The 144,179-nt window shown below is 36.3% G+C and overlaps 2 protein-coding genes across 8 annotated transcripts; one reads left to right on the top strand and one right to left on the bottom strand.

The window, feature by feature from the left end:
* The first annotated feature begins 53,970 nt into the window (after positions 1-53,970).
* Positions 53,971-96,371, top strand: ANGPT2 (angiopoietin 2). Of its 2 annotated transcripts, XM_027690272.1 has the most exons (9): positions 53,971-54,387; positions 76,228-76,383; positions 78,418-78,539; positions 80,157-80,389; positions 82,647-82,774; positions 89,434-89,535; positions 90,076-90,242; positions 93,356-93,486; positions 94,799-96,371. In XM_027690272.1, the coding sequence occupies exons 1-9, from the start codon at positions 54,103-54,105 to the stop codon at positions 94,957-94,959; spliced, it is 1,485 nt and encodes a 494-aa protein (XP_027546073.1). In that variant the 5' UTR covers positions 53,971-54,102; the 3' UTR covers positions 94,960-96,371. The 2 variants fall into 2 exon arrangements, with proteins under 2 accessions (XP_027546073.1, XP_027546074.1); XM_027690273.1 differs by lacking the exon at positions 76,228-76,383.
* MCPH1 (microcephalin 1) lies at positions 93,582-143,479 on the bottom strand. 6 transcript variants are annotated; one of them, XR_003535360.1, is made up of 11 exons: positions 143,412-143,479; positions 141,178-141,269; positions 138,761-138,879; positions 134,599-134,683; positions 132,703-132,823; positions 132,266-132,406; positions 128,028-129,023; positions 119,831-119,943; positions 116,872-117,087; positions 111,440-111,509; positions 98,399-98,761 (listed from the first exon to the last, which is right to left on the bottom strand). XR_003535360.1 is itself a non-coding variant. In XM_027690268.1 (9 exons), coding segments are annotated over exons 1-9 (1,644 nt in total). In that variant the 5' UTR covers positions 143,431-143,479; the 3' UTR covers positions 98,399-98,760. The 6 variants fall into 6 exon arrangements, 4 of the variants coding, with proteins under 4 accessions (XP_027546069.1, XP_027546070.1, XP_027546072.1 ...); XR_003535359.1 differs by lacking the exons at positions 116,872-117,087; positions 119,831-119,943 and adding an exon at positions 93,582-94,226 and having other exon boundaries at positions 98,684-98,761; XM_027690268.1 differs by lacking the exons at positions 116,872-117,087; positions 119,831-119,943.
* Positions 143,480-144,179: the final 700 nt, after the last annotated feature.

The raw sequence follows: 144,179 nt of genomic DNA, 5'->3' as shown, positions 1-144,179 counted from the left end.
AATTTCCCAATTACTTGGGGCAAAAACAGGAGAAAGAAGTCATGACTCATTTTCAGAATTAGAAAATCCTTGGATTATACAGACAGACAGTAGGATTAAGATTTTCTTTCTGAAGTATAACTACCAATTATCCAAATTTATCCTAGGACATTTGCTAGTGGGCTATAGTAGCCAATTACAGTATCAACAAAAATACACACATGACATTTCCTGTTTTATAAAATTTTTTGTTGTAAAAAAATAAGGGGCAGTATTACATTAATAGATATTTGAAGCCATGCATTTATTTCCATATAAATTCACTTTATTTTAGTCAAGCAATCATTTAAATAACTTGTGTATCCTTTTAAAGTAAAAATCAAAATATTCTGCCCAAAACTGAGGAATACCAGTACTCTCATTACTCTCCCATTTGAAAGTGAATAATATTATACATCATTTTACAGACAGAACTTTTAGGAGAATATGTTGCCTGACATTCACAAATGTAAAACATTTAAATGAAGAAAAGAATGAATGGAATTCCTTTCACACAATTATAGCACCATAATTAAAGACAGAATATATATTAATCATTTCCTTTAGAACCAAAAAGGAACTTTGAAATCCCACAGGTCGTTAAGTTGGAAACTCATTAAAAACAAGACATTTCCCATGCAGCAGCACAAGTGTACTCCTTAGTTTCACAGAATCCAGTCCTGTAAAACTAAAGTTAGATTCATAAGAAAAAAAATGGCTATGAAAGTGCTGAATATAGTTAAATTTCCATCCTTCTAATGTAATAAGCATATAGGTGTATGGACATATAATTTCCATAATGTTTCTTCAGTCAGTACCAGAACAGAAGATAGATAACATTCATCTAACTTTGCTTTGAAAATATAAAGAAACAAATATTAGCAGATCACATAATATCACATTTCCAGCTGAAGGGATCCATTTCCAGTTTTACCTTGTGATTTTTTACTTTCTGTCACTGCCAGGAATATTGTAATCATATTCTAGCCTGAGCAATTTACCAGAGTTCTGAAACCTTACCCAGAAACTCTTTTCTCATGGGAATTTGTTTAGGGAATCTCCAAAGTCCTAATTATTTCAATGCAGAGAGTCTCTGTGGTTACACTACCTACACGCAAATTACAAAGGCTGTTAATGTATCGTTGGCCAAATCCCAGGTGCAGTCAGGAAGACATTTCTACTTGTTCATATGATTGCAGGAATTTATGTCAGTGATGGCCTTTTCTCGGATGTGTTTGGCATTGGTTGGAGACAAAAATGGTGAATTGAACTACGTGTTCACTGAGTTATTCCGGGGCTTTTTCCTTGCAGGCAATTCTACAGAGGCAATAATTTTAAGTAGGATTTAATTAGAAGTACCCTGACATGTTTTGATTGTATTCACACTGGGTGAGGAATGTCCCTTTTCCCTCGTTGGGCTGAAGCTCTGAGTGTCTGGCTTAACAGGGAAAGGGCTGTGGGAAGTGATGACATTTGCTGTAGTTCGGTTATTATTAGTGCTCCCCTGCCAGTGACACTGTGAGTTGGATGGTAATGATATGGCAGGCAGAAACCTGCCATATCAGCCCACTGAAAAACTGAGGACAGAGCAACCCTTCTGTGGGGTTTGTGGTGTTGGGGAGATCATCGTGTCAGTTGCCTGCTTACCTCAGGGTTTACCTCGCCTGCCTGCCTCATCTACCCAGTCTAGCAGGTTTAAAGGACTTAGGGCAGCACACAATCCCTCCTCCACAGTCTTGCAGGAGACTTTCTCACTGCCAGGCTGATGTGGGAGGACAAATGCGCTCTGAAGCAATACAAACCTGCAAGAAATTGTATTGATTTTCCTCAAGCAGTTTTCAATGGCAGGCTTGCCATTTAGGAAAATGGATGCTCAGTCATCTCATTAATTGTACTGTGTAGAAACTCTCAGTCCTTCACAGTCTAGCTCTGAGCATTCTGATCATACTTTTCTTATGGGGCAATTTCACAGTATACCTGGGAGTGGGCTGGCTTCCTGCAGCCCTGTGCTCACACACTGCTTCCCTGAGCTGGGATTTAGATATCATGTAACCACAAGTTGATCAAGCTGATGATTCCACAGAAAACTAAGCCATCAACATAAGATTGAGTCCCCTGCAGAGGAGGCAGTGGGACCACCCTTTTTGGTGACAGTCAGCAATCACAGCAACTTAGTGTGATCTCACCCCTCTGGCTAATCGTTTCCCTTGAAGAGGCAAGAGGTTTAGATTTCTTCCCACTGGCTGCAGATTTTCCAAGAAGGCTGAGGTCCATGTTCCCATTTTACTGAAGTCATCAGCAAAAGTCCCATTGGTGCCAACAGAAGAGAATTTGAGTTCTCAGACAGCATTTCTTATAAAAAAGATGAGTAGGGAAGAAGTGACTAACCTTCCTCCTTCAGAGTGTGAAAGAGAGGAGAGTGAGATGTGACAGAAACAACTACAGTTTTAAAAATAGCCTATGAAATTGCTGGGATTTCACCTTGACTGTATTATATGATGAGATTTTTGACAGTGGCCCTGCTGAAATTCATGGAGATTCTCCTTGTATTGAGGGAAATTTGTATTCTGTCAGTTTGCTATTGCCCAGATACATTTTCCTTGCTCCATTTTGCCAACTTTACTTTCCTTTTTGCATTCAGACAAAGATTTCTTTCTCTCTAAACATCGCTTTTACTGCCTTAGGAACATTGCCAAGCTTGTGCCCTTTTTAATTCTTTGCAGCTAGGCTGAAGCTTTTAATTCACAATATTCAAATAACGTTTCAGCTAAATCATTTAACTCTTTCCTCTCTCAGCTTACTACCACATTCAGCTGCATAATAAATCTTACCTAGAATACTGTTTAGGCTTGAACCTTGAGCCGAGCCCTCTCAGCATATTACTTCTGCTTGGGAAACATGCGTTTGGCTCTTCGGTTCTGTAAGAACTTGCTCCATGCCAAATGAGAGCAGCATTTTGAGTTGAATCCATTAGAATGAATTGCATTATACCCTACAGAGATAGAAAAATGCAGGAGAAAAACGCTGCTCAGAAGGGAGATGAATGAAATTACCGGTTCAGAGGCTGTGGCTTGTACTATGACTATTTAAATGAATGCTTACTAGTAAAGGAGCTCCACTTGAAAAACAAGGTTGGAAAGAAAAGAAACTGGGCCAAGGAGCATGAGTGCTTACTGAGTACTCAGTGACAATAAGACAGAAGCTGTAAAATTTTATTTTTTTTTACTTCACAGAAATTTCTGGGATTATCCTACATAAGTGCAAGTGCAATGTACCGCTTGGTGCATTCTCACTGGTCTTTCCAAGGAGGAAGGAGTGTTGTGTATCAAAGCTGTGGTTAATTCTGTAGCTTTGTTTGGAGATTATGTTTTCCATTATGTCAACAGCATTTTTTATCTGGACCAACTGAAATTGAGTCAATGTAAAAAGGAGGTATTTTTGAAGTGAGCCATACTTTGTTCAGTGTTCAAGCATTTAAGTGGGTGCAGAGTTTGCATACCATGTAACAAATCTGTGAACAGGCTGCGATAGTAGTACTTGTGGAAGTGCTGGCTTTTTTTAAGGAGTCAGCATCTTGGTATTGCATACATCACAGACAATTTACATTCATTTTGTATACAAATTTGCAACTGCATAGATACAAATTTAAAGCTATTTTGATTTAAAGCATCAAAAGAAAGCACATATGAATTTCTGCAGGCATCTTAGCTTGGTTTTTTGTACGCTAAACCATTTCGCTGTGCTCTCAGTATTAGGCATCACACACTTTACACCTTATATTATGGAGGTTCTCTGAGGTGCCAGAGTCCTGTGGGGTTAGGACTTTATCTTCTCATGCTCCTTGTTTACAGAAAGTCATTGCCATCTAATATTAGGAACTCAACATCCTTGCCAGTTCCTGGGCCCAATTTAAAAATGTTTGTTTTGAAACTGGTCTTTCATTACCGCTCATCTGTGTTTCTGTAGACATGCAGCCATGCATAAAATGGTCTCATCGAACTGCTCTGTACTTTTAAAAGATATAATGGCATAATGGATTTTTTTTTCACATAAACATTTTTCTGGGCCACGTAGAATAAATGGTCTGGGTCTCTCAACCAAGCTGTTCTACTGCTCTATGCTTCCTAAATTTTTGTGTGAAGCTGTTCCCTGTAGCTGCATCTTGCAAATGTCTGTTCATTAGGAGGTACATGATCTGCTGTCCCTGAGCAAATAATTTATCATCTTCTGTAGTGATAAATTCCAGTCTTTTCTGATCAACAACTTCAAACATCTTCACATAAGGGTTAAAATAGATATCAAAGGTTTTAGATCTTTTAAAGTGAAAGCAGTGTGGTGACTTAAGGCGACATATAAAAGGCAAGACGGAGGAAATGAAGGACAGAATGGCAGGACATGATTTGCCATTAGGTCAGGCTTTTTTTTCTTTCTTCTTTTCGTCAGATTTCTAGTTCCGAACTCGCTTCAGAACGACTTCACTCTTCGCCAAAGTGGGAATTCCTGTTGGCTGTCGCCGTCTCGTCGTGCGGTGCCTTGCGGGACGCGGTGCCAGCGGCCCTGAGGGCGGGCGGGCAGTCGGCCGGCAGGGGGCGGCCCCTTCCCGGCCGGGCCATTCCCGGCACCATTCCCGCACCTTTCCTTCCAGCCCAGGCCCTCGGTGGTTCGGCGCGGACCGGCGGCTCCGAGTCGGGGACGCTCAAGTCTATGCCTAAATGTGAGCCGAAGGGACGTGTCCTGCTTTGGTGTTTAAAATAGCGACCGCTGAGCACACACGTCCTGCACGTAACTGCGGCCAAACCCCGCCGTGGGCTGTGTGGTTCGGGAACAGCGCCTGCCTGCGGGAACAAGCCCCAACATCCCGATGGGCTGAGCGGGCAGGAACCTACCGCAGTCGGCTGGCAAGACCTGCCCGGGGGCATCACGGACGTGAACTCCTGGTGAAGGATGCCTGACCCTTTGCTGACGCGAAATTAGCCCTGCTGTAGCTCCGTCTTGCTCAACTCTCCTAATATACATATTTTCTGAGCTGTGATCTAGCCTTATTCCCAGGGGTTCTCCAAGAAAGGAAGTGGAGAATGTTCTTTTCAAAAGCATGAAGTGGGAAAATGTTTAGAACTATTTATAGCTGCACTTAGGCTGTGGAAATCCCAGACATTATAAACTATTTATAGTTATTCTCTGGGTTAAAAGGGTGAAGTCAGAAATCTTATTGAAAAAGTTGCATACGCTTCTTATCCGTCAGTTTGATTAAATGAGACTTCTGAACACAGGATGGGACCAACTGAAATTGATGAAAACTAGGAGGAATCAAAGATGAGGTAAAGACTAATTCGGTGAAACACACACACCATGTTGTGGAAACTGGCAGGGGCTCCTGCGTGGGGCCTGTGGTGGCTGCAGCTGCCCCTGAGCACCTGCCGACTTTGCCCAGTGCCAAAGAGTGGTCGAGATGTGCACACTTGCTCTTTAGCTGTTGCTGGCTGTAGTGTCTTCCTCTGCCACAGGCTTCTCTGTCCTGGTTGTTAAAGGAATAACATGCCAACTACTACTGTGTTCGAGCTACTGTCTCTACTTGCTTTGGTGTATCAAATTTCTTTATGCTTTAAATGCTTGGAAGTGTGCATGAACTCTTTCTTCAGTGAGCTCCCTCAGGCATCAGAGGGCACCAGGTATCACTAGGTGCATTATTTGTATGTTCATGGCTGTACTCCCTCTGAAGCTCCAGCAACTAGAATTGCCTGTATGTGGATGGTGACGGGCTGGAACTGCAGGGATGGTTCCTTGGCCTTGTTAGGGCCCCCTGTTGTCACAGCACCTTGGTGATTGTATTTCAGAAATAAATAATCTCTAAAGCTTTTCATGCTTTTGTGAGAATTGTTTGGAACAAGCCTGAATTTGCCATAAGTGATTGAAGAACTCAGTAGGAATATCTCTTTACCACTCTACTGACAGTTGAACACAACCACCAGATGCTGGTTTAGATGACATCTAAACAAACATGTTCTGTACAAACTGAAAAAAATGCTGAAATGCAGCTCATTAGTACAGAAATATCATATAAACAATACTCTTAGTGTAACCAAACATTTAAGGGGAAGCTTTTTCTACCATAACCAGCATAATATCAAAGATGAAATTACAGTGCTGCATTTCCCATTGCTGTGCTTCACTGAAGTTTGCATGCAAAATCAACTCTGTCTCTTTAAAAATCCCCAAATCCAAATGCCATAAAGCATTACTACTATTATTTAAAAACCCTCTCCTATCATCCAACACTTTTTATGCTGCCTGACGTGTATCTTTCAATTAGTATCACTGATAAATGGATTATTTCAAGTACTGAAAGAAGAATCTTTTAGTATCTTCAGATAAACTCACTTTTTGTTCTTTGATAATGGATTTAAATGTCTCATTTCAAATGAGAGTTGTCTTTTATTTTTTCTCCAGGCCATTTTTCTCCTTGGTCCTTCCTAATCCGGAATTTGTGCAAGTGTCCTTAAACTTTGTATGGCTTGCATTTTGCCATGCTTTTAGGGTCATCAAGGAGATGCTATGTTGTGATGCCACTAATAAAGGTAGGCAGTAACTTCTTACTTAAAATGGATTTTTGCTTGCTAGTGATTTTACTGGTCCTCCCAGCCTTTTGGACAAGCATGTTTTCATTGGGTGTCTAGATTGTCCTACCTTGTGCTTGCAGTCTCTGTGAATAGAAGCATGGGGTGGATATGTGCATAACTACCTGCCTGTTCTGTTATTTTACCATACTTTCCCCAACTTGGCTATATTTCTGTAGTGATACAGAGTGGACAAAGAGGTTTCTTGGGGTAAAAACACCCTTTTGAAATAAGGTATCCTTTTTTCTCTCCACCTTCTCCTTCAGGTATAACAGGTTTCACAGATGACACTGGAATCACATGCTGATATATGTGCAGAATGACTCCTCGAGGTCAGACTTCAGCCTTGGGCTGGTCAATCACCAACCATATGAAGTTCAACAAGGAAAAGTGCCAGATCCTGCACCTGGGATGGGGCAATCCCATATATACATACAGACTGGGGAATGAGATGCTGGAAAGCAGTGCTGTGGAAAGGAACCTGGGGGTCCTGATTGACAGCAAGTTGAACATGAGTCAGCAGTGCCCTGGCAGCCAGGAGGGCCAGCCGTGTCCTGGGGAGTATCAGGCAAAGCATAACCAGTTGGTCAAGGGAGAGGACTGTCCTGCTCTGCTCTGCTCTGGGGCAGCCTCACCTTGAATATTGTGTGCAGTTTTGGGCACCGCAATGTAAGAAAGATATAAAGCTATTAGAGACTGTCCAAAGGAGGGCAACGAAGATGGTGAAGGGCCTTGAGGGGAAGCCATATGAGGAGCACTGAGGGTACTTGTTCTATTCAGCCTGGAGAAGAGAAGACTGAGGGGAGACCTCATTGCAGTCTACAACTTCCTTGTGAGGGGAAGAGGAGGGGCAGGCACTGATGTCTTCTTTGTGGTGACCAGTGACTGGCCTGAAGTTGTGTCAGGAGAGGTTTAGGTTGGATTTAGGAAAAGGTTCTTCACCCAGAGGGTGTTCAGACACTGGAAGAGGCTCCCCAGGGAAGTGGTCACAGCACCAAGCCTGACAGAGTTCAAGAAGCATTTGGATGATACTCTTAAGCACATGGTGTGACTCTCGGGGATGGTCTGTGCAGGACCAGGAGTTGGACTCAATGATCCTTGTGGGTCCCATCCAATTCGGCATATTCTGTGATTCTGTGATTGATGCACTTGTGCTTTTACCACCCTTCATAGTATGAAGGGCTGATGACCAAAGTTGAGATAAAGTTGGTTTAACAAAGTCAAAGTCCAATTTAGAAGTGACTTGAGTTTAGAATCTAATTATCACAACTGGCATTTTGATAACTTCATAAATAATTTTATTAACACTGCCATGATTCTCTTAATGATTCAGCAACATCCCACAGCAAAAAAAAACCCCAGACTTAAAAGGTTGCAGATAAACCTCTGTTTTATTAGGCAGACCTACCAGATGGCTTCTTTTATTGGCAATAATGCAGGTATTTACAATGTTATTAGGAGCCACACGTACATTACTCAAGAATTCTCTATGACAATGCTGGGTGTTTCTAAAGGGTATTTTCAAACTTATTTCTCCTATTGCAATGTGTCTCCTTTTTTCCAAACCTCAAATTTGTCAAAACTTGAGCTCATTTATTTCCCCAAAAAAATAGAAAAATGTTTTGCAGCAATATATTCAAAAAAACTCAGGATGTAAAATAAATAACATCATTTGTCCATAAACCAGACTACCTGACTGTTCTGCATGAGCAGTGGACAGAGAGAGCTTGTGCTGTTTCAGTTCAAAGTTAGTTCTTTCACCATAGGCAATGGCCAAGGATGAAGTGAAGCACCTCTGACCCTCTTTGGTGAAGCAGAAATAAAGTATGGAGGTGAGTCACCTCACTAGTTTCACTTGGAATTTTCTAACTTGTGAAATGTAGCTATGAGTTTTCAGGTATTCAGTTACCTGAATCACGGACAATAATAATGGGATGGAAATCGCGTGTGAAGAGGCAGGTGCTAGTATTTCTCTTGTGCAGGTCATGCAAAAAAGCACAACTATGCAAGTTAAAAAGAAACATTGCTTGTAGGCACCCATATTGATATTCTGCAGAAAGAGTTTATTAAGTCTGTAAATATAGCTGTATTCAGTGGCTCATTGTGCAGATTATCTCAATATCAAACCCACTGTGAAGCAGTGTTTTACGTCACTGATGACCAGTAATAGCACTGCAGAAGCAGAGGTGTTGAGTTTAAATGTCAGCTGTGACCTGAAGCTCTCAGCATTTTCCCACACTCGATTTGCACCATCCAGTTTTCCTGAGAGACCCCTGTATTTGTACTTTCCTTGTATAACTTGGGATTGGACATTTGTACACAATTTTTTTCTCTGTGTTGGAAGCTGGAAGTCTGCATTTGGAAGGTAGCTTAAGAATATTTAGTCTCACTAGGGAGTAAAGTAGTAATCATCTGAGTGAATTGCTAGTTTTACAAGGTCCAGCAACTAAGATAGAATTGGAAAAAAAATAAGGCCACTGATGTGAGTAAATTGTATTAGTTACAACAAAACAGAGCACTTGTTCCTGATTTGAAAAAAAGCAAAGATTTTCTTACCTTAGTAACTGAAGCTAATTCTGCCAAAAATACAAAAGCAAAAAGTTATTGTTATTGAGATCAAGCATAGCTTCAGTTATTTATTCATAAGTTCATTGTAACACTATTCTTTGATTAATTGGAAAGAATTCTGGTATTATTTTATATATAAGGAATAGTATTAATCAATAGCTACCATTAGCTACTAAGACAATGGCTCCAGGGTAAAAAAAAAAAAAAGAAAAAAGCATTGTTATTTCAAATACTGAATAATTCTTAGCCACTACAGGAATGTATAAATAACTAAGAAGCAGACAGGAAAATTTTCCGAAGCTGATTCATTAGGAGTGAGATACCATGGTCTGTAGCACTGAATATGAGCACTCAGGTAGAAGGAATACACTTCCCATGAACACCAACAAATGCAAAAAGCACTCAGTAGTGATTTCTCAGCCAGATGCTTATTGCTCGTATTGCAGGACTGCCCTGTGCACAACCTACCACGGCCTGTGTGCTGTGGGTTGGCTTACACTGCAGGTTAGTTTGGGTAGCTCCTCTGAAAAGACGCATCTCAAATTAGCCATCGAGGAACGGCATTGCAGAAGGTGCTATGGCATGTCACTGACAAGGCAGGCTGCTGTTTGCATCTCAGCATGGTGAGAGCAATATGCCATTTTGAGCTTTCCCTGGGATAGCAGCACAGATCTCTTTCTGAATACAGACACAGCGATGGTTGGCAACTGTATTGGGAGTTCTTATAAGTGAGCAAGCTTTCCTACTCACTGCATGCCACAAAGAACAGTTCATGCCAGCTGTGTCAGGAGAGTTAGAGTAGGCAGAGCTGACCACTTTCTAGTAATTTCCTGCGGTTATGTACCCATTTCATAGTCTCTGGTCCATGAAGAGAAACAGGTTTGTGTTGTTGATAGTGGAAGGCATGGTCTTTCAGCAGTGTGGGAAAAACATAAAAACAGGGAAAATACGTCTTATTTGGTACAGTAGTGGTGGGACCACAAAGTTGGATTGCTAAGATTATTTGAATGCAGACTTACCTGCAGGCTTGGAAAGATGATGGTTAATTAGTATGGGTATTCTTAAGATTCAGCCCACACTATTTCAGGCTGACAGTCACAAATGAAGCCAAGCAGACTTACACTCATTAACTTCCTTGAACTGTCACAGACACATTTTATCTGCTGCCCTGACCATATATCTAATGGGTCATCATCAGGATCTTTTTTCTCTGCTGTATTGCAAACCATTTTAGAAGGTCATCATACCCATCACTTCCAGCTAGTTTTGCAAGGTTCATGGTATCTTGTATAACTGCTGCCTAGCAGCAAAAACGCCAGGAAGTACCTGGAATTGGTCCCATCAAGATCAAGGGAGCTACCGTGCCATACAGCAGAATGGTCCAGCCTCCAACAATTCCTAGATCAATTGTTTTTAAATCCACATAAACTTTTAATGTTCACAGTTGAAGTTCCATAGCTCAATGTGAGAAGCAACATGGCTCTCTCAGCCATCTCTTTTGCAGGCAGGAGAATCCCAATTTGTTCAATCACTTCTCATACAGAGACCACTTTGTAGATTTGACTTTTCTGCCCCTCCCTAAACCTCCTCAGCACATACCATGTTGGTTTAGATACAGGGAGAACAGAACTGCATACCTGTATGTTGGAAATGTAAAGGGAGATGCTGCTAGTCTGGCAGGAAGTAAAGAACCTTTCTTGAATTCAATGGGTGGTCAACTTTTGGATTACTTACTCCTTTAGTGCTCTAATTTAGGCATTAGAAGAAACTTTCAGAGATACAAACCTATCCTCATTAATGATATAATCTCCTGAAAAACTTCAGTTGGATATTCAGGCAACCTTTATTAGGAGTCTTCATGCTTCTGCTGTCTCCGTGCTTACCTATGCTTTTGACTTAAATACTCTAAATTGCATGTCAGTGTATGACTAATCCTCATAAAGGTATCCAGAGAAGTGAAGACTTGGGTACAAAGCCCTTGTTAGCCTGGGCAGATTCAGGCTCATATCTCCCATGAGATTTCTATAGCTTCATAGTTTGTGTGTGGCTCACCACTGCTGTTCTATGTATGCAAAAGTTTTCAAATGGGAAGCCAGAAGAGGAGATTCTGTAACATAGTAGCTATGATACTGTGCAGGAAAGTACTGTTTAGAGAATATGGGTTTCTGTCTCTCATACAACACTCTAAATATAATAGACATGAAATATCACTACTAAGATCAGAGGGGGAAAAAAAGGCAAGAAAGTACAGAAGGAGGAAAGGCTGGATAAAATCAGGGCAAAGTGAATCTCCACTTGGGTCATTCTATAACTTCAAATTCTTTTCTTTGCATCTTCATGGCCTCTAATAGCTTCTATATGGGTCATCAAAATATGTTCAACATCCCTGGACTTATGAAGGACATTCTTCTCTTCTTCAAGTAGGATACTGAATGTAGCTGGGAATAAAATAACAGTGTTGATTCCCAGACTAGAGAACTCTGCTTTTAGCGTCAATTTTTTATTCAAGCCTGTGTTGCCTGGGCAATGTCAGGGAAAATATAAATTCTCTTCTGTAGGAGGAAATGCTCTGCCTCCAAACTTCTAAAGTGCTTATCTTTGTGTACAGCTGAAATATGATGAAGCATGTGTCCAAAAAAGTGTATTCCCAAGTCAGCATTTCAAGTGGGTGTGAATTTCAAGTTATTCAGAAATATTCAGTCATCAGTGTAGGGGGAGGAGAGCACCAGATTTCTTAAAGTGCACATTAAAAGTGGCAGAGAGACCAATCAGGCTTTTCACAGAGGTCAAGTATCTGTAAGCTTGTAGCAGGTTCCCAAGTGTCTTGATTTTCATATGAGTCAAGACATTAGACTATTATCAGAGCAGGTCCATATTGTTCATTTCTTGAGCTAAAACCTTTACCCTCCCCACATCTGTTAAGATAAAAATCCTGGATTTGCTCAACTTAACATTTAAAGAATGTAATGCAGAATTGTAGATGTTGGTGTAGTTTTATCCACGTGTGCTCCACAGAACATTTAAAGTCATGGCATCTTCCGTACTTCATGCATTCATCTTGGATTTAGGCTTATCTCTAAATCCTGGGGGCTACTTACTTAGTGAAACTTCCCCTGAACAAACTTCTGATTTGTGAGTGAATGAGCTGGAATGCTTCACTCCAGAGCAGAAAATCTGGAAAGTGCTCTTCCTTTACCTTTCCCCATATTTGTAGCCAAGACAGCAACTAAAAATGATCTAAAGATAAACAGCCCCACTGAGTTGAAAAAAAAGACTGAAAAGCAATTTAAGGCTCAAGCACATCATGTGTCTTGCATACAGTTCGAGTCTACACAGTCATTCTGGAACAACATGTTACAGTATTTCATCATCATCATGGCTAGGCTTCGCGAACAAAGATTTGGGAAGGGCTCTACCCACGTTTGTTGCAAGCGTGTTGGTGGCTAAAAAGGCCAATACAAGATAGGCATGTCCGGTTGCAAAAGGCACAGCAGAAAGACTCCTTAGGTGGTATATTCTGCAAGGCTCGATTCTTTCTGCGTTGTCTTTTCTCCTGGAGAGTGATCCTGCGTGCTTTCTCAAAAGCATCAGCAGCGTTATAGATGGTGTGTCTCCAGGCTTCCCGACTGGAGGCCAGAGTAGACCAGTTATGGTGATCAATATGCCCGAGGCTGAGATGTTGTTTCAGGCAGTCCTTGTATCTTTTCTTCGGGGCTCCTCTCTTGCGGCAGCCAGTGGCAAGTTCACCGTAAAGCAGGATCTTGGGGAGGCGGTGGTCCTTCATCCTAGAGACGTGCCCTGCCCAACGCAGCTGTGTTCTCAGCAACATGGCCTCAATACTTGTGACTGCTGCTTGTTCAAGAACAGATGTATTGGTCACATAATCTGACCAGTGGATGTTTAGGATTGTACGGAGGCAGCGTTGATGGAAGCGTTCTAAGAGTCGCAGGTGGTGGCGGTAGATGACCCATGGTTCAGATCCATATAAGAGAATAGACAGCACTATGGCTCTGTAAACACTGATCTTTGTACTTTTCTTCAGGTGTTTATTTTGCCAGACTCTTTTATGAAGCTTTCCGAAAGCACTATATGCCTTTGCTAATCTGTTGTCTATCTCCCTGTCAATCTTACCATCCGAGGAGATGAGGCTCCCTAGGTAATTAAACTGCTGGACTGATTTGAGTTCTGATTGGCCAATGGTATTGTGGGGATGATGGGGGACTTCCTGAGGTGCTGGTTGATGAAGAACTTCTGTCTTCTTTAAGCTGACTTCCAGCCCAAAGAGCTCAGCAGCGTCTGCAAAACAGGATGTTAAACGCTGCAGAGCTGCTTCTGTGAGGGCGACAAGGGCGGCATCATCAGCATAAAGCAGCTCCCGGACAAGATGGTTTAAGGTCTTGGTGTGGGCCTTCAGTCACCTTAGGTTGAATAGGTTTCCATCAGTACAATATCGAATGTAGATACCGTCCTGAGTATTTACTGTTTGTTGAAAATAGGCACAGGGTTATGCCAAGTACATAACCCATGTCTTGCCTTAATATGACGGGAACCTCTTCTGTTGTGAATCTTCCTCCAACTTTACAGCAAGGTAGAATCTGATGGTCCCAGGCCCTTGCCCTCTCACAAATATGACAGTGTGCTGGAGAGCTTCCTCTGGGAACATGAGGCAGATGAAACAGAGGGCTGGATTAGATGGAACAGAGTAATATCATCTAAATACAACAGGAAATAAATAGTTCTTAGCCCATCAGAAGCTCAGAGTATAGCTTTCTACCTGCCTATCCCTAACCAGGTAGTTGCAGTGTACTGCAAGTAGTAAAGAAGTGGAGACCTTTAAAGTAGGACATGGAGAGAATGAAGAACTGCACTACAGACTTCTACAGTAACTTTTAAAATGGAAGTCTGAAAAGCAAAGCATGAAAATGGTTATTAACCACCCCATCCCTTTCTTTCCTCACTAGATTTAGTGCTTAAGGCTGGTATTCTTTAATGAAACAAAAGTGAAAAGCAAAACATAGGTACGTGCCAGATCTGACAGAGAAAGTGGGACTACAGTGAAGAGAGCTCAGAAGAGAAAGGAAGGTTTTGTTTGATGAGCTGGAAGAATGAAACAAATTGTGACTAAATCAGGGAAGATGGAAAAGAACAGCAGAGGGAAGGATCCATCTTGGAAGTGTCTGTTAAAACAGGTTATGTTTTATGAACTTGATTGACACAATACTAAGGAATCTGTAGGCACTATCAAGAAATAGTTATTTGCAAAGAATGTGAAGGAGGAAAAGACGATACCCAGTCACTGTATAATATAAAAGATGTGCTGCTTCTTGGTTTGGGTGAAAAGATTTACTTCTGTTCCTCTGCAGATAGTACTTCACTGCCTAGTAGCAAGGTCTCAGTTGTTCTAATCAAGGAATTTTTTTGGTAAAAGTAATTCATTCTTACTTACACCATGCTCTAGGCTGCCTTCTTTTGATTTTTGTGTGTAAACATCTTGCATTTTAATTTAGAGATCATCTCCCTAATGGTTCTCAATCATAAAACTATATCCTCCTGCAATTTCTACTGTATATTTATTTAATTATTTAATTTTTTGAAAAAGCACAGTCTTAAGAGAGACTTATGTACTGCAGAAAGTAACTACTTGCAGCAGACTTTCCACATTTCAGCTTCAGCTGCCTTGACTGTCACATGCACATGTTACAGCAGTAATATTGTGAAACCACCTCCCTCTGCACACTTCTCTCATAAAAGATCCAAATGTATAGCTCCATAAAATCTGTCATGAAGAAGGAAAAAGCAAACCCCAAGCAATCCCTAAACTTGCCTGGACTGGTAGTAACAATCCTTTTCACCACCTCACATGTAGCTTCACCTTTTTTTTTTTTTTTTACATCTCTAAGAACAATGTGAAAGACGTTGTGGGCATTGATAAATCCACTTGGAAAATAAACACCTCAGGGCAGTTCTGTCTCTAGTGATAGTTCAGGTGCCTTCCAGACAACAGAAGCTACTAGGCAAACAACACAAGCTGGCACGGAAGAGGTCGCATGAAGGTTCAGCTAGTGTGACCTCGAGATTCCCAAGGTGAGGAGGGTGTGGACGTGTTGGCAGGCTGGGAGAGCTGTGCTTCCAGCACTATGCCACAAATTACCCTCTGAAGGATGCTGACTTGGGCAGATCAAGGAAAAATGAAGTCAGTCCTACATTACACCTGGCTGTTACTTGTCAACACCTCAGCCCCGTGCAGGAGTTTAAGCCACTCCTGGGTGCTTAGAGGGTTGTTCCACATCTGTATCAACAGAAGAAAAACTCTGCTTTGTGAGGACCCAGCAAAATCTCTCAGCAGACACCTGTCCTGATAACAACACCAGCTGTTATTTTTTTACTACTGGCACTTTTAAACCTCCCTGTTATCAGCTGCTGCATATTGCTGTAGTAAAGGTGATGCTCTTCCAGAGCCTGCTGTTTGGTCATGTCATGCAAAGAGCTAATTCTGAAAAAAGCAATATAAGGAGATCAGAAATAAAACTCTGATCAGTGCAATAGGACTACAGCTATTTGGTTTTATGTTATTAGATCTGCCATTAAAGGAGACTGCTGGCACAGACATAGACTTTTTAATGCTTTTCAGTTTTCAGTGTGAGCAAATATTTAATTTTTTTCCCAGGGTCGTGTGTTGTTTTTGAGGAAAAAAAGTCAACTTTCTAGATATAGTTCCTGGGATACCTCAGTTTTGTGCTCTAGAAGGGTCAGAAACACAGCTCCGCAGAGCCACAGTTCCTGCTCAGAAATACTAATTAAAAGCACCTATGCTTTACAGTCCCTAAGCGGATTATAGGTTTCATCAAAAAAATGCATGTGTGTGCTAGCAACTTCCTAGTACTGAATGTGCTGATAACACTTCACCACATAATGCAGTTAAGCCTAAATTACATTCTATACAGAACAATTAAGATAACACAAGTTTATTTTATTGGAACTATAAACAGAAGATCAAGTCATGCAATAGTTTTATTAGCTATTTTTATTTAAAAAGTAACAGTCTCCAAAAAGTTGAGTATAGTTGAGTGAGGAAAAAACCCAGAAACATAAAACCAGTTCAACAAATCTGTAGTTTAATAAGTCAGTGCCAGATGGTTCAGGTACTAGGATCACTGTGAATACATAGAGACCTTTTACTCAATTGATATACACACCACAAACACAATTACAATCTAAAACTGACTACAAAAGCAGAGAAAGGGGGGAAAAGATATGAGCCAGCCACCATATGAGTTTCTGTCAGTCTTGCTTTCAAACTCATCCTTAGGTAATCCCACATCATTAGTCACTGAAACTAAGAAATTATTTTAGATCCCAGTTTATTTTTAGGGATATGCTGTCTGAAGAGGACACCAGTTTTACTGCCATTCTGACACAGCTTAAGCAACACATTCTTCAAGGCCATGCCTGTGTTTTTCCTTAGTATTTCCATATTTGCCAATGCAAGTCCCCACAAAATTATGCAAAGTGTGGTAAAAGCTCTTCTTATCTCTGGAAAGGGAAGGATGGGAGGGATATTGGTGGTCTGCACTCAAGTGATACCACCTATACCACCGATGAAAGTAAAATGAGTTCAAATAGGACTTGTGCTGGCACTTATACTACATTTACAAATTAACTCAGCTAATGTGAATCTCAGGAAGGAACAATATTTACTTTGACTTTTCATGTATTTTAGTTTAAACTAAATGTATTTTAGTGTACATTAAATGTATTTGAGTTTAAACAGATTTCTAACCAAATTAAGATTACAAAGATCTTTAATTGTGCTAATGGGGTTTTGGTAGTGACATCCTTTAACAGGGGCGCAGAAGCTCTCTGAGAAGGAGAGACAGTGGCTAAGCTGAGCCATTTTCACAAATGAATGGCAAAAATATTCATGCAGGATGAAAAAGGTAACCTCTGCTCCACAAAAAAAAAAAAATTGAGAGAAATAAAGGAAATTAAAAAACATAAAGTAGATTCCTTATAAGGAGAGCCTATACTAGTTTGTAGAAGAGAGAATGCATGGCTGTGCTGTGACAGAATGTTCACAAACCACTGTACATTGCAAAGATCTTAGCACTGACCAACTCAAAACTACTCACGAACTGATGCTTCTTGCTGCTTGGTGTTCTGCCTTTTCTTCTCAGTGTTACTGTCCTTAGGACTTAGTATCAAGTACAAGTGTTTTTTTGGTTGGTGTATTTCTTCTGACAATTTTTTTACTGCCTGTACAACATGTCAGTCTTTGGATTTATTTCCAACCTCTCCTGTATTCGTTATGTACTATTACAAAGCAAGAGTCATCAGGATGGACAGCACTCCTGTTGCCAACCATGAGACCAAAATTAGGAATTTACTTTCCTTCTGGCTGTATCTGCCTGTCTACTACAAATTTTGCAAGAAGAGCTGATAGGGATTTCTATCAAACCATATAATTTAAGATGAAATTATCTAAATTGACCAATTGTTTTATCTGAAACATTTTAGTTTAGGGAAAAAGGATATTAGACTTTTCATTGTCAAATTTGTTACATGTGTGAGTAATAACGACCAACAAGTTGATCCAAGAATTTACAATTTAAATAGCTGAGATTAATTTTAAGAAGATTGATGAGAAAGCTGATTTGGAATGCTATATTATATAAATTAATAGTGACAGGTTTTTATGGGTAGTACACTTAGGAAATGACTACAAAATAAAACTTGGAGGTCATTATATTCAAAGTTAAGCAGTATAATTCAAATAAATTATTCTGTTATTTACTGGGAATCAGATGTTCACATGCCATAACCTATTTAAGTATTTGTATTTCAGTCTATAGTACTTGGCAACTAGTTTCTTCATAAAGGGGGTCATAAGGTCAAGGGTGAAGAGTGATAATATAACATGTTACCAGTGATCTGTGGTGAATAGGTAAATAGTTTTGATGATAAATAGTGCAATTTGTAGACAGACCTGATTATCAGTGTTTGTATCAAACATACCAGTTTTTCTATCAGACATACTTTTCCTAGATAAGACGTTGTTAAAAATGTGCATGTCAGAACATCATCATGGCTAGGCTTCGCGAACAAAGATTTGGGAAGGGCTCTACCCACGTTTGTTGCAAGCGCGTTGGTGGCTAAAAAGGCCAATACGAGATAGACACGTCCGGTTGCAAAAGGCACAGCAGAAAGACTCCTTAGGTGGTATATTCTGCAAGGCTCGATTCTTTCTGCGTTGTCTTTTCTCCTCAAGGGTGATCCCATGTGCTTTCTCAAAAGCATTAGCAGCATTATAGATGGTGTGAGTTAGAACACTAAGCAAGGAAAAGACCTCAAGAAATTGTATTTTCTAGTTTATGTACTAAATCCAGCTATATAGCATTTGAAAATGAAATCTTAAACCTTTTGAGTCACAGGTGCTCAGTATTTCTGAAAATAAATCAGTTTAATTTTCCATAAAATAATCATAAGTTGGAGCTTTTCCATTATGAAGTAAGTTTAACATTTTACAGAGCAACTATACAAATGCAATTAATACCTGAAACAGCCTGCCACCCAGATACTGCTGAACTAGTTTTGAAGAAAAAAAATTGTATAATCTTTGTTTATGGAACTTCTATATTCAAATCTCTTTAAAACCCCAAGAAGTTAGAACAATGCAATAGAATGGCAATGTTTATAAACCATTGTACTTTGACTTTTCCATAACGTTAACTTGAAATAATTAATTTTTTGTACAGAGTTTCCATTTCCTTACACTGAGAGAACTCTGAGGGAAGCACTTAGTTTTTAAAGTGTGAATTATGACCTGCCATTAAGTTACTTGATAACACATTATTCTCTATGATGATACATAATTTTTATGGAACTTGGAAATATTTAAAGGAGTTCGTACCTTTATAGATATACAGGTGTTATGCAACATACTTTACATATAAACACTACTTTGTACCTGCTAGAAACAAATCCACAGATTGAAGAGGAATTTAACATTTAAGACATTTGCATACATTTTTCAAGCATACTTAAAGGATTTCATAAATTCAGCAGATTTTAGCATTTAAATGATATGCTGTCTCAATGCATTTGACTCAGAGTCAGTAACTGTGGTTTCAGCCTAGGTGTAAGGTAGACACAGTTTGAGATTCAGTTAAAGGCATTGAAATAAAATAATACCTTAATCACACATCTGAGCATAATCACTGAGTTTCAATTAGTTTTGAAAACTCAGTTTAGAGTGCAAGTTTACACTCACAGGTGTGAGTTGAGCACCATGGGCAGCCTTGTTCTTTTATCAAAGAAATGTATTTAGCAATGGTCATGAAGATGTGGCAACATGGGCCTTCAGCTGATCACAGGGGCACTTGGACTAGAGGAACCTATAGGATTTGTGGATCTGCCCTGGTAACACAGCTCCTGCTGACTACACCAGATGGAGCTCAAGCATGCTCACTCACACTGAGTGCACATCTTCTAATTACACTGTAACATGATCAACTTCACTTAAAGATTAAATAATATCTTTCCATTTCCTCTGAGTGAATGATTCATTCATTTTAAGTCCAAAAGTCTTCAACAAATAAATAAAAGCAAGTTGACTTTTATTAGGGAAATACTTTATTTCAAAAACTAAAGATTTCACAAGATGAACTCTTGTACAAGTATTAAAAATGTAGAAACAATTCTGAATTTATGAATATGTTACTTGCATTTTTATAGAAATTTTGTTCATAGCTTATTTTTTTGTTGAATCCAAACTAGGCGTGTTTCCTTACAACCATATGGAAGCTCTTGAGTTAGCTCACAGCTGAAAAATGTGGTTTTACTTGGGACATATTGTATACTGAGTGATTGAATCTAAAATAAATTTTAAAAAAAAGCAGGATTATTTAAGATAAAATGAAAAGAAACAGAGGATAAAGCAACCATGTACTTCAGAGCAATTCCTGTTATGAAACAGTTTGGTGGGGCTGAGAACCCAGAGAGAGAAAATAAATGCAAACAGTCAAATGATAATAGTGCAAGCACTTACCATTTATTAAGTTTTAAAAAGGTGCTCCATTATTGACCTATACAGTCTTTATTCTGGTCAACCTTAAGTGAATTACTTGGCAGCTGGTATTAACAGCAGAAAGCAGATAGCCACAAACCAACTGGATTGCAACAGTGAAGTGTCAAAGATTAGAAAAAACTTGAGATCTGATTTGATTAAGACAGCAATTTATAGGTGACATTGTTCATACTATTATGTACATAGATGCTGAGGAAGGGGCAGAGCTTCAAAGGCCTGTATCATTCCTTTAAAGCATCATACAGAAATGCTTGTTTTTTCTGAGCTTTGATGATTCATCATTTAAAACCCATTAGCTGGATCTTGTATAACCATGCCTTGTGAGCGGGATATAGCAATTAAAAAAGGCACCGTCAGACTGCAAAAGTGAACTGAGAAATTTGTAAAGACCACAAAGAATTCAGAGTAATTTTCCTTTAGCAGATGGACATGCAATTCCTTCAGTCGACAGATAAGCTGAAGGTGGCCTGTCCAGCTGCAGGCAGCTCATGAGATCTTGGACCTGGGGTGAGGCAGAACTTCATGAAACCAGTAGAAGAGAGGGGCATACCACATGAATCACATGGCACTTTTGACCATTACATTTGTCCACCTGGAATTTATGACTAGAGTACTACTACAGAAAACTTTTGTCTTTAATTTACTCATATTTTTAGTCCTGCAGAAACCTCTGGTTTCCTCATCTGATCACTTTCTTTTGCCACACTTGCTCTTAAAGTCTTTAAAGCCAGAGAAGGGCACAATAAACAGCGCCACCTTCTTATGGCTCTCTCGCCAATCTTCACAATTTTATCTTATACCTTAAGTAAGCATGAAATAAAATTTACATTTATATGAGTGTTTTTTCCCTTATAGCTCACTTTTCCTTTCTTCTTTAGTGGTAATTTCTTTCAGGTTTTAAGTTATTTAATCTTATTTTTTCTTATATGAAGAAGGTCCCTTTTTGAAAAACACCCTTGAAAAAAAGAGAGACTGTCAGACTGTGTCATGAATGAGTCGGAAAAGCAATAGACTAACAACTCTCAGAAACTTAACAGCAGATTTTGAAAAGAAACTTTTTGCAAGTGAAATACAGACTGCAGAAAATTGTCTTTCAGATGTGCAATACAGAATTCAGGACAGATTATCACAGGGTGCCAGTTACCATATTTCAGTAGTGCTATGCCAATTTATACCACTTACAAACCTTTCTTACTACACCTAAAATTGAAATACATGCCATTTTAGAAAGTACTCTTAGCTGTAAAAGAAAGTCCCGACCATTGAGAGAACTTTCCTGAAACTGCTGTAGCAGTTGGTTCTATTTTCTTCCCTCTATAACCTCACTTTAGTGACCTATTTATGATAAATGTTTGAATACATATTCTGCAATATTTTACGTAAGTTGAAATTTTGTGTCTTACCTAATACACATGTTTATGATAAATATATTATTTCCTGGTACTTCCTTGGTTTTTTTCTTATACAGATTTTTGCCTGATGTCAGGCTTTATGTATTTTCCCTCCTGACAGCTGTATAAGTTCAATGAGCTTTTTGCAGGGTGGTTGACTGGTAGGAGATATAAACATGGTGGTTTGAAAAAGATTCTGCTAGTATTTTCCTGTTGATAGGTGATGCTGAAGTCTGCAGATCTGTATTTGAGGAAACAAGAAAATTTATTAACCAATGTGTTACATTTTCACTCAAAGTAAAACTAATCCTTGGTTTCTCCAATTCAGAAAAAAAAGAAATATAATATATGAGTAGGAACTTTACTTTTTCAAGTGTATCAGAAATTCTTGCATAAAATATACAAAGAATTTGCTCTACTGGATTGATACAATTCCCAAACCAGAGTTTGAGAATATTTCATTATAGGTCAGACAGTTTAAGTATAAAACTTCTTAAAGCACTTGACAGTATTATTTTTCACCATAGTCTTACATTCTTATGTTTATAGCACTGGCCATCACACAGAAATATTAAAGGATATTATAAATTATGCAATAGTCTTGCAGCACAAATACAAACTGTGATAGCCTTTATAATACATAGTGCTCATCGGTTCATACTGGGGAGCTTTACAAATGGATCTAATTCAAATCTTAGACTACTTTAGGGCCTCTTTACCCCTCCTGTGCTCCACAGACACCCACTGTTTTTTCTCTCAGATGTATAAAGTGACAGAAATGTACCAGCACTCAGAACAAAACATTTAATGTAGACCCTTTTGTCTCCAAAACATGAAAAAAGTTCTCTATGATTGCTGTGCAGCTTGTAACATTTGATCATTATAATAAAAGCCTGCTTGATCTATATAAGGCAAATTTTCTTCTCTGTATATACCAGGCAGGACAGTGCTTCAGCAGTTAAAGCCACCTCCTTTAGCCATAATGTGCATAAAGGCAGTGCATACAGCAAATGTACACACCATGGTATGCAATATATCTGGTTTATATGAGACATCTGAATGTGAAACTGTAGTCAGTGAGAGAATGTAACTGGAACAGTGGAAGAAATTACCTGTTGGGTGGATTCCTTACTCCAATCCTGACACAAACATGCTGTAAAACCATAGGCTCTTTAGAAGTCAATGTGATAACATATATGCTGGGCAGCCAAAGTGAGTCTTCACCTAGTTTACAGGGGTTTGTAAAGCCAAACAGTTCCACGGCATGTTCACAGATAAAAGTCAAAGTGAATTGCCTTAGCACTTCTGATCAATTAGCTAGAGCTAGAGCAAGTACCTGCAAAGTGTGAAGTGGCTCTGTGTCACTGGCCTCTACTATTCTGGGACATGTCAATCCTAATCTGAATTTTGAGATCTCCATCAATAAATAATTAAACTTTCTCTGATCATTAATTCCTTGATTGCTCTCCTGAGAATAAAATTAGGTTGATTCTTTGTGTTCTGAGTTCAGTAAGTTATAAAGACAGTGACTGCTATGGTTGAAGCAGGCCAAAGAGGCTCAGTTGCAATCCAAGAAACACCCTATATTTTTTATTTCCTATTCCTCTATGAACTTAAGTTTACGAATGTCATGGCAACTAATCCTGTCTCGTGGAAGTCAAAGAGCTGCTAAATAATTTTGTTGACCACAGTATCAATGGAGAGCTATACTGCAGATTTTGGAGGATCCAAACTCATTGCATATATCCAATGGCCCTTCCTTTAAATTGGCACGCAATGCCTTAAACACATGCAGAAGATCTGGTTTTGGACTCAGTGGAGTACTCAGGTACTGCCTACCTCCATCTGAGCAGAATGCTCTTCTATGAATCCCTGTCTGCTGGGCATATTGATGTCACGAAGACCAGAAAATTATTAATTATACTGTTTTAATATATAGTATCAGATTTAGAATTCACTTCCTGATGGATCTTGTGAGGCTTAGAGGCCATGATCACTCTCTTAAAAGGGGACTAGGTCAGGAACATAAAACACTCTGCAATCTCCAATGTACAGAGCAGTGTGATTTTGGTAATACTAGGACTGCAATCATTAAATTTTATCAATTTAAAAACTGTGCAATTCTGACACTATTAAAGTGCTTGTGATAAGCAAGGTCAACTAACTAAAGAGTGCACTAATATGAAAAATAACAAGCTCTCTGTAGCTGTTTATTGGCACAAATCAGATGGAACTGATAGAAAAAAGAAAATTACCAAGAAACTATAATACTAGTTTGTCTAAAAAAAATCAGATTTAACTAAGAATGACAGAAGTCACACTGATTTTGTCAACCTGGAACTCTAAGATTTTAAAGATGAAAATTATTAAGATTGAGAAGCTTTTAACTTAAGAATGCAATTGGACTTGTGTTAGATAGAAGACACCAAATATAAATTGTTGCGACCTGCTATTTCACATATTTTAGGGAATATGATTTAAAAGGGCTAATTGTATTCCCACTTCCTCAAACATTTTTCCTGAAAAGATTTATTTGCTGCCGCTGTAATGAAAACTCATTTATATGATACATCTTCCTATAGAAACAATTGTTGGATGAAATTAATATTAAAGCAAATGTTTACATAGCTAATCATCAAATCAGGAAATCCAAATTTTAAGGACCCAAGAGAGCTCACCTCAGCTGATATCCACAAATTTTATTTTATATTCTTTATTTTACACATTTAGAACATACTACGAGCACCCAGGGAAGTGAAATGCTGACATGCTTTAGAGAAGGTTTTCTTAAACTGCCTTTACAATTTCATCTGGGTGCATTATCAGTGTATTTGAGAGGAGGACAGGGTAAGAACACAGTACATCTTTGTGGTATCATCAAAAGAAAGCTTCAACATGCAATATCGTATTTATGTTTCCTTTGTTTGGATCACCACCACCACCACTTTCCCAGCCGGCTGTGCTTGGATTTGCTCAAGCACATTGGGTCCACTCACAGGCCACAGAGAGAGGGGAAAAATCCCAGCCTTTATGTTCAGAGCTCAGAGAGCAGTCTGGAAGGTTAACTTTGCTTTCTGGTCCACTAACCTGAAAGAAACACCTCTGGCCAGTTGCTGAAAGAGCAGCCAGCTGACCACACAGGGTTTGGCGGTGGGATGAGAGGGCACAACTAAGCTCTTCCCCCTGAATTGACTCAGCTGCCTTTGCAACATCAAAGCCTTTGCGGCACTCCAGGAGTGCTCGCAGCCCTTTGAAACCACACACATTTCGCTTACACTTTTACAAATAAATAAATAATTCCTTAGCAGAGACCAAGCCTGGGAAAATATCAGACCCCAAAAGGGACTATTTCCACAAATTGTGTATCTATAAGTCAGTAGTTATGGTTACAGTTTTGTCAGTCCCTATTATAACAGACAGCACCAATTTTCCTTTCCAATCATATTCTTTAGCAGATGGACAGAAAAACAAAATGTTACAAAAACACCTATTTAATCTTTTTGGTAAGATTCTAAGCATTAACCTCATTCTTTCACTAGCTAGGTGAATGGCAGGAAGACACCTTTTACATGCATGCATTTCTCATAAATGTACCATTAATTTAGTTGTTTGTTTGAACGTATGTTTCAAAAAGGAAAAAAAAATCACTGTTGACAGAAGTAAAACTTAAGGAGAACGTATGATAAATAAATAAAGCCTTTCTTCCCTGTAAAGAAAAAAACCCACAGAAAACATTTCACCAACTGTTGTTCCTCCTGTGACTGATTTTCAGTCCCCACAAGCCAAATGCGCACATACCATAAAAAACCCCAAACTCTGCAGTTTTGTCTAGAGTTTTATGAAAATATCTTGTACTGGGTGAGTTGCAAGAACAAACACAAAACTCCATAAAAGTCCAAGGGTGTGATCTTTTCATGAGACTCAGGAGATAGCTATCAAGTGCCACAAAGGTATTATCTCTGAATAAATACTTGAATTCATGCAATATGTAAGAAAATAATTATCTTGGATGTAACTGGAAATTTTTAAGCATTGAAACTGCTAATTTCCTATATACAGCACACAATTTTCAGAGTCCAACTTCCAGAAAATAGCACTTGAAGAAATTTCCAGTCTAAATTGGTATTAGAATAATAATACTTCACAAAACCTACATGATTATGACTTATTATAATTAATAGAAATTGCATTTGTAGGCTAGAATTGATAATGTGAAGTATTACCTTCAAAAATATATACAATGTAGCCATCTTTAATGATTATACGTCTGAAAATTTGTGCATGCATTACACAATGTATGCATTATTAATCTTTATTATTAATTTCAATTATTCACCAGAGATAAATAAATCTATAAAAATAAACTTTTGATTTATTTTATCATTACTATTTGACCACTTAGTATAGCATTTACCGAACTTATGGAAAGCTGTAATTATGCCTTGGTTACTGTTACTTGCAAAAATAATAAATATATTCTAAAAACCCAAACAGCAGAAGATAAAATTGCAGACACAAGTTTGAAGGGAGAAGATTGTATATTTCTTGGTTTATATCTATCCAAAGACCAAGTATTATTTCATTTGAAATTGATGAGAAATCGCTCATTTTCACTAAAAAGAAAATGATCTGACTGTTGAAGTCTTATGGATTAGTTCATCACTCTGCAACTAAATGACAGAAACCCATAAAATTGATAAACACCAAAACTCACAAGCTTTATAGTTTCACAATGTTCAAATTTATAAAAAAAAGACATATAAAATAGCATATCCATTTAATATAGTTGAGTAGTGTTGCTGGCGAAATATTAAACTCTGAGATTTTAATATTCATATGATTTCAGTATGGTTCATTATACTGGCCAAGTAATATTTATATTTTCAGTTACTGTAATTCTTTATGAAGTCCTTGTGAAGAATGAAATCAAAATTACAACTCCATTAGGAAACATTACAGTTGCATGGTGATATGCATTTTCAGACAGTCCATCATTTAGTAAAAATTTAAAAGAAAAACACATATGCGGAATCCCATATACATGTAAAGATCAAGGGCTCACACACATCCACACAAGTGGAGCACCAGCCTGCTTCAGATAAAGAGGAGAGTATTGCAGTGTGCAGATTTCTGAAAGTACAGTTGTCCTGCAGCGAGGAATTTGCAGAATCTGCAGGACCCTACAGGGATCAAGGAGGTTTGTGTTAACAATGCAGTACTGCTGCAGGACAAAGAAGAAATGCTCTCTTTTTCATCTTTATAAATATCAGGTTTAATAGGATAGAAGCAACTAAGCAAATAGCAACTCTATTTTTTGTAGGAACAATCTGTGCCATACATTTTCTACTTAAATAAAAAGCTCATCATTTTAGTTTGCTTTCTCTTATTTTAGCAGTTTGCTGATTTTTTAACATGTTGAGAATACTAAAATTGAAAGAGTATTCACTAAAAACTTTAAAAATTACATTGAAATGCTGCATTAGATAAATAAATTGGTGCTCTCTGATATAAAAGGAGCATGCTAAGAGCTGGAAACAACTTTCTTCAGCAAGTTTCACAAAGAAGTAGATCCTCAGCTTTGAGGAATCTTAGATAAGTTCATGGAACATCACACAGATGCAGGACCCCAACTGGTTCAGGACATACTACCATATTACATCTCAACAGCACCCAGAACCTTATTCCACTCTTTGGTATGACATGCATTTGTTATTGCTAGCAATGTTTTCCATTCTCAGAGCAAAACTCAGCTTGCAACATTCATTAATTAATTGCAAATATTGCATCCTTATTTGTGACTATTTATTGAAACAATGGTTTCTCATTGGTTATCAATATCCTTTGGCTAAAACAGAAGCTCTCTTTCTATCAAGTCAGAGAAGCATAAGCCTTCAGACAGAAGTGAGAACATACTTTTTGGACACTTGATAAGGCTACATCAGCACCCCAGCACGTGCACACACCTGTAGATTATGTACAGGCAAACTGGGTGTAGGTTTCTGTGGTAGAAGACAACTGGTGCCCTGAGCCAGGAGCCAGAAGTGAAGGCAGATAGAGTGGAAAAAAAGAAACCTTCGAAGTCTGGTCTTGAAAAACAAAAAGGAAAGTAAAAGAAGGAGAAATGGCATGCAGTCAAGATTGTATTATCTGGAAAGTTCTTCAAAACTTCAGTTTCTTCCTCTCCTCTGATAGTCCTTCATGTAAGTGTTTCCTGGCCAAGGCGAGGGCCAAGGGAAGAACACTTGAATCCAGACAATTTAGCTGATATTATTTCTTTCTACTGCGTTTTGGCAGACAACTTTGCTTCTCTCCAATCCCACAGACTGATAAGAAAAGTTAATTTCACCAATTTATTCTCTGAAAGACCAAGTCCAGTGGGAACACTGTATAAAAATGTTTGGCAAATAAATCTACTGTTTGGCTGATATTCAAAACTATACTGAAAGATGTTTGAACATTTTTTTCCGGCGTAGCAAATTTTTGCAGGAAAAAAGATAACAAATTCACTTCTTTTTGGTTTAATTTCCTTGTTTTCCAGAGGTAGAACTATTTTTAAATACTATGTAATAACAACATAATCAACTATAGATTAGTAAAAAACAAACCAGGGTAAAACAATAAATCTTTTCCCAACATATATATAATCTAAAACCACTCTGATAATATTGTAAGAGGTGGTCACTTTACTATAACTATTTGTTTAGAACTTCAAAAGTGTACTGAAAGAAATATATTTGCATTTGGTTTCAACACAAACTAATTATTTTTGAAATTAAAAAAAAATCCTTTCATTAAAAATTAGCTGAAAAAAGGAGTATTTTTCAGGATTAGAAATTAAAACCTTTCTTCAGAAATACCTCAGAACTTGTCCATCCTTGGTTTTATTTCAAGAGAGCTTAAGTAACTACCAGAGAGTGATGAGAATGCAAATTACAATCAGAAACTTATGTCAAAATTCTGCATATTACCAATTACAATTGGGAGGTGTTTTCCTTGCCTGAATATCAATAAAGCAGCACTGTGCCATGCATCACATAAGTGGAGTATGAGTGTGGCACATACGACTCTGAGTCCTGCAGCACTGGCATACCATGAGGGTTACATACAGTACATGTGACAAGCCCCCAAGAATCCCAGTCAAATTCAAAGGCAGAAATCTTCCACCTCCATACACAGTTTAGTCCAATGCTTATCTTCTCTCAGTTAGAAAGCTTTCTTTAATAATATAACCGAAATCATCTCTGCTGCATTTTCAGCCCGTTATTTCTTGTCCTAGTGCCAAAGGACATGGAGAACAATTTCTTCTTTTCTTATTTGCAACAACCTTTTAAATATTTGAAGACAGCTATCATGTCTCCACTCAGTCTTCTCTAGACTAAACAAACACAGTTCTTTCAGCCTTTGCTCCTGGGTCATATTTTGTAGACCTCTGATCATTTTGTTATTCTCCCCTGGATTCTTGCCAATGGATCCACATCTTTCCTGAAGTGCAGTGCCCAAAGCTAGACATGGTATTCCAGCTCAAGCCCCACCACTGCTCTCTGTACGCTGCAAACAATTCATGTCTCTTATGCTTAGCATGCCTGTTAACACATCCTGGTATGCCTGCTTCCTTATCTGAGTATGACAGAGGTTATATATATTAGTTTGGATCCTCTACTGAGTTGCTCTTTGAGCAGAAATATTGCATTGTGAATCTACAAGTGATTATTTCTCCCCCTTTGCACTTGTCCTTACTGAACTCCATCAAACTTATCTCTGATCATTCCTTCTATCTCTCAGGCTTTTTTTAATTCCAATCTGTTATAATTTGGCCCTGGTGGCAGCTAGGCACCACACAGCCATTTGCTTCCCCACTCTGTGCGATGGGGGGGTGTGGAAATTCAGAAGGGTGAGAATGAGAAAACTCGTGAGGTGAGATGAAGACAGTTAAGTAGTTAAAGAACTTGCAGTGTCAATCTCCAGTTCTACTACTTTAGGTCATGATTAATCAAATTTTCCAGTCTGGTAGCTTAGCAAAATCCTAGACAAAAAATGCAGAATATGGATGGGATAGTTGTACCTTCTATGCCAGTGGTTCCTACTCGTGCTGGTGTGGTGGCCTCATTACAGGAATGGCAAAGAGCTCACATGAGCATATATGAATTGTCTGTGCAGCAGATCTAAGTAAGCCACATAGAACCTACCATTTTATATCTAGCATTATTGATAGGACTCTCCAACTAATTCAGTTTTTAAATGCATGCAAGGTCATATGTCTCAAACCCACAAAGGAAGTGAAGTAAGAACAGAAAGTTTTTTCCTGTAATTAATCTGACAATTGAACAAAAGCAGTTGAGACAACATGCAAACCAAGACAATCTCATCCTCCAAATAATTTGCTTTAGACAACCAGCCATAACTTTAAAAGGTATGTAATATATACATGGACATGTTTTTCCTCACAGCTGACAAAGATCTATTCTTGCTGGATATATCCTCACAAGACCTTTGGCAAAATGCTACTTACATTCTTACTGGTCTAGTTTAGTGCAATTTTGAAACTAATTTCTTGGTCATTCCCATTGAGTGTACTTTTGGTTCCCACTGTGGAGCAGCCATCGGGGCACAGACTGTACTGTTTGGATGAAATACACTAGAAGATGTGATCAGTTCAGGGGAGCAGGCTGGAATGAGCCCAGAGCCCCATGTATGTGTTGGGTGCATGGTGCTCTTGGCACCAGCTCATGCTCTGCAGATCCCTTTCCATTTGCCTGTGTTACTGACTTATAGACAGGGGCACAAGTGAGCATAGAGTCACTTCTGGCAGAGGTAGTGGGCTAGTGATGTAGGTATGGGATGCTTCTTTCAAATGGAATTATTACCTGCACTCAAATGACCTCAACTAAATGTAGCCAATTTTATAAGTTGCCTGTATTGGTATCTCATAGTTCATTCTCATATGGCAACAGGAAGGAGGAAGATTACTTGCATCTTGGCATTTATTCTCTCATCTTGCAACCATTTACCTATATTTTACATAAAGTATCCTTGAGGCTTATTGAACTCTCCCAAACCACATAAGGCAAATTGTCTATTGTTTTGTTTTTTGTTTTTTTTTTTTAGGTAGACTAATACCTATTGCATGAGACCAGTATGTAATCTAGGAATAGGTTATTAATTTCAGCAGAGTAGCTTAAGGAATGAAGTATTAATGAAGTAAATAACAATGTTTAATCATATGGGAGTAAACACATCTGCATTTTCACAGACTGAAAGAATACATTTCTAGATAACTATATTTCAGTGATGAAAGACCACACTGAAACAGAAATTCCATGAGCTAATAACACACTGCAGTTCATGGAAAACAACTTGATACTCCCTATGGTTAAATACTACAAATAATGAAGACATGAGACGTGGAAGCCTAGTATTTGCATTTAAAAAAAATTATAAGCTCATTTCAACTACCTTAGACTTTTCAAATATTGAATCATTTTGGACTGTCCAGCTTTCTTTTTTAATCAACACAGGATATTGTTCAGTGAGTTTCAAGAATGACATTTGTTTTGCTGGCTTAGGGAAGTGGGGAATCCTTCCATTCGCCTTTAACAGTAAATGATAAATCCAATGCTGTCAACAGATTTGCTATACCTGGCAATGTGCAGATGAATAATGCTTTGATAAATAAAAGAGTTTTCTATTCCAGTAATAACAAAGTGAGTGATCTTGTTGAAAGGAAAAGCCTGGCAAATGTGAAGGGTTACACAGATGCTCCCAAAAGGCTCGTTTCCCAAACAGTTGTATTAACCCACAATAAAAGTAATCTTAACATTAAAAATAATTCCTAGTTTTATCTTTAAAATATGAAAATGTGAGTCCTCTTGCTCTGCCTCAACAGATTGAAATGTTTTAAGTGAAGGCAGAATATATTATTCTCTCTACTCTTGTTTTAGCTGAATGCCCCTGCAACACTCAGCAGTAACTCAGTGTGTGCCAAACATGAATATTTTTAAGTGTCATTTGAGTTTTAAAGGCTACAGTAAGTGATGGGAACATAATTGTCTTGGGAATCCACAAATAACTTTAAGAAAGCTCATAAGTCTGGCTTTCATGGTTTGGTTTTCAACAGCTTTATGAAATATGTCAAAGCTTGAACACAGTGAGTTAGTTTTCCTTCAAATTTTTTAGGCTTGACTTTTCTCAATTTTTTTTTTGATATGCTGCAATGAGACAAATAAAAAGGACTTCACTTTAAAAAAATCAGGCATCAGCATATTAGGTTTTTTTAAAGTTGCTTTCTTATTCTAATTTTTTTTTTATCAACAGAGGAAAAACTAAGTAGGGCAGCCTAAAGTATTCCCTCATCAACAAAAACATAAAATGTTTCTATTCAGCACCCAATATATTACAACATAACAGACCACATATTAATGAAAAAGTCATGTATAATTAAAAACTGTTTTTTCTTCAATTCTTTAAAAAAGATGCATGGTAATGATGAAGCACAGCAGAAACCTGGAGAGCTGCATTCAGAAGTTCCATGCAAACCTCTCTACTTACAGGGAAACACATGCACTATACTTATAATTAGCAGGAAACACTAGGTTTTTAAAATATGAACTACAGCTTCAGTTGAGATTCAACATTCAACAGAGAGAAGTCTTTAAAATTGTCTGAGAATTACAAAAATAAATCCACTCAAAGATTACCTGGCATCACAAAACTGGATGTCACTGCTGTGGAATGCTGCCAAATGCAAGACTAGACCTGGTTGGGGTTGCTTTCAGAAACTCCAGAAAGAACTGCTGACATGATCAACTCTGCTCTACAACTTCCCTGAGTAGTACTGCTTGGCAGGAATACTTCTTTATGCATCATAACATCTCTTCTTCACTTAATCTGTATCACAAACTGGAAGAAAAGATCCCATAGGAAGCATGGAAAGCAAAGTCATTTAATCCTTCAGCACTAGGAGTAGCAAGTGGAATTGCCAGCACATACACAACAAAAAACCCCCCAGGTGTTTAAATATTTGACGAGGTGCTTTTTGTCAATTATCTTTTAAAATTATCAGTACGCAAGAAAAGTTTGTTGGAGAACACCACTTTCTTCATTTTGGTATCTCAGTTGTTGCTGTGAGTAAGAAGAAATTTGGAACATGTCTTATTTAGAATATAATTGTATTCCTGATTACGATTTCAAATGCATTTGGGATTTCAACATGTAATACCTTTCCTACCTTTTTATCACTTATTTCTAGTTTAGCTTTTTTTAGTGACAGAGATGAAGGAACAATATTAATTTGACTTATATTTGCACGTGATCTTGCAGAAACTATTTTAATGAAGATAAAATAAAAGTATGACTCTACAGGTGAAGCTATTGAAGTGTAAATCTGAAGTGGCAATGCAAAATCAATTCACAAAAAATTCCAGTTCTGTTTACTGAAAATGTAATGGTGATCTACTAAAAAACTTCTTTAAAAAAAGAGAAATTTTCTTGTAAATTTCTTATGGAATTTGGTTTTGTTTTAAATTTGAGCCTGCCAGCTATGATACAGTTAAATATAGAGAAATAGGCAGACTTATTATGGTAGTGGACTTTCAGTGACTTCTTATGCTAGCTGGGCAAAGTTTGTAGGGTCAAGCTGCTGACCCTGTCCTCCTTTCTTAGTTCCTTTCTTATATTCCTATCATTCTTCATCTAAGAATGGTGCAGGACAGAGAGGCTACTACTTTCTAGTCTGTCTGGATTTTTCCTGAAGTGCTTTAACTTTAGTGAAAGCAAAAAGCCTTTTCAAGAGGTTATCCTTGCATAAGCAAGCAGTTGCAATTTGAAAACCAAAGGATACTAAGCCAGTACTGTACATAAAATATGAGCAACTGGGATTTGAGCTTAAATGCAAGATAAATACTCTGAAGCACAGAAACAGTCACGATCTACAAGCAAGATTACTAGTTATTTTCTAGTCAAACATCTAGATAGCTTAGATAAAATACAAATGCTCAGTAACTCCTCTCCTGCAAACTAGTTTTCTAGTAAAAGTATGTAAATAAATATTTACCATATCTGTCTCTGTCCAGAATTCCCACTAAAATCAGTGGGAATAAGGTGGGTGTATCAGGAATACATCTTTAGTCCTATAACAATGTAAACTACCATGATGCAACAGAAGGTACTGTTGCTTGCACACATACCATACTAAAGTATATACACAGAGAATGAGGAAAAAAAATCTAATACAGCTATCCCTGCGTAAGGGCAAAAGTTTAAAAATGTCCTGCACACTCAGTGCACTCATGTCTGTTTTTATTTTAAAATTCTATTAACTTTAAAATTGAGGCACTAACATGATAATTTTAATGCTATCCATGAAATTTTTTCTCACAATTGCATTATTGGTTAAAGTGCTAATGCTATGGACTGGTACTGGGAGAGCTATAAAGCCATCATTGCTCAGACTGTTGATGGAGCAAAGAACTTACCGCACAACACTGGAATACTCCAGGGGTTAAACAGAGGAACAGTAATGATGGGATTTGGAGGGAATTCAATAAAGTCCTCCTCATTCAAAGATGGCCAGTGTCATACAGACTTTGAAGGAAGGGAAAAGCTAAGTTGTGCAAGAGAAGATATTCACATAAACTCCAAAGTGTTTTTTAAAGATTTCACAGTTAAACAAAACTACATGGTATCATCACACTCTGTTCTGCTACATAACAGACCTCTTATTACAAACAAATATCACAATTAAACATTAAATAATCCCATACTAAAACCAGTAGTTTTATCAATTACAACCTTATCACAACTGATTACTTTTCCAGTTTGCAGTACAGCTGAAATCAGGTATGAGATGACTAGAAGAAGGAAAAATAAGAGTAAGGAAAAAGTAAGTTTTACATTATTTCATAAATGAAATTAACACATCAGGTTTCTTCTGCTCATTAAAAGCTGAATATATTCACTCAAACACACTCCGGTAGTGCCAGCATGATATAGTCACAAAGCATGCACATCAGGGTGACAGCTAAAAAGCAACAGAGAGCTTTGCACATAATCTAAAACTAAATCTGTTTGTAATTTCCTTCCCTTTGTTAATTGAAGATTAAAACTAAATCAAGGGGAAACCTTCTATGAGGCTACTTCCAACAACAGATGACTCAACTAGCACCTGAGAATTTGTTGTGCTTGTGTGTACTGAGGTTCTGAACTTCCTGTTTCAATAAAATACCAAACAAGTTGTGTTTCCTTTACAAATAAGCTATTACATCAAACCCCGTTCCTATAATTTCAGTTTTTGTCCACATTCCAACATTTTCTTTGGCAAATGTAGAAACATTCTAATTAAAGAGAAGAGAAAAACAAGCATCATTCATCATGGTAAAAATGAATGCTCAAGAGAACATCCTTACTGGTTACTTTGTTCATTCAGTTTAATTTGGCTTTTTAAGTGCACTTAATTATGGAATGCAGTTCTCTGAGATGAAACATGGATAACAGCATTTCCACTAATAGTGTCTCATGAAAGCTATTGAAGGTAATAATCAATTACTCTAATGCCACACAAATGTAATACAACCTTGTGAAGTGATTTAAAAGTATTTTTAGAACACCAGAATACTTGTAATACACTATTCTCTGACATATAATTGCATTTTTTTAAGATGGAAATATTCCTGTGTTTTCCTCAACATGATTTACAAGATAAGAGCAATAAGAATCCTTTACAATGTCCTCTTTCCTTAGTTTTCAGTTTTTGTTAATGTTTAGATTCCGGATGAAAGACTTCTGTCTACTTCATTTGCAATGAGAAAGACAAATTCTCATGAAAAATTAAACACCAGACCTGCAAACACAACATAATATAATTGTCTGGTTAGGTACAATACAGCCTATATTTGACAACATATGTGGTTTCTTTCCTAAATTTATTTAATCATACAAATGGAAGTGCTGATTTACCAAGGCAGAAGTTCAAATTTAAAATAACATTATAATAGGAGTTGTAATTAGTCAGACAAATGTAATTTTGAATAACTAAAGTAACTGTTGCTAACAGGTGTTCATGTGCACATTGTATCTTTGTGGAAAGCACTGATTCTTTTTCTTTTAAACTAAAGGTAAGTTCTCCAGTATATGCAGTGAAAATCCTAGCTGGCTGCTTGGGTTTTTTTCTAGACAATTCTGAAATGCCATAGAAAAAACACGCACTGTAAAAGGTTGAAGCCAATAGAGGATGCTGAAAACTTCTGATAAAAGAACCACTACTACTTCTGTAACACCCTCCAAAGACAGCATGAAAATAGAAATAGTCCAGTTAATCCTGGAAAAATCCTAAATTTGAGAAATGGTCTCACCAAAAAAGGAGAATGACTTGGGGGTGTTGGTTAAGAATAAGCCAGTGGCTCCAGAGCACTGGTGTCATTCTCTAGGGGAAAGCACACAATAGATTGGATGGCAGTGTGTGCCTGCAGCCCAGAAAACCAAGAAAGCCAACCATAACCTGGGGTGCATCAAAAGTAATGTGGCCAGCAGGTTGAGGGAAGTGACTCTGCCCCTCTACCCTGCTCTCATAAGACCCCACCTGGAGTGCTGCATCTAACTCTGGGTCCCCCAGCATAAGAAGGACATGGACCTTTTGGAGCAATTCCAGAGGAGGCCACAAAGATGATCACAGGGCTGGAGCACCTCTCCAGTGAAGACAGGCTGAGAGAGCTCATGTTGTTCAGCCTGGGAGAAGGCTCCTTGGGGACCTTAGAGCACCTTCCAGTACCTACAGGGGGCTTAAAAGAAAGTTGGGGAGAGACTTTTTACAAGGGCTGTAGTGGTAGGACAAGAGGGAATGGCATTAAGCTGAACAAGGGTAGGTTTAAATTAGATATTAGGAAGAAATTCTTTACTGTGAGGGTGATGAGACACTGAAACAGGTTGCTCAGAGAAGTTGTGGATGCTCCATCCCTCAAGGCCAGGTTGGATGGGGCTCTGACAACCTGGTCTAGTGGAAGGAGGTGTCCCTGTCCATGCTGGAGGGGATTGAAGCTCGATGACCCTTAAGGTCTCTTCCAACCCAAACCATTCTATGATTTATGATTCTATAAATATCAGGAAAAAAACACAATAACCAAAGAAGAAACATTGTTGAACTTCATGTCAGATGAACCATTGTGTGTCCTTCAGCATCTCCTACATGAGTAACCAGCTCAATCTACACCACACAGAGAATATAATGGGATCACACTATGCTACCACTTCAAGAAGAACATTTTTTGTTTTATTAGCATGAGTTGAGACACATCAAAAACCCAATGGGATGCAACAAGCAGAGCTTTCAATTAATTATGCCATTCCTATTCCATAGTTTTTCTTCTAAGCCACAATCAAGTCAACTATATAGTTTCACATAGCAAAGTTTTGTGCAAAACATCGTAGTTGTCTACCTCCTTTGTGTTAGACTAAAACCAGAATTTCATTAATAATATTCAAGAAATCTGTAGAGTTTGGCATTGCTTTGTGTTGAAACTTTGGATGCTTCAGACACTTAAAATGTATCTTGATTCAGGAAGGAATCTATGAGGCTAGGCAAAACTTTTGTTACATCAGTAAAATTTCAGGACAAGTTTTTCAGTTTTAATATGCTAGCAACGACCCCTTTAAGCTAATTCTGCCATGTTTATTTGCTTTCATTTTAGGGAGTTAAAATTTAGTACTACACAAAATTTTTACACTTTCTCCCTGGATTGCCCCAAACCAGCAAGTTTAAAAGTTGGATATTAATTAACAGTTACTGTTAAAACAGCCAACAAAAATCCACCCCATTCAGACTACCCATAAAATTCCCATCCCTTAGGCATATTCCCATTAAACTTCTCTCTCTACAATAGATTTAAAAGTAGGCATGCCATGCAGCAAAGACTACTGAGGGTCAGCAGAATCAGGCTGCCTCAAATAAGCTCCACAGGTAAAATTCTGTCATGTCAACCACCGCCAGAGTTTTCTGCTTGAAATGAAGTTGATAAAGCCCCAGGACACAAATAAATCTGGTAGGATGCTATATGGGTAAAGTGTGACCTTTCAGTCAGACTGGGAAAAAAAAGGATGGAAATATTCTTCTGTAGCTTAAAAGGTCCCTGGTGCAGACAATGTCTTTTGTTTTGAATTTGTACAACGCATTTAGATGCAAAGTCTGTTTTTATGTTCAGTGGAAAATAATGAATAAATACTACCTTTGTAATAGTAATATATTGACTAGCAAAGTGAGGCTCTTTTATGATTGCAGCCTCTGGGGCCAACTTTGGGCAAATATTAAATAATACTTTTTAAAAATTATGAATTTAGATGATCTTTTAAATACTTCTGATAAATGACTTCAATACACAAGATATAAATCACTGTAAGAAAAACATGACAGTGGAACTTCTTTTCTTTGAAAAAGCCCCCAAGGTCTACAATCTCATCAACACATAATAATAGAATCTCATCAACACATAATAAATCACAAAACAGTAATAACAAGTACAGAAGTATGCCTATGTATAAAAATGTATACCCACAAGAAAAATAAATCAAAAACAATGCAAAATAAATCAGCTGAAGTTGGAATTTGGTTTGGCAAATATCTTATGAATACATTTCAAAATTGAATTTTTTTTGGAGCAAAGGTATGGGAGTTGGAAATCAAAGGAGCCCATTATATCAGTGAAACTAAGATTAGCAGGACAAAATTTGGCACAGGTTCATGGAGTATTTTCTTCATATTATCTGTGAATTCCTTCAGCCTCGATTTTGGAGGACAGAATGCTGCAGTTAAGACTGTGCCTTAGACAAACTAAAGTGTCTGAGAAGGGGAGCTGTATCAGCTAAAATATACATTCTAATGCTCTCAGGAGATGTAACTGAGAATTCCATTCATAAAAATACCTTATCAGGTCTGTAGGCCATGATCCTACACTGTAGAGACCTTGTCATGGACTTCAGTGTCATATGCTCTTCCAAGAACATGAATAGAGTTGCAATACAACCTTTTGCCTATAAATAAATGAAAAAACAGCAAGGAATTTATTAAAAATAAGGGAACTTTAATTAAATTACTAAGATTCACTTTTGCTGGAACCATTGCATGACACTGTGTTTTGAGGGAGTCAGATTTATAAGTAATTTTATTGCCTGGATGTCGTTTACTACAATTATAATAAACAAAAGCCAACAAGAGCATCTCAACAGCTGTCTCCACTAAAACTGCTAGACTAGAAATTTTGCCTTCCCAACATAAAGATAGCTATAAAAAGTCTCCACAAAGTTCCACCATATTTTGGTTTCTTCAGATATTCCATCTAGAACTACTGTTAAATAAATGATAATATAAAGATAAGAGCACATAATTCAACAAATTTTTCCTCTTATAAAACAACATTTCTTGATAAACACATTTTACTGCACTACATAGAAGTAGTTCTTTACAATTTCACCTTTGAAATAAATGGAATGTATTTTGGACTGACAGCATTTTAACCATTACAGATAAACACCGCATAGAAGCCTGATTTACTGTTATGCAATAAAATATATAGGAGCAATATCCTTCTACCATAACAAGTGTGAGATTCAAGTAAGACAAAGCATGATTGCTGAAGCTTTAGCTATATAGCCCCCATGGGGCTTGAATGGCTTAACCAACAAAAAAGTCACTCATATGCAGAAGCCAGGAGGTTTTTTAGCACATATTGGTCTCATGAATCACTCACTCTTCCATTTCATTCATATAAGAAAGATGGAACACTAATTTTTCTGCATTACCATCTATACATGCAATAAGTTTCACTCATGAAATACTGAACATGTACAGAGAAAACTTTTTTACTGAAGGATAAAAGTATTTAGATGGCAGTGACTAAAACAACCATGATTTTTCTAGGCATTAGGATAATATATATTACTTATCCCAAGAAAAGAAATATTAAAGCTAAAAGCTGATTATTAGCATTAAGTACTTTTGCAAAGTGTACGTGACCATCTGCCAGCAAGCTTGTAATGAATCATACAGGCAAACACAATCACAATGTAACACCACTAGAAGAGAAAAAAATCCACAAAGGCACATAAACTCAACCATTTTTTTTTCTACCGTGGAAAAAAGACCAAAGTAAAACTCTGACTGTGTTTTTTAATGATAGTAAGTTTTCCCAAATGCTGGTTTTCTAGAAGTGCAAGGTTGCAGTTAAGATGATAATGTAAAAGTAGAATGTGTTACAATTGCAGCAAACCAGAATTCTACCAAAACTACATCAACAGAACAATAGAAACCTCTGTTTCTCTTAGCAATGAATATTGGCTGCAAAGATGACTGGGCCTGACTCTGTTCTTCTTATTACCTATACATTAAGTTCAGCTTCCTTACTGCAGGCTTGCTTGCTCTTCTGGTACCTTGTTATCACAGTATTTCCCATATAAGTATATGAAAACACATCCTAGTGTTTCTTTTCATTTAAGGATCATGTCCTCTCAAGAAACTTGGAACAAAACCCAAAAGTAAACAAACAAAAACTGCAGTTTAGGTTTATGAAATGTATTCTATGTTTATATTGCACAGAAAATCCTCGGCTGGAATCAGCCATCCTGTCAACACTTAGCACCTTCTTTTAGCAAAAAAATTTACATTCACTCATATTGCTTTTCCTTCCATATTATCCAAACCAATCAAATGCAGGGAGAAAACTGGTGTCATACATCAAAATTACAAGCAAAGTAACCAGCAAAAAGTTTGTGACCAAAATGTATGAAGGCCACAGGATCCTATTAGTGAGATATATGAGGTCATCGTGGTGTAAGCAAGACTACAGAGTGGTAAAAAGGAATTACAGACAATGATTTTTATCCCAGAGAATTAGCTATGTAGCTAAAACAGAATTCCTTTTATCTGCTAGTGTGGTGCTAAATGTGATTTGTAAGTCATTGCAGGACATGACCCTGTGCTCAAGTGCATAGATCAAATACATCAGACAGAGAAACCACATAGGTAGGTGAGGGTCCTTCCCAGAATGGGTTCCTGAGCAATAATCAGATGCACCCATAAAGTCCAACAGGTTTTGGAAACTCATCTTGGCTATTTTGTCTGCATAGGCTATGTATGTCTGAATGTACTACATCTTAAAAAACAACTTTTGGATAAAATTGGCCTTTTGACTCAGAATGTCTTTGTAAACTAACATTTAAAGGACACAGTCCACAAAAAAATGACACTATGTCTTCCTCCTTCCAGTTTGAGCCAATTTCCCTGGTATGGAAGCAGGATGTACTTCAAGTTCTCATGTCTTCACTGGTAATAAAGGATAAAATTAGTGCCAGGCTCAACAATCTATCTTTATTAAATAAAAATAGTAGTTTACATTCTCATCCTGAATATATGAAAGTTCCTTTCTTTCTTGTCTGTAGCAATGTATCAAATTAATATAGGGATTATTCTGAGTTTCACAGATATAACACAGGCAAACTAACAGCAGTAGAGTATTAGAATATTAGAAAAGCAGCATATGACTTGCAGAAAGTGATGGCCTGTTAGCACCTTTTTTGACCTAGTACATAAAGTGAGACAATGCCAAGTAGGTGCTTTATGCCATCTCTTGTAATGTAGTTAATACTTAAACCACGATAAATGAAGGTAAATATTCTCATGATTCCTTCTGTTAGACTGGGAGTTGAAATGCTTAAAAAAAAATCCTCCACATGAATTAGCCTGCATACTATAAAAGTTCTACACAACCACAGTATGTTTTAGTAAGTGAAACCTGTGACTGTGGATTGTACTGTAGGCAGGACACCCAATTCCAATTTAATTTGAAGTTTTCCACAGCATCAAAGGTATTGAGAGGACTTGTTTCTCACTAGGTATAATAAACACATACATTCCAATATGAAGGGGTTTAACAGTATTAGATGTATAAATAGATACAAGAAAACAAAGTCTCAAAAGCAAAGTCAAATAAGTAGATGTTATCAGTATTTACTTTCACATTTTGGAGATGCGAAAGGAAGGTCTTACAATGGGACTTTCAGGGGAAGTCAGATGTCTAGGACTGCTAACTAAACTACACAGAAATCAGGATCCCGGCTTCCAAAATCATGCTAAAATATTATGTTTTTTATTTATGTGCTGCGTTCTATTGCCATTTTGCAGAGTAACATTTTCATGCTTCTGTAACCGTGAGGAACAGAACTATTTCCCCCAAATTAAAACACTATTTTTTTTTCTTAATCTAATTAGTTCACAATCTAGGATGCAACAGACCAAAATGGCTGAGTAACCTAAGAATTGGCAACACTGGTATGGCCCAAAACAAGGTAAGACTTATTTTTTACCCCAAAACTGTTAAGCAAATTTATAACAGCTGCCATTTACATTTCAAATACAACCGAAATTACTCACGCATGTAACATATTGAAACGCTCTTATGCTTTTCCAAGCTAATAGATCAGAGATACATTCTTACCTAAAGATACAAAGGGAGACATACTAGGATTTTTGGAAGACTCTAAGCCTACACTGAGAACCTCTGAAAATCTGTCATTCATTTATGTGTATTAAACATTTTAAAGTTTTGACCACAAAGGATTTTAAAGTAGAGAATACATGGCTATTCCAGCTCAGATACATTGTTAGAAGGTGACTGCAACAGCTGAGACCAGAGTAGAATATAAAAATTAGAAACAGAATAAGGATTTAGAAATCATTTATTCCTCTGGTTTTGTTCTCTTGCCTGTATCTTTTCTTTCTGCTGAGTTTGGCAGGTGTCCCATGTACCAGGGGATGTCCAATATTACACAGTCAAGTCTTGTGTCTCATATGAAAAGCATATGGAGCATGGCTTTCCACATATTTTCATTGAAACCAGGCTGTTTTTCAGATGCCTGGTAAGCTGGGAAAATGGCACAGTGCATACATGGATAAAATCTGCGTGTACAGCAGATGCAGTACCAACTACAGTGTATTTGATGTCCATGTGCAGAGCTGTTACACAGTCCCAAACTGTCCCAAAATTCAACATTTAGTATTAAGGATTCACAACTCTACTTTTATAACAGAAGATTAACTAAAAAAAAAAATAAAAAAGGACAAGATAAGAAACCCTCTCTCCCTTTTTCCTAATCCTGAACACCTTCCATTCTGTTTGCTTTCTTACTTAATTCCCCCAGCTGTAATATGGGGCAGTACTTACTACACCATCTGCCAATTCATTTTTTGGGAACAGGTGCTCCTTCTGACATGAAAGAGACAGAAAAGAGATGGAATTTGATGAACAAACATTTAATGAATTTATGAACATTGAGAAATCAATGAAAGGGAATCAAGTTGCACATAGTGCAAAGCCTGATTCTCATTTGGACCAGCCATGAAAACCAATATTTTAACTAGTGGTGACACCTCTTGAAAGTGCTTCCAAATGTTTAACTAGTCCAATGAATGTTTGGTGAGAAATCTGTATCTTTAAAAAAAATTTCTCACTGTGTAAAGCTAATGCAAATGGCAACTGTTTGAGGATTCACACATTCTGGTTTATTTTTTAAAATACATTTTAAAATAATTTATTTTGTATGTTGCAAATAAAGACAGTTCTTGGCCTCTCTTCATGTCATTAACAGCTTTAAAAGCCTTGGGCCATCCTTTCTAAGTAGTCACAGGGTATCTGCAAATTACAATAATGGAGAACAGACCCACATTTTGTTTACTTCAGCAGCTTCTAACCACTGCGCATGATAGACACATCAGAAAAAGGTTTTGACTGATACTAGAAAAGTCTAAATGAGAGGCCCCCAGATTGCCTTTAAAGCATCACTTTTTTCTTAGTCCTGCAGGCTATCAGTTTATTGAAATAGCTATCTTAAAAGTATGTGTTATTTTTCTTTATTGGGTGTACTGCAGTCTTAAACTGTGGGCCAGCAGAGTTAGGTCAGAGGTAGGTGAGTGCAGATTTTCTGCCCCCATTGCAGAACCAGCAAGATAAAGCATATGAATACAAAGGAGTCCACTTCACATAAAATAAATGTTCCAAAACAGAGGTTTTAAAAGTCAGAAATGAATCTATCCCAACTTAATAGAAAAGAAGGGCAGTCTGATTTTGATGTAAACTTTGTGGCCTGTTATGTTCACGATGTCTATGAAGTGCAGGTTCTCTTGTGGGCAATAATAGTCTATGAAGCAGTCTCACTCTGGTGTTTTTATCAACTGGATTAACTATATTCTTTTGTATGTCACTTATGGATCATATACAATGAAGCTGTCCCAATATTACAAAACAATCTAACCCCGTAATAATTCTCAATATTAAAATCACTGCTGCATTATATAACAATAATTGTGCTTAGCAGTTTGCAGGCATTAAATTAGCTTGTGGCTGACAGGTTTAATTTCACAGCTATGAGAAAATGCAAGAATTCTTTCAAATGTATTAATTATATTTTTATCATCTGAAGAGGGATATTTTTTCCTATAAGCACTTTTCACATGGAGATCCAACATAAACATTTTTCTTTCTTTCATCAAAGTGATGAGGTTTGATGAGAGAAATTAAGAGATGAAAAAGCTTATTAGGTCACTTAATTTATACTCCTGCCAGTACAGGATTTTTCTTTACATATTTCGGTGTTTTGCCCATCTATATTAAATTACTCATACAAAAGGGATTCCACCGTTTCTCATGAGAGGCTTTTCTACAGCCTCATAGATCTTAGCTTCAGAAAATGTATCTTTATACTTTGTATGAAATTAAAATGAAGTTTAGGCCATGACTCCTAACTATTTCCCTGCTTGCTGTAGCTCTGCCTGGAATACTTCAAAGCTGGTTGAAAACTCAATCCTTTGCTAGCCCACCCTTCCTCGCCAGGGGCTGCAGCGGGGCTCCAGAACAGTCACTGCTTCAACATTTCAGCTGACATTTACCAAAGGCATAGTGCTCTTAACCTTCAAGAATGTGCCTACAGTGTAAAAGAATTATCTTTCCAGAGTGAATAATCCACTTAGACCCAATTTTTTGCTGGCTTGTTTTTTTTTAATCAATCCACAGTCCACATGAACCCATTACCAAAAGAGATGAGAGGCAAAACAATATAGTTTGGATACAATAGTCTGAATTGTAATAAAATGAAAAATACTGATAATATATCTATCACTTTAATATGACACAATGAAACACGTCTGAAATCTGAAATAACCATCACTTATTTCCATAAGTTTCATGACATTCACTTCACCTAACTTCAGATGCTGTCGTCTGAGCTTGTTACTCAAGAGTTTCCTTCTGATGAAGAGAGAAAAGTCTCTTTGACTCAACAAGAAAGCCTTGGTTGACCTGATTTTTGCATTTAATCGAAGAAGGCCACCTTGACATCCTGTACAAGGATACAATCTTCACTAATGTAAAAGGAAAATATTCTAAGTTGGCTGAATTAGATGTTCTTCTAATTGTCATGGCATCATCTAGTCAATATTTTAATGTATGCATTTTGCCTCCTAACAATGACACTTAAATAGGCAAACAGGCAAAGGAATGCAGAAATTAGTAGAAGAATATAATCTGATTATTACTTTGATGAACCAGAAATAAAGCTATTTATGTTCAAGAAAAATGCTATTCACTGGACATTGCTATTAGTAACATCCCACAGGCTATGGCTGAAACAGTGACAACTGAGAATGTATCATTTAACACCAAAGCTGAAGCTTTATTAATTTATAATAGAATTTGATCAGAGATTTGACTGAAAATATTGACATAAAAATCAAGTAAGAACATAACAACTACGAGCAAGATGTTCTCTAATCAAGTTTAAACTGAAGCTACTAAGCTAAAATTGAAATATTTGAAAGGATTTGTAAATATAAGTCAGTTTGACTGTGGCTAGGCTGAATGCGGATTCACACTCAAACAATACAGACATCATCAACTAATGTTTTCAGATTTCCCGTACATATATATTTCTAGTGGGACAAAATAAAGTTTTCAAAAGATTTGAATTTTCTGTGTAGTAAAACTACTCAAAAAGTAAATCAGATTTAGATAAAGTGAAAGACCAGTAAGAGGACTTTCTAATTGGTTTTTGTTGGGAAGAAAATATACCACTTTCATGATAGGATACTCATAAGAGATTTGATCTTCTGTACACATTCCACTGGAGATGGAGGATTGTCTTTCCAGCAAATGATTTATTTGGAGAGATAAAGAACAGATTGTTACTCAGCCAGTGAGGTACTTATGTTAATATTTACAGAGTAATAGGCTGTACTGAGGCAAGGAGTACAAACTCAAAGGAGTCCTAATCTTAGTATCTGTATGCAGGTAATCTTTGTCCTGCCCCATCATGGGTTCTGATGCCTCACTAACTGGGGAAAAAAAGCCACTTTTGTTCCTTCCTTTCCTTGTACAGCAGTAAGATCAGTGATAAAAAGAATGCCCAGTTTTTGTGGCAGAACCAGAAAGAGGGTGGGCACTGTTTTTGAGAACTATTACTGAACTATGTTTGTTAGTACTGAAAAAAGAAAATATTTATCTTTATGGACTGCAAAAATAGTTTGCAGTTGCTCTGCCCTCTTCAAATTACACATCCATAATACAGTTCAACAAATATGAGTATATGAAAATATGCTGCAAATATTTTTCTTGCACTCTCCATAAAAAGGTTAGAGCATGTACTGTATTTTTTTCTTGAGGGAAACAGATGTCAGGAACTAGGTACCTTACTGTTGCTGTAAATGTCCTCTCTCTCTCTGAAAGCTTTGTTTATTCCTCTTACACAATTTCTCACTTCCTTTTCATTCTCTCTTTGACATCAATTTATCTTTGAATTCAGATTCTTAACTTGAACATGCTCTTCGGAAGTATGACAGGCTGTTATTATCAAATAAGTGTGCTATTATCAGATGAGAGAACCTTCCGCCAACCTGAATGACTGCTTACAAGAGGAAGGGTTTAAATCACAGGGACTGGGGTGATTTGTAGGGCTATCTTACTGTCAACTGCTTAGGCATTTTAAAAATACATTCTTTTAAACAAATGGCACATGCAGTAAGGCAGATTTCTCGTTTTCCAGAAGCCTTCTGGATTCTTTCAGAGTCTGCTGCCTTTTCACATCAACATAATACAACATTGACATAATACAACAAAAGTCAAAAACTTACATAAAGATTTTAGGTTTAAATTGTCCAAGTGCACAAAACTGTAATTAAATGACATTTTTCAAAGCATATAAACAGTATATAAGCATATAGAGTAGGAACACCTGTTATATTCTTTCACTTATAATCCAACAATGAAGAGTAAATATGCAAGTGCTATGGGAACAATTTTTAAAAACAGGTTTTAAAGGCTTTACTAGAGTAGTTGCTACACATTAGCACACGAGTTATTCAGCTTCAAACCAATGGTAACTTGCTTAAACAAGTGCTGTATTATGTTTTGCCCACTATGGGAGATAACACAGGGCACAATACTTAACACTGTCGAAGATACTCAACAATGCAATTGCAAGATCCTTAACACAGCTGTAATTTCCATGTCAATTTTGAACTTGTGCTATTTGAGTTTAAGATGTAATTACACTTTTTACCAGCTGAAGTTTGTTGTCATCACATAACTGAAGAGAATAAGTTCAGTCTTTGAGTAGTATAGCCAAACAATATAAAAGTGTTAAGGAGGAAGGACATATAGCAGCTATTCTTCACAATCCAGGGACTCACTTCCTAGTTCTGCACATGGATGATTCATCATTCAAAGATTAAAATAACATTATTATAAAATGCTTGAAGTGAAGGAAACTACCATCTGTCCTACAAACAGGAACTTCATTAATGTACAGTGAGAATCTTCCTACATATTTACTTACATCTGTATAGATTACAGTTTTATAGATATTTGTGAATTTTACCTTAGGTATCGCTTGAAAATTTGGACTGATAGAGGAAATCACTATAAAAATAATGAAACAGTATAAGAAATATTTTGTATTTAAGGAGTTTTTGGAATCTGGAAGTGATAATGACAGGAATTTAAAAAAAACATTTATTCATGTTATTGTTATTGCTCAAGGTGTGATATCATAAAGTCCCCATCTAAATTAACATGACCAATTATATTTTAGCATCTACAACACATCAAGCATACATGTATATACAGATATAATTATGTATACATAAAATGTATAATTCCTTTTAATGTTGATGCAATCTTAGTTAAGAAGCCTTAAGTAAATATTATATAACAAAAAGTGGGACACCAAAATAAGTCTATAAATAGAAAATAAATATGTTCACGTTAAATGTCAGATTAACTGAGAAAAGACATCCCAAGTTTAACCCAAAACAGTCCACAAAAGCCAATCCAGCCAGTGGCTACAAAGCAAGCAATGGAACTGCCATATTGGTAGGAGAGGTGCTGAATTTAGACCTTCCAAAAATGAAACAAATTCGAAGCAATTAAATAGATAGTCTACTTGTGTGAAGCTCTGACAGATAGCAAAGTTGAATGTAATTTACTAAGTGAGGCAGAACTGCTATAATAAGTTTCATAAGCAAGTCACATTTCAAATGTTATGGAGGAGTCAGACAGAATATGTTATGAAATTCAGTGTGTTGACGATAAGGATCAAGATAGGAATTTTAGATACATTAATGAAAGCATAGCTCGAAAAAGGGAGAGAATAAAATACGAAAGAAATGAAGGAATATAAACATAACTTGCAGATTATAGATTTAAATGCATTGAAGGATGGTGGCAGTATCAACTGTGAAAGAGAAAAAGGAAGCATGCAAGCATTTCCAAGGGAATACACAAAGTCTGGTTTTGGCTGCATTATGCTTCCACTAATGCTGTGACATCTAGTAAAAATACTGCGTACTGAAATGATGGATTGGATGTCACAAGGCAAGATGGGAACAAACAGACTGAGTCACCAAGACAGAGGGGTAACTGAAATTTTCAGTGGATCAGATTATTGACCTCTTGTCCCTTCAGCAGAAGTACAATATGAGAACTACTGGGCAAATGCCCTCTTTTGAAAAGAAAAGCACTTGAAGCAGACGTGACAGAACATCAGAGATGGAACATAAAGATGATTATGAATTCACAAGGTGTTACACCAGATGTTCTGAGTGATTAAAAATAAGCTGCAGCTGAGAAAATGAGGGGGAATCCTGAGATTTTGTTAAAGAAATCATGAGAGGCTGATGGAAAAGTTCAGACTGAATAAAAAGGATAATAAGCAAATGGTGGGGAAAGGAAGAATGACTGGTAAGATATTATCATTAATTTTAAAGTGCTAAAGATCTGAACTATGAGTCTTGATGAAAAGAAATTGTTTGGCTTCTAGAAAACATAATAACCTGTCACTCCTCTCTTTCAAAGAGAGTGAAAGATCTAAAAACAGATAAGATTTTCAGTAGACTAAAAATCCAGTAGGGTCCTAGATCCTGTCCCCTGTTTTTTTAAGCTGCAAGTTCATGAGTCTTGTCCTTGTTGACATTTGTTCCTGAGAAAAATGCTAAAATAATCCCAGTGGAAGAAAATATTTTGAAGACAGCAAATGGAACTATCACAAACTAATATTTAAGTACCAGGAACCAAAGGTGGGGACTTAACATGGAGTGTCAAAATGTGAGGAATGTAAATACCAGGAATATATAAAATAGTTCACTAATTTATTCCATGTTTTAGATAATTTTTCATCTCAGATTTGGTTTTGAAGTTATACATTCTCACATTACGGCATTTTCATTTATATATGTAGATCAAATACCCCTGTAAGAAAGCTGCACCTAAACCTACTTGCTTAAATTGTTCTGCCTTCATTTTGCACATATTTCATTATGTACTTTTCCCTTGCTAAAAAAAGAAAACTGCTGAAATGGAAACTTATCTACTAAATCAACATCTTATAAGTTTTAGGTGGCAAAGTCTACAGATAGCAGACTAAAGCCAAGTCAACATTTTCTTACACTACTTCGAAAATTTATATGCTTCCTTTTCTATCAGAGATCTCACAAGATCTCTGTATCTGCCTGTCAAACAGAAGCTGTGCAGCTGTAAGTAAAATGATAATTGGAAAGATAATGTTAGTAGAATTCAGGCATCTTTCTCAAAGCAGCTCAGTTACATGCCGCATGGAATAAAACCAGGATTGGCTGAGTAAGGGAATTTACTGTTTCCCAAGGAAAGGAAATTGCCTGCACACATCTGGCAAAACGTTCTAAATGTTTAGTTTTGAGAAAATATACATTTCAGCTCTGCTTATAAGGTGAGTCTTGTAGAGTGGGTATCTTCTTTCTAAAAAGGGAAAGATCTAATTTGTACTTTAAATATACCAAGCCACTATTTGCTATTTTATGGCAAATTCTGTATACAGTCAGCTCTAAAGCAAGCAGGAAATCACAGGCTAAACAGCTATATTTTAGTTTACAGAATAAAAGTATCATGAATGTAAATATGACACTCCATAATGACAGCAGAAATTAAAGATAAAGAGAACAACAACCACGAAAGAAACACCGAGAGGAAGCGACTAGTCTGAATTATAACTTTTTACTCAATTTCATACTGACATTTATAAGACTCCATGCCAAATTATTTAAATTCCTCCCTATTTCAACATGTCTAACAAAGAGATGGTCCTTCTCATAACTGACAGGGGACAGATCTTCTCGGTCATTCAGCTTTTTTGGAATAAGCCCTTCCCTTCAAGCAGACTTGTTATAATGCCTCTGCGGCTCAGTAAAAACGCTTGCATTCAGGCATCTTCCTTCCTCTTCCTCAGATTTCAAGGACAAAAGCGTATTCAACTTGCCTTACTTTTCACACCAGTGTTCTAAATTTAGCTGTTACTACTTTCTTTCTCCCTGAACTCTGACTAGCTTTGACTCCCTGGGGAGGCAGAGAAGACCACTTCCTCCTCCACAGCTGGGAAAGCTGCTCCCAAAGGGATAGAACGGGTGAAGGATCACAATCAAATGCTCCAAAAGATGCACCAAATACGGCAGTATCCTGCAGTAAAGGGTTAAAGGGATGTGCATTTATTTCGTTGGCAAGGTGAATGCTCACTAACTTTCCTGGACAGCAGGACAGAGCACTTCATTAAAACAATATGAGTCCATTAGACCCAGATGGGGAAACAGAAAACCCTCTCTCAGTTATGTGTGTTGGGGGTTGTATTCCAGTTATTGCCCCTACAGCCTGGGAGTATCAAGCAAAAGTTGGGGAAAACATTACCATGGTGAACCTCAGGGTGTTACTCCATGACCTAGATGAGAAGCACAGCGAGTAGTAACTGGTGATGCCTGCTGTGCTGGTAAGTCTTCCACTAGTAGTCTGTTGCCAGTTCTCAGAATAATACCTGTGCTTTCTGTACCTTTTTGCCGAATTGCTGCTGTAGCAACTGGCCATTTACTCATTTATTCATTCATTGATTCAAAACAACAACAAAACCCCCCAAAAAACAAACCCATCCAAAAATACAGCAAAAGGTGAACTTGTTTCTCTCTCCAGTATTCCTACAACCACAGTTCTCCCTAGTGGAGGCACAGGATACAGCAAGCCTTCCTAGGCAGTCTCCAAGATCATTTTTGCTCCTGGCCCCGTTAGAGCACAAGGGCCTCCCGGGGGTCATGCTTTGGCCTTTCCTAAAGGAAAACAGACTCCAATTCAAACCTTTAGAGACACTCCAGTCTATCCTCAAAAACCCAGCAAAACTGAGCTGCCAGATTATGCTGGTGATCTGACTCACTAGAGTGGCACACAGAAGGCAGGCTTCATAGCCATTCAAAAACTACTGATTTGATCAAACCTCTCATAGAGATCCTGTCTAATGAATTCTCAGCAGACTCTTCCTTAAGTCTTGTCTTTTATACATGTATAGTCCATTGAGTAGAGGTCTAATAATTAAAAAGAAAACTTCTAAAAGACTACACTGCCCAGTTTCAACTTTATTTAATATCTAAATAAAGAATGGAAAAAATCCATGAAAATATAATCATAAAAATAAAGATTATCTTCCAGTTCTTCCTCATTAAGAGACAGATATTTTCAGGGCTGGAGCAATCTAATTTTCAGCACTACTCTATTGAGTATAAGGAAACGGAGGGGAAAGGGGGAATGACTAGTAAGATATGTATTTTTTGAGCTGGCTGATCAAGGAAAAGAAAACATAGAACTGACCAATTTAAGAGCAAGTAAAAGTCATAATAGGAAATTCTTATTTAACTTAACAAATTAATTAAAGTACTAAAATAACAGAAAATCCTGAATTTCAATGTCTAGTTAGATACTTAGAAATGCTTCACGCAGTCTAGTGCATTAATCTAATGCTACATTCTGTCTTCACTGAGTAATAGTAGGTTTCTCAAGTATCTCACAAAATACTGTTATTGACATGGAATTAAACATCCTTTCAAAGACTTTAATACACTGGAAGTTAGACATCAGTATACAAATGTTTGATACTTTTGCTATCAGTGCAGGCAGTTATCACATTAATCTGCTTTGCTATTGCAATACAAAGCTGAAGGGATGGAGAATGCATAATTTATATACCAAACACTCCAAATATGTACATTTTGTAGAAAATAATCTAGACTGTTCCAAACATACTCCTCTGTTTCCTCTGGCTGGAAGGATGAACAATGGCAGATGAATACTCCACCGGAAAAAATCTAACAAATTGGTTCCACTTGTCACAGTCCAGACATAATTAGAATCTTTCTGGAATTCTCCAGAATTGAAGTCTAGAAATTATCCTTTCCAGAGTAACTACGTAGTATGTAACGAAATCCCAGCAGCTTCTAACAATGTAAGACATGCATTTTAACTGCTACAACTGTTTTTGACAACTCCTGGACACAACTTCAATGATTTAAAAAGTAAAAGCCACATTAATACACTATATGAGACATAGCAAATTGTGTAAGACAGTCTGTCCTAAGAGATCCTGAGGCATGCTAGGATTTTCCTTGAATAAGAGAAACTTTGGTCAGTAATTCATGTTAGTTTCACGAGCATGGCATTCCCTCTGTTAAATTAAAAAAAAAATCTATAGCTTCCAGATCCAGACCTAGCCAAAATCTCATCAGGCAGTTTGTCTTCAGGAGTCAGAATCCTATCATGTTGGTTTCAAGAAGTAATTTTCTTTCTACAGAGAAGCAAATTTTTCCAAAATTTCAGTGGAATGAACTCTTCCCAGGGTCTGGTAGTTGGCTAGTAATTTTCCACTTTTTCAAGATGACTGATCACTGCAGAGAACGTAGGAGTGGGAAGCAGGGGGAACCTCCTTTTTACTCTTACATATAAATTTCAAAAACTTAATTTATTAGCGTTTTCCTCACCTTTTATGGGTATTTCCCACTTCTAAGGGCACAGAATTGGGCTAGGGAGAGCTGACAGGGTAACTGCTATTCAGCCATGCCACTTCCTGGGCCATGCCTTACTGCCACTGCCTCTGGATGGTTATTCCCTCTTCCAGTCCCAGCTGACTCGTGATTTCTAACTCTTATTAACATTAGCACTTCCAAAGTTAGCCATTTCATACAGACAAAAAAGGCCTTTAAAATAATAAATAAAAAGCTTGTAAATGCTTAACTCTTGAAAGATATGCTGAAAAATGTGTATTCATCTCAGAGATTCAGTAAAATACGAAGTCTGTGTTCAGCTGAAAACGGCCCCTTCTTCTGTTTGCAAGGAGGTGCCCATGCCTGCTTTTGTATGCTTGGGACAGTGTCTTTCTCTGTTATTACACAATGCATTAAACACCAACTAAATTACATCTTGGTTCAGCACATTTAAAAAATAACAAATTTTTAAGAACAAGCAAGCCCAGGAATTTTTTTTTTGGTGGGGGGAGGGTGGAGGGAGAAGGAACAGTTTAAAAATTATTACCCCTTCAAATAATTTACAAGCATAGTTGGAGGCTATCGGAACTGATTGCTCTGTCTAGGAAACCCTTAATGAGAGCCGTGCCGCAGGAATTCGCAGGGGTCCTGCTCTGCCGGCTCCTCCCTGGGGTTTCCTCTCGCCGCCCCGCTCCCTCCAGCCGCCCCGCGGTGCCCCCCCGGCACCGGCGAGCGCGGGAGGGAGGAGCAGCTCCGCTCCCCGTGTCTGCCCGCTCTCTCAACTTATCATATAAGGGCCGGGAAGGGATTGATCAGGGTGCCAAGGCGGCAGGAGCTCGGAAGGGAAGGCAGCGGGCCGGTGGGCCAGGCGGGGCCGGCCCAGCTGCTTCCCTGACAGCTGCGAGCACGGCGGGAGCGGCCGCACCGCCCCGGGCGTCTGAGGGAGGGAGGGAGGGAGGGAAGCCCAGCCCTGCCCTAGCGGCACATGGCAGCAGAGCGCTCGGCTGCTCCGCAGGTTAACTAGGGCCGGGCTCCGGCCGGCGCACCCAGGCTCTCTCGGTCCGCCGGGTTGCCGCAGGGACTAAAATGCAGCTGGCCGCCTGCTTCTTTTTGGGCTGCGGTATCTTCCTAGCTTCAGGATACAACTCCTTCAGTAAGAGTATGGAGACGATAGGCAAGAAGCAGTACCAGGTTCAGCACGGGTCGTGCAGCTACACCTTCCTCCTGCCCGAGACGGACAACTGCCGGTCCTCCACCCCGTACGTGTCCAACGCGGTGCAGAGGGATGCGCCGCTGGACTATGATGATTCAGTTCAAAGACTGCAGCTACTTGAGAACATCATGGAAAACAACACCCAGTGGCTAATGAAGGTGGGGTAATATAATTTCTATCCTAAAAATCTTGTTTGCAACATATCTATTTAATTGTTTATTTGTATGTTTGTTTTCTCTAACAATTTCTAAATTCACAAAATGCATTGTCTAAGACAGATTTTTGAATTACCTTTCAGTCAAAAAGTTGTTTTGAAGTCTGGAACATAACTTTACTGACTAGGAAGGACCAGTGAACTGCACAGTTCTGCAGAGATCATGCTTTAAAGTTTGTCATTATATTGGAGTTGCTTGGACAAATAGTAATCACATACAGAGACGGACCGTGGGCATATCTGAAATTTCAGACATAAGGAACCAACTACTAATTTATAAATAACTAACAAGGGCTATTCTAGCCCTATTTAAAGAATATGCAATGTACCTTTATCCAAGGCATGTTTGATAAATGTTATCTAAAATGTGATTTCAAAACTTGGATCCAGAAATTAACCTATTAAACACCATTGATAAAGAACTGTAATTCTAAGCAAAGACTGCAAGTCAGACTTGCAGTGAAATTAGCCCTGTGAAGTGATAGAATTTCAAGAAAGTGCATTAGAGGATATTCTTTCCGTCCTGTAACATTCCCACTCAAATGTACAACATTCAAGGGAAAAGGTGTTGAAGATGCCACAGAGCTTCCCTCAATACAACTCCATTGGACCTAAGGGAAAATGACATGTTTATTGCCAAAGTGGCAACATTTGTAACGTTATACCTGAAAGTGGCAATATTTCTAACATTATATCTGAAAGAGCAGAAAAAAATTTTGATGTATATATTCTAAATATTACTGGAGAATTAACCTGATAACTATTTTACATTATTATAGAAAATCACTTGATTCAAAATGCTATGCAGTTCAACAGATTTTGATTTAAAACCCCTTTATTTCACTAGTACCTGAAAAAGTGTAACAATATAGTTTAATTGCATAATAAATTTGTAAGCATTTATGTTCTGTACCGAGATGCCTATCTTCTCAGCAATAAATATTTTGAGGATTTGACATTGTATTTCCAAATAGGTGTTCCACTGATGTAATAATTTTTTTAAAATGTAAGAAATATGTGTTGGAAATGGAGAGAATTCAGTTTTCTACAACAAGTAGCCACTTCATACATAGCTATAAAATAATTTTGCATTAGGGTTCACTTCTCTCATCAGTTACAAAGTTATAGAAGTAGTATGATATAACCAAAGAAATCTGCTGGCAAATTTGAGTAAGAAACAGAAGTCACACTCCAAAGCAGACAATGCAGTGTTTTCATCAACCTGAAAATGAGCCTTGAAGCTTAAATCCAAAATGCATACACACTTGAAGGCTCCAGTGTGGGACTCTAAATCTCTCTTTATGGGTTTAGGATGCTTAATTTAGACACCCAAATAACGTCAGTTGAGTAGCTCTTGTTTTTTTAATCTAACAGGCAAACATACTTCTCTCCACATACCTACTTACCATGCTACTTGTTAATTTACAATGCTCACCATTGTAGTGTTAAGACCAACATTAACAGATGTGCAATGCAAGATGGAAAACACACAAAGTAAAACAGTCCAATCTACCCAGCTACTAAGCAATTTCCTAACATAAATAGTAAAATCACACAAGACTCCAGTGCTAAATGCTACTTAAGTAGGTAAACACAGTATCATAAGTGGCATCAGGTAAACAGGAACTAGTAAACAAATTCCAGCATCCTTATTTAGTAAAAACTATGCTTTTTCCTGTTAGTCCCTGGGAAATCAGTTCTAAGAGGAATACGATAAGTATCTCTAACCCGTTCTTTGGGGGATTGAAAGGCAGATTTTGATTTACTAGACAGAGAAATGTTTCTTTTATTTGAGCAAAGACTTCCAAATAAGATGCTTTAGAATAGCCTGATTTTTTTTCTAGCTGTTCCACAGCTAAACATCCTGTAAAATAATTGCTGTTTGCTTTTTTCACTATTTTAACACCTGTTCTTAATGTCATCTGTTTTGTTCACAAAGAACCTCCAACAAAAAGTAGCTTTTCCTCAGATTTGCTTTGCTAGAGACACCTGGTCTGCAAGTGAAGATGAAAAGCAAACAATAACCTTTAAAGTTGTTTAGAAAGTTTTCTCGCTGTTCTTTTTAAGGTCACTAACACACATTCCTAGGTTCATATTTCAAGTTACCAAAATATAATGCAAGATCAGTCAAGGCAGGGCAAAAAAATTGTGTTCACTTAATATTTTTAGTGAATTGAAAGTGTAATATAAGACTGGTTTTAAAAATAACCTGACATTAACTTGCACAAAAACCTGCATTAGGTCTTGCTCTTTAAAAGTTACTTCTGTTCATTTAAGAGGCAGCACCTGTTTTGTTTTGAAGTTGTGTAAAAAAATACATTACAAACTACAAAAGTGTGAATTAACTTTAAACATTGTTCCTGAAGTATTGCACATCCCAAAACATTTTTACACACCTCCCCCTCTCCTGCCTTTAATCCATCAACTAAAGGAAATGTTCTGTTTCTGAATGAACACTGGGTTGTATGAATGGAACAGCATGGGAAGTGTGCACTTCATCTGCTTAATGGACAAACACAATGGGAAGAAAATGAGTTGCATACATGCAGGTTCTTTTCTGATCTGCTTCTGTGTAGAGAGCAGAAGAATTTTTCCTACAGTTATTACAAATTGCTCACTCATGAAAATACATTTTTTTTTGGTCTGAACTTTAAAAATGCATTATGCTACTACTGTACATGCCATACATAAAACTGGAGAATGTCTTTTGAAAAGTAGATTATGTTTAAGCATTCTGATGACATACTAGAATAAACTACTATTCCACCTAATCCAGTGTTTAGCAGTAAGCCAGTAAGTGATACTGTGAAGCAAAGGTCAAAACCCTAGATGAACCATGTAGCAATATACCTGAAACGAACTTTTCTCTTTGCCTTTCCCTACTTTGGGATCAATTTATATACTGAAGTGTAAGATTTTTTTAAATGTGCATGTCAGCAGGGAGAGTAAACCTCTAAATAATAAAATCTTCAATTAATTTGAGAGGATAGCAGACTGGTATACAGATGAGATACAAGACTGGAAATTTTAAATATAGATATGTATGTTGGCTATTATACTTTGGAACTTTTTGGTTTTCAGATGTTCCTAAAAGACAGGCAATTCCTTTCATTTCAATAAGTAAACAAATTTCTTTCTGAATAAATGTCACCTTTACCATTTGGATCATGGCATTTGTGCTCAAGGAACTGCATTTTTTTCAGGTATTAAGGCATTGAAATAAGTCAATGCTGACTTGAATTTGCTTCTTAGCACATCGACTAGACTATTACTCAGGAGATATGACTGTCCAAAGCAATAGTGTAAAAGCAATAGGTAATTTTTTCTTAGTCTTTCCTGTTGCAAACAGCTGAAAACAATGTATGATCAAATTGCTTATAGCAAATGGAATATAGGTAATTTATTTGTAGCTTATCAGCAGATCAAAAGACTAGAAAATAAAAGTCTGTGTTGGGAATCAACATTTAAACCTAAGACTAGAACTTCATTCTGAACCATCCTAGCAGACTGGTGGGTGCATTGCTGTTAGAAATGCAGTATCTTCGTATACTCTGAAATGAGATTCTTTTTCCCTTGTCATGATATCCCAAAAGCCAAAAACCCTTTGTCACTTTGAAATATGTTTCTTCCTAAAGCACAACAAAATCAGATGTTTTAATATATACAAGAATGAATGCTTATAATTTTTGATAAGTAATTACCAATGAAAGGTTATAATTATTGTCGTACTGAAGTTCATTTCTCAAATACAAAAAGATATTCTGACATACTGTCATCCAAAGCCATCTGCACACAATGGATAAAGACAAATATATTGTACAATGTTGGATTTTGAAGTACGCAAGAGATGATTCTGCCTCTGAATCCCACATTCCTTTCTTAAGTAATGCATCTGTTTTTACTTATTGTGAAAAGTGCTTGTTTCTGTCTGTCAGTGATGTATTTGCTAAGCAAAAGAGTACTGACAGGACTCAAAAGAAAATATGTTTTTACTTTCAGATTACTACATGTTACCAGATAAAGTTTCCACACTACTCTGGATGATATAACTATGTAGTTTATTGTTGTATATCCTATAGGTAAATTTCAGTGAAAGGATTTGAAATTGGACTTTTGCATGTGTTTAAAAACTACGTTGTAAAGACCATTTCTGCATCATTCCACAAGTACCAAATTGGTGATACAGGTATGAAATTGTACAAAATCACCAAAGAAGATGAGATTTTTCTTGCACAGATCTACAAGACAAAATTGAAGTTGACAGTTTGCCATCTCTGAGATGTTATCAGTAAAAAATGTGATAAACAGAGGCTTGTTTTACTGACCTAGTCGCTTGCTAGCATTCAAGATATATTTTTTTGTGCTTTGTGATTAACATGGTCATAAACTTCTCATCTTTAACTGGTCCAAACAGCAAATTGGGAGACTTTCTCCATCAATTATCAACATCAAATGCCTAATTTCCCTTCTTTTTTCTTTCTTCAAATGTACATATAGGAAATGAGCTTGGAGTTGCCCGAATTGCCAGTTTCCAGTCCTTTTAGTTTGCATATAACTTAACATATAAAATTTAAGAGCATAACCTTTAGAATATCTTTGAAACTTTGGCAGACAGACCGAGATTCAGAATGGTGTTTCTTTTACAGACAATTATCTTGTTACTGCTCCTCTTTTCTTGTTAATTATGAACAAATTCATCAGTGTGCATCTCCCCTTAATTTACCAAGAGAAACAATATAATTTGCTTGATTCCTAAACTATCACATATGTGATAGAATGGAATTTACCCTAGAAAACACAGATACCCATTTCCAACCTTCAAAATGCGACAACTAGTATCTTCAGTGACTGTATAATACTGTCCTTTACATAGTAGAGTATTTGCTTTTGAAAATGCACCACATTATTTGATTTACAATACTAAGCAGCTTAGTTAACTACTCTTTCTTTAATAACTTTTTACATGCTTTAATTCAAGAGCCTCTTGTTGCATCTGTTGTTCTATGGGGTTTCACATAGCTTTAGCTGAAAGCCAGGATGGGGGCAAAGTAAGACAGTCTTCCACCACTGTTCCCATTATTATAAGGCTAGGCATGCACAATGTTGCCAACTGATTTAGAAGACAGTGTCATATCTTAGATTAGGGTCTACAACAGAGAGGTGCCACTCATGGATCTTTCTCTGGAACTTGGCAAAACCAGAGTTTCATCAGGTGCCTCAGTCTGCATTAATTAGCTCCCTAGAGTAAGTTTAGTCTGCCTCTTCAGCCTGGAAAAGAAAGAAATAGTGGAATGGAAAACTTAATAGAAATCCTCCTTGAAGAGGCAGATCTATCAGCATTGCTGAAGAAGTTGGGAAAGCTTGCATGCTGCATGGCTCTCGTCCTGCATACTACTTTGGCATTGAAGCTTGTAAGCCTCAGAATCTAGAGAGGTAGAAGGTAGAACTGTGGACTAGAGTGCAAATATTATATGAATATATAGGTAAATGTTATGCTTCCTACTTGTTAAAAATCAGCTTAAGTACAAGAGTCAAAGCAGAACTGATGGCTTTTCCATAGAGTTTGGTGTCTCCCTATTCCCACATTCTGACAGAATCATAGAATCACAGACTGGTTTGGGCTGGAGGGATCTTCAAAGATCATCTTGTTCCAACCCCTTTGCTGTGGGCAGGAGCATCTTCTGCTATACCAGGTTGCTCAAAGCACCATGCAGCCTGGCCTCAAACACTTCCAGGGATGGGGCATCTCCAGCTTCTCAAGGCAACCCCTTCCAGTGTCTCACCACTCTTATCGTAAAAAAACAAAAGCCTTCCTGGAACAGAAGATGCAAGTTGTACTTTCAGACAAAAATGGTTCCAGCATCTAGTTAACAATAAGCTACTGATGGGAGCCCTAAGGATTCCTGTACAGACTGCAGAAGGGAAAACAGGAAAAGATGACTCCTGAATAAAAAAATATTTCATGTATATACTAGTATCTGAAACAAGGCTGTCACACACAGAAAATATTTTGGTAGGCCAAATGCACCCTAGGAATTCTGTCACTGGTAATAACAGCGAAAGCAATGAGCAAACCATGTGTCAGTGGACCGTAGAACCTTCAAGAAAAGGAAAATTTCCATGGCACTGAATAAGAAGTTTCAGAAATAACCAAAGACAATTTTATCTGCTATTTTACTATTTGAATTTCTCAGACTGCCCAAATATAAATTACAGTTGGAAAAATAATAGGAACATCAGATAATATAAAAAGGCAAAGCATTCGGAGGAAAAAAGGTAGAGCACAGTAATTTAATATTAAGAAGTGCCTTTAAGATATGGCACATGACACAGTGTTAAACCAAATAACATCACACATATACAGTAAGTTAAAAAGTGCTTTACAAATGGAAATAGTGTGATAGTTTCATTTTCTTTAACAGACATTTCTAGGAAATGGGGCAGAGGCAAAAAAAAATTGTATTTATTCTCTAGTGAGAATAAATGAAATACTGTTTGGTGAACTTGAAGTCTATTCCAAGTAAACCAAGCTCAGAGGAGATGTTAAAGAATTCCTTGGGTTACAAAATCCAGATCTATGTTTTGTATAAAAAATATCCCACACCTAAATAGTTCTGCAAACACTCACTGTGTCAGTTTTCAAGCTGCCTAGAGAAGGCATTACTACTCCTTAAATGCCTTTTAAATTTTTTTTTTTCCATGATCCAAGTAATTACTGAAAATTCTGTCAGTTTTTATCTGTCTGTAGAACAGGTTAACCCTAAAATTAAGATGTTGTTTACAAAGCTCAGCAAACATATCCTGCGCTTTGTATGATTAAAAGATATCTGTTCTCTTTCCAACTTTGAGTACATTACGGATTAGTCTGGAGAGAGAGAGGGAAGCTACAGGAACTTTTTTGCTGTCTTTATACTGCCCATATGTAGCTTTATAAGTTTAGCTAACAATCTTCCAGGAGTCCACTAAGGTCATAAAAAAGTCTTACTGCTAAAAAGAGATAGAATATGCAACTCTCCCTCTATTAACTTCCTCTCTGTTAATAAAAATATGGATAGAAATCTGGTATTCTTCACAGCTACATTATTCACAGCAGCTGTAAGGAAGCATTTTCCCCTGTAGATGACCAAATACTTCAGAATTCTTAGATGACAGCAACTTTCTTTCCAATTTAGCTCTCTCTAAGGATTCCTGTTAAACCCAAGTGGCATATAAGTGACCTAGCTTTGCTCATACTCCCTTTAATACTGTAGGGAAAAAAATATCTTTTTAGTTCCGTATTTTTATTCGGATCTCAAGCATCATAATAGCATTTTAAAATTAAAAAAAACAATCAAAACTCTAGTTTCTTTACCCTCTGAGGAACAAAATATCAACTTTCTGTCATTGATTTGGGTCAGGGATTAAAATCAGTGTGTTGTGGTAACACAGCTGAGAGCTTAACAGACTATTTTATTGAATATCTAGGTATGAAAACTTATTATTTAAGTTTCCAGAACACGGGGGAGGGGAGGGAAAGCCTTGCTTGATACATTACAGCTCTCTCAATATTAGCAACTGAAATTCTTTTAAGAGTCATTCAATTGTTAGACTCCGTAGTATCTTTTAACAATATAATTATCAAGGGATTGAAAATAGCTCTGTGCATTTCAAAAGCTGTGCTAAAGCATTGGCGAGGACCAGAGTAATTCAGTATAAAATCAAAACTAGTGTATTAGAGCATTCCAGTGTGGTACAGCATAATCATTCACACAACTGTCATAATTTGAGATACTTCAGAAGCAATGCTTTAGTATTTTTTTAATAAATCATTTGTCAAAACCACACTAAGCAAATGTTTGATCTTTATCACTCCACTTAAAAGAACTTTTTGACAGGGAGAAAGAAAAACAAAGTTCTTGCCTTTGGAGAAAATAATTGTATCCCTTTAAAAATGGCAGGATCTTCTCAAAATCTCTAGCATAAAATGACTGAGCACTGTATTAAGCCCCGTCCAAACAGCAGCTCTGCAGACCTGTTCATTCTCACGCTGCAGGCATTAGGAGTCATTCACCTCCTGCACTCACGGTATCAGCTTCATCGCTATGCTTGCTTTTGGTTCAGGCCTGCACCTGATGTGCGTGATCCTGGAAGGAAAAAGCCTCTTTGTTCCATTCTGTCAGGGTGTGGGAATGGGGAGACACCCAGCTCAGTGGAAAGGACATTTCCTGGGCAATAGCCATAGCCCCCATAGCAGCTCCCTTACACATGAAGTGACATCTGTGTACAGCAGGGGTGTTGTTCATCATGTGACCTGATGCACAGATTGACACTGAGGTATCTGAGTAAGCTGAGAGGTTTAATTTTGATTGCTGGCACTTAAAAATAATTTCAGTTTCGTCCTCCTCGACAGAACTTGTAGATATCATACTATGAAATTTCATATACTTCCTTTAGGTCTTTTCCCATGAACTACATTATGTTCTGTGCAACAATTTTCCTCCTCATTTTCCACTTACAAGGTGTAACTACCTGCAAGATACTAGTTCAAATCCACAGTTTCGAAGTGACATATAAACCAGCACCTTAAGGAGAATGTGCCAATCAGTCAAAAAGCAGTAGCCTCGTTTTCCCATGGTACCAGCTGTCAACTGTGCAAAATGTTAACACTCAAACATCAAAAAGCTGCAGATCAGGACTGAAATATATGTAGCAATGGAAAACACACTTGCCATACTTTACTATTGCATTAATAAATGCCCTGTCCATTAAGACAGTTTTCTTACTCAAGAAAATTCCCTGGTGAAGATTTAATGAAACAATTTTCATATTTTTTCTTTTCAGAAATTTCTTTTATAAACAGGGAATTCAAAGGGAACACTAGTTTCTAGTTTCTTTATACAACTTAAAAAAAATTAGATAAAGAGGCAAAAGATAGCTTAAGTGAATAAGTAAAAAAGACAAAATCTTATGTTTTCTGCTTTTAAGAAATTGACTTAAAAACCCCTGAGCTTCCTTGCATGAGGTCTGAACTTTGACCATATTAAATATCCTTGTGTTTTCACTTACGTTAAACTGTCATCCTGATAGCAGATTTTCTGTCAGATATAACGTTTGCCTATAAAGTAAGAGTAAATTAAAAAACCCTATTGTAACTGCTACTGGAGCCTTACTGAGAATGTTTTCTGAAAGTACTCTGATATGATGAAAGAATGTTCAAATAACTAGAAGGTAAGCCCCAAGACTAATAACCTAACCCTTAGAAAGAGTACAAACTGCAACAAATATAAACAATCTGACCTGCTGAAATCTTAGCACATACAAGCAAGGATTCTGACAACTACAGTTTACCAGCTACGGAAGAAAGTTTAAATATAGTTAGTAATACCCTAATTTTTTTCCCCTGACACATAAGTTTATTTGACTTGCATCTAGAGAAAACTTAGGCATGTCTTGAGTTCTTTGTTATGGTAAACTTTATTATTTTAAAAAGGCTCTGAGGACAGCATACAAAAACCTAGCTCTGCTCTAAACAAGTAGAAAAATTCCCCCTAAAATAAGTGTTTAGTTTCACTAAGAAGTATTAAAAAAATTACTGAAAAAAGTATTTTAAGTTGATAATAGAGTAGATGTGTGCTTTAAGGCTTATTTCATGCGGACTACCTCTAAGTAAGTAAGGATGCTATTGGAATAGAAAAAAAAAGTGATAACTTTAATCATAAGGAAATAAACATTTTCCTTTTCTTGTCCCTCTCAAGTTCATGTGGGAATAACATCTCCCAAGAGTCTCATCCAGTCAAGTCCTTCACACTCACCATTTTCCTCAGTGAATTTCCTTCCAACTACACAATGTTTTTTAAACTTCAAGCAAACCAGACAATTCCTTCCCCCAGCTGGATTTAAGAGCAGTCTTCCAGTCCCCTTTTGCAGCTCATTGCCATTAAGAATTCCTATCCATGATATGTCCATTTTTAAAATTCTGCTCACACAGATTAATTTCAGGGCTTTTTTTCCCCCCTGCTTCTTTCCCTCTGTTAAAGCTATCCAGCTTCCTGCCTGTCCCTTTTCTCATTCAGGATTCTCACTCTGGATTTGCTTGTCCTTATTGCTAGATTTGGTTTTAACCTTCAACTGCATGGATACTCTCCTGAGAGTTCACAGAATCATAGAATGGTTTGGGTTGGAAGGGACCTAAAAGGTCATCTAGTTCCAACCACCCTACTGTGGGCAGGGACACCTTCCACTAGACCAGGTTACTCTGAGTTCCAAACAATCTGGCCTTGAACACTTGCAGGGATGGGGAGTCCACAACTTCTCTTGGCAACCTGTTTCAGTGCCTCACCACTCTCACAGCAAAGAATTTCTTCCTACTATCTAGCCTGAACCTACTCTCCTTCAGCTTAAGGCCATTCCCCCTTGTCCTATCACTACACGACTCTGTGAAAAACATCCTTCTGCAGCTTTCTTGTAGTCCATCCAGGTACTACAAGGCTGCTCTAAGGTCTCCCAGACCCTTCTCTTCTCCAGACTGGAAAATCCCAACTGTCTCAGCCTGTCGTCATAGGAGAGGTGCTCCAGCCATAAGATCATCTTTGTGACCTTCCTTTGGACCCACTCAAACAGGTCCACATCCCCTTCTTATGCTAGGGGACCCAGAGCTGGATGCAGCACTCCAGGTGGGGCCTCACAAGCACAGAGTAGAGGGTCAGAATCATTTCCCTCGACCTGCTGGCCATGTTCCTTTTGATGCAGCCCAGGACACAATTGACTTTATGGGCTACAAGTGCACATTGCTGGCTCACGTTCAGCCTCTCACCCACCAACACTCCCACATCCTCCTCCTTAGGCCTGGTCTCAATCATTTACTGCCAGGTGTGCGTTTATGCTTGGGATTGCCCTGACCCAGGTTCAGGACCTTGCACTTGGCCTTGTTTAAATTTATGAGGTTTGCATGGGCCCACCTCTCAAGTCTGAGACAGATAGCTTCTTTTCCTGGCTAGGTGCATATAGTATCAACGTCATTGTAATTTCTCCGTTGCTAATGTGGTTACTCATCTTGAGAGCAGACTCTTGCATCCAAGAGAGTCTCTGGAAAGTGCATATAGAAGTCTCCCTCTTCAGTGGCCCTTCCCATCAGATCTTGACAGACAGGAAACCCATAAAATACCCATCCTATAGTGCATAGCTTTGGTTCTCAGCCATTTTTGCTGAGAGTTCCTCCTCTTTTCTTACTATTAATGCCAATAGTATCATTTTTTTGGGGGGAGGATCTGGCTTCAGTTTCTGGTCTTCATAGAAGGGCACCAACTGGCAGCTGCCTGGTATCAGGCTTTCAGGAGCACTGACTGGAACTCAGCTCAAGCAGTGACTTTCCATCACTGCCTGAGTGCTTAGGGAGTACCACAGACAAAGAGGAACTATTGGAAGCAATGGATGGAAAGACTTGTCATCTTGTTCCTTTCCAAAAAATTGAACTGCCTGCTTTTAGATGGATAATCCTAGGTATTGAGGCAAAAAAAAATGTATTTTTAATCAGGATTATATAATTTAAAATATTTTTTTTCTGTATCACACACTACGTATTGTTTCTGCAATATGCTGCCTATATGTGCTGATCTTGCTTCCAAATATTTGTGTTTGTCCACTCTTAACACAGTAGCTTAACACAGCAGCTTCCTGTTTTATCTTTCAAGCATGGAATTCCTCAGAAGCTTTTGCATTAAAGACTCTTAACTATGCTAATGGAACAACAAAGAGAAATAAATAAGTGGCATTTGACAAGAACATATCAAGATGCTAACTTTTTAAACTAAGCTAAGGTTAACCTGAGCTTCTATTATTTAAGGCAGCCCTTAGTGCTTTCTGTAGTCAGAGTTGAGCCTGTTTTGGTTTTTGAGTCCTGCTTCCCCTGTCCAGTGTTTTGGAAACTTCAGGGAAGTTCTCTGACAGGTCTGGTCCAGCAAGTGAGGAATTTTCAGGCTGGTGATGTAAATGTAGCAGCTTTTCAGACACCCCACCTCCTCAGTCCATCTAACATATTATCAATGGAAACAGTAAAGAGAAAGATGCAGCATTTCTTTAAAAAAGAGCTACAGCACTTGACAGAAAATTACTTTTCTTCCCCCCTGCATTCTTAATAAAGAAATTCAGTTCTCCAAAACTGAAATCAGCAGCTGACATGTACTTCCCCAAAGTCTTGAGCATTAAAAATTTTCAGGCCTTCAGCTCAAATGACTGGTTGTCTCTTGCTAGCATCATCATTGAAACTTCTTCAAGAAAAAGATCTTAGAAAAGCTCCTTAAACTATATTTAGATGCCAGTATGTTGCAAAGTTTAAGAACTACTAAAAATGCTTTCAGTTTCCTTACCTGTGAAGCTTAAAAGAAAATCTAATGATTTTTCATGCTGAAAGATGCTCTGTGAACACAGCTTTGAAACAGGAGACACCCAGTTTTATAGCTCACAAAAGGGACTAATTGTGTTCCACAGCTTCCTAACTAGTTTGATCCTTGAACTCCAAATCATTCTTCCTTCTGGTTGGAAGTGGAATGCAAGATGACTGCTTCCCTAGAAAGCAATGCTGAGAATGAACTGTGAATGCCTAGCTCTTTTTCATTTCCCCAATAACATGCTTTGAAAAGAGGAATTCGCTTCATATTTCTTCGCCAACTTGCACTCTGATTTGCTTGGTCACATCATGAGTTATTCTTTAAAATAGGCAGTCCTGTTGAAAGAGGAGTTCATAAAAAATCACTTGATATTCTAAGTTGAGATAAAAATGATAAATGACTCTATCTGTGGCAGATAAATTTGCTAAATATTTTGTAAAGTTTATAAGGCTATGTAGCCAATGTTTTTCATGAAAAATGTCATAAGTATCCCCACCAGCATATCTGATGGAAAGTTTATTTCAGCTGCCTAATACTCAGTGGAATGGATAAAAATACAGAAATGGGAAAGGATTATTTAGATCTGGGATAGCAAGTGTTTTTTCGGATGTCACCTTTTTAGGGCAGAATCCTCTCTTTACACCAGTCTGGTAAAGTCCTGATTCCCTGATGGTAGCACACAAGTACAAGATATAACTGAAAACATGTAGGCTTGTCTCCAAGAAGTTTGAATATTGAATTTGTGAAATTACAGCTGAATGTCACAATCCAGTATTTAAAAATTAAATATTGATTAGCAGTATTTCTTATACTGTTTATACATAAAGAATTCTAATTTTGAATATGAATGGCTTGTTGCATGTAACAAAACATATTTATATTCATATCAGTGAATGGCAGAAGCATCACTGGCTTCTTGTCTTCCTGGCTTCAGTGCTACTGAACTTCGGCAAAATGCCATTCATGACTCACACTATTTATTTATTTATTCTTTATTTTTAGACTAATGGGAACTTTATGAATTCCTTCCCTGATTTCTAAGAGAAATACCACTTAGCTGAGATCCTGAAAAATGGTGATTCAGAATCTTAAATTACTGCCTTAATGAACAGCCTTAATTCTTAATGAGTTTGGTTAATCAGCAAATAATTGATTTTAATTTTGAAGATATTGCTGTTAAATTTTGGGGTTTTTTTTAAATTATTTTCTTACCTAAATTCACACTATTAAACAGTTGTCAAGTTGACTATTTAGTTTCTATTAATAACATTTTTTTTAAATCTCAAGAATATTTTTCATTTGCAATTTAACGTACAACTCCCCAAAAATGCTCCATAGAAACTATAAGCATCATATATAGTATGAAGAACCCATGTCATGCTCCAAATGACGAAACACATGAAAATGCACATTAGTTAGGGAAGCAGTAGTGTAGTATCACATGTACAAAACAAGCTCAGGGTCTGGAATGGTGGGAGCTCAACTCTACATTAGCCTTTGGGACTGTTTCAGCTCTCAAAGTCTCTTCCCTTTTTCTTTCTCTTTTGCTTTTTCTACATCATGACTTGGATTGTAACATTCGCAGTTAGTTCGAAACATACAGTAGAAAGTATGATTGTGCCGTAATAACTTCTAGTATTAGGTACAAAACACTTCCATTCAAGAATAGAGAGTGAAAGTCATTCTTCATAAATATTTGCATAGACAAGGAAGGCATTTCATGCATTTTTTCTCACGTTATATTAATGAAATATTTAGTTTTTATTTAAGTAGATTATTGCCAGTAAAGGGGGAGGGGGGTTTCTGCTAGCAAGTGTAAATTATAAAAGCATAACAAACAGCTTTGTCTAAATGAAATGTAATCAGATGTGAGAATAACTTGGTAAGCTTTCATTTAATGCACAAGAGCCATTAACAGAACTATCTCCTGTGTATCATTTACTTCAAAATCTGTATTTACTATTTGAACAATTAGCATTTAAATCTTTAGCATTTTATTACACAATTTTAGCTTGAGTATTTTCCAGTAAATCTCAGCTCACTTCCAGATAGTATTCATTTATGATGTGCTTTTCACCTTTTGTTTGCTGACAGGAAAATGAGATAAGAGAAAATCTTAGCCAGAGCTCTGGACAGGCAGACGTTCGGTGCGGCATGTAAGAATCTAATAGCATAGAGACATCTCAAGCATTCCCATATACATTCCCAAAAGAATTTTTCCCTTCCTTGAGAAACAGCACATAGACCATGGGGACATCCTACTCTAGGGAAAAAAGTAAAAAGAAAAGGAAAAAGATAAAAATGCAATTTAAAATGTTTTTTTTTTTCCTTCTGCAGTGTAATATTATTTTCCAAAAGTTATAAGCTACTAAAATTGATAAATGACTTTCAGAAAACATAGAGAAATAAATTATTTTATTAAAAGCTGATTTAAAATAGCCTAAAGTCTGACTGATGGGGATTGATGCAATGCCCTTAAAAATGTGTTCCCTTAGGTCTGTCAAGATAAATGACTCTTGGAAGGGATAGTGATCCTTCTATTTCTATTCTGACTTTAAGCAGTAGCAACATTGACAGACTGTGAAAACAATTATGAAAAGCTATTCTAAAGAGAACAAAACCGAAATCTGTACAGTATTTTGGCTTCACAACAGCAATACACAACACATAAAAGTGATACGGAAATACAAATATAAGCACACATGGGGAGCCTGGCAATGTGGTGCTCCATGCATTACATACATGCATATTAAGCAGCATGTGTAGCATATATATATATATAGGTAAAATACTACATATTGCTTATATGAACTGCTGTGATGAAATTGTGACCGTGTTTTCTTCTTTTTTAAAGACTACATTACATTTCACTGTTAACCACATCCAAGGATCCAAAGTGGCTCACCCCAAGAAACCCTTCCTCATGTAGAAACTTCGATTATACTACAAATAAACAATTTAAATATTTAGTATCTCAATTGGAAGTTAAGTACGTTAAAATAGTCTTTTAAAAAACTATATTTTTGTCTTTATGTACAAAAATGTATCTGTGAATCAGAAATTTAAGGATTTTATGGCATATAAGGATAACCTTCTACAATGAGACAATTGCACATTGGCACATTTGAAAAAAATGTTCCAACTTATGGGCTAAATTCTACTTCAGATGACTCATGAAGAAACCAGATGTGGCCACAATCCAAAGATCACTGCCACTCTGAAAAAAGGGCAGGGCAACTAAGACCAAGCATTACTGGGTTAAAGATAACTCAAGACATCTGGAGTATGAGAAGTAGGAAGGTCTCATCTGTACTCTGAAAATGTAGTTTGAAGAGAACTGATAAGACTCATCAGCAGTTTTTGTACTTTCCCCTGTCACTAGAACTCAGCAAAACTGATTATGGACGCTTAAGTACATTTTCCATCTTGCTCACTTTTGTGAATATACTGAACATCTTGAGGAATAAAATACCCCAAGGATGATGACCACAGGTATTGGAAGGGCTGATTAAGTTCCTATGGTTTAAATTCAAAAAGGTAAGTTTTGAATAAAGCACAGGACGTTTTTAGTAGGGATGTGAGAACAATAACTCACAAAGCTTTTGACAGCTTAATGTATGTATCACATCTCACTCCTATGTGGAAGAGAACACCCAAAAGTTGTAGATGCCTGTGGTTGTAAAAGAGTGGCAAAAGCCGAAATGGTTCAGAAAAAAAAAAGCTCACAAATTTTTATTAACAAACTACACACTTGGTGCGGAAATTGGCATATGTTTGCCCCTATCTTCTAATAATAAGAGTAATAAAAGAACAGCTGAGAGGGTGTCCAAGGTCCTTGTGCGCCACCCAGGCTGTGGAGGGGTACCTTTTTATAGGTGAGTTTTCCCCACCCTGGGATTAAGTTTCTCACTCTTCATGTAAATGAGTCATCACACACAATCCGTTCTTCTGGACTTTTCCGGAAATGGGTTGGGGGACTTTGAGGGTCTTTTGATGGTCTTGATCCCCCCCTCAGTTGACAGTTTGTGCCTTACTGCCCAGGCTTCTATGTATGTCAAACACTGTAGCTTCAAATGCACATTCAAAAAATGCCTAGCTGTAAACACTGTATTTTCTGTTGCTAGGTTTTCTGCTGGATCTACTCCACTCTTGGAAATTCAAAACAAAAGTTAGAGGAAAAAACACTACATACATGTCATTAGCCCTGCAATTTTCTCTGTATCTACATTACATGACTAAACATGCAATATGTGTTGTAATATAACCTGTTCATACAGGACACAGTACTATATTAAATATTAAACTCATATTTAACATTATCTATCCCTGAAAATAAATGTTACAGTTGACAGAATAGATTAGAAACATTAAGAAAATCACCAAACTTTATTTGGAAAGCCTGCTCCAACAACCGACAAATTCTATAAAATAAAATAAGCAGCCCATACTATTTGTACCATTTATATGGGGTAGCATTTGGCAAAGAAGTGATGTATGTATTCATGTAGCTATAAATGCTGCCAGGAACGTGACTGTTTAATTAGTACAGATTAAACATTTGGCAGCAAAGAACAAAAGCAAAATCTCATTTGTAACTGTAAATGAAAAAATTGGTAACTCAAAGTGTCTTTGAAATGCAAAAATAGGTCACTGGTTCTTTGTAAAATTGTTCTGCAAATATGTACACAAATGATACAATAGCAGTCAGGAAGGCTTTTCATTTGAATAAGTACTGACAATTCTTCATAAAGGATTAATACTATCTCTGCCAATGGTTAGAAAACACATTTCTTTTAGTGCATATTCCACACGTTGTCTTTTCTTTCTTGTCAATTTAAAGCTTGCTTAAAAAAGGACAGTCTTGGCTATAAAAGCAATGTGTTGGAATGTGTTCCACTATGATTGACCTGTCCTTGTTTTTTTGGCAACTTAGCTAAAGTATTTTCATCAAACTTTATGATTTTATATAATTTGAAGTAATAAACCATGACACAGCCCCCAAGTGATGACCTTAGAGAATTTCTTCTCTCTAAAAATGCATCACTTTAACTGTTATAGATCTTAACTGTGAAATTATTTCAATTTTCCCAGCTTTTTTTTGCAATGTAAACATACTTTGAGGCATGTTTTTTTCCCATCTGTGCTTTCATTTTTATATTTACTTTATTCTAAAATACATGCAAGCCAACTTCTTAAACAAAAGACAGAATGTTTTATAAAAAAATCCCACAAAGAATCACTGAAATGCTATCAAATATTCCTTCTTTCAAAACTGAATGTATTAATACCTCTTTTCCTCTCCCCTGTAATTGCCTTAAGTTAGGACTCATTGATTGACTTACTCCCTCAAAAACAGAATTTCTGAAGGAAGCTGCATCACTAATAGTCAGCTATTAGGTTCTGACAATTTCTTTGTCCAAAATAACCATCATGTAATCAAGGTTATGATATATCAACACAATTCTAATATGCCAAGTATTATTTGAATTAAAAGGAGATTAAAAATTATCTTCCCATAACTAGCTACGTGGCAAAGGAGAAATTTAGCCAATAATCGCTGCTGCACCCTCCAAATTTGAGCAAAATATTGAAAATGACAGATACGCTGTTCAAACCAAACTGCCAAACTTCCCAACTGACAGATGGGGATGGCAGCATTCATTCCTGTGTCCTTCCCTCCTTTAAATGATACAGCTTATTTTTCTCCCTTCAGAAATTTCTGAGTGTGCTACTGCTTACAAAGGAAGGAGGCTCCTTTGCAGGAACTGATGAATGGTACTCTACAAAGAAATGTGCCACAAAGAACTGCAGTCTTGCAAAATGGCTGCTAATCCTCAGTGTTGTCAATGAAGCTCAGCTGTGGTTGTGGGAACTGGAGCCTGAATTAAAATGTTCTTCCACCTCCCTCTCAGGTAAAGCTGAGGGTCTTGCTTTCTGAGAGTATGCAATGGGAACATGTTCTGCTCTCACTAAGGTCAGTGGGAGATGGTGGGCATTTTGGATGAACATCATTCTTTGAAGAAAGATGAAAGCACCTGCCACTTAAAAAAAATTAGCAAATACAGTTGTAAAAAGTCCTGCTTTCTACAGTTTTGCATTTTATGATGAAGAGAGAGTGGAATATAAGCAGAGGGATGAGTGCGTATCTTGGTTCAGGTCAGGAAAAGAGATTTTATGATGTGTACATGCAGACAATGTACAAAAGTGGGACAGGATTGGTGAATATGAAGTAAAAAACAGATGGGATTTACGTAATCATGCTTTGTAGGACTTTTAGGGAAAAAAAACCACAAGAAGCTCCAAAGCCACTTAATAGGTCAATATAATTTTGATGCTTCATGTCACTCTAAATTAGAATAAATAAGTCAGATAATGAAACTGGCTTTAAATCTTAATATAAATCCCTTTTGGTGTTCATATTTCATGGTTTCAAGTAAGCACAGATACCATATTCCCCAAGTTACTTATTTAATATTTTTAAGTTGAAAAACAGATGTGAAGACTAACCATTAAACTGGAATCAAGAGAATACTTCAATGGTTTAGAATTCACCACATAAATGAGATTATTTGAAAGAGGTCAGATACTTGGAGATATGCTTATACTTACAGATACTCAAACAAGAGAAATTATGAAAATGCAGATCTGTGTGTCTAAACAACTTCTTGCTAAGGTTGAAAGCATGGTGACAAGGGGTATAAAAATCTGGCAACCAGAACCACCAGATGCCTTAAATTGTAATCACAGGTTTTGCATACTGTAATCAGAGTAACCTTACAGCTGTGTGTTTAAACTGGGCAATTCCCTAAGCCTACCACAAAATGTTTACCTTACCTTTAAGCCCAGAATTAACTCATTTTTTAGTTGTGTGTTTTGGAATAACTCAGTGATAACAATTTCAAAGAACTCATGCAGTTCTGTAATCCTGTATGCGGAGATGACTTTGCTGAGATTCTCATTCTGATCTCTAGTGAACAAGGAACCAACCTTGAAGACTGAGTTTTAATATCCACAACTATTTCATGAAAGAATCAAAGCTCATGAACAGTCTATCTTTGTTGATCTATTCATTGCTGTCTTTCTTTTTACTTTTTGTGGGCTTTTTTTTCTAAATTAAAGATGATGTATATTTTCAATGCTTTCTCATACAGTAGCTCTTTGATACCTGAGATGTCTCACTTTTTTTTTTTTTCCTCTGTATGTCCTTTTTTCCCCCCCAATGTCCCTTCTAATTGCAGATGTGCATTCAGTCTGCCAGGCAAGGGCATATCCTTGATCTTTATAAAGGTATTAAAATACTTGACTGTGATATTGAGGCAAATAAAATGCATTCTGGAGATCTCCATCTTCTTTTAACAGAGCTGTACTTGGACTATGGTGCACTAAATATCAACTTGCACTGCTTTTTAAATTAAGTTATCACTATACTCTGACATCTCGCAGTCTAATCATCAAGGACCAAAGATGCCTTACCACTACTACTCAGTTAAAAGGCACAGATCTTCATTCAGCATAAAAGAAGAAACTGGCCTAAAAAATGTCACCAAAGTTTTTTAAAAATTCCGACATATTCGGTCAAATTAGATTTGTCTCTGGATGGGAAAGCTTTTGAAAACGAGTAATATCCTGGAGCAAAAGGTAACACTTAAGAACTGATCCTGTGAATAGAGGAACAACTCTACCATAGTCTGATTGTGATTGAAGATACCCATGTCAAACTATTATGCCAAAACCCAGTTGACTGTATGCTTAGTTTTAGTATTCAAAAAGATTATTATGCAAAGAGCACCTAAAGGCTCGTTTTAAATCTTTGTGGTACACCAGAGGAGTACGTACACTTATGCAGCAGCATAGCAGATGTGGGTCAAAGCTTGTGCCAGGTCTGAAATCTCTCTGTTGTGCGTTGCAGTTCATCAGCTGTATGGGAAGAATGGAGTGAGCAAACAAATACTGCTTTGACAGTCACACTGGGCAAAAAGAAATAATGCTTACTTTAAACTTAAGAATATACTACCAGTTTTAGAGTTTTAGAGGTTTTAACTTCTTAATATACCCTGTTTTCTTCATTTTCCACCTTTAAAAAACAACTGTAAAGTCAGAAAAAATAATCCAGTCCTTGCTCGAATAATATTTGAGGTGGAAACATTCCAACTGATAGATCTGCCAGTTAACCTTAAGCTGGTCAGAAGTGGAATGGTTATATCTGATCAGTGGTTTGATAGAATATGAAATCATAAGATGTTTTTTCCTCACTGATATGGAAAGTAGCCATGCAGTAATGTTCAAAGTTTCTCCTTACTACAAGCCATCATTCATATCAAGATAGCATTATCAAAATAATATTTTCAAAAATTCAAGATATCAATCTGTTTTACCATTTTACTTAGATTAGGAATTGGTCACGTGTTATAATTTGTGCTTAATGACATTAGCTATTTGTTATTAGCTAGTATCCTCTTTATAGGTACAGCATGAAGTTCAAAATTTATTATGAACCTCTTGTTAAAACAGTGTTGAAGCAGAACTTTGATTCGAGAAATTTCTAGAAATTTCACCAGTCAATGGAAAAAAATGAAATCATGTGGCCTGGATTTTTGAGTTCAAACATAAGCCATGAAAGAAATATGAAGTATTAGCAACGTTACTGAGAAAATGATATTAAAGAAGTGTGGACAAAAATCAGACTGCTTTTTGATAATCCTGACAGGTGGAAGGAGACATATAAAAGGTTACTTTAATTTTATCCTTGCTACTTATTTTCTCCTTGCTTTCCTTGAAAGCTGGGTACTCTGTTACAAAATGACTACTAAAAAGGCCTAATTACAGAAATTACTTCAGAATCAAGTATTTTAAACAACTTTTGCATTCCTAAATCCTAAGCATTTAAAGTATTTATAGGTTTTTCTATGGTTTCATGTCTTTATTTGAAATTCTCTCTGACAAAAATGTGCACGTAAGAGTTTTAAATGACATCTGACCTCTTCTCTGACTACTAGTCATGTGATGAAAAATGCTTTTGAAAATATTTAAGTGTAAATACAGGAAGATGACTAAACTCTTAAACTTTTGTCTTCTAAAAAATTCCCATCGCTGCCAAAGCTGGTGAAGCTCCTCTGATGGTTAAAATAGTGGGAGCACTAAGGCAGAAAATCTTCCAAGTGCCCACAAGCATTCTTAGCACTGTACCTTCTATCTACCACCGCAAATCTCTGTTCCTTCCTTTAGAAAATGAGTGGCCACACATTCCTTATCACATTTGCCCTTCCTCTCACAGAACTTAACATTGGGAAACTTCACATAAATACATAACAAGGACAAGGAACAATTTGTTCAGCAAGGCAGCAAGCAGGCTTACTGTACTACCTCCCTTTCCAACATTTTAAAGAATGCAACTATCTTCTCTTTCCTTTCCCATGTAGCTTGAGAATTACATCCAAGACAGTATGAAGAAAGAAATGGTAGAGATCCAGCAAACTGCAGTGCAGAACCAGACTGCAGTAATGATTGAAATAGGCACAAACTTACTAAATCAAACAGCTGAACAGACCCGCAAATTAACAGATGTTGAAGCACAAGTAAGTAATGAATTTCAACCTAAAAATGCTTCTGCTTCCCAAATACTACAACTATACATTTAACACTGTTTATTGTTACACTATTTAGTTAACAATTAGAAGTCAATCATTATCACCAAGAGCTCCACTCAGCCTAAGGATACATTAGTATTTGATAATACCTAGTTCCATCTCAAGCCCAGTGTTGTCACCTGAATGATTTCCTTTACAGTAGGATTTGAAGTAAGTCTAGCAAGACAACTGTTACATTAATCTTTAAACAGAATGTACTTAAAACTACTATACTATATCTAATCATCAGTTGGGTCCTAGTGTGCTTTCATACAACCTTCATTGTATATCTCTCTTGATTATTCACCACTTTGCTCCATTTACCAGGTTCATTGCTTCTTAAAATTGAAACTTTTCTATTTTTTTTAACTTGTCAAGAAAAATGTGTCTTTTTAATGAATGCTTTCACAGATACTCTAAGTGGTTCCAGCACAAGGCACTATATTATGGATAACAGAGAGATACATAAACAAATCTGAGATAAATCAAGAAAAAAGAAATTAGAAGGCTGCTAGAAAAGCATATTCACACAGAAGTAAACCTGCCTACTGTACATATTATTTGCTAACTTACTTTAAAAAAAAGGGTATATCTTTAATTATGGTTTAATTGAAAAGCATTAACATTCTGTTAAACAGAATGCAGATATTAATAGGAGGACAAATCCAATCAATGTAGAATGGCATATATTTGTATTTTTGCAGACATGGTGGGAAAATTCAGACATATAACTGCCAAAACACATAATGAATACAGCATGCGGCACATAACATTTTATATAATATAAATAGCATACAAACCCTAAAATCCTTGTTGGACATTTTACTATCTGTAGAATTCATCCAATGAATAAAATTCCACTTTTTAACAAGCCTTTGAGAATTCTTTGATAAACTGATAGTTCATAGCTCACAGAGGTACTGAATTTAACTTTCTGATTGCATTTTTCAGGAGCCTAATATTTTACACATGTTGACAGAATGTATTTATTCATTCACTGCAATGTCTTTATGGAAATTACTCAATTATTTTTTGCTTAGAGGAAGAAAATCCTGACTGTAACTTTCCTTCTCTGTTTGAAATTACTGGTGACTGGGTTAAAGGCTTAATTAGCAACATAAGGAAATTAACCAAACAATTGCTCTCTCAAGGACACTTACTTTTGGCAATAGTTTTCAATTACACTTAAGTGTGAAATCATGTCCTGAATGACTGTTTAACATGAAGGACATGAGTAATCAATTCTTCCTGTCAAGGAAAGCCAAATTCTGTTGAATTAAAAAAAGCTGTTCTAAAACAATGAGAAAATATTTCTAGAAAACATGCCTCAAAGTAATGCAATCCAATACAGACAGAACAGTATCTTCCATGTTTCCTAGTATCTGCATCTCTTGATTTAAACATGCAAGTAAAGTGTAAACAATACATTTAGAAAAGGTAACATTAAAATGGAAAGAATGAATTGACAAAAGTGTGGTTCACATGAAAAACATTTGAAAATATAGTTTGGGATTAAGTAAAATAGCTAGGAGGGAACTATCAAGTGATTTTAGGACTGGGCCAAGATTTCAGCAAGTGAGAGAGTACTTACTTTCTACACCAGACTGAGATAACAACTCAACTCATTCTTTGAGCAACAACCATAACAGTTCCAGTAATGAAGTAAGAATTATCGTAACAGAGGGGAAGGTATAATAGCAAAGCTAAAGCACACAGTAACTCTCATCCATTGATCAGAAATGTAGCAGATTACTGAAATATTTCTACTCATATATGGTAGCATAATAATAAAATTAGTGCAACTATGTGTATTCTTCTTCAATCTGATTCCATGAACATTTGTGCCCACATTGTGTTGAAAAATATATATTTTTTAATCATAAGCTTAAGAAGAGATTTGCATGATTTCAGAACATAACAAAATTAAAATTTATTTAAGAGGAGTATCTTAATTGTCAAATTTTTTTTGTAAATTTTATTTAGGTATTAAACCAGACAACCAGACTTGAACTTCAGCTTTTGGAACACTCTCTTTCAACAAACAAACTTGAAAGACAGATTTCAGATCAGACCAATGAGATAACAAAATTACAAGAAAAAAACAGGTAAGTTTGCCTATCAGCCCAATGAAATGCTATTCCCTGAAGTGCCCTTCTAATGGTTTTAGAAACAAATGTACTGAAGTAGGAAAATAAGCCCTGGTACACCAGCTCGCCACACCCAGCTATGCTCATTACAAAAATCATATATTATTTAAAGCCTAGGAGATCATAAAGGTTTCTTCTTGTATTCTCTTTATATATAATTTTTCACTATTTAAAGTCCTCCTTTATTTGAGGAACTTAAGGCTGAAACTGCAATACTTCTCAGTATATCAGTTGTAGCCAATTTATATTCTTCTTTAGACTGATTCAGATGAAGTTATCAGTAACTAATAGATAACTAATTGCAAACTAATTGAGTGCAATCACATCTCCAAAATTTTATTTCCATGTAGTACACAGCTATCCTAATGAACAACCAGGTCATGGCCACAATTTTTTTCTAACATGAGAAAAATAAAACACTAATCACATTCAATGTTCCTTACTAGTCAATGTTTGAAATTCAGACCAATATCCAACTGTTATTCTTATCCTTTTCTGTACTCAGCTGTGGTCCAAAGGCTCATACCTTTTTTCAGCTGGTTTTGTTTCCATATCACCAGGGTCTTATTTTACTTTTGGCAATAAATAGTTTACAGAGAAATTTAAAAGCAGCAATAACAGTAAGTTTTCTCCTTCAAAACCATGTTTTTTTATGAGAACCATATGTGCAAAGTGCTTTTTATTTTGAAAGAATTAGCTTAAAAAACCCATGAGACATGTTTTGACATTTTTGTTCACTAGTCTACTACACTTATATATGCTCCCTAAAGGTTTTATCTACCAGCTTAAGAAGAGCAAGCATCCTTATCAAATGGAAAACAAAGGAAATACTGAATTTTAAAGGTCACTTTTATTTGGTGTTGAACTCACCAGACCTTAGACTACTCTTGTAACATCCATGTAAACATAAAAGCATTGTTTCTCACCTAACAAAAGGCAATCTGACTTTGAGCTAATCTGCTTGAAACATAAGATTCAGGATTTTTTTTCAACAATAGCAATGGATTTTAGGTGAACTTCTGTCTTCTGGCCATGCATCTTTTAACATCAGCTTTCTCAGTGTCTGCATCAGAATAATTAGCAGTGAAATAATGTTCCATCCAGAGACCTAATGATACCAGCTCCAGACCTGGAGATGGCTAACACATCTTCAAGTAACTATTTGCACGTTTCCCCGTCTTAATGCCATAACATTTATTCATATTAAGTATATATTTTAATTATAGGATGTTTGAAAAGTTCACAGTTTCATCTGTTTGAAGATGAAAATAAGTTTCATCTTTTAATAGGGTAAACTCATGAAATCTTAGTCACTATATCTTTCCTTTAATAATGCTGAATTATCAAACACCCAAAAAGCCTGCAATACAGACTATAGCAGACAATGTTTTTTATTAATGCACCTATATAATAAATTAAAGCATATGTATGAAACAAAACTTTCATTTAGTCATCTACTGCAGATATGGCATCAGAGAATGAAATTGAGTACTTAGGAAGAAAGAAACTTCTACAACAGGCTTGACATCAGTTCAAAATTGTTTCTGGGGAGCCTAATTGTAATCTTTTATTTAGCTTTCTAGAAAAAAGAGTTCTTGAGATGGAAGACAAGCACACACTTCAGCTGAAGTCAATAAAAGATGAAAAAGATCAGCTTCAAGTCCTAGTATCCAGACAGAATTCTATTATAGAAGAACTAGAAAAGCAGTTAGTTACAGCTACAGTAAACAACTCAGTTCTGCAAAAACAACAACATGATCTGATGGAGACTGTTCATAACTTGCTTACTATGATATCTACACCAAACTGTAAGTAAAAGCAGACATGCTTATATAATTTCTGTGCTATTTTCTAATTTATGTACATTATTACCTATGAAGTCTTACACCTAGTTCTGCCACACTTCCGCTTCTCAAAAAGTCTGTATTTTTTGCCTGAGTTGATTAACCTACTTTTTAAGGGGAGTAAGGGAAACAAAGACATCATTTATGTGGTTTCTTTTCAACATTTTGTTCATCTTCTGTGGTTTACACTGGTTTGCCTGCCCACTTCTCCAGTGGTTCAACAAAATACAGAGATGCTAAGTGTCATTCATCTCACACAGCATTCACTTGTGTGGCAATATACCAATTGACCAATCTAGGTTAGACTGCATGATGTAGGCTTGCAACATTTCTTCCTGGCTCACACAGGTTGTTTCTGCCACCTCTCATTGCTTTATGCACATAGAGTTGATCAAAGAAAGGACAAATTATAGTGGCTGCTAAAGGCAAAGGAATCAGCACAGGCATAGTTTTTACCCCCAACAACAGAAAGCAGCAGCCCAGGCCAACGGGTACTCCCAAAAGTCCTCCACTGAAGTTTCCTTGTTCATCCTAAAAATCCCTCAGCCTAGCAGATTTATAGGCAAGAATCTCACCCCTAATTGCCTGACAACCCTGCAACAAATCATAGCCACAGAGCATAGCTTCCAAATTTATGCAGATTCACACGCTCCATAGAAAACCCCACACAAACTACAAAGTTATGGCTGCACAGGACTTAAACATTCCTTGCCTTGAATTTTATGTCTGATATGGAACCTGGACAAATTAAGAAGGTATAGCTGTTCCATAGAAAAGACTGTAGAATCTGGCACATTTGCCTGTAAAGTTCTCAGGGCTTAAAATACACAAGCATACAGAACCCCTATAAAAGGATTTAAAATTAAATACCAGGAAAAATTTTTAAAAGTTGTCATTACACCATAGAAGACAGTATAGGTAGTCTGTGTTACATTACTGCAAGTTAGATCACAGAAAAGGAAAAGAGTGTTCGGAAGTCCTTACTTTCAGTAGTATCCTAAATAATATGATGTTGTAGGTTTTTCTAAACAAAGTAAATCCCAAGTTTTTTTGTCTTGATAACTGACGCTATCCCCTTAAATGCCATTACCAAGGCTGTACATGTTCCTGCTGATGTTATCTGCTATGCTAGTGCACAAATAAGTAAACAAGTCAAAGTCATGTTGGCTACAGCACCGTTAAACCCAGAGTGGAAAAAATAATGAGTGTTTGCCAAAAAGACAAAATTAGCAGGGAAAGCTTCTAAGACAGTATACAAACAATAGAGTGTGGAAAAGCAATCAAAACACTGAATGTGTTATTTTTATATGTAAGGCAAAACACTTAAACAGGTAAATAATGAATAAGCAAGCTAAAAAAAACATAAGAAGCAACTGTAATATAAGCATGTATTTATATGGCACCTAAATCTTTGTAGTAACTGACTGTGCTTTTTAGATTGAATTCAAAGGGAAAACACACGGAACCAACCCCAAAAGGTTCAAATATGAAATATCAGTCAGCAGGTGAAATGCCAGGAAATTCCAACCTCCATAGTTATAAAGTACTGAACGAAAAGATGAACCTTAGATTGTTCTGTAGAATAAGAAGGTTTAGACATATGAAAATGTATTTTTTACACAAATCAATTCCAGAAGGGATGTCTCTTCAGTGGGTTGGGCTGAGCTGCCAAGCTTCAGTTTGGTGCATATAAACTTGTTCCTGCTAAGCACAGGGGCAAAGAAAAATATCTAAAATCTTTGTTAGAGCAGTTCCACCAATCTGTTGTATTATAAAAGATTTCATAACTCTTACACTGGATTTTGCAATATTAGAGTACTGCCCAAAAGTGATTATTAATATAATCACTTTCTAGTTAGGTATTTATGTAGTAATAGTTAAGGAGCACATAGGTTGTAATACACGTAAGAGTCCAGCAAAGGCAATGAGTGGAAGCAGAAACTGTTTAACTGAATGTCATGCAACATCCTAAGTTTTCTTATTCAACATAAATATTGGCATTTTTCAACGTATCAAGCAACCAGATTCCTATCAGAATAATGTCTCTAAATAATACAAAGTAACAACATACATAATAAGTATCTTGATCTGTCATTTCTTTCAGGGCCAGGCATATCTTTTGGAGCTGCAAAGCTTTAGGCTGATTACATCATAAATTGCTTCTTAGTAACTTCTATTTGTCTCCTCTTAATGCCTTCCATTTCAATTGTATTTTTAACAGCTAAGAACAACTTCATAGCTAAAGAGGAGCAAATCAGCTTCAAGGACTGTGCTGAAGCTTTCAAATCTGGACTGACAACAAGTGGAATCTACACTTTAACAGTTTCAAACACCGCACAAGAGAAGAAGGTAGGATAAAGAGCTACCTAGGCATACTGGATGTTAAAAGTTATTTGATCTGGCAAATATGCTATTTTGAAGGCTAGTTAATAGTGAAGTTTACTACTTACCAAGGTCTTTTTATAAGCATTTCATCACTCCTAAGTCAGAATATCTAACAGGAAGAAAAAAGTCCTTCAGGTGAAATCTCGGCTCAGTTAAAATCAATGAGCATTTTGTTGTTTGCATCAGCATGCCAGAATTTAATTCTTTTTTTTCTGCAAAATTAACGCAGCTAAAGCAATAATGTACTGACATTTCTTTATAAAGTCTGTAACTCCATCAGAGGTGCTCTTGCATGATCTGCAGACTCCTGTCTCCTCTTAAATTCTTAGTTCTTTCACGTGCCCAAGTCCCTTCACATGGCAAAAGGAGGTAAAATCAGGGACGCAGAAGAGTACTCATGGATGTATACTCATGACAGAGTTTTAAGGACATATGTGTAACACTTGCATTAACAATTAGATCAGCACAACTGACATTGGGTAACAGAGAGGATTTTTCTGGAAAATATTGCTCTGATTTAAATAAAAGGTGAGTTTGCAGTGGTTTCACTAGATCAGTTTAAATTTCTCTGTGGATATTTTTTCCCTATATGTTTAACTGAAACGAACTTCAGCATCAATTTCAGTTAAAGTCCTATACCATAACTCTATAGAAGAGACCTGGAGCCAAAAATGGCACTCAGTAGATGAAACACTGGATGCCTGACAGATGCTCCATCTACTGAAATAAATAAAATGATAAAGCTTCAGATAGTATAAGTCAGTTGAAACAGTCAACAGAATGTGAAAGGGAGAAAAGTCACATGTGGATTGTGAGGATAAAGAACCTGTAGTGAGCATTGGGAGGAATGGGGCTCAGAAGATGAATGTTTGTTTTTAACCATTCAGACACAGCTGAACAGGCTAAAGGACATTTGAATATGAAAAAAATGCTTAATATATTTCTTAGACAAACACTTCATAATTTTCTGATTTTTTTATTTTCTAATTTATACTGTAGACATTTCCTTACACAAAAAAAGAGAAATATTTTATGGAAATCCTAAGGCTTTACTTTATTACATCAGAAAAACTAACAGAAAATTTAAAAAAGCAGAGAAAAATGAGTCACATGTGGAAAAGCAATTGGTAAAACCCTGACAGAGAAAGCATTTTTCCCCCAAGCTTGGATAGCAAAGGTTTAGAAATGAAATTCACTAGTGACTACTCTTTGAAGTGCCAGAACTTCATTTAGCCCAAGCCAGACTGTGATCTCTACATTTACAAAGCTCTCAGCTAAAGGAAATAAGAAATTTGTTTGGGTAAGACCTATAAAATACAATAGATAAAACCTGCAATTTTTTTGCAGATATCATCCAAAGAAATTATTCACAGTCTGCTTCTCTTGGGGAAAATAAAGTTAGTTTTCTTGTCAAATATTCTAGTCTAAATACATCTGTTTCACAAGAAAATTAGTTACATAAGATGCCATTATGTGAAGCTGAATGGTATTTAAATAGCATAGATATCTACAATCACAATTTAAAAGCTAAAGGAGATGCAAGCTACTACATCTCTGAAGTAACAGATTGCAGCATTCTTTGTTAGACATCTCAGGAAGGTTTACATTCCTTGGATCTCTTACTATTACTTGTCTCAAGTGTTTTTCTTTGGTTTTAATTTTACTGTCATATATAACATAAAGAGCATGCAAATTTTCTAAAAGCAGATGCAAGTGCAGGACATATTACAGAATGAAAATTTCTGTCATAAACTTTACACTGCATTTTCAAAAGTACAATCACAAATTTCATAGACTATAAAATATTAAATGCTTTACATTTGAACATGGAGGCTTAAAACGCTTAACATAAATACCCATTTTGGTAACTGACTAGGCTAAAAAGTAGCTAAAAGGTACTAATTTAATTAAATTACTATTAAGTCAGTAATTAATTATATTAAAGAATTTAAATCGTATTCTGCCCACTTCGGATAAAAAAAGACAGGGAAGGTTTTACTTACCATGTGACATTGAAAATAAGAGACTAAAAAGTTTTAATCTGATGCTGATTTTTTATACAAATATAGAGGAGTTGTCAAGGGAAGTGAAGGTTTAGGGATAATCAACATGTTACACCATTTTCAACTGTTTATGATGTGGATGGCTACTCAGACCAGGAAACAGAGTGACCTTTTTTATTTGCCAAAAGTGCTGCACTGCTGTTTATGTTTTCATCTTTTCCTCTTGTAACACCTTCTGACCTCCCAATGGGCTTATAAACAACTCCTGTGTAATCTGTAACTGATCCCACTTTACTAATTTGTCTCCCATCATAATCCAAAACTAAGGAACTGCATATGAGAGTCGAGAGGAAAACAATTATTTAATTCCATTAATATTTTCAAGCTTTCCTGTTCTGCACCAGGACAAAAGCTAAGTCCTTTTAAAAACACTGAGGAAAAACAGTAAAAGACTGCTGACACAAGGAAAAATGGCAGAGGTAAACCCAAGAAAAGTCAATAGATTCATGTTTACAGCAACCACATGAACCAATTAACCTCCTGGTTTTAACCAAGCAGAGTACATAAAACTGTTACCAACGTATTACCCCAAAGCTTAAAATAGTGACTGAAACAGCGGCTAAGCTTTTTCCTATTTCCACCCATGTTTAGCTGAATTTTTGTCCCAGAACTGACACACATTCAGAGCCAAGGCCTTTTAACCAAAACTTTCTCGCAGAAAGTGATTTGGGCAAGGTTGAATTTACCAACAAAATGGTTTATCATAACCTTCCAAAAAACTAGCTAGTAATTTCAAAAGGAGCTTATGCCATGGACTTTATGTCTAAAATACACATACACATTGTTTCCAATGCCAAGCATTAAAAAAGATCATATGTGTAGATTCACCAATACAGTAAGAATAAGTAAGATGATTTGGGTTATTTTCTGTCAATCTTAGAAGTCTCATCATCTGTCTTTTCACTGGTACCTGGTATAAGGGTAAATTAAATTATAAACAGTGTGTCTAGTTATTTTTTCCAGAACAAGGAAACTCAGACTGCAGTTCTTATCTAGTCACATCTCTAGGAGATAGAGAAAGCAGAGTACAAAATCATTGAACTGCACTTGCTTTAGCACAAAAACTGTAGTGGATCTTCATCCTGATAAGTCAGCCTGAGCCTTACCATTCACAAAGTAGGTCTGAAAACACACCCCAAATACCCTCTCACAGTGCTACAGCTGCTAGAATTGTAAGCACTGAAGCAGCTCACAAGATACTTCAAATATTCCTCATTCAATTTGTTGTAACTCGAGAGGATAATCTCTTTATTCTTTTTGGCATCTGTTTGAAGACTCCTGTTGCCTGCCTAATCTTGGTATCTATTTTTACTAGTTTTATCAAATATTACATGTCTTCCTTTTGAATATAAAACCTAGGCTAGGTTGAAAGGTCAGAAGAGTTCTGTTGTAGTAACGAGGGATAAAAGAAAGCCTTAGAGATGACTGACATTAAATTTTTTTGGTGTGGAAATATTATACTCCCAAATTTACATAAACTTCTTAAAATCGTTACTGGTAAAATAAATCTATATGAGATTTTTATGGACATCTCCAATTTCTTATGTGTTTCAGTTCCTAGTGATTTGCCTTTCCCTTTGGGAACAAATTTGCAGTACCCCAGCATTTATCCCAACAAACCTACAGTGCCTATAACAGCTAGTTGTCTTACCATTCGCTTACTTTCCTGCCTGTTACAGGAATGTTTTATATAGAACATCCACAGTCATTCACTGTTCGAGAATATTTTAATCTCATTAGAACAAAATAAAGTGCTATTTAAAGGCATTTATTTCTTCAAAGTAATAATTCCTACTGAATCAAAATTTAGATGATAGGCATCAAGGAAATTGAATGTAACATGCAAAAAACCCATCAATTAATATCTACAGTAGCAATATCGACTGGACTTGCGGCTCAAGTAAATTAATACATGGGCTCCTACTGTACATACTTAAATCTCCATGTTTCAGAGAAGGGTGAAACAGTTCTGTTCTCCATCTAACTGCTTATATTGTTCTTTCAAGTGGGGTGAAGCTTCAGAATCAACAACTTTCTCTATAACCAACGATATTTTACCACTGTTAAATCAGCTTTTTAACTTTAGCAATGCTTAACAAAAGTATCTGCATCTGCTTTAGCCCATTCTTAGTACCCTTCCTCATAGCCCTCTGTGGAAATTAGTTTTCACATATACATATAGATTACACTTCATGAGTTAGCTTTCTGAAACAGACTGATCTCTTACATCTTCTGCCTTTCCTTTACAAGGCAATTTTTATTTTACTAAATTTAATTTATGTACTGTTACCAATTTTTAACCGATCATTAAATAAAGATGTAAGTAAAAACAAAGAAAAAACCAGGCTTTGAGATGTAAGGAATTGCACACATCAGTACAAATTAAAGTTGCTGCTTTCAATTAAATTCCACTCACATGATATACTTTAGGAAGTAATCCCTAATCCAACTCTTTTCCTTATGTATTTTATATTTTCAAAAATCTCAAATTGAATGTCTTACAATTCTCTGATGTTGAACAAAGAGTCTAGATATAAGCTTAAAATAGAGTATCTGCTTTGGATTTCTAATGTGCTACAGCCTATTGAAACACTAATATACTTGATATTTCCAGCTGTAAGGGCTTTCTTTCCCTTCAAAAGTCTGATGCCTTTGAACAGTATATATGACACTGCTTGAACTGTAAATACCCTGTTTGAATTATATAAATATATACATGCGTGTGTGTACCATATACGTACAATCCACATACCCTAAAAGAGCCAACTACATTGAAAATTTAGTAAGGAGTACACCTTACTTCCTAAAACGACACATATAAAACTGCCATAGGACAGAAGGAAATTCTGGCTTCTCTGAAGTCATATTTTTCATTGAATTTCCGAGATGTTTAACAGTTCAAAGAGCTCAAATCTGCTAACTGCTAACACTGATAAGCCAGTGACCCAAAGAAGAGGATGAAAAAGCCATACAGCTTCAGTGTCATTCAGTCATGATTTGGGACATCTATAGGCACATTGTGACAAGCAGCAGTAATAACTTATTACTAAGTAAGACCACTGAGAGAATTTTTAAACAAGGAAGGAAACATCCAAATTCATACTGAAATGCTTGGCTAGGTTTTTTATTTATTTATTTATTTAATTAGTCTCTACAGATTAAATATCCTATCAAAGTGTAAGAAGTCAAATCTTAGCTCCACAGCTGTAAATGGGAAGATGCAGCTTCACTTAATAGATGAAAGATCTAGAATACAGATTAGAAGTTAATGTAGTTTAATACTCACAACAGAATATAAAAACTTTTCAAAGATATGAAATAATTCTGAAGAAGACTCAGAACTTTAGTATCTTGGCAGGAAGTGGTAAAAAAAAATTAAACTTAAAAATGAGAGAACATTAACTGTGAACTCTCCAGACAGGAATACTTGTACAAGCAATTTAATATTTTTCTTAAAGACAGTATTGGTACTAACATGCAATTTAAACAGATACTGACTTCACTTTGCCTTTCATCGTACTGAGTTATACCAGCTTATCTCCGCTAACTTCACACATCTAGCTATAAGTTCTGTTAGTTTCAGAAAAGCAGAATTAGATGCAACAATTTAAAATCCTTTCTCAAGAAAAATTGTACTAGATATTCACATATTTACAAAATTTTCTTGTTAATTTGTCCCCTATTTCTCCCAAACATCACTCCAAAATTCCTGTTAATTGTCAAAAGATTTTTTTTCCATCAGCATCTCCCCAATACATTGGCACCTTCAGTAATACCTTTCATCTCTGACATTGTAGTGATTTAATCTAGAAGGAGATTGACTGAACAAGACACCTCTAAACTTGAATTTTACTGTCCCAGAGATGCATTTATTGGGAATTCTAAAACTGAGTTCAGTCAACTGCCTATTACATGTCAGTCCTTTCAAAGTTTTAGCAATGACTTGGTAAAATCAAAGGTGATTTAGGAATATTTGGAAACATCTTATAGTTGTTACCTTTTTGTTCAAGAATATAAGATATCCATTGCAGTCTGTATAACATGGCTTCAGGATTTAAGTTTGAGATAATAACTGTTCTACACTTACATTTAACTTGGGGTCAGACCATTTGCAAAGGCACTGAACAATGACTGTGGAAATAAAAATATATTTCAGTTTGCTCACTGCCTGAACTTGACAGTATACTCTGAAAAGCCATGGGAAACTTGAACAGATCTCTCACAAAAAAGACGGAGAAGTGAAAACATCTTTTAGAAAAAATATATCACAAGGAAACTCACAAAAATACCAGTGCAAGAGGGAAGTATAGAATAAGAAATTACATTCCTTTTTTTTTTCTTCCTTTAACAGCAGCTACCAGCTATTTTTAAAGTGTCATTTGTATTCTGTTAAGTGTGATACAGAGGAATATACAGAGGAATCACATTTATTTGTGGACAACCACAACTGATTTGTATGACAGCTATGAAAAACCTGCATTTTTAACATATATTTTGCACAACTTGCCTTTCTGGTTTTGTTTTGCTATGACTAATGCTGTTACATACTTACTCTGACAGGCATACTGTGACATGGAAACTGGTGGAGGAGGTTGGACAGTTATTCAGAGACGTGAAGATGGCAGTGTGGACTTTCACCGGACATGGAAAGAGTACAAGATGGTAAGCAATGTTTTCTGAAGCCTTAAATATTAGTTATTATTATCTGAAATCTAATACACTAAAGTTACATTAATAGCATCAGAATGTAAACAACTTTAAAAAGTTGTCTATGTCCTTAGATGCTCATTTAGAAAATGTCAGAGTCGAATAAGTTGTTTGTCTAAGCAGACTTGCAAGTGTGATGTTTGTTTTCAAAGAGAAACCTTACTTTTCTTTAATCAACTGTTCCATCATATGTCTACATTTTTTGAGTTATTTATATTTGTGTTTCTAGTGGCAACAGTCGAAACTGCTCCAAATCCATGAAGTAATACTGATTCACTGTTTCAGATTCCTGAGCTTGTCTTTGCCGAAATTAACTTTTTGAAATATTACAGACCAATAACCCTCATAGACACAGTAAAATTCTCAGTTGACAGACTTGAAAACTATTAAACTTAAAAACAGATAAAGTGATAATTTCAAAATCAAACAAAAAACCCCAACAAAACAAAGCTTTAATATAACATATAGTTTAAAATATTACACCTTGAATTACAGGGATTTGGTGATCCTGCTGGGGAATACTGGCTGGGAAATGAGTTTGTTTCTCAATTGACTAATCAGAAGCGTTATGTTCTTAAAATACACCTGAAAGACTGGGAAGGAAATGAGGCGTATTCATTGTATGACCACTTCTCTCTAGCAAGTGAAGAACTAAAATACAGGTAAGCAGAAAAATCAGACTTGAATAAAACAAAGCTCTGATAGTAATCATTCTAAACTGGGTAGATGCATGGACTTATTTTGTACAAATCATGACTATTTTTCACTCAGAAAATAATGTTTGCTCCATTTTTTTTACCTATTGCCTAAAAAAATTATTTCTTTTTCCAAAGGAGAAAATGTGTATTTTACTAGTGCACACTGGGTGAGTGTAACAAAAAAATGCAAAGATAAAGAGATGGTAGGGAATAAGATAGGATACATGTGCCAGTATAGTAGATGGGAGTGCAGAGTCATCAGGACAATAGGAACCTCTCTGCAGTTGCTATCAAATCCTGATTCCCTGCAATAAATACATTTCTGGAAGGTGGATGACTAAGATAAAGGATTTTCCACTTAAGTCAGTGGTTAGTAGGAACTGTTCTATTGTCATGAAGAGCACACTGAGGTAATCTGGCCTTATGCTTCCACAACCCACTGGCTAAGATTCTCAAAGAATAACTCTCTTACCTGTGAAAATGAAGCAAATGTGCATTTTACACACCAACAAACTTCTTAATTTAAACACCAGATTTTAATGGACCTATTAATTATGCTCCCATCATCCTGTAAAATGTAAAGCTTCATAATTTCTTCTTACATCTTAGTTAGAATAAGAAATAATATACATTTTAAAGAAATACTTTTTATATAAATACTATCATAGTAATATACACTTTTAGTAGTATCACAGTATTATACATTTTGAAATAATTTCATCCACAGCTGAAATATATGGGCAGTTCATAGTTCATTCTCCCGGCTCTCTGTAAATGCAGTAGATACTGTTTGATTTGTTCGAGAAGAAACTAGAGACTCCACAGTATAACATGCTTTCCTACTACATGGTCCATGAAATGTTTCTTTTTAATAATCATACAGAATCATGGAGCTTTAGGTGACTGGACAGAAAAATTACCTACATTTAGGTGAATTTCTCCAAGATTTCTAGCAGCTATTTGTTGTAAATGAAGTCAATCTGACACCTGAGAGAACTGATGCTGTTATTTCAACTCAAGTCTTATATGCAAGCAAAGCAATTCCAAACCATCAGCATCTGCCCCCCACAAAACATTAGATCTTAATGCTTTGGTAGTATACAGTTGTCTCAACTCCAAAGTAAATATTTTTTCATCTGGAAGCAGTCAGAATCTACAGCAGAGATTTTTTTTTTTAAGTAATGCTTTAAAATACTTAGAAAGGCAACCTTTGCAAATTGGGTCATTACCCTTGTCTATTTACAATATTAAAAAATAATTACTGAAAACTAAGATGGTAAAAGAAACTTTCTTATAATATGCAACCAAACATGGAATGCATCATAAAATGGAGTGGTTTAAAGAATATATTTAACATTATGAAAAAGAAAAAAACCAAAGAAAGTATTCAATTAAGAGTATCTTCGATGCCCCATCTGGGGGGCAGTGTTCTAGGCCAGGCTGGACAGGGCTTTGAGCAATATGGTTTAGTGAAAGTGTCTCTGCCCATGGCAGGGGGACTGGAACTAGGTGATCTTTAAAGTCCCTTCCAACCCAAACCATTCTATGAATCTGTGATTCATTACATAAAAAAAGATTAATACATTCCAAATGCTGGAAAGACTATGAGTTGGACCATAAAACTGAAATTTCTTTATAGAAAAACTGAGATCAGAATGGACTTTGAATCAAACTTTCTGACCTCAAAGCTAAGAAGTCAAACCAGGTTGCTCAGGGCTTTTCAGTTATGTCTTGATAACCTCCAAAGGTGGAGACTGCACAACCTGCTTGTCTGTCCTTGTGGCAGAAAAAGTTTTTCCTGATATCTAGTCAGAACCTCTCATTTCGATTTCCATCCACTGCCTCTCATCGTCTTTTATATTAAGCTGTACTTTAAAAAAATTATTAATAACAGTAAATGAATAATACTGTGCTTACATTAGACTTCAAATTATATTTAAGGATCAAGCCTAGGTGCATACATTATACTTGGAAATTTTAATATAATTTATGTTATAAATTGGCTTACATAATTTTGAACTCACCTTAAGAAAAAAACAATAATTTTTTGGAAAGACATTTTTGGGAAAATCTGTAATGAGCTGATCTTTTGAAACCTAAATGAGTAAAAATTCATTAATTCAATATGTTTCCAAATAAGGAACATAAAATGTGTTAAAATAACATGTTAAACTCCCAAAGACAACTTCTATCATAAGCAGAGAATTACATGCAAGATAAAGATTGATCCAGGGACAAGCTAATTCTCCTCAGAGATTCAGATCTCCTCCTTAAATAGAATGCCTCTGAGAAGCATGAGGTATCTGATACAGTAATGCAACCATCAAAGAGATACTATGGGAGCAGAGGGTTCAAGTCCTTCCAGTTCGGTGCTCTCTGTCTCTCCCCACTGCGACTGCATCAGCACCTGTGTAAGCACATCCCAACACAGCAGCAGCCTCACTGAAAGCTTACCTTGCTAGGGAATTGAAGAAAACTTAAATACCTGCGATGATTTCATGCTAATAAATATATGAGAGATGTGAAAAGGAAGAATAATTAGGAAAGTGGAAAGGGAAATACTGAGAAACTTCTAAAATACCAGTTACTAGCTTGTAATTAATACTCCAGATAATGCTATTATTTCTGATATATGCAGAGTTGTCATGCTAAACTGCTATGCTGTGTTAATAGCAAAATGGGAACAAAAATTTTTGTTTTAAACTTTTAAACTTAATTAAAAAATATTTGTATTACTGTGGCATGAAAGTAGAACAGTGTACTTTCAGTATTAAGAAATACATGATCTACATGAAAAATTCCAGGAGTTATTATATACTTGCTCTAATTTGCTTCTAATATGATGACATGAACATCATCTCTATAAATGTGGAGGCTGTTCATGAGAATATTGTGCTGACCATTTCTGTTCATATGAAAACATTATGCTGAAAAACAGCTTACAACAGTACATTGGCCAGAAGAGAACTTAACTATTTGAACAGGATATTTATTGCAAACTATTCCATCATTATTTTGCAGATCAGATACCATCAACTTCCACTTAATAATTGTTTTTCCATTTCTCACTTCTACAGAATTTACCTTAAAGGACTTACTGGGACAGCGGGCAAAATAAGTAGTATAAGCCAACCAGGAAATGATTTTAGCACAAAGGATGCAGACAATGACAAATGTATTTGCAAATGTTCACAAATGTTAACAGGAGGTAGGAATGTTTTTATGCTTTTCAGCCTTCCTATTTTTATTGGCAGTGAAATTGTCTATGAGATAAACAGTGATAATTTTGAATTAGTAAATTTTGACTACTAGTATGGTGACTCCAAATGAAGTATTTTATCATTTTACAATGGTTAGTTAAAGTAAAACAAGAGAAGTTAAAAGTGGAGGGAAAAAAGTCTCTAAAGCTGGGGTACAAGAAAGTCTGTAATTGTGGAACTAATCAGAAAGACAGCAGATTCTTCCTCCAAGGAATGAGATAACAGTCAGAGATCAAAACACAACTCCCTGAAAAAAACCTGTTTCAGAGATCCAGCTCGTCAGTGAAATGGCTCCTGATTCTTTAGGCATAAACTCTTTCCCTAACTACCCAGAGGAGAAAATCCCCAAAAGCTGCTGTGTACTGCACGTGCTACAAAAGGCAACATGAATTATAAATATATTTTGATATAATTATGAAGTGGTAAAGATACATCACAGATATGAGATATCTACATTTTTCTAATGATTATTCACTAGTTATTTGAGTTCTAAGTGATATTTTTATCTTCAACCAAATTCTATAATTTTTTAATCTAGAATTCCACATTCTGAAATGTAAACAACTTCTTTGTAAATTTGACTTCTCTTCCTGTTATCTCTTAAGCAATGGTTTGTTTTCCTCTAGTGCAAGTTGCAAGAAAAAAAAGACAGCTTCAGTTTATCCAGAAGGATAATTGGATTACTGCCCTGCAAAACAGAACACATATACTATCACCATCATAACAGAAGTATAAAAATAATATTAATAAAAATAAATTTTCCTTATGACCCACTAACAGGTCAGGACTATAAGGATACACAATGAGGGCTGCTTTTCTCTCCTTTTCCTTCTTACCAAGTCTCAGAAGGTTTTGAACTGATCTGCACAGAGAACTGAATTAACCCTCTAGAAAGAATTGAGTTCAAACCTGTGAAGAACAGGAATTTACCAAAGAGTAGATAAAATCAAAGACAACTCGATATCATTATAGTTTGTGTTCTGCCCTCAGACTGTCAACAGTTTGATGTTGTTAAGCTTGATTGAACACCTTCCCTTCTCAATTTTAAAGTACAATGTATTACATAAGCTTCAAGAATATGTAGTTGATACATAAAATACACTTCTTTCCTGAGTTTGAGGCAAGTATTTTATACCGACACTTCCAAATCTTAAGAATGAAAAACTGGATATAGATTTCTTTCTCATTTCTGGACAACAAAGTGACCTTATATACTATTTTGAAAATTACTTCTGCTGCTGTTTGTCTTCTGTCTTGTAGGATGGTGGTTTGATGCCTGTGGTCCTTCTAACCTCAATGGAATGTATTATCCATTACGACAGAACAACAACAAGTTTAATGGGATCAAGTGGTACTACTGGAAGGGCTCGGGATACTCTCTCAAAGCTACAACTATGATGATACGACCAGCAGATTTCTAAGTGTTTTTGAATTATGTGAATTGTATAGTCTTCAAAGACTTAATTTGCCAAGCATATAAACACACATCTGCAACTTGTCTCATTTTTCAAGCCCAAAAAACATGCACTAGTCTTCTGAAGGAGTCAGTTCAGTATAATTCCTGAATTGCAATAGCCTTGATCAGCTAAAGCTCATATTATTCAACCAGACACAAAGTCTAAAGCATCAACCCAATATAGCAGTGATTTGGCCAAATGACTGAATAAAAAGAACATCCAAGAAACTGGCAGACAAGGACTGTGTTTTACCAATCATTTATGCTATGTATGTGTTAGTAAGTAACTGGAACTGTGAAAAAAAAACTAAAATAGTTTTAGAAATACGTGTTTTGCCTCACCACTGTACTTTAAACATTAATATAAAACACTTAGCTAGATCTAGAACTATTTATCTTTATCTTTCTGTGTCATGTTTGCCCTTTATGTATATAAAAAAATACTTTCCTGTAATTAGCTCAATACTGTAATCAGAGAATACATTCTTTCCCTCCATAATCTCCTAAACAATTCTTACATTTATTTGGGGATTTTTTCCAATAGCCTGTATTATGTTATTTAACAGAGGAAAAATAGCATTTGAATAGTTTGCATTTATTCTTGGGGAAATACCATGTACAAACCCCACCATTTCTTTCAGTTTGTACTATTACAGTAACTATCTTTAAATTACAAAAATCGCTATAAATTACAATATAGTATGTATTTCTTTATATTTTTATGAAGATTGTACCTTTTTTCTTCCCTTGTCATTTACCTGTAAAATAATTGATCAGTATTCTACAAACTGAGACAACGGCATTAACACCAGATGTCCGGTTGTCTATGACAATCATTTATCACCTGGTGCTGTAGTATATCTATATGTTTTGTAAAAATAACTTATCTGAAAAACATATGCATGTTCTTTGATACAATTAAAATTATGCTTATGATATAAATTACTACATTTTAAAAACAGGAAACAAAAATCTGAAAGTAATCTGAAAGGTCACACTGTTGTTTTTTTCAGTAAGGTTAGGAATTCTCCCTAAAAATTTTCCATAGGTAGGCCCTCAATGTATGCCACAATGTGAATAAATTACTTCACTAGGTGATCTTTGCTTTTTTTTCCTCCTTCTCATTTTGTTACTATATGCCTTAAAAATTGTGTACTAAACACTACAGTTCAGATTGAGAAGATATTTCTTTATAAATCACACAAAATAATTTTATGGAGATTTTTCCCAAAATTAAGTTTAGCTTTTACTTCTCATGCTTAGTCTTAGCCTTAAAGTATTATTTTTGAAAAACTTTACTTTCAGCAGATGACTGAACTAGTTAAAATGCAAGAACAGGGCTCAAAACAAAACAAAATTCTCAGGCACAAAATTTCAGCAAGCTTAGTTAACAAAAAGGGCAACAAGGCTCATTAAAGGTCTAGAAAACATGTCTTATGAGGAACAGCTGAGGGAGCTGGGATTGTTTAGTCTTGAGAAGAGGAGGCTCGGGGGGGACCTTATCACTCTCTACAACTACTTGAACAGAGGTTTTAGCCAGGTAGGGGTTGTTCTCTTCTGCTGTGCCTGCAGTGAGAGGAATAGAGGAAATGGCCTTAAACTGAGACAGAGGAGACTCAGATTAGATGTCAGGAAAAAACTTTCACTGTTAGGGTGGCCAGGCATCGGAATAGGTTGCCCAGGGAGGTGGTGGAGTCACCATCCCTGGAGGTGTTTAAGAGGCATCTGGATCTGGCACCGGGTGATGTGGTTTAGTGGTCACACTGGCAGTGCTGGGTTGATGGTTGGACTGCATGATCTTGTAAGTCTCTGTCAACCTTGATGATTCTATGATTCTATCTTGAAAACAGTAAATGACTTTGAGAAAGATGGAAGAAAACTCTCCATTTTATACTGGCAGTCATTAAAGCTGCTGTCAGAGAACCCCACCACTCACACCACCACCATTCTTCACTAAAAATGTGTCATCATTACTAAAGTATAGCAGATACAAAAAAATATTTCTAATATTACTTCATGATCTGATTTTAGATAAATCTAAAGAATGTAAATTAACAGTCATTGTCTGAAGACTTGCAAAAATAGTGTACTTAAAATTACTGCTTAATATTTTATTGTTTTTCATAGCAAACTTGTAAGGATATATGAATCCCAAACTAAAAAAAAAATATGTCATAAAATTGCTTTCATGAATTACTAAGAAATGTCTTAGAGAGCAAGTAGCAAAGGAGCTGCGCATACCAAGAAGCACACAACACACAAAGAGAGGCCTAGAGAGCTGGCATTTTTCAGGCTAGAGAGAGAAGGGGAAGGAGAGACCTTACTGCTGCCTAGAACTGCCTGATCGAGGACACAGAGAAGACAGAGCCAGACTCTTCTCGGAGGTGCGCCACAGTAAGACAAGATGCAGCAAATACAAGTTGGAAGTGGAGAATGTAAATTTTCTTTTTAATTTATTCACTCGCTACCATGAGGATGTACTGGACGAGTCCCTTGGAGCAGACTGTTGAACTAGGTAACCTGCAGAGGTCCCTGATAATCTGAAATATTTTATGATCCTGTGAAATCTAATAGAAATGCTGAGTATATATTCCTGCATTTCCTGCTTTGCTGCATTTAATTAGACAACTAAAGAAAATGCTCCCAATATTTGTGATACTAAGCATATCCACCCCAATAATCTATAGCAAGGAAAAAAAAAGCCAACAAAACCAAACAAACCAACCCCCAAAAAGCTTCTTGAAAACCATGATGGAATCTGGCACAGTATGAATGCTCAACTTGGCAGAAGAAAATAGTGCTAACTTCCAGTTGACATTAATTTTATTTATTTTGGAAAAAAACATTGTATGACAAAAATAATTTAATATTGCATGGCTAGTTTTGATTTGTTGAAAACAAGTCTTTCTAAAGCTTAAAACTTTTTCATGACTATTCTGGGAAAGTGATCAAATATATTGATGCAGATATTGAACAGATCAACTGTTTAATGAGACTTTTTCATTTTGGGGGAAAATGGAGCAATTTATCAACACTAATGTGAAATTTTAGAGTGAATATGTTTTTAAATGACATTTTATCTAAAGAGGATTGCATGGCTTCAACTGCAAACACCAAAGTGAAGTGAGAGGAAACATTTCAGAAGGAATGAAATAACACTTGATTTATAACAAAAATAAAATTAGTGTTTAATTGATTAGAACACATGAAGTACAGAAACTTGCAGGTCTGCACAGGCACACAATGCCCCCATATACACACTTTTGCACTTGTTCCTGATTCAGTATTTGAGAATAATCATTAGAGGCAGGAAAATTATGCTTCATTTTTGGACCAAAAAAATTGAGTCCAGGACCTGCAAATCTTTCCATTTGGCAATAGCATACCTCTCCATTTTATATACAAGCACAGGTAGAAATAAAATTAAAGTACATTTATACTTCAATAAGATCCTGGTTTATTCAGATGTTAATTGGTGGATCAATTTTTTGCATTTTCCACGCATACCAGAGTTTTTGCACACACTTCAAAAAGTAGTGGACAAAGGAGAAAATAACTCCTTACAGTATTTGCTTTAAAAAATATTTTTTTCTAGTAGGCTTTCTTTTTCACAAAACCTGTTTAGAGGGCCAGTCATTTCCCAGATAAACAAAAGAAGGTTCAGAAGCTTAAAGGACCATTAAACTTACAGGAGCCGCAGGAAAGCTGGATGAAAGCTCATATGGTTCCTCTGAAATCCAATGGCCCAGTTCCAAAGACCACAGAATCTAGAATTAAATAGGTAGTAAGTAGAGCTCTTATAGTTTCTAAAAAAATAAACGCTTTGAATGTGTAATTAGAAGTGACAGTGCTGTTGCAACAGTTGTTTGATATTTCATTTATCCAAACCAAACAAACTGCTGAAAAATCACGCAATCAAAGAAGATACAAATTTTACAACTGAAACAAACTATTAAAATACCAGCCATATTTCTATGCATAGCTACATTAAAATTTAAAACCTTGTGAGGATGTTAGAAAAATTAACTTATTTTCATCACAATACATAGAATTAGAACAAAGATTCCAAAAGGGAAGTTATACTATATCAGTTCTGTTCTCTTGGTTCAGTTAATCATTGAACTTCATGAGGTTTCTGTTAGCTCATTTCTCCAGCCTCTCAAGATCCCTCTGAACAAGAACACCCTGTATGAAATACTCCTCCATAGTTTTCTAACATCTGCAAACTTGCTGAGGTTGCACTCTTCCCCGTCATGCAGATCATAAATGAAGATGTTAAACAATGGTGACAAGGATTACGCAACTATTGCATAGAATATACATTACATATGTAAATTCAGCCTGCAAAGAAGAAAAACTCAATTTCATTCACTTTGGTCCCCTCCTCTGTAAATGTCATATTCTACAGCACAAAAAAAGGTGCAGAACACTCTCTAGAAAATACATAATCATTTGTGTTCAACTGAGCTCTGAAACACTGGATCAATATGATCCTTGGAGACTAGTAATCCTAACACTTTGGACTACTTTCAGACTTTTGTTCCCATCAGCGCCATCACAAAACTGTTAGCAGAAAAAACCCACTTAAAATGATTGTATTTTTAATTTCTGAAGGACACTATTTTTATTTTTTTTTGGTAAAACTTTCCCAAAACTGCTTCATCCAGCATATTTTTCCACACTGATTTTTTAAACCGTTCTTCAAAACAATTTACAATAACTTGCAGTTGGTAGACTATAATATTAAAAGCCCCCAGACAGTGTTTAGATACTATCCCTCCACTGGTTAAAGCATCATCTTAATGAGAAAACGAAAAAGAGTGAAGTTTCTACATTGGCTCTGTCCTTGAGTCATATAAAGGACATTTTTCTTCTAATTTGTAGATAGTCTAAATTTAGAAGCACATTCTGATGGAAGACAAGATTATTTTCCTCATTGGTTTTATCAGTGGTGAGCCATAAAGCTTCTTATATAGGTAGAAGACTGCTAAATTCTTTGCCAGTTTTGTCCACTCATTCCACTCAACAACTTTTCCCTTTAAAAGATATTTAAGCTTCACAACATCCTTCCAGCAGTTGCCATCTGGCACCTCTTAAATACAAGTCAAAGCAAGCAATGCTACCTACGAGTACCTACCCTGCTCTCCTAGAGCAACAGAGAGTATTAAAGGAAAAAGAAGCATACATATACCCCCAAAATGGGATATATGGAATTTATCAGAGAGTAAATCCCTGTTTTAGAATAATTCTACCTCTGTCACATTTACCCTAAATAGCTCTCTCACCATTTTAAATAGATGATGTCTGTTTCTTACTGTTAGCACAGCCAGGCACCATTAAACTGTCATTATTCACCTTAGAACAAGCTGAATTTCATCAGTGCGTGAAATTATTCCCATGCTTGTTTCACAATAACTGAAATACTCTGTATTTTTCTTTCTTTTAGAAGATGACATACAAATCCATATATTATTAATTTTAATTATAAAACATTACCTCATAAAATTTGGGAGCAAGTCTATGAGCTATTCCACTTGGATAAAAACTGGCATTGTAGATATTGAGCATGGTACAGTTATCCTCTACAATGTTAAAGCTCATTAATGAAAAATTTTAAGCTCTACAGAGTGATTATAAACTAGTAACATAAACCTTATAAAATAGCCTAATTGTACGTAGGAAAATAAATTTCTGTAAAGGACTCTTTTGCTCCAAATCTATTGCTACATGAAGTAAAATTCCAAACTCGTTTTTGATAAAAAAATTATTTTCTAAATTAAGTTCTATAGTTTTCAGTTGAAAGCAGCTTATGTCTCACGACTTCCAGGGAAAGCAGCAACTTTTAATGTGAACTGCTACAAAAGCTGGTGCTTTGTGTGATCTGACAAGTCGTGTTTGACTTGTGAGGGGAGGTATTCTAATTTTGCAGGTGACTAGAAGTGAACAGTGATTTGTTGCTGGTAATAAAAAGCAGCATATCTTCAAACTTACTGTTGAACTTGATCACAAAATTCCAAAGAATATTATGTTTTCTTTTAGAAGATGTACAACCAAATATTTGAAAATGCAACACATATATAAAAAAAAGAAAATAATTTCTACAGTCATTATATCATACCAAACATAAAAATAAGAGTTAAGCACATTAATAAATCAGTGACATTTAACAAATATTCAAAACTCAATAATGCATTTCTGTGTTCAGCTAAGTATAGTAACTTCTTAAAAACATAGAGACTGCAACTTAGGATTGTAAATTATAAATTTTAAATTGGTAGCTGTGTATATTTTTTACAATTACTTTTAGCAATTTAAAGTAAGAATATTGAAGTCTGTGAGCTTTATACTTATAGTTGTATATATTTATTGAAAATAAAAAACTTGTTAATCCAAGCCATTTCTCTTTTAATTACAGTATAAATCAACTTTAACTAAACCAAGAAAATTTAACTTCTAATACAATTTACAGACATGCTACATGAAAATAAATTCTTCATAAATAATCTTCAGCAGGAACAGATGTACCATGCTGTGTAATGTGTACATCATGTCCTTATAGTACCAAAATTATGTTTGTACCAAAAGTAGCTGGACAACAACCCAGGCAGATTAAAACATAAACCCAAAAGATTAGTTATGATTAAGTAATCCCTTTTCCTTTTCCAGGCCAATTCTACAGCAACAGATCTATCAATCCTTGTAGTATTTACAGAATTTTGTTTAGAAATGAATTCTGTTTGTCTTAACAAAAGATGGATTAATGCTTGTCTATCATGGTTCTGGAATTGAGTACAAAGGCATCGTATGTACGTTCCTAGATAAAAAGAAAATTAGATACTGAGTTCATGAACAGGTCCTGGAGCAAATAACTAAGTCACCATTCACTAAAACATTCAGTTTTTATGAAAACAAAGACAAGAGCTTTCCATCGCAAATTACTGAAAGTTTGCTTCTGCCTTTGACAAATTTTCAACCAGTATATATTCACAGCAACACTAAAAAAATGCTTCAAATTCATGTAGGACAAAAAGAAGTTATGATTTGCAATATTATTCTTAGTTAAAATACTTCAGAATATAAACACTTTTCTATTGAGAAGAAAGGGCTATCTAGAAGTTTTCAAATGTGCAGTTACAGAAGATTTAACTTGTAATGATAAAGCAGTACTGTATGGATCAAGTAGTAGGAATGCTGGATATAGGAGTATCAGAAGTTAGGAAAATACAGCTGATAACAATGACATATTAAGAATATACCAGATTCTAGTAGAATACAGTCTTCCTGATCATGCAGGACCCAAATTAGGAGAAAACAGAGAAGGAAGAAGAGAGTGAGAAAAGCATAGTTTTTCCTGTGGACTTCTTACAACGTTAAAGAATGTTTTCCTTTGCCTTTGGACTCTAGAATCAAGTTGATCAATCTGTTACTTCATCCTCAGGTATGGGCTATTTCCAGTAATTCAGTAGCAGGCAACCTGTATGCCATGGAGCTCCAAAAGTGTTCTGTAGGTTATACAGCTAAAAGTTTAGCCTTGGCGCAGTTTTCCTCTGCTTATCCATATCAGCTATGTTCTCTTATCATATAGGGAAAGGTATGTCAGACATCAAGTTCTCAAGGATCTGAAAACACACTGTTTGAGTAGTCATTATTTATGGTCTCTTACCCATCCAGATAGCACACTGAATGATCATATGGTATTTGTACTCAAATAATTCATCTTGGAATATATAAATTGAGTGCTATGAAGATTAAATGTCTGATGGCAAATTTGGTATTTCTCCAACATCCATCTTTAAAAATATAATTTTAAGTTTTTCTCAGAAGAAAAAAAATATTTCAGTCTAAATTATCTCCATGTTACAAGTCAAAAGGCAGAGGTAAATAACTTCTCAAAACGTTGAGAGACATCTTACAAAAGACAATGATCTCTGGTCAAAAGTAATACCTCGTTTAAAAAGTGTAACTAATTTCTCCAGATTGATCGATTATTTTAATTATCCAATTTGAACTATTTTACCAATGAAAGTACTTATGATAGGGTTGATTACATTTAAAGGATTCAATAATGTAGCATCAATAAAAGTCTACAAAAATATGGGTAGATTGCTTCACCATGGATTTGTTCACAGAAGTTCAGAGTATAAAATAGGCTGTGAAATGCCAGGACTGCAATTGTCAGAATACTGATTATCCAAATACTGCCTTATGTTCAAAGACAGGAAGTTATTTTGTACTGGTTACATCTTTACTGTCTTAGTAGTTATTTGAAGCTTTTCTCCAAGATAAAACGCAGCTTTCATGTTTGACTACCCTCTTATGAAAAAATAGCTTATAGCAATTATGTTGTGACTTGTTAAATGCTCCATATAAAGCCAAGTGTGGGACAGACATTTCAGCGTATTCAATTCATAGATGCAAAGAATCATACAGTAGTTGCAACTGGAAAGGACCTCTGGAGATTTTCTTTTCCAAACCCCCGGCTCAAATGTGTTCCTCTTAATGCAGCCAAGCTTAATGCAGCTATTAGTCTTTTTTTGCCACAAAGGTACACTACTGGATCCTTAAGGTGACGAAAGATGCAAACCCTCTATTCCAAGGGAAATTAATCACCAAGAATTTATGAAAACCCTGAAGGATACCACAACAACTTCAGATGACTGCATATATATCACACAGGACAAGCTACACACTGCTAAGTGTCAGACATCTCAAAAACAAAAAGGCAACAGGAGTTTATTTTCAGCCCAACAATTAAATTTTCCAGTATTTATAAGAAAAAGGAAAGTAAGAAATTGAAAGTTATTCAACAAACCTTTTCTGTATAAGATGAAGAGCTAATTCCATATAAATTCCAACAGCTATGTTTCATAGTTCCAGAAATAGTTCCATTATCAGAGTGAGCAACTGAGATGGCTTAAGCCTGGGCTGACAGGTAAGCTCCCCACCCAGTCACTGCTATTTCTATTTTATATTTTTCCTACTTGCAGCAAACGATCTAACAATTCCCCTTCATTTTTACCAAATGCTGAACAAAATGCATGTTTCAGAACAGAACAGGACATAAAAAATTCAATCTGAATAATGTGAGCTGGTTAACGTTGAGCAGAAATGGTCTATTTAGCCTTTAATCCGTCCAAAAATAATGCATAGGACATGAGTTTCTCATCCATGAGATAAAAGTTCAGGCCTTCCTAAAATACATAATGAGGTACAATGTAGAAATTCTTTGGTTAGATTAAGCGCTGAAAAACTGTAACTCAGTAACAGAGCTCCACACAGACAAATTTCATCTAATTGAATTAATTCTAGGTAAGCGTGAATATCTGAACATTGCACCATTGTACGTAACATAGACTCAAGCACAGCTGATATTTCAGCTATACAAAATAAGTTTAAGTTATTGTGTAGTAAAATTAAAAAGCACTTCTTACCCATTCATAAGAAACAATCTAACACCCATGATCAATACTCAGCATAACATTCAAGGTACGATGAGGATCCCCAGTAGCTACATGACTTCTTGTTCCACATACATCATTTGAGAACAAAAGTCTCCAAGTTTTTTTCATCACCTGAATTACTGTATTACTGCTTCCTAAAAAAGAAGAAATGGAAAAAAAAGACCCCAAACAACATTGAGTGAATTTACAGAATTATAAAAGCATATACACACAACACAAATTAACTCAAACTCATCTCTTTCCTCACTAATAATTTCTTTTCCTTTTCTCACTAAGCCTCTACACACTTGGTAGCCCCGAATTCATTACCCTCTCAACAGAGTCCAAACAGACCCTTTTCTGTTATCACACAGTCATATCTACTTGCACTTCAAAGCCCTTTTGTCCCCCACATCTATCTTGTCTGTTTAAATAAAAGCTTTTGAGTGCAGAATTATCTAATATGTTGTTTGTGTACAATGCCCAGTACAACAGAGCCTAATTCTTGGTTGCTTTTGTAGTACTATCAAAAAAGTATTAACAAGAAATATAAACATTTAGACATAGCACTCTTAACAGGTTTTCATTAGGAAGCACAAGATTTTCAGCATCTGAATAATATGCTGTGTCTAAATTTAGAGAGAAATCCTGAAGTTCTGTCTGGCTTTCTACCTACGGATTTGAGCAAATGTTTCAATTAAAAATTCACTTATCCTTAAATACAATTAAAATAAAATACAAATTCCAGAACGTCCACCTATAACTGGAATTCTAATTTGAGGTCTCTACATAGCTGTGCTGAAGCACATAAATATATCACTGTGAAAAGGGTAAGATTGTGGTATCACTAAAGAAAAGCTGTTGCAAGAGAACAATTTACTGCTCTTACTAATCATTATTTTTACAATTATAAATGATCATTAAAGAATCCGTAAATGAAAGCCAAGTTCTGGTGGCCTCTCTGCTCCCCCCACTGACTTTGAAACATCCAGGGCATTTGACACAAGATAAAGCAATTAAGCACAACATTGAACACAGTCACATCCATCACACCGGCGATCCTTTCAGTTAAACATTAATCACTGACAATCAGAGCGCAAGAGCATTCAGAGCATCTCCAGAAGCCTCTGGAGTTACTTCATTCTCACTACATTTAACTCCACAGAAAGGAAATCTGTTACAAACTCCCAAAGTATCCCAGCTAAAAAAAAACAAAACTACTTAGCGAAATTCCAACAAAACTGCAAAAACTTCTTCATAGAGATTGGAGCAATCTATTTTTCAAGAAGTTTAAAACAAATAATTTAATAGCAAAAACAGTGTAGCAAACTAATTTTACACAAATTAAAAGGTGATATTGTACGCTGAGATACTTAAAAAAATCAAACAACTGACCACTCCAGTGTGAATTCTGGCCTTAGCCATATGGCTTTGCTTGTTACTAGAATATTTACTATTCCCTTTACATTTTGTGAGCTTTAACTTGACATAGCCTACAAGTGAATGTTTTCACAACACTGCAACCCATAGTGGCTGGTCCTGCCCAGAGTGCATGCTCAGGGGATGTATTTCCATGCTCTACCTGAACCTTTTCTTAGTTCTTTCCCATGTCTACATAAAATTCCTTATAATGAGATGAAAAATTCCTGTTGTACAAGACTAATCTAAGATGTCTTATAAATGGCAGAGAAAAGTCACCAGTTTATCCTTGAGTCAACTGCAAAAATTGATGGATGAAAATTTACAGCAAAATTTCACTGGATTTGTAAATCAGAAAAATAGGTAGCTGCTGGCTGTGAATCAGCGAGCAGCATTTAATATAATCTCAAAACCCAATGCCATGAAAGCACTGAACTCATGCATCTTAAAATGTAAATTCTAATGAACCACTTTTGAGGCTGTAGCTACTGGGTAGTAAAATTGGCTTTTGACCACTCGGTTGTATTTTGGAGGACTGTTTTCTGTTCTTTAGTTCTTTCGGAAGCAGTCCCTTTCCTTTCACCCATTTAAAAGTTGATGTATGCCTACAGCTGCAGTCAGCCAAAAGCACAGTCTTGACAAAAAGGTTCTGAAGAAAAGCAATTGTTATCACCAGATATTTTAATTTAATGAAATAAATGGCTAGTGGGAAAAGTCAGTATACAAGCAACATAAAAGAAATGATAAAATAATGACCTCTTTAAAAAAAATGAAATTTTCCCCAGCTCTGCCAGGATTTGTTCTCCTCTTTTAGGCAGACCGCAGCCTCTGTTTTCCCCTACTATCTGCACTGTAGCTGTGATATTTACCTCCTCCACAGTGATCCTGTAGTGCATGACTTGCAAAGATCATTTTATAAACTTGGTGTTACTAGCATCCAGTCACATTAAGTACCAGAAAAGTATTAATTCCATTTTATGTTTCTGACATATAGACTTGTTAATAGCTATTGACAACCACTTACATAAAACTTCTGAAAGAATAGCCACTAAATGCTGTTTCTGAGCACTTCTATCTATATAACCGTTAAGATTTAAATACATCAAGCCTGAAACAGATTTATAGATAGTAAAAATATCTTGAGTTTTGAAAAAGAACTAAAAAACTGTAAGCAAGTGTAGTATAAAATATGGAATTGTGTTTTTGTTGGATGTTCTTTATGCTGTAAGACCTTTAGGAGAATGATAAGAGCATGCCAGAAAATTATTAACTCTCTCCCAAAATATGCAGTGGCAGCTGCTTCAAATATGTTGAAACTAAGTGGCTAAAAAGCCTACAACTGATATTTACTCTGCAACTATTTGTATGAAAGAAAATGTTTTAAACTTATGTTTTAGATTATGATTTTTTAAATATAAATAATTAAAATGTATGGGGAAAACCTAAGTCTTGGGCTGAACCATTTACTACGTACAACTACTATTTACATTTCCTTCAGAAAAATTCAAAACTTGCTTAAAATTTCAGTTCTATTGCTCTGAAGCCCTGCTGAGCTCACCTGTGGAACTACTTCAGTCTGTACCATAGCAACAAGAAACATACACAGTGCAAATAGCAGTGACATATACATGTGCGTATGAATTTCTAGACAGAATACAGAATGAAATAAAGTGCACAGCCCCAAAATTTTGCATACACATAACAAGATTATCCACATTCAAATTTAAACTGTGGGCTGAATAAAGAGAGTTTTTAATAATTAGAAGACACCAGTCATAACCAGTATCCTTGTTGGCTAGAGATGTGAAAGGGACAAGAAAACATCAAAAATCTGAAAAAAATTCCCCTTTGAAAAAAAGTTTCACTTAGAAACTGTTCCATTAAAAGGACTAAACCACTTCATAATTACAGTATTACCTGGAGAAGAGTCTGAGTTAATATTAAACTTAGAGGACAAGAAAGGAAGGAAACCATTTCCATTATGTCTTGTATCAAAGCATCTAATATAGCAGAAGACAGTAGTGTAAGCTTTCATTAGCAAAAACAAAAAGCAAAGGATTTCCAGTCTGAGATGCCACAGAAAAAAAGAGTAGTATTTGTTTTCTGCCCTCTCCTTCTGATCAGATGGAAAGGAAAAGGCAGCTTCCCTACAACAAAGAAAACCTGTAATTTAAAATTCCATTTTCTTCCAAAAGAAAGGCAGAGATTAGCCCAGATGCTGCAGAAACAAGAGTATATTTATTGAAAAATATAATTTTTATGACTTTATTTTTACAGTATAGTGGGGTTTTTTTGCATAACTTCAGTATTTGATGTTCAGGTTAAGTAAATATTCCTTCATTCTTCAATATTTTCTAGTAAATAGTAGTTGTCCGAGTAATATAACACACAAGGGATACTCAAAGAGTACAGCAATCCCCAAACCAGCAACTCTGAAACACCTTAAAAAGCACCCCTGCCTTCCTCTGCAATAATACCCATAGCTTATGTGCAAAGCAGGAGTGTTTGCCTCATATGGACTATACAGAAGCTTTTTAAGAATTAGTATTATAGAAGTCAGAAAAGGAGGGAGTTCATCGGCAACGACCATGAAGGCCTCCAACATGCACAAAGGTAGCACAGAAAATGAATTTTAGCAGCATCAGAGAAATACATAATTAAACAGAACATAGTCATCAAAAAATGCACATTAGAAGAGGTTTTGAAAATCTTAGCTAAGAATTATTTGTAGCTACATAAACATACACAAATACATAAACATTTTAATTTTGTAGAAAAAAAGTAGATCGACCAAATTTTATACAATTATTTCAAACAACTCCTAATTTTCAAAATCAATTTATGAATTTAAATTATTTCTCCAGATAACTATTGGTCCATAAGAAAAAATAATTCTGCACTCCAATATATTACCACAACCCAAGTGATAAGCTCCCAAAGTTTCCTTTGAGTAATGTACAGGGCTGAGACTACAAAAATATTTTGAATTGCTAGTACAGGCCAAAAAAAGGCTTGAGGGCAACTCATTTTACCCACTAATGAATCAAAGAACAGAAGAGAGAACATACTCTGATGCAACTCCATCTGACTTCTTTTATCAGTATACAACTGTTCTCTATTGAGCAATCAAGCAATTTGTCACATTTAAGAATGGAGTTGGAATTACTCGTGTAGACTATTAGACTTATAGAATGTAGACTAATAATGTGCACCATGACTATTCATTATATGAACATTCTTTGCATAAACAGAACACAATTTAGATACCACTGACAAGGCAGATATTAAAGATAACATAAGAAGGAGTCATTTCAACATACACATGGTAATTTCATTCTGTGGGTAGGTAAATTTGAAAACCACAAACCCCATCTATTTAAGTCTTCAGAAGCAACATAATGCAGCATATTCAATATTCATGATAAACATGTAAGGTCTACAATACTTCAGAACTGAAAATGTATACAATGTCAAAACGTAAAACCAATCAATAATAGAATGGAATAAAACTCAAGACAAAAGGATGCAACTTTTATATTGAAATATTTGGGAGAAATTCAATGTAGTATTTTTGGAAATGTAAGTTTCCGAATTCTAACTTGTTGCCAGTAATACTTAGTGCTGATATCTTAATCTACTGCTAGCCTGACTGTTGAAGAGAGGACAAAGTGAACTTATTTGTAATCAAATTTTGTTCTGTTCTTAGCCAAAAGACTTTCTACTGCATTAATTTCCAACTCCAAACAAGCAGTCACATTCAATTGCTCTTGGAAGTTCCAACTCAATTCCACATTGGAGTTTTACACACAAAGAGTTTATGCAAAAATAACAACAATGCAACAATGCATATTAAATATGTCTATCAGAACATTAATATAATTAGTATTAATATTAAGTTACATAAACTCAGAATTTAAGAACAAACACTCAAAACAGACATCTAGTAAGAAATTAAGTATTGGTTCTTGTGGTGAAAGGACTGCAATATTAGACACCCTACTGCACAGGTCAGGTCAGATGATTGAAATCAGACATGGGGTCAGCTTAAACAATTATGAGGACACACTTCATACTGTCTTAATACATATTGTGGGATCTGCAAAAAATCATGAACATTAAAGGATTCTGGGATGTGACAGCCTGGGAAGGCAAAAAACAAGGTTTAAAAGCAAGGTTTTGCTTTTCTCTGTCCAATCTTTCTGCGTGGAAAAACTCATCTAAGTCAAATACATATGTTTCAGCATGGCCATGATGTTCTCCTTCAGCATGTAAAGCCAAGGCTTGCTGCTATAAAAATTAAGCTCTTTTAGTCAAAGTTTGGAGTTAAATCCATAAAAAGGAACTCCACTAGGTTCTTGGGGCTCCTTGCATAGCATTAACTCTAAAGCTAGATCCTGATGTGTTGGAATGTGCAAAAAAATATCCTTCCCTGCAATTTTTATACGCTATGAAAGTATTACTAATCATACTACTACTTTTGCCAAAACTTGGGTTAAAAAAAAAAGCATTAATATAAACCAGGACCAAAGAAGCTTGAAATCCTACAGCTGCTTCTTCAGCTTCAGAGTAGAAATGTTTGTTAACAGTTTCTTAATACCTTGTCTATAGATAAGTGAAAATACTGGATCCACACAAACGAGGAAACCTGCAGCCTGTCCTGACCTTACCCTGCCAAGTCAGCTTTTGAATTGTGGCTTTTATGCTACAGTACATGGCATACATGATGATACAGGGAGTATTCTGAACAAATGTCCTGTCAGTGCACTTGAAAGTTATTCAAAGACTTCAGAATGCAGAAGAATGCACACAAAACGTAGAAATTGTAATAAATTTAATTTCTTCCAAACTGTTATTTCATTTGCATTCAGAACTGCATATTTTTGCAAGTTAGAGGTCATTTGCTAAGCAGACAATATTTTGTTTTATTGCTTTAATAAGACAAGCAGTTCTCTTTAATTACAGTTACCAAGTGGAAAACTTAGCCAAAGTATGTTCTAATTTTCAGCTCTACATTTTTCAAGTTAATTGCTTCCCCCCTTGCTATGCAATTTTTCTTCTGTGCTCTTTGTGTCTGTTTTATTTTTTATGTTGCTTTTATTGCAAAAAAACCCAACCCAACCCAAACAAAAACAACCAAAAAAATTGAGTTAGCACTTTCTTTTCTGACCAGCAAAAAACATCTGCTGAGCATCACTGTGAGTTCTAATGCATGTTTGTAGCATGATTATTATTAATAAAACACTGGAAAAGGTGGTATTAAGTTAACTGGTCCTTTTATTTATCATTAATCTCTGCATCCTGAAGAGTTGCATTATCTGTACTCTGACTCAGAACACACTTCTTTCTGAATTATTTTTGAGGTCTGGAATATAAGCTTTTATATAAACGATATAGTTTAGCTTTGCTTTATATATTTTCTAGAAGCACAGTTGCATTAAGTACTTCTTCAGAGTCTGCCAAGAAAGAAAGATTTTTCTAAGTCATCTGAAATATAAAACACGCATTTCAGTAGCTAAGAGGAAATAGTATTTGTAAATCTCCCCAGTACTTAAAAAATAACGTGATACTTCCTATATGTTAACTTACCAACCCCAGGAAGAAGGTGTCCAAAATGTATTTTTTCTTCCTTCTAAGTTTGAGCAGGTGTTTCTTGGAGCTGAAGGACAAGAAGAAAAAAGTCCCATTTTGTACAACCTGCTTTTCAAGAAGGTGAACTCAAATTTTCCTTCCTTAAGCACGTCATGAGTTTTGTTTCATAAGTGACAAATGAAAATTAGACCATAAAATGTTTTTCCAGGCCAGTTTTCAAGAATAAAGTGCATTCACATAAAGAATTAACTTGATAATAATAATTTTACATCTGTGACTGGCTGAATTCCAGCTTAAGATCTCATTTTGTCTTTGAGTCAAGAACCTAGACCTCAGATATTTTTCAAGAAAGGATTTCAACCAACAAATAGCACTTTTGAATTGTATATTAGTCCAAATGCTCCTCTTGTGCCTTAAAGTCAACTGAAGTTCTGACAGAAATATTCCTCAGAGTACTCTCAATCTCAAATATATGCTTTGATGGAGCAAAAAAAGACCTTCACCTTTAGGACTCAACAAGATACTTGCCCTATGTGATTTGGCCAATATACCTCGTTTTTAGAGGCCAGGAGGGAGGCAGAGGAAAGCAGTGCATGTGTGTGCAAATACAGTGTAAGGGAGAGTACAGGATTATTATGCTATCTTGTTTGTATGCTTCAAATCCCTTCTTCTCTGGCTATTGTTAAGTCCATCAGATGGTTTTGAAATTGGTTTAGAACTCTTATACTGATTTTTGATCTTTACAGCAGTATTGCAGAAGTAACAATCTTCAGTCCTACTAGTACATGAGCCAAAAGACAGAGCCATGTGTAGCACAGGAATATTCAACAATCAGGTTAATTTCACATTGCTTTTATCTAAAAGGGTTGTAATGTGGATCCAAAACTTTAAGTCTGCTTTTATAAACGATCTATAAATTGTAATACATTAATTTATTCAAGTAATTGTGGCTCATAGCTGAAAATAATTAGTAATTGTAATGAATGATTATTATTCAGTATTTTTAAACAGCAATTATTCAAAGCTGTAATTTACTTTCTGGCAAGCCTTTCTCCTCTTATCAGTCCTTTGATACTGATATTTTTCCAGTTTCCTCTGGTTGCAAAAGTCAATTTCAACTGTAATTTCCTAACCAAATATAGCACCTCTGCTTTGGCTCTAGAAAGATATGAAAAAATGCACCCATTCTAACTAAATTCAATCCTGCCCTGGGGAAAGATGAAAAAACAAAGTAGGCTACTAGAAGACAGAAAAATAAGATGATGTGACAGGTGCCTGGGCACCATTTTTCCTTCACTGTCAAATACTAGAAAAAATGAGAAATCCTGTAATTGCAGATATAGCAACCCCTAGAACTTCTGTTTGCAAGATGAAAGATGATGAGCGGTTTCAGACTTTTCAGACTAGCAGTGTCAGAGTTTACAACTTACTGACATTTTCAGTTTTCCACATACAACCAATCATAGCTAACAACTATATTTAAGAAAAAAAGTCAATCATATGGGATACAAAACCTCTGTAGCAAGGGATAGCTTTCACAGCATTCTGCAACTTTAAGGGACATGTTTGCCTGTCTGCGATCATTAGCAAAACTGGAGACTGACTTTTTGTATTAGAATAGCCAAAGGTTAAGGGGAGAGCAGATGCTTCTTTCCAGTTCTTTGGCTGCAACAAAAAAATTTCCAAGTCAATCAACATGACATGAAAAGTTTTATTATCATTTCTATAAGCACAGGCAGCAGTGATTCCCATTCTGATGGGAAGCTTAAGTCTTTCCAACAGATACCAATTAGGGGTTGGCTTCCTGGTCCACTGCTCAGGAAAAGCAGCAGTCCAGTTCTCAACTGCCTTTCACTAGGAAAATTTAATCTCTAGACCTTACTATGAGAAACCTGAGGAATCACTGAATCATAGAATATCCTCAGTTGGAAGGCACCCATGAGGACCATAAAGTCCAGCTCCTAGCCCTGCATAGGATAGCCCCAAGAATCTCACTGTGTGCCTGAAAGCATTGTCCAAATGCTTCTTGAACTCTGTCAGGCTCTCCCTGGAGAGCCTGTTCCAGTGCCCAACCACCCTCTGGGTAAAGAACCTTTTTCTAATGTAAGAAAGAGACAGAGACAATGTGACAGAAGTGAATTTCAAGAAGTGGGATGCTAAGAGGGGGAGAAAGTTACTTTATAGTTCAGATTCTAACAGAAGATGAAAGATTGGGTGAAGGAAGGGCACTGGCTCGCCACAAGACAGGAGAAAGAGGAACAAGGGCTATCAAAGGGCAACACTTACAGAGAAAACTCATATAGGCAAGAAGAAATATTTTAAAGACAACACTAAGGCACAAATTAATTCTATCATTAGTACCAAATAATGCCCAATGCATACTCACCTTCCCAAATGATCTGTGAGGAAGTCATGCAGTTTCTGCTGAAATTTTAAGCAACATGAACTTCTCCCCCCAAATACCAGTTTCACCATGGTTAACAAAATTAGTTTGTACCCTTCTGTGAATAATTTCAATAAAAAATTAAGTATCACGTGGGAGTGAATGTGTTTCATCTGTTCAGACATTAAAAAGTGTTTATGCTTTCACTATGATCCAATGAAGGGAAGAATCTCTTTGGACAGCTGACTTATGACCAACTAAAAGCACTTCATAAAGCTTCAGATGAGATACCCTATGCCCTAACTGCAAGATAAAAAACAAGCCCAAGCGTAGTGGGCAACAGTAGAGTAGCTTCAGCAAAATTAATGGTTTGATATTTAAGACCTCATCAGCCATCCATTTGATTTTTGGTAATGGTGGTTGCCACTCACCATGGAAGGTTCATTACAAATGACGTTTGCCTCAGCTACTTCATTGCAGACATCACTGGCTCATTAACTCTGTTCACAATGGGTCATTGCGCAGAAGCAACTGAGGCACAGACAAATTTCCATTGTGCAGGCTGTAGGGATGGAACCATTTTTAGATGGAAAGAACCATTTTGAATCCCCCCAACTGTTACATGGTGGGTTTGTACAATTAGTAACAGTGTGACGTTAATTTGGATAATTGAAGTCTTTTGGAGGTCGCCAGCTATGCAGCAATGAGTGGAATTTGAGGTGAATATAATCCTGAACATGTTTGCAGACCAAAAGAGTCAAGCCAAGATTTACGTTAACTTTGTGTTAAGATACAAGATTGTAAACTTGAGTAAATAATTCTCTGACAAGACTGTAACCCACTTGTTGATGACAGTAAACAACCTGAGTTAAAGCTATACAGCACTCTAGACAATATGGTAAACAACTGAACAATACTAATTTCAGGCTTTGAAGTGCAACAGCAATATTAGGAAGGGTAGAATAATAATTAAAAAAAAACACAAAATTTTTTTAGGATCTTGAAGAATTATTAATTAATCATACTTGCACACAAATCTTTGAAAAAAAAGATTTTTGTAGTGTGTGTGTAATGTGTTGCAAGATTTTTTCCTATTTAGCTGATTGCATATTTATATTTCTGTTCCACAGAGACTTGTTTGTAAGCTCATAATTCAATTCTACAAAGATCACACCATTAATCTATAAAATGTTAAATTTCAATGTAGAAAAGAATGGTGATATTTGTTTTAAAATATTAAAAAAATCTCAATGAAGACACGTCACATGCTGATAAAATGGAGTTTAGGAAGTCTTTTGTTCAGATTGATTTTCAACAATTTTCAAGATCTGTGAGACTATCATTTAGAAAGCAGTTCTATCAGCTAAAGGATTTCTGACCTATAGAGTCATGCCAGATACCAGTAGTTTTATGTTGGGTATTCATTTTTCCAAGAGTTAAATTAAAAAAAAAAATAGGATCTAAGCAGCAGTTCCTTTTCCTCCTGGTAGTTTCTGATACCAAGAGGGAAAACAGTTTCAGTTTCTGTCAAACCAGCTGCAGCCCAGTGGATTGGTTGGTTTTCTGGCATGATGGTTATGACCTCAGCGCTAAATGTAACAGTGCACCCCAAAACTGGAAAAGAACAGAATATATACCTATGTTCAGCAATGAGGTACGTACACTTCAAGCATGGACTCCAAGCTCTCACTTCTTGCACAGTGTTTATGTACTGTTCCTCTCATGCTCTGAGCTAGAAAGAGCTGCATCTATTTCTTGCGCTAAAGCCTCCCTTCCACCACGAAATCCAAGAATGCATAGACTTTTAAATAAAAGGATGGAGATGATATAGATGTACTTCTAGTAACGTGGGATTCCAGGATTTTATTCTCAATACTTATCCCTACCTCTTTTTCACTATGGATAGATCTTGAGCAATTTCCTACTTGCCTAAAAGTAATAATAAAAAATATATTCTGATTTTATGTAAGACCTCATAAATAGTCTCTGAACCAAAAAACACAATACCTACCAATCTTATAGAAAAAAAAACAAAAAAATCAAAACTCTCCATCTACTTAAGCCACTATTTCTTGAAAAAGGTTCTAAAAAACAATCAATATGTAATTTGTGGAGTGAGCAGAAATTTAGTGACACCAATTGTTTCACAGCACAAGCTTAGACTCTTCACAAAAATTTTCCCTCCTCTCAAAAAATCTCATCAGTTCAGTGTTGATATATGTACCTTCACCCAAATCCAAAAGCTATAGAAATACAAGCCAAGACGAATGTTTAAAAACAAAACTGAAGGAATTCCAGTTAAGTCCATACTGTCATCTTTGTGAAAATACAGTTTTAATTATCCCTCATGATGTTTAACTGGTTTTTTTATGTGGTTAAAGAGTTTCTTCTATTCACTCAGAAAACAGTATATTAAGGGTTTTTTTACTGTAAAATTTGAGTTGTGTTTCTATGATATCATACTGTTAGATGCTTTAAAAGACATCTGTCGCCTCTCATATCCCTCTAAAACTAGGAAACAAATTTTTTATTTGAATAAAAATGGCAGTTAACTGGTTATTAATAATGAGTCTCATATTTTTAAAGTACAAAATATTTACATTTGTGACATGCAGCAGGCGCTGTGGTAAATGTAAACTTTTTTGTGACAATAAGCAATGAGCACTCAACCTCATACCAATAGTTTATCACAATTGTAAATAACTTGTTTGAATACACTTTTGGCTTTACGATTAATTTTAGTTATTTCACTTTGTCCTCCCTATGCAAAGCAACAAAGAACTATGTATCCAATTTCATGGAATAATTAAAAAATGCATCACAATACATAAAGGGTTTATTTTATCCATAAAATCCAGTATCATTAACTTAAATTTCTAGAGCAGGGAAGACTCCTGATGACATTCACAGACATTAATTGACAGTGTTTATCCTTAACAACTCTGTAGGAGAAGAATCTGAAACTATCCTCATTGAAGTGCTGCTGTCTCTCAAAACTAAGAGTCAACTCTATAAATTTATCTTTATGTACTGCCTTCGAACACACCAAAAGTCCTGGTTTTGGGGTGGTAGTGTTGTTTTAAATCCGAAAAGCTTCTTCCTGAAGCCAATAATGATTTTGGAAAATCTTACTTATCTTCCCCCAACATGTCTGCAGCCGTCATTATAAACTGCTCTGTCTTCAAGGCTTTTGTTTGTTGACAATACAATTTTAGACAAATTTGATTAGAAGTCTTCCATGTTAAGAGTACAATAAGCATACCTATATAAAGAATGTAGACAAAGAAATTATGAGTATTTGTAATTTAAAATTGTTATATACAAGCATCTGAACAAAGTAATTCTCTGATTTTGACTTCAGCTAAAACAAAATACAAGAAACTCAACTTGCATGAGGTTTTGGAGAAAACAAATGCATAACACATTAAGCAAAGCAGAGAAATACAGAATCTACAGATTGATTTATATTAAAGAAACTAAAAATGACAAATGGAAATAACCACGGAAGTAAATAATGTTAACACTTACACCTAATCTTATTTTATAAAGGTATTTTTCCATGGTTTTTTTAATATTTACCATCACATAGTGATCTCCAAATGCCTATTGATATGCTTTCACTGTACTGAATGAGTTAGAATTGTAGTGTTCACTGTAGCATACACCACAGCGAATGAGTAAGAACTAAAGTATATATAAAAGTTCCAGTTTAGACCTTGTCCAGGAATTACATTCAGCAAACATCTAAAATATTTTTAAAGAGGCAGTAGATTTTTTAGACCCTTTTTCTATGACAAAAACCTAACTGCAATTTATATAGCTATCTTTAATTTGAGAAGCAAAATAATGAATTTAACAGATTACACTTACACCAGATTTCCAGCAATACGGTCTGTCTGAAGATTAACATAAATGGAAATGTTTGTACATTAAAATAACTAGGAAATGGCATTTTTTTTTGACTTGTATTTTTAACATAAAATTTCTTTTAAGATTTAAATAAACATTAGAAAATACTTCAAAAGAATTCATGATTCAATAAAATAATAGTTTTTAAAGTATTCGTGCTATTTATCTCAGACACTTTTTTGTTTGGGCAAAGGAAACAAACTAATGTTTTCTAACTTCACTTTCACATTGTCAAAAGTTAGCAAAACATTGCAATGTTTAAGTTGTAGCCATTGGAAAAAAGTATGAAATAAAAATTTGTATAATGTTTTGTTGTTTTTATAAAGCTTCAAGAACATATTTTGATTGGTACTAGAGAAGTTTTGCCATTTAATTATTTACAAAAATTTACACAGCCTAATTTTGTTCAAAACAATGCCCTCTTAAAATCAAAATTTTTCAGTGCAACAGTCTAGTTGCCAGACTTTCTGGTTAATCACATAGCATCTTTTTGTGAAGTTCTTTTCACTTTTCAATCAAACCCCCACTCTCCCCAAAAATTGTCTTTAAATGAATCTGCATAGTTAAACTGACAATGAAAACCTTTAAAATTAGTTTTAGAAAGCATTCATGACATGAATGAAAGTATGTACTGCTATTTTATTGATATTTGAGTGAAATTGTATTATCACCCAGCTGAAATGGATGGATGAATGCAGCAATCTCGAAACACTGCATAAGAATTTTCCCCAGAGCCTACTTAGCTTTGCTACTGTTAAACACCTCACAGAGCATTCTTTGCAAGCAGACACCAAGCAGAACCACCTCTGACTGCAAGGTCAGGTCTGAAAAAGGGGAACAATAAAAAAGGACTTCATATTGGTTTTTGTTTCTCTTCAGTATATAATAGTTATGTTGGAATCTTAAGAGAAATGAGTCAAAACTAGCACTGATGCAGTGTAATTGCACAGAAGGAACCAGTACCAACAAATCTGACAAATCTCCACACACCATTTCTGCAAATAGCCTTAGAAAGAGATACTGACTGTGGTTTGGGGATTTACATTTAGCATCTTTAGTCAGACTTCTGCGCCAGGAAATGAAACTCTTCTGGAGATGCTTTAGCCTAAAGAGTAGACTATCTTAACTGCTTCCACAGGATGTGGATCTAGAGTGAAATGATTTATACGTTCTACATCATAGTTATTAATTTTACAAATAATAAATATCTATATATTTAGGAAAGTAAAGGGAAGAAATATATAAGAAAAGTAACAAGTAGTAAGATCCGGGCAAGACAAATAATAATTTTAACCCAGAGAAGATCATTGGTCCATGGAGATGAATATCCCATCTTCAAGATTTTTAAAAGGTTGAACCTAGTAATTGCACCTGCTCACATCTTTTACATAAAGAGGATCAAAATCTGTGATTAGTCCCTTTGAAACTCCACCAATAGGTACCAATGAAACTTTAGTACTTTAGGACTTCCCATTCTCAAAACAACTCAGCAGTCATTCTAATTGTATGACTTGCTACTTACTGATAAAAAGAACTAATATTTATTTTCCTGATCAGTTTTATATTTACTTAAAAAAACTTTTAGAAAGGAAAAACAACTTAAAAAAGATTCAGTGCTGACCCAAGCCTCTCTCTCTTTTTTACAGCCAAACTGTGCTCAAATACTAAGCTAAGATATTTAGTTTTACTAAAAGACAATCTTGCATAAACCTTTATCCTGCAGAAACATCCACTGCTGATGATGTACTATAAAACAATTAAAAACCACTGCCACATTTAGTAACTCCTCCAAAAGGGACAGGCATCTTTTCAGGTTACTTCAGTGGCTTTTCAGGCAAAACAGTTCAGGCTGGCTTATTAAACTCCTTTATAATGTCAGCTTGGCATGGACTCTGCCACCACAAGTTACCAGAAAGCTGAGTTCTTTGGTTATACATGAAGACCACTAGTGTAATATTTCAAGAAATGTGAGATTCAGAAAAAAAAGTTTTTAAATTGATAGTGCATAGAGAATGCATTTATTTTTCATACATACAAAAGCGCTCAGTGATTCTCCAAGAAAGAGCTTAACAAACCAAATGTCCAGTTAAACTGACCGTTCGGAGTCTTCTAACTTTTCTTAATCCTCCATTGCATTTATTCTTTCATTCATTAAAAACTTTGCAAGAGCCATCAGTAACATGACACTCTGAAACTTCATTTTTGTCACCTAGAAACAAAATTTAGAAACTTGAAACGAAATATGCAATCTTGTGAAACTGTCACCAATTATTTTATCATGGCACAGTGCTATGTATAGTTAAGAGACTTAATAATTTGCACCATGGTATTTCAATTAGAGAAAAAGAATGACTTTCAAGCATCTGACTTCATCTTTCAGTACCTGTTTTTGTAAATGAACTAGTTGCAAAACTCCTAATTTCCAATATTTTGAAAACCATATATTAACTACAAGTAGAGAATTAGCTAAATTGCTTTCTATTCATTATCAAACTTGCAATTTCTCTGAATACAGAGATATTTGAGTCTGAAGCAGCAGTGACTAGATTTTCCCTTTCACATTAAAACACCAATGGTTTCAGTACACACTATCTAAAATGACCTGAAGGTCTGAAACATGTTTTCAAACAATTTGCAAGCAAATCTAGCAAGCTGTTACCAGTCAAGGTTGCATGCACATGCTGGTATATCAACCCTATTATTTATAAAAAGGCACCATCCATAAGAATGCACTCTAATGTGGCTGCCAAAAAGCAGTATTTTTCATTATGTATTTTATGAATTAACACACATTTAATTCTTCAACACAGTGAGGATGACTTTTATAAGAACTAAATAATAAACTCCTGAATTGTTTGAGAAATTAGCTTGTTTGCATAAGATGAAAAATTTTGATTTATCTTTTGGTCAATGAAGCTTTAGTTGCGCAAAATTTAAGGAGATAATTTTCCCCAAATTTAATCCAATGGAGTCTACTTTAGAACGTTTGCTAATTTTTCATTTCAAAGAAATGTATGAGACCAGGTCAAAAAGTTTAATTAGTGATTAAAGAAGCCTAAATTCAGCTCCTGCCAAATAGGTTTCTTTGATTACTTTTGGAAAATACTGAAGGGTACTCTCCGTATTTACTAGCCTGAATGCATATATAACCAAAAATCATTTGTTTTTCCTCTATCAGCTATTTAAACTCTTAATCCTTGAGGTGGCAGAAAAAGAAGTTACAATCCATTACTGATTACTAATTTTAAAATTATAGCCTTTAAACTAGTCAAAATTTATTACAGTAATTTTTGAGTAATACAACTAAACCCGGTTTTCAGGTGCAATTTTTCATTTAAATCCAATATTTAAATACAAAGTGTTATGTAATAAAGGGAGAACCAATTAATTATGTTAGTTTTATTTAGTATTGCATTGAGGCCCATCATTTTCAATCACTGAGCAAGACTGATGGCAAGTAGGAGAAAAAAATCTTGCCACTAAAGAAAAAAAAAGAAATTTACCTCTTTTTTATGAAAATTTACCTATACTTTATCTCTGTTTTGTGAAAAACAGACCTTTTAAACACATATTTTCAATCTTAAAAAACCTACAAACTACACGACTGCATAAGATGTCAGGAGATCATCTACTCCACTGCTTTACCCTAGGCAGTCTCTGGTAATTTCCAAATATTCATTAAGTCATTTCAGGTACCGTAATACCTGAAATTTATTTTTTTTTGAGGAGTGGCTTGGGGGATGACAGTGAGAAGTGGTGCAATATTCCTTTTGCCACTCTTGACCTGAATGCTTATGCTCCACAGCTCTTGTTTCACAGCTCTTGTCCCAGTTGGGATTAAAGTCTCGAGACCTGTATTCTTGGACCACTTTCCAGCTAGGGTTCACTCCCATAGGCTCATCCTATTTATAGGAAGGCAGGAAGAGGGAATAATGTCCCTCATCTTTGATTATCAGCTCAGAGATCTTAGGTATTACATAAGTAAGGACTATTCTTTGCAATCCAGTTCCTACTACTTCTCTCCTGACTATCAGGACTTTTCAAGCACTTTCCAGATTTTCCCTTCTGTAGGTTTCAAGCTTCGGTGTTGTCTGTTTTTCCCTGATTGCTTCTTTTTAAAGCAGTTACTCAGGCATAAGTAAAGAGTTTTCATCTTTAGTAGCTTTTCCTAGGGTGCTTCAGATAAAGTTGACAGAACTTTTTGAAACAATTCCATCCACTGTTATCCTTAAATTAAGCTGAAATATGCAGATAACTCATGCCACTGTGGTCCATTAGATCTCCTAAATACTCTTCTAAAACATCACTCAGTGACTGGTACCAAAATTAACAGCTCTCTGAGGTATTATAACAAATTAAATTGCCAAGTAAAATCACTCTAAGTTTCTACTCATTAATGATAATTTTATTACCAGTGAGAAGTTTTGAACCAGAATATGATCTTTAAAATTATATTTGATATTTCCATTGAGTTAAAAAGCAATGATTAGGCTCAATGAGCTAGTTTTGTTCAATCAAATAAATCATGTCTACCTAATAAAATTTTATCTATAATGTTCTACTTAAAAAATATTGTAATGAAGTGTTACTTAAATTAAGCTATGTTGTATCTACTATTTCGTACTTATCTACAGTTATTTATCCCAGTTATGAAGAAATTAAGTCTGAATTTGTCACCATTAGTAATTCTTTAGGTACATATGCAAAGAATATTTAATAACTTTTTTAATAACTTTATTGTTGGAGATATTAATCCAGCATGGGCAAATACCAAGTTTTTACTACAGAGAACACAATTTCTTCAAGTCTTCTGAAAACTTATGTGACCCCCATGTTCTCAAAGAGACCCTGTTAATGGTTTACAACAATTTTATGTAGTTGTTTAGGTGCTCTAGGACAAGTGTCATCAGGTTTTGTAAATTTGACTAGATCAAAATAATCCTCAATCCTCTATTCAGACATACTTGTCCTTTTCTGTTTTAATAATTAATTACAATCAAATTTTTTGTGAAGATAAATAAAACAAGGAATCCAAGAAGAAGGAGTTTTCTTCTTCATGCCTCAATTGTCTTGCAAAAAGACAAAATAAAATGTCAATAGAAGACATCATACAATATTTTTTAGTGACCTTGTCTTCTTCCAAAACTGAAAAAACCAAAAGGCACATCAAGTCTAAGGAAGTTTTCATGTGTGTGCTTTTAAAGACATAAACAGTATTTTAGCAGCATTAAGCCTCATAGCACCTAGAAACTCTGGTAAAACTCATTCACCTAAATTAAACATTATGATTTCTTGCACCAAATAACAGAATGATATTTCAGATTTCCCATCTTAACACTCAACTACATTAATTACACTACAATGGGTCTTAGTTTATGTCTTTTGGTCAATTAAGATAATATTTGCCTCCCACATTCACCATAAATATCTAAAATTCACTCAGCTAAGCCTTAAGTTTATTGTCAAGAATGGAAATAATGCTAAGTCTGAATTCAAGTTTCTAAATTATTTTAGTATGATAAAAGCTTAAATGAGCATACTCTTGCATTCCTTGCCCATTATTATTTCAGCTTGCAGATCAAGTCACATGACTTGGACTGAACTGAAAGTAAGTAGCCATATTTATGTCTCTGCGGCTCAGCAGAACTGGGCAGCCTTGAATGGACCCTACAAAGGAGCTTGCTACCACATAAGCATTGGGACTCAAAAAGTTAGTTTCAGATTACCCTGCATATTACACTTCTACTTTAAAATCAAATGTTCCAAATAGTCTGTTCCAAATAGGAAAGGAAGCTTATCAAATCTTCTTGTCATTAAAAACACTAGGGAAAAGTGCTACTGACATAAAATTGTAACCAAAAAAATGGGCAAGAAAAATGTTTGGTATTAAAAATATATAAAGATATAATAAAATTTTATATGACTCCTAACTGTATATATTACTCCTAACTGTATATATATATATCTCTGATGAGTGAAAATAATTCTTTGGCTTGTAAAAATATTTTACTGCATTTACCAGCTTTAAAATAATGTACAATATACAGAAAAACAAACAATTGACTGTTTATTTACTAATAGGGACAAGAGTCAACTTGCATTTAATAAAAAAAATACTCAACCTGTATTTAAAATCAATTATTCCAGCATACAGAGCCACAGCAGAAAGTTTAAAACAAGAATTTCTTTTTCTTCCACAAAACTTGCATTATTAAGGAAAATACAACTCCTCTTTCATTATTGACTCCATCCATTTTCAAGTGAGCTCATTTGAACTGTCAAACTTGAGTTTCTACTTGACTGCACAACAGATGCATGAAGCTGAATACACTATATTTGGGAAAATGCCCATCATTGATAAATCACAAATACTATTAAAATCACTGGAAACACAAATTGAAACTTACAGATGTTCCTAACAAAAAGGATAAAAAGTATACATTGGATAACTTTTGTTTGTTGACTACTGTTCCTTTTTTTCTCCTCCAAAATCTCTTATTTTAAACAACTTGTCCAGCGTGAAAATAAAAGCATGACATGCTAGAACATTGATCATAATTTAATCACTAGAATTTAAAATTTGGAATTAACTCTAAAATTAACTGGCATATCTAAGTTTAAATGTAGCAAATAAGTCTGACGTTCAAGAAGCACTTGGACAATGGTTTCAAGGCACATGGTGTATTCTTGGGGCTGTCCTGTGCAGGGCCAGGAATTGGACTTCAATGATACTTGTGGGTCCTTTCCAGCTCAAAATATTCTGTGATTTTTCTCCTGTTTCCGAAAAACTGACTGTTCTTTGACATTAGGAAATACATAATTTAGGAATAATTTTCTAGCACATTGCCCCATGGCAAAAATACACATACAGTATGTTCATATATATTTTAGAATCATAGAATGGGTTGGAAGGGACCTTAAAATTCCCTAGTTTCAACTCCCTTGCAATAGGCAGGGACACTTCCATAGATGAGGTTACTTAGAGCTCCATCCAACCTGGCCTTGAACACTTCCAGAGATGAGTAGTCCACACCTTCTCTGGGCAACCTGTTCCAGTGCCTCATCACTCTCACAGTAAAGAATTTCTTCCTAATATCTAAGCTAAACCTACTGTCTTTCAGATAAAGACCACTCCCCCTTGTTCTATCACTACATGCCCCCTTAAGGTACTGGAAGGTGCTCTAAGGTCCCCCCAGAGCTCCTCTTCTCCAGGGTGAACATCCCCAACTCTCTCAGCCTGTCATCATTGAAGTGCTCCAACCATCTGATCAACTTTGGGACCCCCTCTGGACTCATTCCAACAGATCAACATCTTCTTGTGCTGGGGCTCCAGAGCTGGATGCAGCACTCCAGGTGGGGTATCACAAGAGCAGAGCAGACAGGGAGAATCACCTCCCTCGACCTGCTGGTCAAGCTTTTGATGCAGCCCAGGATGTGGTTGGCCTCTTGGGCTGCAAGTGCACATTGCCAAGGCATATTAAACTTTTTGTCCAAATACCCCCAGGTCCTTCTCCCCAGGACTGGTCTCAATCCATTCTCCACCCAGCCTCTACTTGTGATTGGGATTGTCCTGACCCACATGCAGGACCTTGCACTTGTCCTTGTTGAATTTCATGAAGTTTGCACAGGTTCACCTCTCAAGCCTGTCAAGGTCTCTCTGGATGGCAACCCTTCTTTCTAGCATTGTCAATCACACAGCTTGGTGTCATCGGCAAACTTGCTAAGGATGCACTTGATCTCACTGCCCATATCACTCACAGATGTCACACAGCACCAGTCCCAATACCCATCCCTGAGGAATGCCACTTGTCACTGATTCCCACTTGGACATAGAGAAACCATTGACTGCAACTCTTAAAAGTGTGACCATCCAATCCATTTTTTATCCACTGAGTGATCCATCCAACAAGTCCACATCTCTCCAGTTTAGAGACAAGGATGTCATGCAGGACAGTGTCAAATGCTTTGCACAAGTCCAGGTAGATGACATCTGTTGCTCTTCCCTTGTCCACCACTGCTGTAACCCCCTTGTAGAAGACTACCAAATTTGTCAGACATGATTTGTCTTCAGTGAAGGTATGCTGGTTGCCACCAATCACCTCCTTATTTTCCATGTGCCTTAGCATTGTTTCCAGGAGGAGCTGCTCCATGATTTTGCCAGACACTGATGTAAGACTGACTGGCCTGTAGTTCTTGAATCTTCCTTATTTCCCTTTTTAAAAATGGGTGTTATGTTTCCCCTTTTCCAGTCAGTGGGAACTTCACAGGACTGTCATGCCTTCTCAAATATGATGGATAGTGGCTTAGACACTTCCTTGGCCAGTTTCCCCAGGATCCATGAATGTATCTTGCCAGGTCTCGTGGACTTGTGCACGGGAACCTTCACGTTCCTTAAATTGTGTCAAACCTGGATTTTTCCTACAGCAGGTGGTTCTTCATACTCCCAATCCCTGCTTTCACCTGCTACAACTTGGGCAGTGTGGTTGAAGCACTTGATGGTGAAGTCTGAGGCAAAAAACCTGAATAAGTCAGCATTCTCCATGCCCTGAGTAACCAGGTCTCCTGTACCCTTTCTGAGAGGACCCACATTTTCCCTAGTCTTTCTTTTGTTGCTGATGCACCTAAGGCAGCTTTTTTTTACCCTTGATGTCCTTGGCCAGATTTACTTCTGCCCACGTTTTAGCTTTCCTAACCAGATCCCTAGCCCTTCAGACAATTTCTCTGTATTCCTCACAGGCTACCTTTTCCTGCTTCTGTTCTCTGTAAACTACCTGTTTGTATTTAAGTTTGTCCAGGAGTTCCTTGTTCATCTATGCAAACCTCCTGGCATTCTTCCATGACTTCCCCTTTGTAGAGATGCATTGTTCTTCAGACTGGAGGAGACAATCCTTGAATATCATCCAGCTCTCTTTGGCCCCTCTTCCCTCAAGGGCCCTAGCCCACAGTACTCTACCAAACAGATCCCTGAAGAGGCCCAAGTCTGCTGACCTCAAGTCCAGAGTGGTGAGCTTGCTGTGCGCCGTCCTCACTGCCCCAAGGATCTTGAATTCCATCATTTCATGGTCACTGTAGCCAAGGCTGGCCTTGAGCTTCACATTCCCCACCAGCCCTTCCCTGTTGCTGAGGACAATGTCCAGCATGGCACCTCTCCTTGTTGGTTTCTCTATCACTTGAAGAATGAAGTTGTCATTTATGGGTGTACATTTATAATACACCTGCATCCACTGATTTTTAAACTGTGCTATAATGATGCACTTCAGGTATTAAAATACAGATGTAGTGAACCCAAAATAGCAGATCACAGTTCAGCAACTAATTACAGATATAGGGGCAGTCACTGTTCAACATTTCAACTGGATTTCATAACTCTGATATCAACTTCGTTGAGCCCTTTAAGTTAATAATTAATTTCATATAATTCATTGATGAACTGCTATGGAATTTTCTAGGAAAAACAAGCTACTAAAATATACAATTATAATTACAAATATTCAACTCCATATAAAGTTTGACAAACAGAGTTCAAAATATCAAAATTGGAAAATGACTACCCCAATACAAGTTAGGACCATTTTCCAGGAAACTTCCTGAGATTCAATATTTTAGTATACATTTTCATTGAAATACCTTAAGCTAAACTAACTCGAAAATGCTTAAATATAAAAAATATTCTTAAAATTATTACTAAAGACGAAGAGCACTTCATATAAAAAAGTCACAGTTGAAAAAGATGCTTACATTGCAACTCGTGTCTTATTCCATCTTTACCTCTGCACAAGTTAGAAATTGTTAACTCAAGTATTTTTTCCACCAGAGATTTTTATGCTCCTATTTGCAATTTTAGTAGAAATTTTTACTTGTGAAATAAAAATAGTTTGAACAAGGCAACCTATGATGAGGAGCTACTTTACAAGAGCACCATAACATTTAACAGAGAAAGACCTTGGTGTCTTAAACAGATTTTGAATAGCAGCAGAAAGTTTTCAAAATACCGAACATTAGGAGAAAAGAAGGCTCAATATTACTTTTGTTATATATAGTAAACAGTTTCCTATCTCTTATGACTTCTTTGTGTTTTTAATTTATGGGAAAACAAATAGGTGTTCTTTTGGATCCTATGCATTAATTTATTTTACTCAGAAATAAAGTCAGTACTGCAGCATTTTCTTCTTTTGGTGTGTTTCTGAAATATTTTTCCTTTTGGAATGTTGGTATATTTTGCAATTTAGTTGCATGAGTATATCTAATGCAGTATGATATCTTTTGATTTTCCAGCTCTAGGTAGTAACTTACCAGTAGTATGAGCACAGTAATTCACATTGTTTCTGTAGGACTTTTCATGAGCATGCTGAGGCAGCCTATTCACATCATCAGAATCTAGAGCTTCTGCAGTGCCATCTGATATATTTAATGGCATGCTTCCAGGAAATTTAGCTGGTTCAAATTTTTTCTTTACTGGAAAATCATGCACTGAAATAGACTTTTTCCTATGTTTCTTGGTAGTATTATGTGGCTTAGAGAAACTCACATGACAGAAGTCCCTGCTTGTAAAAGAGTCTTTGCAACAAACTTCTGGACGACTCTGTGATTCATTTGGCACTCTTATTTGTACTTCATTTTCATTTAAATTAGAGGATGAAAAGAAGTCTTCATAAGAAGCCTCTTCAGTACAATACGACTTGCTATATGTAGTAACTGCTTGCAAGAGCCCTTTAGACCCTGATGCACCCAGTTCTGAGGTAAACTTCAAATTAGGTAATGGTTGTAGTTTCTTCCTCTTCTTGTCTTCAAGAATACTATCATTTTTGTCAACAGGGAAGCTTTTATCCAGTGAACATGTATTTAAGTCTTCACTATTCATAGGTGAATTAGAGAGGCTGTCAATCAAAAAAGGAACAGTATTTAGCTGCACTAATTTTTTGGAAGGAGTAATATGATCGAAGTCCCTGAGAAGAGAACTTTCATTTGCAATTGAAGTAGTCTTGCTCTTTTCATTCTTCTGATTTTTCTTTGGAAACTTTGATTGTTTCTTTTCTAAAGACAATTTGTCATCCAAAGTGTGCTGGATAATCCGTTTCTTTGTTAAACTACTTCTGCTATGTCGTTTTGGTGTTAAGCTTTTTCGCTCACTGCCCTGTGATGAAGAATTCACTGATGCACTTGTGGATACAAGACTATCAGTCCAAGTATCACAGGAGTGTTCTACTACCTCTGTTTTCTGTCTCTTTAATTTCTCAGTTTCCCAAAGATAATCATAACTTGAGTTCAAGCAGTCTTCCATTTGTTCTCCTGCAGAACACAGAAAGTGTTGATATAAATTTATCAAACAAAACAGAAAGAGTATCAATTTCTCAGTAAAATATATAAGGAATTACTGAACCAAAAAAAGGATTTAGCCACTTCTCTGGGTATTATATGGTAAGTCATCAAAAACTAAACAGAAAATGGATTAGAAACAAAGTACATTCTGTGTTGACAAGAATCTAGCTATATCGTATCTCCTTACCTGGTCATTAAGCACCCATAAGTCCTGTTCTGCTTTCTTGAAACACAGCAACAGAGGAACTCACTTTCACTCTTGTATTTGTGGAGAAAATCAGCAAGATTTTACTGATAAAGCTCGCTAAAGTAATACTGGAAACTCAGTAACCATTTCTGCTACCACAGCGTTAGCACCACCTGGTAGCTTTTGCAGTCAAGAAATTAAATACATCATAGTATACCACATACATCGACACAATGTATTAAAAATAATTAGAGTGGAAAAATGTATAATTTCTTGTAGCAATTCTTAAGAAATTATTTTGTGTGCGGTGGTACACAATATATTGATAACTCTTCAAAACAAATTCCTCTGAAACAAGATAATACCTCTGATTATTCAGAATACATTTTTAAAAATCCTGTTGTTCTACAATCTGATAATTGCAATAGATGCTTCTGCTTAAATACATGTTGAGTTCAAAGCTTCAGCAATATTTCTGCAAGCGCTCCTGTGGATTTTAGGGGAAGTCTTGATGTTTTTTGCTTAAAAAATATAGATAATATTTTTAAACATAGGGTGTAGCTAACTACACTAAGAAAAATGAAATATATGGAAAAGAAAGGATCTAACTCAAGTGACAGTTGAAGAGGTCATAAATTCAGTCCTCAAATAAACCTGGCTTCTTGAAGTTTTTAACCATTATTAACCCACATACCTCATATATCTCTCAAGCACGAACAAAAGGGCCACTGTCACAAAGCATCAGAGATGGAAGCTACACTGAATGCTGTCATGGGATGTGGTGGTCTATTCTTAATGTAAAATTACATTGTGCAGTTGTAATGTTGAACGGACTTACTCAAGGTAAAGCTCTCAAATTGCAATGTTCTACCTCATCAACACGTAACTAATTTACAGAAATAAAAGAAGTTTGCTGGCACAGTTACGCTACTTCCAGTATTAAGCTATCACTTTTCACTAACATTGCACAAAGACATACCACGCTGTTTCAGGCAATGGGATAACGCCCCTATTCTCAGCTAAGCCAACACAACAGAACTCCTGTGTGATGTCAACAAAATACAGCACTTCAGAAAAGCACAAGGTACAGTTTACTGTTGGGGGAGAACAGATATCAGGCAAACTTCTCAAGCAGCCCTCCTCATGAATTTGAAAGGCTGTCTTCTCCTTGCATTTCTACTGAGATCAAACACCAGCATGTCTTGAGCTTTTTGCTCATGTGACTGACAGAAGACATGATGTCTGAAGTACATACCCATTGCACACGTGATCAATACTGTTAAGATTCCCACTGATGTAGCTCAACAGACTTCACAATAATCTCTCGTACATCCTGCTAATATGCCAAAACACAGGAACAAACCCCTAATTTTATGAGAATAACTTTATGAGGGTCTTACCTTTCTAACAAATTATTTTAATTCATCTGCAACCATAAAATATTTAAAAAGCCAAATTATTTTTACTCGTGTTATATCTACCTTCAAACCTGACTACTTAAGCTGGAAAACTCATTAGGCGTCCTTTCGAATTCAAGTCTTCAATTGAAAATTTGGAAGACATTTCAGTTCTTGGAGGTCTCTCTCTCATTCAGATCTCTTTTTAGCTTCCCACATTACACTGTTTCGTGCACATGTTCTATACATGATCACTTTTAAGAGCAGAGAGGACTGACAGCATGTCAGGACAAGAAGTCATTAATGGGGAATGGTATAAGTAAAGATCAGGAAGTGAGGCAAGCAATACAGGAGTAAGGCAGAGCATTTACCCAGTGGGATTCCTCATGCTCTATTTTCCTTGAATTCTTACTACTACATACTTTCTTTAGTTAAGAAAAACTAAGATAATTCAGCTTTAAATGCAGAATATACATATATACATATATATATATATATATATAGTTCCCAGTTCAGTATACTTAACTTTCCAAAATAAGATATAAAATCTGTGTATTATTTTTAATTTCTGCAATATAAAGTTGTGTTAGTTACCTGGTAACAATGCATCTTCTGAATTAGTTAAGACATAAGTAGAATGCGGGCAGTCTCCTGATGAACTACTTGGAAGTATTTGCGTCATTTGTGAACCTAGGAATTTGTAAACAATAAACTAGTTAGTCCTATTTGGAAAATTACAGATTTCCATACCATCTATTCATATTTAGAAACAGCTTAGTTGTACGAGACAACTCACTGCTTTACCAACTATAACCATATAAATAATTATTGACTGCTCAGCAGTCTCAAATTTATATAGCAACAAAAAGCTATTACATATTGGTAAGCATTTTTTTCTAGGTAATTGAGCAGCACATTTTTCCAAAACTAAAGAATGATGGTAAACCATTTAGAAATCTTTACAGACATTTCTAGGGCCTGTTGAGGCATTTTACTAAGGACTCTGTCAAATTCTGCAATTATTTTCAAAGCCTTGATATAGTAGAAATGCTTTTCAATATGTTTGAAGGTTTACCTAAAACTCAGAGAAAATAAATACAAGCCACACTAAATTACATTGAGGTTTAATTTTTCATCCATGGATCACTTTATCCTTACTTATATCTTTACTTTCCTCTCACAATTATTTTTCAAATTAGAAACTCACAGTCTACTTGACACAGACATCTTAAAACTTCAAATACTACAGATTCGTCCCACCAAAAGATGTTCCACATTCAACAGTTTTTACAACTCGCAAAATCTAATGATTTAGACTTTAATATTTTCTCAGTAAGATAATGCAAGCACTGAAAAACATTTGAAAACTACAATCTAGATTTAATTCACCCGGATCTGCATTTTGAAATCAACTAAATTTATTCAATTAGGTTATTCAAATTTATTTAATTTGTAAATCCTGTTGTTCAGTACCTACTCAAAACCTGGGAAGAAGGGAAGACATGCAATCAAGTAAGAGATGAAAAAAAAATCTGAAGGTGAGAACATGACAAGCGTGCAAGAAAGTCAGTAATAAAAACAGTAGTAAATTGTGCATGTTCATAGATAAGTAAAATTTAACTTCTTACCAGTAGGAGAAAGATTTTCTCTTTTTTTCTTCATACCCTTCGTTCCTCTTTCAATTGCATTGCATTGATCTTTCATCTTATTAACAGGGCTGTATACAAGTGAACCATTTTCTTCAAATAGTAAAACTGGTACACCCGTTTCTACACAAAGAAATTGTATTTATATATTAATATTTAAATGCTACAACAACTTCAGATGAAGTTTCATGTTTCTTTCGAAAAAACTTAACAAAAAAATAGTTTCCTTATACCTAGCATCATTACAAATGCCTTAACACCACAGACTTGCAAAGAACTCTGTAAAAAATCAACTTCATTTCTCATGGCGAGATGCATAAAACTAAAAAAAAAAAAACCACACCAAAACCCAAAACCCCACAAAGTGCTTGAAAGAAATAACTTCAGATAGTGGAATGTTAGTCAAAAATAGTTCTTACCAGCATTAATTGTTGTCTTTTGTATAGCTAAATCTTTAGCCATCTGGTCCAGTCTTCTCTGAAGCTTTCTATCATTTTCTGGAGTTTTTTCAACAAAATCTTTTGGTTGCATACATTTGTGCTACAAGACACACAAAACTATTAGTTACATAGTATAAAACTGCCAGAAGTAACTATACTTCCTATTTGTCTACCTCTTCGTCACAGTATTTATTATTGGTGTTTATGCTACTTATCTTGAGAGTCACAGATAATTGTAGAAGTTAACATTTTTGAAAGTGAACTTTAATATGAAGTAGGAAAGAACCTAACAGATCTTTATTGCTTGCAGCAAAGCTAAAGCTTTAAAGGTATTTTTTTTAAAACAGAGTTTGTTTGTAGTGGTTTGAGCCAGGTTTTTCCCCCTGAAGCCAAGAAAGTGGTAACCCCCAGGGGGTGGTGACCCTTGGGGTTTGACCCAATCAGTGCTCCTGCAAAATATAAACATATCTCTCCACCGGAAAAGAAGGTGGTACTTGTTAGAGAAGAAGGGTGGCCATGTTGTAGAGGCCACGAGGAGTCAGGGCAGAAGCCCTGGGGGCTTTGCCCCCCCCCCCCAGCCCCCGGTTGGGAGGCTGCAGGGACTCGAAACAGTGTTAAGCTGGACTGTGTGCCTATGGCTGGAGTGGGAGACGCTGGGAGCAGCGACGGAGCAGCAGCAGAACAGCAGCGTCTGAAGAGCAGTGGCAAAGAGCCAACTGATAAGAACCAAGAATGCAGACAGAAAAACTCCTGCAAGGAAAGAGAGAAAAGAGCCAGCAGCAGAAAAGCAGGAAGAGAACCGAGCCAGCAGCAGAGACAGAGTTTGTTGGGGTAAGAACTAAATAACCAAAACCCCCAAACTCCCCTGGAGACTCCTCTGATGAGACAGGAGGATGATTGGACTCACTTGAAGAGTCTTGGAGTGCAGTATGCACTGCTGAGAGGAGCTAGGAAGCTCATGGCCTCCTGAGAGCTAAAGCCAGGACGGCCAAAGGAATGGGTGTGTGTGGGGTGACCTTGGCTCCCCCCACTGCTGCCAGGCTTCAGAGAAGCTGGCAGCCATCTTTGAGTCAGAGCATGGGAGCTCTGCAGAGGGGCTTGATTTCCCCTGAGGATACCAGACCGTCACAAAGACCCCTGTGCTTCGTGATATGACCGTGGTGACGCAACCTTGTCTGGGGTGAAGCAGCCCACGGAAAGACCCCCGTTTGAAGACGGGGGCCGAGAGAGGCTTGGAGGCCTCCCTTGTGTGTGCTGGCAGAGAGCCAGCAACTGCTGCTGCCTGGAAGAGAAGAAGAAAGCCTGCTGCCTAGAGAGAGACCTGCTGCTCAGAGACTGGAAGGGGTCTTTTCTTCTTCTTCTCTCCTGGACTTTTATTTGGAGGGAGAAGAGATTTGGCCCACTGTAAATATTATTGTCATGGTAGAAATAGAAATAGAGTTAAGATCATATGTAATGTATTATGGTATAAGTATTTATTTATTTGTACAGTCCTGTAATATATTCCTTTCCCCCTATATTGAGTCTTGTGTTTTTGTCTGGAAAACCCATCTCACACGGGGTTGAGATGTGGGAGGGGGGCTAGGAATCAGAATTGGATTTTGAGGCTGTTTCAAACCATGACAGCAACTCAATGAAACATCTTCATTTTTTATTCACCAATACAAAAACTGTATTTTAGTATACTTTCTTCAGGTAAGATGCCACATGATCACAGCAATAGCCTATCTTTAAAATCCTATTTAGATGGATAAGTACAGTTTACAGAACGTTCTGAAAATAAACAGTTCAAATGCCTGAGGTCAGAAAGTTAAGTTCAAACTTTAAAGCTTACTGTTCTAGACCTATTTAAAAATAAAAAAAAAAACCACATACTTTTTTGATCAGTAGTGGAAATCCTTCACTAGTGTCCACTGGAGGAAATAAGGACTCATCAACACGTACTCCAGTTTCTTGACACCTGTACAACAAATTAGAGCAGGTTTGCTGAGGTTTTCTTCTCTTAGTTTTGTTTATTTTTAAGAATGAGAACCTTTACTGCAAAAAAAGCTGTCTGAGCCCTGTAATAATGTAACACCAATCCTTCCTAAGTATGTAACTTTAAGGTAACTACTGTAATGCTAAAAAATCACCCAAATCTATACCTTACATGCCAGATATGTGATACAGTTTTTTGTGCTAATGATGCCCTCTAAATTGCTGCTCTGAAACTGAAAGATTCCCACTCGTTATTTTGCACACATTCCAAAGTTGCGGCTGAAGTCCTTCCTGCAGCCACCAGTGTGGCTCTACTGACACCTAGTGATGAAACTGCTAGAAAGTCTGTGGCTGTACAATTATAATCTAATCCTCAGTTACTCAATTCTGAACGAAGAAAAAAGCCAAACTACTACGTGCATTTTTCAAACAAACTAAATTTAGAATTCTCTGGAGCATCAAAAAGAGATATTCAAAACGATGGACTTTTGTGACTGTTAATGAATTCTGGATAATAATCAGCATAGATGTAGACGATGTGAAAAATTACACTAATTCAGAGATTTTGTTGATTCAGAGAAGCTAAACAGAAGAAAATTTGGCCACTAAATATATGATAAGAATTTTTGCATACAATTCTGAATGTAAATGATTTATCATTTATTTGTGAGACGAGTTAAGAATACACAGGTAGAGTTTCACAACCATGGATTCGATACGGAAGTATTAAGTGTTCCTAATTTGGACGCAGATTGTAGCAATTCTGTCTTTTATAGGGTTCTTTTTGGGTTTGGGTTTTGATGTTTTTTAGGTTGCTCACTGTATTTATGTTGAAGAAGATGCAAAAAGATTTTTCTCAGTGATTCCAAAGCTATCACTCATTTTGCATTAAACTTAAAATTTGTTTGCACAGTAGCAAGTCTATGATTTTGTTCACTGTTTTTAACATGAGACATATCTACCATTCTTAGAAAGGAGACAAAAGAAAAGGAAACTAAACAACTTTTTTTAAATTAAAAATACCTTTACTCTAGAGTTACAAGTTTTTTTAAACTTCAATTGTCTATGTTCCACAGAATTCTTGTTTAGACATGGTCAGATAAAACACTATTTATGTTTTGATAATACTAAACATTTAATTGCTTCAGCAATTTTCTAAACCCATGTAAATCTTTGCTGACTATGTTTCTGCATCAAAGAGTTCTGTTGAAAACCATCATTTACTGTTTTCTCTGAATCTGCATCCAGGTGTATGCATGTGATGCTTTCCCATTCTTCTATTGGAAAGGAAAATATACATTCATTTCATATTCAGCCTCTCTATATGAACATTTGTATTCACAAGAGTCTCTCTCCACCACTCCCATTTCTTTTCCTGACTGAAGCATTATTGTCTCTTCTATCACATCTTATAAGAAAACTATTGTATAACTTCAGTAATGCTAATTGCCATCTCTGGCAACATTCCAAATGTAGCCACAATAAAATGCTGTCATTCCATTCCATGAAGTTTTATGTTCTCTTTAATTTGATTTTTGACTACTGCTGAAGTGACAATGTTATGGAAATGTTTACTGTAAGTCCCAAAATATAATAATCATCTTCTCTCTGATATGCTTAAGAAGACTTATGCTTTAAATAGTCTCCTTGACACTAACAAGAATTTTATTCCCTTTACTGTCTTAGCTTCTTAACAGAACTACTTCCACTTCAAGCAGATTCGCTTTTGAATTTAAGCACTGTCACAGAAGTTCTTGGGTTTGGTGTTCCAGGATGAACATTTATTTTACACTGTGGCCATACTTACAAAAATTACTTAGATATTTCAAGAACCATCCACAAACCAATTAAGACCAAACAATAACTAAGATATTTGGTTTGCATTGCACTCCAATAGGAGTCACCCAACCCCCAGGTTTCACTAGACAGTTGACATTTCCTATTACATTTCCTGAAATGACGTTTCACAGCATTTCTGATCATTCTGAGAATGTTCCCCTTGCTATTGAATGGAGCAGTTGGTTAAGCCATTCATGTTCTTTAGCAATGCTAAAACTTCAACTCATAGGAACTCTACATTATTTGCTTACATAGTTGTCAGTTTTAAACTAAGCTTCTATTCACACAGGACAACTATTTTACTGGCACACACTCTTTACATTTTCCCAGGGTTCAACAGACTGTCTTCTGCCTATCAATGTCTCAGAAACTGAAATACAAAGCATATAAAGTCAGGCACTCCAGTTTCCTCATCTTATTACAAAAAAAAATTTGATTGCTAGCACAGACTGATTTAATTTTGTACTGCCTGTGCCTCATTTGCATAACCCTATGACCAGTAAGAATATGTATTACTATCTCTTATGTAAGCTTCTACCACTCCTGACCTATACTTTGCTCGAGGATATGATATTCCCATAAATTCTGCCTACAGTATGCACCAATCTAAGCTGTATGTTCTTCTGTTCTTCTTTTGGCATTTACTTTAAACTAAAAGGCAGAAGAAAAAGATTACAGAGAAGTTCAATCATAATTCACAGCTTGGGTCCTCCTCTGCAACAAAATACCTCTATTTCAGAGGAGGCCCCCACTTCCAACAAACTTCATCTTCTAAGCCGTATACCACGACCTTGCCTTGGTCCAAATATGATACTAGGAATACTTAAAAAAAATACCAGGAAGATGCTAGCCTTCTCTTTCCTACCAAACAGCTTAAGTTTTCCCTCCAGATCCTTTTTCTTGTTTTTTCCCTTTGTTGCTGGTATCCCGCAAAAGTTTCTTGAGGATTTTACTCCTGGATTTCAAAGCTCCTTGCTGTCTCCTACAGTGTCACATATCCAGTTGTCTCTATGTCTCAACTTTCTATAGTGTTCATCCACTCAATGCCTTCCAGCATTGTGGTGGAACTGCTATTATGGAGATAGTATTTCTGTATGACATGTCCGAGACACTCCCCTGTAAGGTGCTCTCATTCTTTTTCCATGGCTGATGCTACTCACCTGCACTTTTTTGAGATTCTTTTTACTATAGCACATCCAAGTCCCGGGGAAATACATTCACATAAATACAATTTTGCTTCACCCGTATTTTTGGGAACTTAAAGTATTTTTTCCTTGGTGTTAAAGCTGGCTGGATTGTGTGTCTGTAACTTCTATAACTGACATCCTTAAAAAAAAAAGAAAAACCCTGCTTCTGCAGAAGTTTCTTTTTATGCTAATGGACTTGCATCACAAGTTTTCTGGTTGTATTGGCCTACAATTAAGTAATTGAAGAGATCGGATTTGCCCCCCTCCTTTTTAAAAAAAAAACATACAAACCCAAAACTTTTGCTCTAAGACTGCTATCTCTCTGGCATATTATAATGGGTATAGATAAGGCCCTCTTTACTTGACTGATATTCTAATTTCCATCATCACATCGATTTATCGATTGGAATGTTTGAATATAACACATGCATATTCATAAACTGTGTTTTGACAAGTCATCTGAAATCTAAGTTAGGCCTCACAAGCACTTTGTAAACTCAAGAGAAGCAGCTCTGGACTAGCAAATTCTCACCGATCGGCTGCATATCCAAATTTTTTTTAAAACTTTTTTTAATAAATTTGACTTTTTCCATATGGTAGAAGAGAATCTTCAAGTAGTGCTGTTCTGAACTTGACAAATGTCTTAAAACAGAAGTACAGAAATAGTAAAATGCCCTTGATGAAATGTACTTTTTCATATGAAAATGTAAGAATTCTATTCAACATAAATATCTGGCCTTCACTGCCTATGCATGCCATCTGAAAGCAAGGAGTAGAACACTGAATAGTTAACAAATGCACTTTGAAACTACTTCAACACATTCATTTTTTAAGAGTTAACATTTTACGTTTTTATGCAAGTAACATGCTTTATAATAGGAATAATGTCATAGGAGTTACAAATTACTCATGGATTTATCACTATTTCAAGTACCTTAATAAAACAGGTTCTGTACTGAAGTTTTTCAATAAAACAATACTAGAATCCATTATCTCTGAGAAAGGCCACATTCATCATAACCATGAGTACTCACTTTTCCACCCAAAGTACAGAAACTGTTTTTACGCCCATCTTCTGTGCTTTTTTCCATGTAGTCAAACGTCCATCCTTGAAGACTACATGGGTCACGTGTTTGTTCAAAGTTTTTGAGACCTGCAGAAGTACAGAGAGCTCACCTGTAAGTCTGATAATAGGAAAATGCTAATGAAACTAGCTACTGTAGTCTATTTTTAGTGTATAAACCATTAGCATAAAAACTTATTCAAAACATTATGATCTTTCCCATCTTTGCAAAAACCCTCAGACAATCAAAACTCAAGCCTCATTTTTCAAGCCAATGCAGGCTAGAGGGCTAGAGTAGCCTTTTGTTTTCAAACTTCTCTAGGTTACTAATTCCAGCTCCCTACTCTAGCTGTATCACTTACTTATGTAGTGCAACATAATTTCTTATGCAACAGCCAGTATAGAAAGCAGATGCCACGATCTAAAGAAATAGCAAATTATATCTTTTATTCAGCAAATAACTCAGGTTTAAAGAGTACAGCTAATCTCACTCTTTAAACCAATTCTCATCAATAAAGATCGCTTTTAGTTTTGAGGGAAGGCTGAAGGTGCCACTAAAAAAAGAAATTATATCTGAATGGTTTAAAAAGTGAGAAATACAGAAAATTAAAGTCAGTACAGTTATATTCCATATCTGATCAAACTGTCAATTATCAGCTTCTATTGACAACTAAGCAATAATGTTTTCAGTTCTAGATATTCCATTCTTCACAGTCAAAATTTCCTTTGTGGAAACTAAACACCCTACACAGAACTGCTTGATCAGTTGTGACTGTTGACATGGTGAGATCAATACAACCCATTTTTTACAGCAGCAGCACCTTCTCAGCACAGCCAAATGTTGCTCTCTCAGCTGCACCACTATACTTGGCTCTCAGCATGCTGTGTCTGTATTTAGCTTTAAGAAAACTATTCAGCTTTGCAAAAAATTTCTGGTGGCAAGCTGATTTATGACTTCTTAGCAGATAAAATCCCATGATTTTTAAGTATCTAGGTATACAGGACAGATGAATCTCTCTTGGAATAAGTTATGACTCCAGATACAATTGCTTACTCACTTTTGCCAGAATCCAGCTGACAGCTCAGGTCCTATGGAGACAGATGCTTGATATATCTTTGTCTCCAAATTACGGAGGAACACCATCTTATACCTCCCTCTCACCTCTCCCACCTCCTCCCTTACCCCAGACATCTTCTGAAGCTCAGGTGAACTTACCTGGAGATGTCTGAATCAACCATCTAGTGAAAAACTAATACAGAATTTAGTTTTCTGACACACTGAGCCAAGCCAGTCTACTATCATGTGCTCAGCCAATAAAAGGGAAGTGTCTGGAATAGTGAAGGGGCATGACCACCCCTTTTCAGTCACAGGGATCTGCTAAATAGGCTCATCCACATCATCTGCCTGTACCTTCCACCATATTTGACTACTTCAATCAATCTGAAGAATTTTGAAGCCCTATGCTTTTGTCATATTTTCTGTGAGAAAAATCTATCATCAGAATTGAATTACAAAGGTCTGATAGTACAGCACAAAAGAACAAGAAATATTTGTTACTTGAGTTATTTATTGAGAGTTGCGTTTGCTTTTATAGTAAAACCAGTTATCTTACTGTTCTGTCACACTCTCTCAGCTTATTTCATACAGAGAGGATTGAGGGAGATCAGCAAGCTTTCTTAATTACAGCAAGATATATCTACACATGCCCACTTAAAGAGCACTGGGAGTTCACACAAGTGTTTTTTAGAGCATGATGTGGGCTGTAAAAATCTCCATTAATCAGTGATAATGTGAAAGAAGGGAAGATGTGAGTTTGACTTTGGTCTCTGGCTGAAATTTTACAGCTGGCAATTAAACATCTTTTGCACCTACAAGTCAACTATATTTGGTATGGAAAAAATCATTTTGACATACACTGAGTCTCTTAGATGTATTTTTACAAGCACTTTCTGGAACTAAAGAACATTTGTGGGAGAGGGAATGAAAGAGTAAAATGTCACAGTACTTGAGTTAGAAAATATTTTACTAATAACAGAGCAGCTGCCTACAAGTTAAAGAAAACAAAACCACCTAAGGTGCATACTTGCAAACCACAGGTTTTCAACACTTAGATTTGTTTTGCCCACAGTACATGGCAAGCCCAATACTTCACAAGAAATGCAGGCTATCACATTAATATGCAAAGAGGTTTCTAGATGTAGAGAGGCTTTAAATGCATTTCCCATCTGTCAGAGCAAGAATTTTACAGCACGTTGGTCTGCGATTTTCTTCCTTCCTGCCCTCTAAAAACTCATACTAAACAGGAATCTACATGACAGGCAGAACAAGCAAGCTAGTGCGTAATTATTTTGAAATAAATAGAATAGGAAAGCTCTTAGTCTCCTTACTTTGGCTCCCATATCAAGAAGTTGCTGTTCAAAGGTTTTTGAGTAATTTTCTGTCCTGTTAGATGACCAAACTTCCACAAATGCCGAAACACCTGGATAAAAAGAGAGAAAGCAACAAACAACTAATAAAGTATACAATATGGTAAAACTGGTTAAGCTGCCTTTCCAATAAAATTTTGCCTCTATACATATTGTATTCACTTGCAAATATATATTTTAGTAAACTGAGTATCAGCTTTTAGCAGCAGAAAGTTTTTGTAAGCATATTTATGTCCCTTAAATTAGTTGTAATTAGGCTAACTTAGAAGTCTGACACTAGTTAAAGAACTTTTCACTTCACTTATTTAAAACACACTGCCAGATTAACAAGCAATGCATTATCTTTACATGACTGCTTACCCTTATCATTATTTAATCACTGCTAACTTCAGGTTAATCAGAAATTTGAAGACAAGTTGATGTAACACAAGTTACAGAACAAAATGAAATAACCACAATAGAATTATTCCTTCCCCAAACTCCCAGAAAACTCTACAGAAATATTACTTAACAGTTTCCCATTGACTTGAAGTTTCACTTTATTTATGTCGAACCACCCAAAATTAGGTACATATAACAGGGGCTAATACAATTTCATGTCAGTTGCCTTATATAACTTTAGGTATTCACATTTAAGTAGCTTCCTTTATCAAGCAGTTCAATGAACTCTTCAAGGAATGAAATCAGCCTTGGTTGAGAAGGTCTTTAAACAACCAAACAAAGTCTTTAAAAAAATCAATACAGAAGTACTGACATAGAGGGATAAGCAAATAAAACTCATAGCAATCCCTTCATTAATTTTAATTTCATTTATGTTGGGCACTAAAGTAAAACTACAGTTTCACTGGCCATGCCACTTTTCCATTTTGATTGATGAATCAGGAAAGTTCCAGAAACTAGAGGCATACCAGTTCACCAAAAACAACTTTACACAAACCACAGGCCAGACAACTCTCAGAACTGATGAATTAAATTGAGAGTTTCAACTTAAAAGGGTCATCCTTTGTAAATATTGCTTAATTGTCTTAGTTACTACACATGCCTTGCTGATTAACTATTAAGTAGTGTCATCTGTCTTCTTTCTAAATGAAAACCAGAATAATGGTCCAACAGTAGAAGTACTTCTATAGATTTACATATTTTTATAATTGCTAGAAATACTTTTGACATACAAGAGAAATATGGAACATAAACCACTTCCTCATTCAGTCCACTGGGAAAAATCTTATTATCAGTACTATGACTCCAGATATACATGGGAACTTAAATCTACTCCAGTGCAGCAGCTGGGTTCATTCTACTACTAGACCAGGACAACATCTGAGAGAGTTGCTTTTTTCCCTTGATTCTTTTATTGTGAGAAACACTGCACTTGCATTTGAAGAGACACTATCTTCTTACAGGAAATATTTTAGAACCTTCATAGTTATAATTCTCCTAAAAAAACACATCATAGCATTTCAGTAAAGGCCACACTAGGAATTTAGAGGGATGCTACTTCAAAGCTCCATGCACCTGCAGGAGGATCAAAGGTATATTTAATGATAATTAGTCAATTTTAGGAAATCAAATATACTCCAACAAAAGCCAAGGCCCTTTGTAGTTTTTGTATAGTTGATGGAAAGGAAAATGAAGAAGCGCTTTTTTCAACTAAAAGAGCTCTGAAATATGAAAACGCCAACTTATGCTTAGAAGGTCTCAGAGAAGTAGTGATCGCTGAGTTGCCATTAGAGGGCAACTTGGCGAGGCAGAAATTAAGAGAGACGCAGAAGGAAGCCAGGACTGACCGGGGCAGGGAGAGCGGATGGCGGCTCCGAGCCATGCAGTACCGGGAGCCACCCCAGCGGGGCAGCCCGAGCGAGGCGGGTCCGGCCCGTCCCGGCGCCTCACACTCGCGCCGGGCCTGCCGGGCACAGCCCGCCTGCCCCGGAACGGCCAGGCCCAGCCGCCGGGACCGGGCGGGTTCGCGGCGAGCCAGAGCAACCTGCGGGGGAGCCCCGTCCCCCCGCCACCGCCGGCCGCGACTGCAGCCCCTCACCCGCCCGGCCCGGCCACTTCCCGCCGGCTGCCCAGCCGGAAGGTGCCGGAGTAAGGGCCGCAAGGAGACGGAGAGAGGGACAGTGAGACCCGCGCCAGCCCGGCGGCCCTTCTCGGCTGCGCCGGGAGAAGCCCCCGCGGGGCGGACGGGCCGATACCTGTCAGAACGGGCTCCATTGGCGCCACAACCCGGGAGGCTCCGGCGCCCGCCACGGTTCAAACTCGCCCCCGCGCCGGCCCCGCCGCGCCTGCGCTCTGCGTGGGGCTGTGCCGGGGCGCTGAGGGGGACCCCGAGGGCAGGGCCTGTGGGGGGGCCGGAGGGATCGACGGCCGCGTCGTGTCCGCACAAGTCGGGGGTGCAAAGTGGTGCGTGCGCCACGCAGTCCTGCTCAGAAACAGGTGTGTGCTCTGCCCATCTTCGGCCCTGCCCTGCGCCGGAGGATGGTTGGTGACAGCGAATGCTGTTGGAAACTGTGCTACAGAGTCACAGAATCACTTAGGTTGGAAATGACCTCTGAGATCATCAAGTCCAACCTATAATCAAACACCACCATGTCAACTAGACCGCCAGGGACGGTGACTCCACCAACGCTGCGGGCAGCCCATTCCATTATCTAATCATTAATTCTGGGAAGAAATTCTTCTACATGTCCAACCTAAACGTCCCCAGGTGCAGCTTAAGCCTACATTATATTGACCTGTCACTAGTTGCCTGGGAGAAGAGATCGCCACCCAGGTGGCTACAACCTTCTTTCAGGTAGCTCTAGAGAGCAATGAGACCCCCTCTGGGCTTCCTTCAGCCTAAAGAACCCCAGCTCCCTCAGCTGCTCCTCACGTGACTTGTGCTTCAGACCCTTCACCAGCTCCGTTGCCCTTGTCTGGACACGCACCAGTGCAATGTCATTCCTGAACTGAGGGTCTTAGAA

Source organism: Neopelma chrysocephalum, unplaced genomic scaffold, assembly GCF_003984885.1.
Source record: "Neopelma chrysocephalum unplaced genomic scaffold, ASM398488v2 Primary Assembly neopelma1_80b, whole genome shotgun sequence".
Taxonomy (NCBI): Eukaryota; Metazoa; Chordata; class Aves; order Passeriformes; family Pipridae; genus Neopelma; species Neopelma chrysocephalum.
Note: the sequence above shows the minus strand (reverse complement) of the source record. Positions and strands in the feature narration are given on the sequence as shown.

Coding starts and splice junctions, on each gene's coding strand:
- MCPH1 (XM_027690268.1), bottom strand. Junction 138,880..141,177: donor TTCTTGATATGGGAGCCAAA/GTAAGGAGACTA, acceptor GTACTTCTGCAG/GTCTCAAAAACTTTGAACAA. Junction 129,024..132,265: donor AGAAAATCTTTCTCCTACTG/GTAAGAAGTTAA, acceptor TGTGTTCTGCAG/GAGAACAAATGGAAGACTGC.
- ANGPT2 (XM_027690272.1), top strand. CDS start 54,103: ATGCAGCTGGCCGCCTGCTTCTTTTTGGGCTGCGGTATCTTCCTAGCT. Junction 76,384..78,417: donor TAACAGATGTTGAAGCACAA/GTAAGTAATGAA, acceptor AATTTTATTTAG/GTATTAAACCAGACAACCAG. Junction 78,540..80,156: donor AAATTACAAGAAAAAAACAG/GTAAGTTTGCCT, acceptor TCTTTTATTTAG/CTTTCTAGAAAAAAGAGTTC.